General features: G+C 40.0%; 3 protein-coding genes and 1 pseudogene across 4 annotated transcripts; 3 read left to right on the forward strand and 1 right to left on the reverse strand.

Moving 5' to 3' along the window:
• Positions 1–7228: 7228 nt before the first annotated feature.
• Positions 7229–7325, forward strand: LOC123458360 (annotated as a pseudogene).
• A 524-nt stretch (positions 7326–7849) lies between these two features.
• Spta1 (spectrin alpha, erythrocytic 1) lies at positions 7850–72342 on the forward strand. Of its 2 annotated transcripts, none has more exons than XM_004671090.2 (52): positions 7850–7953; positions 9444–9680; positions 10951–11076; positions 12403–12543; positions 13274–13420; positions 16305–16438; positions 17103–17247; positions 18174–18328; positions 19201–19336; positions 19444–19545; positions 21290–21427; positions 22362–22472; positions 23951–24028; positions 24164–24319; positions 24477–24681; positions 25983–26164; positions 29573–29816; positions 30570–30692; positions 34070–34287; positions 35503–35595; positions 36375–36512; positions 38016–38167; positions 39337–39523; positions 40097–40198; positions 41542–41633; positions 42275–42419; positions 43040–43221; positions 43634–43733; positions 43843–44040; positions 44966–45109; positions 46048–46151; positions 46410–46572; positions 46755–46886; positions 47631–47768; positions 47942–48046; positions 49049–49257; positions 50811–50931; positions 51500–51621; positions 52154–52286; positions 55218–55316; positions 56025–56187; positions 56741–56817; positions 61239–61448; positions 62989–63285; positions 63973–64085; positions 66683–66700; positions 67522–67573; positions 69197–69384; positions 70296–70349; positions 70739–70885; positions 71542–71686; positions 72190–72342. In XM_004671090.2, exons 1-52 carry the CDS (start codon positions 7930–7932, stop codon positions 72313–72315), a joined length of 7251 nt encoding a protein of 2416 aa, XP_004671147.2. In that variant the 5' UTR covers positions 7850–7929; the 3' UTR covers positions 72316–72342. The 2 variants fall into 2 exon arrangements, with proteins under 2 accessions (XP_004671147.2, XP_004671146.2); XM_004671089.2 differs by having other exon boundaries at positions 55218–55315; positions 56015–56187.
• Positions 72343–78559: 6217 nt separating this feature from the next.
• LOC101601395 (olfactory receptor 10Z1) lies at positions 78560–79501 on the reverse strand. Its single transcript, XM_004671088.2, has one exon. The coding sequence runs from the start codon at positions 79499–79501 to the stop codon at positions 78560–78562; it is 942 nt and encodes a 313-aa protein (XP_004671145.1).
• A 31812-nt stretch (positions 79502–111313) lies between these two features.
• LOC101594629 (olfactory receptor 10X1) lies at positions 111314–116357 on the forward strand. The gene is given in 3 exon segments (XM_012951840.2): positions 111314–111941; positions 111944–112178; positions 116261–116357. Coding segments are annotated over 3 exon segments (942 nt in total). The 5' UTR covers positions 111314–111331.
• The last annotated feature ends 27822 nt before the right edge of the window (positions 116358–144179 follow it).

The raw sequence follows: 144179 nt of genomic DNA on the forward strand, positions 1-144179 counted from the left end.
AGAGAACAAAACTGTCAGGGGAAAGTGGTTTGATAATTATAAAAGGTGTATATATGAGTAATGGTTAATTAATGATTTAAGGTGAATCTCATGGTAGTTCTGAGTAGGAAAAACATAGAAATTAATCTATTTGTTTCAGTAACTTTTATAATGGTCCTTTTTCTTCAGGTGCACTGCACAGAGAAGGAATTGCTCACTAAATATTTTATTTAAAAATGAAAACAGAGTAAATTAACAGACAATATCTGACATTTAAAACTAGGTATCCAAGAACTTCATTTTCCCTGCTTTTTGTTGCCCTACAGTTGAGAAAATATTACATAAGAATTAGATAGCAGTGATTGATTTATTTTCACTAGCTTTCTTCCTTTGCTGGAAGTTGGGCTCCCGTCCTCTCCCTGCCCCTTATTTATCTGGTCATCTTATCAGGAAGCTTAGGATACTCTTGACCATCAGTCTGTGTCCACGCCTGCACATCCCATGCACTCCCTCACAGATGTCCTCCCATTCCTTGAGAACGTCTATACTTATCCCCATCTCCAAGATGCTGTCTGACCTGGGCAGTGAACAAAAGACCACCTTCTTAATCAGCTGCACCTTTCAAATATATTTCTTCTGCTCCCTTGGTTTCAGTTAGGTTTTCTGCTAATCACTGTGGCTATAAGCAGATGGCTGGCTATCAGTGACCACACCCTCCCCCCATGTAATACCTCAAAGTCATATTTCAGTTCTACCTTCAGCTTTAGAATGTGGCTTTTTCATGTTCCTCTCATAGATTAAGTGGTCATGTTGTGGTCCATACTGAATTCAGATCATTTTCTATGATGCTGATCTGCTGTGAACCTGACATGCATGGACATTGGCAGGATTGTGTTCAACAAGGTTGTAGGCACTGCATATCCCACGAGGACTGTCAGAGCTGGGGTGCTTGTGGCCCTGGTTCATGTATGGATTGCTACTGTGATCCTAAGCATGTGCTCAGCTGATGGGCACAGAAAGGTCTGGACACCGTCTGGAAGCATGGGCCTAGGGTGCTTGCTACTGCTTATTTCCCTTTGTCTGGAGCACAGCTGCCAGCCTGGAGGTGGCAGTGTTTTTACCTGAGTTCAAATCAGCTACATGTGAAGAAACAAGGAGATCAAGAAAGCCCTAAGAGGGCTGGAGAGATGGCTTAGCAGTTAAGTGCTTGCCTGTGAAGCCTAAGGACCCTGGTTCGAGGCTCGGTTCCCCAGGTCCCACGTTAGCCAGATGCACAAGGGGGCGCACGCGTCTGGAGTTCGTTAGCAGTGGCTGGAAGCCCTGGTGCGCCCATTCTCTCTCTCTCCCTCTATCTGTCTTTCTCTCTGTGTCTGTCGCTCTCAAACAAATAAATAAAAAAAAAAAATTAAAAAAAAAGAAAGCCCTAAGAAAACACATGTGCCTATTGACCAAATTCATTCATCAAATCAAATAGGGCAAAGTGTGCACTGATGCATCTGAATAGCTATATCACTGTTGTCAGTGTGTCTGTTGCTGCTGCACTGAAGTTTTCTGTGCAGAAACGGTAAACAGAAGGTTTAGCAATTCTTACTAGTCTATTAAATAAATGTAAATGTCCTCAGATTAACCCTAGGATTCAGAGAAAGTGGCATAAAACTCAACACAGCTCCCTAATTTATTATTTTTGAGTTCAAATAGACTCATATTAACCTCTATCACTGCCCAAACATCTCAACTTGACTGAAAGAGAAATAAAAGCACTTTTCTCTGTGGCACACATTTCTCAGGCCTCTGTTTACCAAGAACGTATTCTCACAACACCAGATACATGGTTTGTGCATCACTACAATCTGTAAGGCTACTTTGAAGCAGATGTTTTACTTGGTTCATCTCTATGCCAACAATGTTTAACAAGATGGTTTACCCACCAAAACACAAGGGAATGGTGTGATGAAAGGGCTTAATACCTAGGCAAGTATTGTGTTTGTTAAGTATAGGGTGAAACAACCCCAGACCATTCTCACATTCAACTACAAATAGAGAGGAGGGGGCAATGAGCAGATATAAGTTTTAATGGTAAAATAAAGCCACAGAACATGTATCTACTTTAGCTTCTATAATATAGGACTTTCAGTCATATCTCTGGTAACAAGACTTTAGACAGATAAAGTAAACCTCGGTTTAATCAAGACTCAGAAAGGGATATGTTTAGTTCCCGTACTACTTACTTGCCTCTGCTCAAATGAAAAATTATATTTTCCACTTGAGTTCTTTTTATTTCCCTAAGTGGGACCATGTCACCCAATATGCCTCTTAGAAGGTTTCTGAAGACTGAAGCTTAATGATTTCCATCCAATTTCCATTTTGATTATTCAGAATAATCTGTGCATGAGAGCATTAGGCAATTGTACGTAAGATTTGTTGCTGATAGATAGCACATCATTTTCTATGAGAAAGGCACAAAATTTGACTAGAAATTATCCTATATCTGATATGTGCCTTTTAATTATTATTTTTAAAATTAATGACTTAGAATGAAATGTATGATTTGATGTGACCAAAATATATGGTGGACAATGTTCACAGCCACTAAGAATAATAATCATCTAAATGCAAATTCCCTTTTTACCTGCCCAAAAAATTGAGCCATATGTCAATTTTTGAGTAGCAAATGAGTCATTACTATGCCCATGGTATGCTTAGTAAAATAAGCATTGTTAAATGGCAGATCTTAGCACTTAAATAACGTTGCTCAGCTTGAAATCCAGTGTACTTTCTGCTATCCTAATCCATTTTCCAACTTAAATTTTAGAGTTCATTGTGTAAAGAAAAGCTCAAAGTCTTTTTAAAAAGCTTTTAAATTTATTTTATTTTAATTATTTAAGCGATAGGAAGAGGGACACACACACACACACACACACACACACACACACACACACACACAGATAGAGAGAGAGAGAGAGAGAGAGAGAGAATGGGTCCTCCAGGGCTTTCAGCCACTGTAAATGAACTTCAGATGCATGTGTGCCACCTTGTGCAACTAGTTTATGTGGGTCCTGGAGAATCAAACCTGTGCTGCCAACAGGTGCAATAGTGGCATGTCTGTTATGGAGGAAACAAACCTCTCTCAAGTTAGACTGGAGGCCTGCTCCATGGGAGGGAATACATCCCTGATACTGAAAACCTACAACAGGGGTAGTCATGTGCCCTAGGGGCATAATGTCTGCTGCTTTCTGGCTAAACATATATATACTATGCTCACCAAACTGCCTGGTAAGCATTTCTCTTAATGTCCATACCCATATATTAATGCTACTCTCACTTTTGGTTAGAGAAGCTCCTTTTGTTTCTGAGGTAGGGTTTCATTCTAGCCCAGACTGACCTGGAGTTCACTATGTAGTTTCAGGGTGGCTTTGAACTCAGTGATCCTCCTACCTTTGCCTCCTAAGTGCTGGGATCAAAGACATGTTCCACCTTGCCAGGCACAAGAAGCTTCTGTTTTGAAATGGCAATGATCTTGGGATGACTCAGAAGGCACCATGGTCCTGAGAAAAAAGAGGAGTGCTCAGCACTGAAATATCTCTATCACACCTTCCAAGGCTCAGAGTCCATTGTGGAAGAGGTGGTGGAAAGAATGGAAGAGCCAAAGGAAGGACAGGTCTCCTTACAATGTGCTCCTCCAGACACAAAATGACATGGATATCCATGACCTCACAGTGCCTGATACTACCTACACAAGACCATCATAATAGGAGGAAAAGATGATGACTTAAAAAAAAAAAAAAGACTAACTGAGAGTGGAAGGAGTATGAGAGAGAGTGCAGTTTCAAATGGGAAAGTGGGGTGAGGGAGGAATTACCATGGGTTATTATCTTCAATTATAGAAGTTGTCAATAACAAAATAAATTTTAAAAAATATTTTTATGTATTTAATAGCAGAGAGAGAAGAGAGATACAGAGAAGAGAGACAGAGAGAGAGAGAATGGGTGCATCAGTGCCTCTAGCCAGTGCAAATGAGCTCCAGATGAATGTCCTACATAGCACATCTGGCTTTACATGGATACTAGGGAATTAAACCAGGTCATTAGGCTTTGCAGGCAAGTACCTTAACTGCAGTGCCATCTCTCCATTCCAATATTTTTAATTAAGGTACTCTAAACTAAACTACCATATGCGTTTTCAGCTAGAGTTAAGGAGTGAATAACCTTAGTTATGTACAAGATTACCCTCTTTGCCAACTGTGGTGCTGTGTGCCTGCCGCCCATGAGCTGAGCTGACAAAGCAGGAGGACAAAGTGTTCAAGGGCAGCTAGGACTGTGTAGGGAGAGCCTGTCTCAAGAGAAAGAGTGTTTTCATATTTGGAATTATTTTTCTGTCCTGACTTGTTTAGTAGAAAATTTTCTAGAGAAATAAAACATAAAATTTCAAAATAATGGATTAATAGCATCTTTTATTCCATGAGAAAATAAAAAAAAAAACAATTCCATTTAAAAATGAACAAGTTCATCTTTGCTGGTCAATGAGCACAGAAAGTTCGATTCCAAATATTCTTCAGTGAGAAAAGAATGAACTTTCAGCTATAAAGCTGTTGGTGCAGCTGAGCCTCAGAGAGCATCAAGTGAGTCCCCGCGTTCGGATGCCTGAGCCGGGTGATGCAAGCTGCTCAGGGCTGATTGCGTTACTGAGTGAAGTAAAGATCTGCTCAGAGCTGATAACCCTGGCAGCCCTCCAAACCACCCCACCCATGTCAAACTCTACAAAAGACTTCTCTTTAAAAAAGAACTTTATTTAATGTTTTCTCCAACTTTTGACTTTCGAGTGAGTCAGAATAGAAAAGATAATTTTAAAACCACCTCTTGTGCAGTGAACTGTTTCTACTTTAACTCATCTCAGGTCCTCAAAGGTTATTTCTCTGTTACCTCTGCTGGAAATTATATGAATTACTGTACTTCGTTTTCATTTCTTTCTCTTCCTTCTCTTTAAGTTCATCTGTCTGTGATCGACTCCAGCATCTTCTGCAGCCTTTTAGTGCTCATGTGTGTACTTTACTGGACAGTTTTCTGATGGTCTATACTTTTATACCTCCACAGCCCTCTCACACATTCCTTATCTGGGTCTTTTCTAATCTGTGTTCAGAACTAGTGAGAATTCTTGGGGGGCAAGGAAAGTACAAAGAGATGGTTAAGGGTCTAACTGTAAAGCTAATAAGGCTTGATTTTCTCATCATGACCTTGCATCTATCTCAAGGACATGCAGTGATTCTTGTCCTATTAATGGTAAACAGTGTCCACAGAGTGGCAATCATGTAAGTTTCAAGGAATTAGGAAGGCAGAGGACTAAATTTGATGCCAGTAGCTTGCAGAATACCATCCAGAGAGCTGACGGAGAAGCACTGACCATGAATCCCTCCGCTGCAATGATGGAAACATAAAGAGCCCATCTGTTTTAATATATTATGCCTTTACCTAGGAGGTTTCCCATGGACTCCATCATTGCTCTTATGAGCTCCAAAGACCATTTTTTACCTACTTGAATTTTGTGACTTGCTTATTTGCATAAGCCTTATAGCTTGAACTTAGGCTTCTTGCCTTTCATTGTTTATGCTTTTGTTCCCATACTCAAGAATCCATTGCAGAGAAGTCTCCACCCTCACTTTTTCCTATGAGGTTTTTAAACATTTATTTAGTTAGTTAGTTAGTTATTCATTTGAGAGGCAGAAAAAGAAGGAGAGAGAAAGAGAGAGGATTGGCATGCCAGAGCCTCCAGCCACTCACTGCAAAGGAACTCCAGATGCATGTGACACCTTGTGCATCTGGTTTACATGAGTCCTGGGGAATTGAACCTTGTTCCTTTGGCTTTGTAAGCAGGCACCTTAACTGCTAAGCCATCTCTCTAGCCCCCTATGAGTTTTATATAGTTTCAATATAGTCATATAAAACTTGATTCTAAGACTAAACACATAAATTAGCAGATTCATTGTACCATACACTCTGAAGAGCTTGTGTCTGGAATTGTGAGGGTATAAAAGTATAGACCATCAGAAAACTGTCCAGTAAAGTACACACATGAGCACTGAAAGGCTGCAGAAGATGCTGGAGTCGATTACAGACAGATGAACTTAAAGAGAAGGAAATATACTATATTTCTCCAAGACATAAAATCCAGTATTTGTGAGTAGCTACCATATATATATATTGGCATTATTAGTTTATGTTATTAACTTCTAATTTTAGAAGATCCTGGAATTTATCATTTGCATTTTTATATGAGACAACAGATTAGATTGAAGTCTCATCCTTCAGGTATAACTACTAAGGTATTCAAACAGTCAATTTCATGTCACTATGACAACCGTGTCATTCTACACCCCTTGCATTTAGTCAGTCTTCTCTTAGCCATCAGAATTTTGGGTTCTGGTCTCCATGCCATGGGGTCATCTCACCAAAAATGCAAAGCATGTAATAAAATCATGACCAAATATATATTGTGGCCCAATCATCAGGTCTGATCATCTTTAAATGGAACTGTCTCTTCAACATTAAAGTTAGGAAAATTGTGCATCAACACAAAATAATGAAATTGGATATTTATATTAACACGCACAAAAATCCAACTCAAGTGCTAATATAGGCTTAATGTAATGTGAGACTTGAAACTATGAGCCTGCTAGAAGCAAACATCCAGGAAGGCTTCATGACTTTGCTTTTGACAATGGCTTCTAGGATACAGGGGAAAAACTTTAAGCACTAAGAACAAATGGAATGAAGCTTGGCACAGATGTGCCAGTAATTTGTAGAAAAGTATAAAACATTTGGACTATTGTAGTTTTCTGTCTTGTTTTGCTTTAGCAAGGTAATCTCAAAGAATGCTTCCATTTTCCCATTAAAAAGTGAGATGTAAAATAGTATGTATGACATGGATCCCAGTCAGTCACATTTCCTAATGTCCTGTGATGGTTCTGTATAGATTGTCAAATGAGGACCCCAGTTATTGCTTCATTCAGTGCAAAATAAACATGTTTATGCAGCTTATCGCTTTTGGTTCTTTTCTATTTAAATGATCAATGGTAAGTTAGATCATAGTTTTAAAAAACTTAATCTATGAAGGCATAAATAAAGTGTTCTAATTTTCAGACCCTGCAGAAAAATTTTAAAGAAGTTATTGAGTAAAAGGCTATGAAAAATCTGTAACTGAACCTTGATGAAGTAGTTGAACTATATTTCCTAGAAATACATCAAAACACAACACTGTGTTCGCTTCAGCAGCTCATATACTAAAATTGGAAGGACACAGCATGGACCCTGTGCAGGGATGACTCACAGATTTATGAAGCCGTCCATACTTTTCCTAATATTCAAATAACAATTCAATCTGAAATTTTATTTTTGCCATGATGTGTCTGGACATAGATATATTTTCTGCCACAAAACACACATTAGAAAAAACCCATACACATATATGCTCTGAATTCTCACAGTTCTCACAGTAGAGCCAAGAGAATGAATAGCCCAGAACCACTTTCTAACTTATAACACCCATGTATTATAAAATCTAGGTCTATTCAAAGAAATAAAACAGAATCTAACAGAGGTCAGTCTGACAGCTAGGACGGGTTTTTCTTCCTACTCTTTCATCTGAAAACTTTGCTTTCATTTGTTTTTTGAAGCCCTATTGAGATCCTGAGAACCATAGTCCCCCAAAACTGCTGAGTCACCTTGTCTGTGACAGTCAGCAGCTGCCTCAGCTGAATATGTCTCCTGAAGATAATGTTGATTATCTATGATTGGCGGGACTCAAAAACTTTTTTTTTTTTTTTTTTGATCTTTGCCACAGTCACTTTTCTGGTTTCCCTATTTGAATTAGACTAGACATTCCAAGCGATTCTTTTCCTGCTATTTGTCTCTATCTCAAATACATTTCCTCTGGCCAAGTAACAGGTCTTTCGAAAAAATGGAGCACCTTCCAAAGGAAACAGTGAGTACTAAATGCTGCTTTCATCAGGGCAATGTGTCCCTGATATTAGTAGGACAGGAGACTCTTCAAATTTCTAAACTACCTTTACCAGAGGCATTAAGATTTATTTGTCTTTGATGTATAATAGAGAATTTTAACTTTCATTTTACTTTTGTGGATGTTTTACTTTAAAAAATAAGACCTAGAACTTGTGTCTATAAAGCAATGAAAATTCAACAATCACTTGCTGAATTCAGCTCCCATTAAAAAACTAATAGTTAAATTGAAGCCAAGTAATACTTTAAAAGGATTTGGGTCTCCATGGGATGATTGAATTTTATAGCCACAGTGGTAGTTGATATCCACAGAAAATAAATTAGATTTATAAAAACTAGAAAGAGATTAAAATATAAACTATAAATGGAGTGTTCTGGATAACATAAATAAGGAAAACTGTATGCATACCCATGTAAATGATGTGGCCCTAATTAAATAATCATGGATATTGTTACACACAGGCCAGATTGCTCAAATACATCATTAATTGTATTGTCTGATAGTACAATGATTTATATTCTAAAATTAATTAATGAAATACTAATAATTTGAAATTAGTGACAAGTAGAAGACATGCTGAATAGATTTCTATTTTTAGTAAACCTTCTATAAGCAAATAATATATTGGATGCATTTTTTAATAAGAGAGAAACAAAAATTTTTCAAGTTTTGTGTATATTTCAATAAACAAATTTAAAATAATTTCTAATTACTCATTAAATTAGGTTCAAAATGATCAGCTCTTTCAATGACGGTTTTTACCCTTGAAGGGCATAAAATTACATTTCTTTGTTAGCTATCTGAAATTCTGTGATATTGCTGCATAATCAGTCCAACTTCATTTTATCTATACAAAAATAAATGTTCTCACACATCTATGTGAGAAGTTGAGAAAAATCTTCTGGATTATTGAGAATTACTAGTTGATGAAATATATATAAATTTAAAAATACATAGTTATACTTCAGCCCTTTTTACAATAGGACTATATAGGCTTAAAGATATGTCAACACAGGCTGGAGAGATGGCTTAGCAGTTAAGTGCTTGCATTTGAAGCCTAAGGACCCTGGATCAAGGCTCAATTCCCCAGGACCCACGTTAGCCAGATGCACAAGGGGGCGCAGGCTTCTAGAGTTTGTTTGCAGTGGCTGGAGGCCCTGGCACACCCATTCTTTCTCTCTGCCTCTTTCTCTCTCTCTGTCTGTTGCTCTCAAATAAATAAATTAATTAATTAAAAAAAAGATATGTAAACAGACTTAACTAAATGCCTTGGGATATATAAGAAGGGCAGATTCTAAAGATGTTGGGAACTTGCACTAGTTAGAAGATTACTTAGAAGCTTTATTTATTTTAGTTGTTAAATGACACAATGGTCATGAATATTTATAGGGCATAGTATGAGATTTCAAAACATTTAGAGTTTTTTGTTGTTGTTGTTTTGTTTTGACTTGCAGGCTGTGGAAAGCAGTGGGCCAAAGGTTTTAGAAACAGCAGAAGAAATCCAGCAGCGGAGAGAAGAGGTGCTGAATCGGTACCGGAGGTTCAAGGACCGGGTTGCTGAGAGAGGGCAGAAGCTCGAAGAGTCCTATCACTACCAAGTTTTCAGGCGAGATGCAGATGACCTGGAGAAATGGATCATGGAAAAACTCGAGATTGCAAGGGATAAGACCTATGAGCCCTCAAATATCCAGGTCACTCCCTGGCACAGACCTCCCCAGAGCAGACCCTAAGATCTCTAGAGAAGGGAACAGGTTTTTCTCTGGTAATGTTGAGGGAAAAGGACAAAAAATATCTGATTCCCCTCACAAAAAAAGAAAGACAGACAAAAATAAGCAAGAAAAACTAGTAGAATGAGAAGCTTCAGAACTGAATTAAGAGAAAGTCTAAAGATTCATTCTTGTTTGGCTAGAGGGATGAGAATTTAAAGAAAAAATCAAACAAAATGCCAGTGCATTAGTTATTGAAAGCATCAAACTACTTTATGTTGAAAGTACATTCAGAACTCACCTTTTTTTTTTTTTACTTCCATAATTGTACACAATATCCCATGGTCCTTATAATTAGGTAAATAGTTGTTAAATGATAAGGGAATGATATAATAGAGGATTGGTCTATCCATTAAGACAGTAGTCCTACCATTAAACGGTTTCCATCTTAACATCTTAACCTTCAGGATTTTATTTGCAAATAATATTTATTCCACATAGCATTTTATGATAGCTTAATGAACAAAATAGTGAGTGATAGTTCAAGAAATCTCTGACATACCATGTTCCATATGCTTTCCATATTATGTGGCATTATGATGGAATCATGGTTAAAAAAAAAATCAGTGTTTCTAAAGTAATTGCATTCTACTCTCTTCAGAACTGGGGCTTTGCCTATTTTCCCCAAATTGCTCTCTATGCCTGCATTTAAATTTAAATGAAGGTCCCATAAGAGCAAGCTTAGTGAGAAGTTCTAACCCTATCTGATGACCTAATACGATAGCCTATTTCATGTTAGGGTTACAGCAAAGGAGTGACATGCTAAAGGGGTCATTGATTTTAATCAGGTAATACCTGGAAGAAGATAGGAATGATATATGTTAAGGGAGTCACTTCCTATATGACAAGAACTGAGCCCTACCTGCAGTTTTAAAATGTAATTATTATAATTTTTATCCTCCTCAATGTTAGATATACTCAATGGGATTCATTCATTTCTCTTTTCAGAACACCATGTTGCATGCTTTTATTCATGTGAGAGTTTATGAAGGTTTAAAACCGTAGGCTATTCTACTGATAATTTCCCAAAGACAGTGGGATAGAAAATACCCTCTCTATGGCCTCTGACTTGAGTATTTGTGTTGGGTAGCTCCACCTTGAGAAACCATTTGTTTTAGGAAATGATTGTGTCTCCTATGGCATAGCTAATGGGAACTAGCTTCATTGAATGTAAACCCTACTCTCTAAACTTCAGGGGAAATATCTGAAGCATGAATCCTTTGTAGCAGAAATACAAGCAAAATCCAAGGTCCTGCCAGAACTTGAAGAAATCAGGGAAACCCGATTTGCTGAAGATCATTTTGCCCATGAGGCCACCAAGGTAAATGAATGTTATGACACCAGTGAGAAGCCTGTAATGGTTGATTGTGTTATGAGGGTTTTAGTTGATTGTCCCTGGTACAAACTGTGATATACCTGGCTCAAAGCAAGGGCTCATGCTTCCTGTGCTGTGGTGGAGTTGCGAAGGAAGGAATGATGGGACATCCTTGTGTTTCTTAAGGTGGGGGAAAGAGCTGTGACACAGAAGATGCCATTGGATGTTGCCTGCTCTGCTAATTGTGCCATTGAATCTTCTCTGAAGTCTTTCCAACTTTTCCTGTGAAAGCTGGCTGTTTTCACACCCTATCCCCCATGCCTCTTACTGTACCTTTGCAAACTTTCCTTTTTGCTTACTTACAAAAAAAAACAAAACAAAACAAACAACAACAAAAAAAAACCCTAAAATCTCATGTCTAGAAAATTTTCCTTGAACAGCCAAACCTAAAAATCAGGATCATTTCAATAAGAATTTACCACTGCCTTACCTATTTTTAAAGCATCAGCTATTTTCTGACGGTCCATGTAAGCTCCCAGATGCTGACAACACATCGTCAGCCTGAGCTGCATAATGAGACCCTGTTGCAAAATGACATAAACCAAAACAAAAATATTTGAGTAATGTTTAAAACTTCTTCCATCTGTCACCATCAGTAAGGTTATATTGGATAGCACTAGAGCCAATTTCTAGTAGAAACATGGCCCGTATATTACCTTGAACAATAGTGAAGTTGAAAATATAAAATTCTTGAAGAGATGAATGATACCACTGCTAATTTTAGTTTCAGAAAACATGCACTGCAGGCCCTTCTGATCTAATTTAGCATTCAAATCTCTCTCTATGTGGTCAAACTATGTAGTTGCCAGATAGATATTCTTATCATTTTGTTGCAACTATTTTTCCAGTTAGTAAACAAAAATCATAGCTCTTATACTTTCTGAAAATAATTCATTTGCTTCTTCTATGACATTAATGTGAATATTTACTGTACCCAGTGTTCACTCCTTGCTTATCATTTACCTGTCAAAAATCCTTATGTTCCATAAGGCCCAATTCAAATGAACATCTTCCCATAAACTTTCTGCCCACCTATCTTGTACTTATATGTTTGCATACTCTAAATGTCTAAAAAAATTTTACTGAAGCTTTCTCTCAAGGAATATCACCTTTGTTTTAGGTTAATAATTATTTTTATCCATTCTTTCTCTAGCTATGCATTGAAGAATTAGTGTATGAATGAGTAGGGATAGAATTTTTCTGCACAAGTCTCTGAATATGCACCTACTCCACAGCCTCTGTTCCTCAGCAGTTCTTCTCTCTCCCCCAAAGACTCATCTGGAGGAGTTGCGCCGCCTGTGGGACCTGCTGCTGGAGCTGACCCAGGAGAAGAGTGACCTGCTGCTGCGGGCGCTGAAGTTCTACCAGTACTCACAGGACTGTGAAGACATCCTGGAGTGGATCAAAGAGAAGGTATAGGACAGTGTGCATGAGGGACCTCTGATCCACCCGTCCTGGGCAACTCATAGCAACTTCCTGCAGGTTAGTCACAAAGTGGCCAAGGAGTTTGTTCCTGAACTTCATTCACTGCAAAAAGGGTGAATTGTGATAAAGACAAGGGGGTATTCTGAAGAGGAGGCCAAGCCTAAACTCATGTTTGTGGATATGATAAAGACTTAAAAATGTGCTTTGAACTATTAGCTAAGCTCATCCCTTTTTATGTCCCATATTTTTACATGCTTTTTTTTAATTGTTTTTTTTCTTCTTACATTGGAACTGGTCTCAAAGTATTTTCAATTCGTGTCTTTTAGTGATGTAACAATGGGTTCTTTTTTTCCCTAAATAGTCAGGACTGAATATTTATGCAAGATCCCAGTGCATTGCTTTCATAGCTATTCAGTATGAAAGCCACCAGAGTACCAGCAGGATGACTTGTGTCCTCGTGTTCTGAAAAGTAGATGGTATTTCCAGAGGTAGGCTCCAGCAGTGCCCCTCATCTCACCAAATGATTATCCTGAAAAGTATTGTCCCCACACCAAGCTGCCACCTCAAGGTACATTCCTGCTTTTCCCAGGAGGGGTCTCCCAGGCTACCGCATCTCCCCATAGTTCCCCTGAGAATGCAAGCAGCGTCTTGGGACTTTTGACCTGTGGGAACTCTTAAAGCTTCACTGGTGAGACAGGCAGCTTGTCTGTACCTGCAGGAAGCTATCGTGACCTTAGTAGAGCTTGGTGAGGACTGGGAGCGAACGGAAGTGCTGCATAAGAAGTTTGAGGAGTTCCAAGAAGAACTGAACATCCGGAAAGGAAAGGTGGACAGAGTGAACCAGTATGCCAACGAGTGTGCCCAGGTGAGGGGCAAGGGCCAGGCCAGGGATGGGTTCATCTTCAACAATTTCCGGCCTCTAGTAGATGAGATCTGAGGAAAATGGGAGAGAAATGGGGATATCATGAGAAAATAGAAATATTACTCCCTGAAGAAACATGTCTGGAGTAAACTTTTCTTTCGCTCCCTTTTCAAGTCCATGGAAACGATGCTGCTGGTGGTGGCTGTGGTGGTATATGTGTGTGTGTGTGAGAAAGAGAGAGAGAGTTAAATCTACAACGAAAAATGTGGCACCTCCTGTACCCTCTGCCTCATGCAGTACAGGGTTTCTTTCATTTATGGCCATTCTTTCCTCATGAAAGAAATAAGAATAAACTAGAGAATATAAATTACAGCTATTAACACAAATGCACATATACAGGATTGTTAAGACAATACTGAAATAAGTTTGCAATCTAGATATCTCAGAAAAGTCAGATGATATATAGTCATTCATATAAATAAGCATATGCATATATACAATACATACACCTATGTATGTATACACATTTCTCTATAATATCCATATACATTTGTGTATACATATATATATATATTTCATATATGAACATGACATAAGTAAACTCCAATAGTTGCCTATATTACACTTTTTATTATGGTTCATTGTGATTGCAGCTCTATAGTAAGAATATTAATAGTCCTATGCTAACAGAACCAAGAATTCAGAATGAATAGATACTAGAAAAAGGAAAATAACTGCTTCTCATTTTTTTTTCAAAGACGCATTTCTGATGATTTCTACATGTACTCCTTTTAGCACTTTTCTCTTGGAGAAACATTTTTTATCTATTGCTTTCTAACAAACATATTTTTGTTTGTGACTCAGATATGGACTGCTTGGCTGGGCTATTTTCCAATGTCACCTATTATTCTTAAGTGGCTAGAGCTATTTAGTGACTCCATTGGGGTAGAGGACCTGGGACTGTCTTGGTGTCATCTGGGGCTTAGGGGAGGATGGCAAAGGCTTTCTCCAGTTAGGAATCACAGATGAAAGCGTACATGCAGCATTTGTCTTTATGTACCTACACGGCCTCACTTAGAATGAATTTTTTTTTCCAAGTCCAACCATTTTTCTGAAAATTTCATTATTTCAGTTTTCCTTAATGCTTGGTAAAATTCCACTGTGTATATATAGCACATCTTCATTATCCACTCATAAGTTGATGGATACTTTGGCTAGCTATTATGAATAGAAAAGTAATAAACATGGTCAATCAGGTATATTTCTAATAAAGAGTAGAGTCTTTAAGGTCTATGCCCTGGAGCAGTTAGCTGGGCCAAATGGTAGATACATTTTCATCTATTTCAGGAGTTGTCTCCATACTGATTTGCATAGTGGTTGAGCAAGTTTGCACTCCCACCAGCAATAGGTATGGGTCCTCTTTCCCAACAGCCTCACCAGCATTTGTTGACATTTGATCTTTTTTGGGGGGGAGGGGAATTAATTCTATCATTACTGGAATGTTATGAAATCTTAAAGTTATTTTGATTTGCATTTCTCTGATGAATAATGATGTTGAACATCTCTTTAAGTGTATAGTGACCATTTGTATTTATTCTGTTGTGAATTCTCTGTTCATTTTTTTTTAATTTGGCTGTTTATTTTTTATTGTTTAAGTTTTTGAGTTCTTTGTAGATTCTAGATATTAGACCTTTGTCAGAGGCACAGCTGGTGAGATTTCATCCCATTCTGTGGGATGTCTATTGACTGGTTTTGTCTTGTTTGCTTGCCTGCACAGTAACTTTGTAGTTTCATGAGGTCCCAGTGGTTGAGTATTGAACTAATTTCCTCTGCTATGGTGGTCTTATTCAGGAAGTCTTTCCCTAGGCCTGTATCATGTAGTGTTCTCATTAATTTTTCTTCTCCTTGTTTTAGAGGCACTTATCCATTTAGAGTTGAGTTTTGTGCAGGGTAAAAGAAGATGCTCTAATTTTATTCTTCCACAAGTAGTTATCCAATATCTCCAGCACTATTTGTTGAAGATGCTTTCTTTCCTACAGTGTGTATTTTGGCCTCTTAGTCAAAGATGAGGTAGCTATATTTACTCAGATTTAGAGATGGATCTTCTATTCCATTCATTTGTTCCAATACCATGCTGTTTGAGTTACTATGATTTTGTAGTATATCTTGAAATCACATATGGTGACACCTCCAAACATATTTCTTATTCTTCAATAGTTTTATTATTTATTTGAGTGAGAAAGAGGTAAGAAGGGAGAGAGAGAGAATGGGCATGCCTCCAGCCACTACAAATGAACTCCAAACACATGTACTACCTTGTGCATATGGCTTATGTGGGTCCTGGGGAATTGAACCATGGTCCTTTGGCTTTGCAAGCAAGTGTCTTAACCACTAAGTTATCCCTCCATCCCCAGACATATTTCTTTTATTGAGGATATGTTTGGTTACCTGAGGCCTTCTGTTCTTCCATATGAATTTTCAGATTACTTTCCTATCTCTGTAAAGAACACTGCTGGAAATTTTATTGGAATTGCATTGAATCTGTATAATGCTTTTGGCAGGATGGCAATTTTCACAAAATCAACTTTTCCACTCAATGAAATTTCTCTCCTTTTCATTTTTTTTTTTTGAGTTCTCAGGGGTTTTGTAGGCATCAGCATGGGAATTTGTGTTAGTAGACTAGTCCAGGGACTGGGGCACAAGATACAATATCTGTTAGGCTGATTTTATGGGTTGGTAATTTTTCTGGACAGCAAGGATATGGTAAAGTTCAGTGTCTAGCTACTATGGTCATTCTCCACTTCTGACAAAGGAAGAACATTGTAAAATTCTGTGTTGAAGTGTATCGTCATCTTTCCATAACTGCAGCACTGATTTTGGCCCTCAGGAGAAACACCCTAAGTTGCTTGAGATAAAGTCAAAACAAGATGAGGTGAATGCTGCCTGGGAGCGTCTCTGTAACCTGGCTCTCAAGCGACGAGAAAGTCTGTCCAATGCTGCAGACCTCCAGCGATTCAAAAGGTATGGCTCTAGCCACTGATTTGTAGAAATGGCACCGGCTTTTTTGTTTGGTTGTTTTGACTATTTCTATTCCCTTCAGCAATTAATGATCAACACCCCAAACCTGACAACAATTTTCTATCTCTATCCCACTCTCTCTCATCCCTTCTCCCTTTGATTTTGTTTGTGTACATGTATGTATATGTGGTATATACAGTGCAGGTGCAGACATGTAAACAGAGGCCAGAGGAAGATACAAGTGATCCTCCATCACTTGAACAGTCTCTCACTGAACAGGAGCTCACCACCTTTTAGTGCAACTGGACTGAGCCCCAGCAATCCTTTCTTTGCTCCCCCTTGGCTGGCAGCACTGTGGTTATAAGCATGCACAGTCATGTCCAGTTGTTTTCCCCCCACCAGAGTGCTGAGGAGCAAACTCGGGTCCTTGTGCTTGAACAGCAAGCACTCCTGACCACGGATCCATCTCCCCAACCCAGGTTTCCAACTTTTCAATGGAAACAACAGACAAAAAAAGAATCTGCTGGTTATTTTATTGGTAGTCTATAGGAAAATATGGCAATCACCACCTGGGTGAGCTAGGCTGATCCGCTGATGTCTTTTTGGCTTACTGGCCTGGCAATGCCTGAGAACTCGGTTTGTTAGAGTTCATATCAATGTCTCATAGGGATGTGACTGAAGCCATCCAGTGGATGGAGGAGAAGGAACCTCTGCTCACCTCTGAAGACTATGGCAAAGATCTTGTCAGTTCTGAGGCACTGTTTCACAGTCATAAAAGACTTGAGAGAAACCTTGCAGTCATGGATGACAAGGTAAGCCCCTGTTGGAGGGACGGCCTGTCGCTGGAGTTAAAAATGTGGTGGTTCTCATATCTAACACCACCCCTTAGAGGACACAACAAATTTACCATTGAACTTCCATTCACAACTTTAGCCAGCCTAAGGTGTTTATCCCTAAGTTTCCAAAGAATTCAGAGCACAGAGAGATCCACACTTGGGCTCTATCTAACTTTAGCCCTGACCCTCCTGTAACCAGTTCCACAGTTCTTTTTTTGTTATTGTCTGTTTGTTTATTTTTGTTTTTGTTTTATTCTTTGGTCTCTCTTGTGATAATAAATTGTAAAATCCTCCACTTAATGAATAATGATTACAAAATACCAAACCCTGTACAATACCTAACTATGGTTGACAATAATGAAAGAACTAACAGTACAATGTGGATGATCACACATGCCCATGTCTTGCCATACCATCCTATTCCATAGGAATTATGCTTAAAACAGCCTGCCATGACTACAATTTCTTTGGGGCTTTGGGTACAAGTGTCTTTCTGTCTACTATAATAATATTTAAGAAGACAAGATAAGTGAATGGTAAGGGACAGATTTAGGTATCATCCTTTCATCTGACACTAGCTAAATGAGCAAATGCAACAATTTACCTCTCTGTTGTCACATGAGATGAGAGCAAGAAAAATTTCTCCTCATAATATTATTAAATGAAGAACATGAATGAGAAACATTTGTAAAATGCTGAACACAGTGACAGACAATATTCAATGAATTGTTATGAATATAATGTATTTTTATGTTATAGAAAGTTTGCCATAGAAATATATTTATTAGCTATTATTATTTGTATGATTATTTTATTATACCCCCTCCTATAAAACTCTGCCAGCAGTCAAGGTGTCTGGATTTTCCACTTTTTTTCTTTTTCTTTTTTTTCTCATTCTGTAGGTGAAGGAGTTGTGTGCCAAAGCAGACAAGCTGATCACTTCCCATCCCTCGGATGCCCCTCAGATTCAGCACATGAAGGAGGATCTGGTTTCAAACTGGGAGCGTATTCGTGCTCTGGCCACTAACAGATACACAAAGCTGAAGGCTTCTTATGGGTGGGAAATCCCTTCTACTTTTCTACCTTCTCGAGGGCACCAGAGCAGGAAAGGGGTGAAGGAACTCAGATCGCCTGCCTTCTCAGTAGAGGCAAATGAAGGTTTAATTTGCCAGTGGAAGTCTTTTGTGAACTTTTATAATACTAAGTACCGCACCCACTCATCCACATCCCTTTGTCTTTCCTTGCCTTTGTAGTTGCCAGATATTATAAAGTGATCTGTAAAGTTTCAAAAATTGTAGTTTCAGCTAAGAACCTAAGAGTAAATAATTTCAAGCTGAAGAACATCAAAATAACTCCAAAACTATCTCTTGCTTTTGTATTCAAAGCTTACAAAATCACTGCCATGGTTTTAGTATTTAATGCCTATGGTTAGTAGTAAAACCACCAGAATATAGTTTTCATCTTACTATTATTATTTACAACCATGTAGTGAACATTTAATTGTTTTTAATAAGAAATTGTTTTGGAAGCTTTCATTTTTTATTAGCAGGGTGAAATGTGAGATAAGATTCTTAAGGAAATAGCCCCTCTTTCCAGAAGTTACTTTCTGTTATTCTCATACCATGTACATATTTATTGGTTACATGGTGAAGACATTTTTTCCATTTCAAAACCCTCTGAGGCAGGTGCGAACTTAAGGCATACCTACCAAGCACTGCATGGACAATGATACATCTATTCCAGGATGTACAGCATGGTATAATGCTTTATGACCCCTAAAGGGACCAACTGTGCATAACAGGAAAAGGAGAGGCATGGTATTAGGGCAAAGGGGAACTTACATGTCATAGCTTAACCCTACTCTATCTTATTTACAGTTCTTCCAAATATGATTTCTCTGCCCTGTACTTCACCTTACCTTTCCAACAGATACCACCGGTTCTTGTCTGACTATGATGAACTCTCTGGCTGGATAAATGAAAAGAATGCTCTCATCAATGCTGATGAGCTGCCCACTGATGTGGCTAGTGGGGAGGCCCTGCTAGCCAGGCACCAACAGCATAAGGTACAGCGCTAAGTCTGAGTAGAAGGAAGGAAGGGGGGATTTTTTTGGTGTCAAGAAACCCCCAAGATTCCTTGTTATATTTGAAACATTTTGTCTTGTGGCTACAGCATGAGATTGACTCTTACGATGACCGATTTCAATCTGCTGATGCAACTGGTCAAGAGTTGCTGGATGGCGATCATGAAGCCTCTGATGAAATTCGTGAGAAGGTATGCTAGTTTTAATAGTATTTCCTTATCTTTCTTATACCAACGTGGCAATTTATGACTGGGAAGTGGAAGAAATCATGTAAACATGTTAATGATGTGCATCCAACTTTCATCTGCTCCTTATCATGCACACACATTTCAGCCAAACTGAATCAACTTGAAGTTCTCAGAACACAAGTGCTTGCTTCCCTTTGAACCTCTAATTCTACCCACTTTCTGACAACTACCTAGTTTAAGACCTTTAGCCCATTTTCTTTCATCACTTATGCTCTGCTTGATCACATCCTCATGCTTACCTCTGGATTTGAAGTTCAATAAGGTATGTGCCTTACTGAGTTTGGGTCCCCTACAGTGCCTAAACCAGTGTCTGGCACCTGTGTCATTTCTGCTCTCTGTCTTTACAACCTCATTGGAAAAATATGGGAAGCAGATTTTCCCATATCTATGTTGCTTAGATTTCCAGCACTATGACTCCATGATAAGGGAATCAGGTTTGCCATCATCTCAGTGCTCTGGATCACAAGGGCCCATAGCCTTCAAGTCTAGATAAATTTTGTTTCAGTCACAGAATCTCCATATTCCATGGACAATAATCATGAAAATAATTGTATACCTCTTTTTATCTTACTGATTCCAAAGCACAGCTTTTAACTCTGTATGGTGGATGAGGTTAAAAAAAAAAGTAACCATTTTTTTGAAGGTCTCCAGAATTTTCTATTATCATTACAACATATATTTCATTGTTCAGAACAACCTTAAATTCTTGAAAAACAGCCATTGCCCTAGGATTCTAAAATTTTGCCCTGCATTATTTATGGAGTTAATAGCAATGGATATAATAAGGCTGGGTAGATGTTTGGTCAGAATACACAGCTCACTGGCTTGCCATGAATTCTAGGTTCAGCGAGATAAACTGTATCAAAAAGTAATGTGCGTTCAAGCATGGTGGCACATGCCATTAATCCTAGTACTTGGAAGGCAGAGATAGAAAGACAGATGTGGGTTAAAGGCCAGTTTGGAGCTACAGAGTAGTTTCCAGGTCAGCCTGTGGTTGAGTGAGACCCTATCTCAAAATAAATAAATAAATAAATAAACAAATAAGCAAATAAATAAGTAAGTAAGGTACAGAATGACTGATGATGACAATCAGTGTCAGCTTTAGGTCTCCGCTTCTACACACATACATGTTCACCCACACACCTACAAATTCATATGTATGCACAGATACCATACACATGTCAAAACTTTGGTTTCAAAAGAAAACATAAACTTTTCAATCTGACATCTTAAGGGTGTGTGAGCTTGAACTTCATTAAATGCCTTTTTAGGCAGTAAAATTCCCTAGAGCATGGTGCATTATCAAATGTATGCATTGTTGCAATCACATCATTGGTTCATGGTGTTATGTTCTTTGGTCCTCAAGCTCTCTCCTTGCTTTGTGGATCCCTGTGTGGTACTATATTTCTCACTCTTTCCAGTAACTTCACTGGCCCTTCCTATCTTAATTAGTCATTTCTTCCCTTTTTTACATGTAAAGTATGTCCTATCTATTTTATTGCCCGTATCCCACGTTCCAATACTAAATTATGTGCTTAGATGTTGGAAACTTATTTTTTAAAATATCCAATTCCCATTTGTTTTTGTATATTTCAAAAGCCATTTCACTTATTAGCTGCTAGGTAAGTGTAGAGAAAAATTAATTAAGTAAATACCTTTCGGGTACATTATCTGCTTCTTTCCAAAGATGACAACACTTGCCAATGACTGGGCTGCTCTGCTAGAACTATGGGACAAACGTCAGCATCAGTACCAGCAGTGTCTGGATTTTCACCTCTTCTACCGAGACAGCGAACAGGTGGACAGCTGGATGAGCAGACAGGAGGTAATGTGAGATATCCAGCTGATCTTTGGATATCACTTCTTCCGTCCATCCTTTACCACTATGATAACCACCAGAACCTTCACAATTTTAAATGGGCCAAATCTTGTCTTGAAAGCATGGAGAATGACCCATGACCAAAAGTAAAGATAAGCCCATCCTATAAAAATCCTTTCATTCCAGCAAGGCAGGGTGGCGCACGCCTTTAATCCCAGAACTCAGGAGGCAGAGGTAGGAGGATTGCCATGAGTTAAAGGCCACCCTGAGACTACATAGTGAACTCCAGGTCAGCCTGGGATAGAGCAAGACCCTACCTTGAAAAACAAAACAAAACGACAACAACAACAACAACAAAAATACCCTTTTATTCCCTCCTGGTAAAAAGTATAGAAAAATATTTTGGTACAAACTGTCATAGTGGCTTATGCCTATAATTCCAGCACTCAGGAGGCTGACGCATGAGGGTCACAAGTTCAAGGGCATCCCCAGATTCATATTAAGACACTATCTCCAAAAAAATGTGTAAGTACAGAGTACAGAGCACAGAGCTTTTTGAGCACACTAAACACAAATGCAATTAACATTAAATTGGTAAAGGGTAAGAAGAAAAATTATGATGTCAGACAAAGGTAATGAAAAGAGATTCCTAGTGGTGGTAAGTGGTCCTTTTGAGACAGTTTTGAGAGTTTACTTGAGAGAATTCCATGTGGACAGATTCAAAGGTAGTGGCAAGAGAGCTGTGTATGGCCATTAGGAAGGACTTTTGAAACTCATTGTGTTTTAAATAAATCTGTATATACCATCCTAATTTGCACCAGTTCCCACCTTGTTGTCCAATTCCCTTGCCTCTTCCCTTTTTGTCTTTCTCTGAGATATTCCAAAAGGAATTTTTCTTACCAATGAGGACATCTGAGGTTTATCTTTCTGTTTTATATAGGCCTTCCTGGAAAATGAGGACCTGGGAAACTCACTGGGTGGTGTACAAGCCCTTCTTCAGAAACATGACGACTTTGAGGAGGCCTTCACCGCCCAGGAAGAGAAGATCATAGTAAGGAATGAGCCTGGAGGGGCATCTGGTTCCTATTTACATGCATTACTTCAGTACATGCCCCATGGTTGATGCTTCCTGTGGTTGTCACAAGTAGCATGAGGGCCACTTTTAATAAATCCCCACCCCTTCTTTGGTCACATCTATTTGTGTGTTTTTAAAAGCTTTCTCTTGATTTTGTGAACATATCATGTACATATACAGTGAAGGTTAAAAAAAACTCTAATAAAGTTTTATCATACAAAAAGAAAAGAAAATATCCAGAATAATAATATCCATTTTATCAATCAGTTTTTTGATCTACAGAGCATATTTAGAAAGTTTGTTCAAGTTTATAGGCCGTTATTTCTTCTACTGAAGTTCATGATGTCTCTTTAGTTTTTCTGAATTATAAATGAAATATTGGGTCCATACTCAATATGGAATAAATATTTTCCTTTCTACTACTATATTTTAAAAAACTGTCTATTCTCTCACGATTTTTGTATATCTACGTATTATAATTCATATTGGTAATGCAAGGTTTTCTTTTCTAACAATGCTTCACTTTAGTCTACTCTGTCTTAGTTACTCTCTGGAACTTGTATTATAGTAATCCAGAAAATTTGTTTATAAATAAGCAAAGATCAAAAGTTGTTGAAGACATCATGGATCCAATATGATGTATGTCTTCATTTGTCTTTTTAATGGGCACTGATTTTATGCACACACACAGACACACACACACACACATACACCATCATCATCACCACCAACATTCAAACAAAGTCAGTTTTGAATCTTCTCTGATTATCAGAGAATAATACTGATAATCATCAGTATCACCAAATGGCATCTTATGAGGCCATATACTTACTTGTTCTGAGGATTCACTGGTAAAAGTTAACAGTGTTGAAGAGAAAAAAAAATTTATTGTGCCATATTTATTTTTATATCATTTTCCTATTCCAATTAATCCATTCTGCACATTAGCAGTTTTGTTGGTATGAATGAATATAGATAAAAAAATTCAGCTCCATAATTTATGACTCATTCTCTCATATAGCTAGAAACATATATGTAGCTATAGATATATGTGCGATAGATAAATGGACAGAGACATATTGATAACTAGGTATCATGGCCATGGCCATAATTTATATCTAAACAATATTACAAATTTTCTGGAGTACTATAACACAAGTTCCAGAGAGTAACTAAGATAGCAGTAGACTAGGTGAAGCTCTGCATTCAACTCTCCAGAGATTCAAACCCCTTCACTGCAGACTCACAAAGGCACAGTGTAGTACAGTAAATGTGCTTAAGGGTATATTTTGGAGATTGATTTAAATAAGAAGTCAGAACAAGGACCTAGGTCTTCTAATCCAAACTCATCCTCCCACATTGTTATACATTACTTTGGAAACGCTGATCTATCTGTGGTTACTCACTCAGCAGTCACTGAGGAAAAAAAAAAGAACAAAAAACTTTTTTTTCAGACCTTAGATGAGACAGCCACCAAGCTGATTGACAATGACCACTACGATTCAGAGAACATCGCTGCTATCCGAGATGGGGTATGTCCTAGGCCCTGAGCCTAAACTGACCTGTGTGCACTGGGAGATGAAAAAGCACTGGGGGCAGAGTGCCCAGGGCGACAGTCATCACGTGTGTTTGTTTCTGCTGACTGATCTTGCTCATGGTTTTTACAGCTGTTGGCCCGCCGGGACGCTCTGCGAGACAGGGCTGCCACTCGGCGCAAGCTGCTGGTGGATTCACTGATGCTGCAACAACTGTATCAAGACTCGGATGACCTGAAAACCTGGATCAACAAGAAGAAAAAGTTGGCAGATGATGAAGATTACAAGGTTGGCGAGGTTTCTGAGCACTGGATATACTCATGGGCAGTTAGCATTATGGAATTGTAGTCATGGAACTAAACAGACAGCTGGTGTTCCCCATTCCTAGATGATGAAACAGGGCTTGTTCAAATGCTGATCCTTTTATTTCATCATCTTGTCTCAGGACATACAGAACTTGAAGAGCCGGGTTCAAAAGCAGCAGGAATTTGAGGAGGAATTGGCAGCTAATGAGATCATGCTCAACAACCTGAAGAAAACTGGCCAGGAGATGGTTGAGGATGATCACTATGCCTCTGAGGCTGTGGCTGCTCGTGTGAGCGAGGTGGATGGGCTCTGGAAGGAGTTGCTGGAGGCCACAGCACAGAAAGGTGAGAGACACAGGGGTTGGTAACTGGCCAGTTCCTAAATTCTAAAGCCTACCAAACATTTCATGGTTATGATCATGAACTTACCTGTTGACCTTCATGTGAAGGAATCATTGCCACATGCTTCCCTGTGTCCTCTGGTGGTCACCATGTTAGTCTACTTTAAGTTCATCATACTACATATCAATTTTTAAAATATTTTCTTCAACTACATAGTTTTTAGATGAAGCTAATTTTTTGTCTCCTCTGCTTTTTTTCGTTTCTTTTTCATGAGCCATGAATTCAGCAATGACTGCATCTAAAACTAACCCACTTCAATTACATTTTACCTGTGTGGTTCTATGAGTCAGTAGACATATAAATGGCTAGTAACATTAAAACTGGCATTAACAGGTTTGACATGGAAAGATTGTTGGTATCACATGGATGTTCCTACATTATTTCATGGTTTTGTGGAGTTTAATTATTTTCTTTCTTTTACCTAAAATTGTTCAAGCTCTGCTGTAAGTTTTCAAAATTTCCATATGAATGTATGATTACTCTTGCTTATATTTCACCTTACCTTTCACTGTGGAAAATTAGTCACTTGTCATTAATTATCACAAGTTGTAAGCTTTTTGGTCAGTGACCCGCCCCAAATTATGACTATCATCTATAGACAGGTCCTGGGTGCAAAACAGAGGCGTCATGTTGATAACTTTGATGTCATCCTGGATTTGATTTAAAGGAAAAAATTAAAAATCAGCATGAATACAGCAGTGAGATGTCAGCACTACTTCCCACATTAGAAAGCACAGTAATTGCTCTGCAGAAATCATGAAAATAGTTGCAATATCAATCTCGAGTGAGATTCATTAAGGAAGCTATAGGGTATGGTTTGTGATGAAGGACAGTCACTAAGAGAGTGGGGAGAGCCACATTCAAAAACTTCAAAATTTCTAACTGAACCTACCCCACTGTTATTGTTGCTTGAGTTTAAGTCCCATTGAAAGAAAGGTCAAAACAATAAAGAGTAACAGGTTATACATAAAGATACCCAAGATGGCTAAAATCTGATGCAGCAAAATTACATTTCGCCAGAGAATATAATTTATTACTGTGTTTATTTTGAAAACACCACTGTATTTAAACACAAATAACAATCAGAACTCAACAGATTTAAGGTAACTGCCTCTCCAGTGATCCATGGAGACACTTACCCTAGATTTCTCTTTGGACGATCAGTGCATTGAAAGAAGGTGTATGACAATGAACAGGGGGATAGCTATAGTTCTTGGTGTCTTATACCCAATGTCTTCTCCCAGGAACCCAGCTGCACGAAGCTAACCAGCAGCTACAATTTGAAAACAATGCAGAAGACCTGAAGCGCTGGCTCGAGGAGGTGGAGTGGCAGGTTGCCTCTGAGGATTATGGGAAAGGCCTGGCTGACGTTCAGAATCTGCTCAGGAAGCACGGCCTCTTGGAGTCAGCTGTGACTGCTCGTCAGGTGTGCCACTAGTGCTTTTGCCACTGTAAGGAATTACACATACACTCGGAGCACACCCAAGCATACCCATCATTGGGACTTACTACTATTAAGTGATATGAGACCAATGAAAATTTTTCAAAAATTTTGTTGTTTAGCTGTATATTCCCAATAGCTTCCCTGATCTGACCTGATCACCTTTCATCGGTTCATGTAAGCCTATTGTGGCTCTTCTAAATATAATGCTAATTCTCTGAAAGCAGAAACCTAGGTTTTGTGAAAAACTTACTCTTTATTTACTGCGTGATCATTTACACACTACCTTTTTTGTCCTAATAAGATAACCTACAAAATAAGATTTTGAAAAAAAAATATCTATTCCTATTCTGGCATTCTATAAACAGACTTTTAATCCTTCCGGTGCTTTAAAAATTATAAACCACAGATGCAAAATGACTTTCCCAAACAAATTTAAAAATAGGGTTAAAATGATGATATATATATTAGAAGCCTAGATTCAAGGTTATCCCCACTCACAACCCACTAGACTGTTTTTAAAATTAAATGTATCCACTAGCACGGATACATGCTACAGTTTTGGAAGAAATCAATGTACACATACTTTCAGCTTAGTTAATTTCTTACCCCAGGAATCCTAGCTTTTGTTTAAATGTGTCACTGCTATTCCCTAGATGTTCCCATTAATCTGTATTCTTAAAATGCTCCTAACTTTTGTGTGTGCACAATAGTACATGTGCACATAAGTGGTGTATGCACATGTATTAAAATACACATTTTAATGGCTGATGTCTTGTTGCTCTGAGTTAAATATAAAAAATAGACTTACATAAGGAGCTGAAGAGATTGCTCAGTGGTGTAGGTGCTTGCCTACAAGGTCTAATGACCTGGGTTCAATTCCCAAGTACCCACACAGAGCCAAATGTACAAGACAGCACACGCATCTGGAGTTCATTTGCAGCAGCTGGAGGCCCTGCCCCCCCCCCCCCTGCAAATAAATAGATTTGCCCGGGGGGGGGGAGCATTTCAAGGTAGGACCTCACTCTAGCTCAGGCTGCCCTGGAATTCACTATGTAGTCTCAGACTGCCCTCGAACTCACAGTGATCCTCCTCCCTCTGCTTCCCAGGTGCTGGGATTAAAGGTGGGTGTCATCACGTCTGGCTCTAAATAAAATATTTTAAAATGACCTACATAAAACAGAAAAATCCAAGTCATTATTATGGCCATATGAATTGCTTCGTAAGGTTTTCTTTTTGTTGATGTATGTATAGTACTGTTTATGCATATGTGTGTGTAAGCAGTGCATACATGTGTGTGCAGGTGTGTGTGCCTGTGGAGGTCAGAGGAGGAGGTCCTCCTGTATCACTCTTCCACCTTAGACAGATTCCATCACTGAACCTGCAACTCCTTGTTTTCTTTTCAGTTAGGCTCACTGACCAGAATCCTAGCGAGCCTCCTGTCTCTGACCCCATCAATGCTGGGCTGCAGATGTGCATGGCCACATCTTGTTCTTCATGTGGGTGCTCTGGATTGAACTCAGGTCCTCATGAATATAGTAGCAAGCACTCTTCCCCGCTGAGTCTGCCCAGCCCCTCTTAAGGTGTTAAATAAAGTAATAGGTTAGAAGTAGAGAGAACACCCAAAGATAGCTTTGAAATGGAGAACTTGTAAGAGATTTTTGAAAGAGGGAAAGAAAAGATCTCATTCAAAATTTATTTTTTACTTAAAAGTAAACAAAAAAAGACTATTTGAAGAGGATGAATAACACGTGTAAACACTCAAGAAATATGTGATTAAGAGAAAAAAAAGAAATATGTGAAATCCCACTGGAAAAATTAGTATAGCTAATAGTAAGAGATAGCTTCTCCCTTGTAGGAGTACAGACTGAGAAGTGATGCATGCAAAGCAAATTTTAGATGCACAATATTATATGCCTTCAATATTTTACTGTCACAATGTCTTAGTTATAAAAGTGGAGAAACTACAATCAACATGGGAGAACAGGCTTTGCCACGATCAAATGATAATTATCCTGACCCTCTCTGCCTGTCTGGGGTGTCTTGCACTACATTAGGGGTTTCAAACAGAGCAATAGATGGACAATATTTGAAAATCACTCGATTATACTATGATGTTTTCAGAAGTGTGCTGGGAAATGAGGGCACTTCACTAATGACGGACTTTCTTTTAATTCATTACTGATCCTTTAATTCTTTATGGAGAAATGAGTATGTGTTTTATGAGGCTATTGCTCACCAGCTTTTTGATCCAAATTGAGAAGTAAACTTTTACAGGCTGAGCAAATGATAACAAAATAGAATAAGTAAAATCAACACATGACCTTCCTCTGATTCTTGGAGAACTCTCCTGTGTAATATTCCTTCAAAAAAAGAAAAAGAAAGAGAAAGATATAGAGGAAGGAAGGAAGGAAGGAAGGAAGGAAGGAAGGAAGGAAGGAAGGAAGGAAGGAAGGGAAACAAACTATTCGGGGTTCCACTAATGCAGATAGAACTTATCACCCATTTCAACACACATGCATGAAATAAGAATTCTCTTTCCAGGAGGACCCTTCAGGATCCTCTTTCAGCATCTGTCCTCCACTAACGTGGTCCAGATGGGGACAACCATGATGTGGTCAAAGCAAATCCTGTTTCCTCTCTTTTTGAGGGTCTGACATTTGTTTTGTAACATCTCACTTCACCTTTTTGGCATTGTTGCTGTTTCACACAAAACTTCAGCCTCTGTGGTTTTTATTTTTATTTGCAAGGACAGCTCATTTCCAAGGGAGAGGAAGACTATGAAATTAAAACACAAAATGAAATTAGAACACAAAATGAAATTAGAACACAAAATGCAAAGGTGTCCCACTTTTGTTCTTGGGTCCCCCACTTTGAACACTCCCCATCAAAGCACTGTCGCTCTGCTTTGCCAGTTACTTGGAGGCCTTTGATATTCGGAATGTGGTTGGAAACATATTTTCCTACAGAGAGACTCTTGGGACTGAGGAGGTAGCTCAGTGGTTATAGGCCCTTCTTGCTTACAACCTTTGCTGGCCCAAGTTCGATTTCCCAGTGTCCATGTAAAGCTAGATGCACAAAGTACAGCATAAATTGGTAGTTTATTTGCAGCAGCAAGAGGCCCTGGCAAGCCCATATTCTGTTATCCCCCCCCCCCTTTCTCTCTTTATTCAAGTAAATAAATAAAAATATTTAAAAATTTAAAATGCTCAACTTGATGAGATGATACTTAATATAATGACTCCTTTCATTCCCTCTACTGATTTAATTAGACGTCCTAACAGGTGCAGGTGGAAGTTAATTCTGCCCCTGCCTGCATCTCCAAGAACATGGAAGACCCATTCCTTCCTAATGAACGATAGTATTTGCTAACACACTCCATTTCTCTTTCAGGATCAGGTGGACACCCTCACAGACCTGGCTACACACTTTGAAGAAATAGGCCATCCTGACTCTGGGGACATACGGGCAAGGCAGGAGTCCTTGGTGTCCAGGTTTGAAGCCCTGAAGGAGCCTCTGGCCACCAGGAAGAAGAAACTCATTGACCTGCTCCGTCTGCAGCAGATATGCAGAGACTCGGAGGATGAGGAGGCCTGGATCCAAGAGACAGAGCCTTCTGCTGCTTCCACCTACCTTGGTTAGTAGAGTGTGCACAGACCAAGAGGACCAAGGCTGGAAGGTTGAGAGATCGGAAACACAATACTGAAGGGAGACAACTTCTCTCAGCAGTTCCACTCCACACTTATGAAAATTTGCTCACACCTCCATCAGAGTTGGAATATTTCAAAATTGTGCCCTTGGATTCGCCTCATAAAATGAGACATTAATGATAGAATCCACACAGGGCCTCTAGGAAGATCTAGAGTGCTCAGCTATTATTTGCTACTTGATCTAAACCTTAAGTTATTGTGAAAGCTCTTGACCAAACACTCATGTGCTTCAGGGAGCATTTAAAATTTACATGACCTATCTGTCACAAAGATGAAGGGTGTAGTAGTAGATACACAATTTTCTTATTTTTAAAAAACAGTATTAGCTCACAAGTATCAGTACCAGAATGGTGGCAGTAATGAACAGAAAACACACATACAAATGCTATGCAACTTGATGCACAAGTGTTGGGAATATTTATGAGGGGCTTGACAATGACAATTGGGGGGTTCTTCTGGGAAACCATCCCACAAACCCCTGAGGCTCTGGAGAAATGCAGGGAAAGACTTTTTGGAGTGAAGAGCGATAAAGCGTGGTGAAGAGGCAGAGAGGGAAGGTAGAGAAAATTCTCAATAGTCATATGTGTGTGATATTATTCAGCAACACACAAAGCATGGTCTATAAACTGTTCCACAACAGCAAGGGTAATCCCAAACTTTGAAATGACTTTTCTTTGTAGGCAAGGACTTGGTTGTGGCCAAGAATCTCCTGAACAGACACGAAGTCATCCTGGCAGACATTGCGAGCCATGAGCCCCGCATCAAAGTGATCACGGAGAGGGGAAACAAAATGGTAGAGGACGGTATGCGTGATTCGGGATGGGCTACCCAAACCTAACGTGTCAGACCCCTGGGAAGAAGTCTGGGCCATCTTAGGTCTTTAAGGCTGTCTAAAAATAGCCAGTACCTAAAAATTCCCAGTCACTAATGAACAAGTGCCCTTTGAGCTCTACTGAGAGATGAGTCCTCAGATTTATTTGCATATACCAATAATGGAACTCTCCTACTTTCATCGTTTAGTCCTGTTTATTGGAAAGCCAAAACTATTTAATTCTAATTTTCAATGTGATTCTTTGGAGAAATTCTAGTACTCAAAAGCCCAAGGTTCAAATCCTCTCAAAACATGACAAGCTTCTTTCCCATGTTGGAGTTTTCAAGATACGTGAAGACTTGGGTTTTCGGGGTCTTTTATTAATATGGTAAAAATAAAAGGTGTCATTTCTCTAAATTTATTACTTTATGGAGCTTCGATGAGTCTTGTCTCGATCTCCTATACCAAGAAAACTGCACTCTTTCAATACACTGCTCACATTTGAGCAGCGGTGGAAAAATGTAGATTTACACTGAGATTTTCCTTCTCTGATGCCTGAAGAATCAATTTCTGCCTGTCAGTATCCAGCTTTTAAAAAAATAGGTAAAAATGCAGTTTGCTGAGAAAAAGTTCAGATCCCAGTTGCATTATCCCAACCAGTGAAATTCTTTTCCTTTTCTTGTTTTTGCTTGCTTGTTTGTTTGTTTTGAATCTAACATTATTATAGAAACTTAACTTTTGTTTTTCTAAATCTCGGAATGTTTGTGTGGACTTGTTATATTTCTCCTTACACATCTATTAGTCTTGGTTTTATGTATTTTGAAGATCTATCATTATGTGCATATGTATTTGAGATTATTACATTTTATGGTGAATTTAAAAGTTTATGTTATGAAGCATTCCTCTTTATTCTTGGTGATATTCCTTGTTCTGAAATCTCCTTTGTGTTCCTTTTATAAAAACACTTCAATTGACCTCTAATTAGTTTTTCATGGTATATGTTTTTCCATCTTTTTGCTGGTATTCTATTTCTTGGTATTTAAAGCTGGTTTCCTATAGAAAACATGCAGTTAAACCTTGCTCATTTTATCCAATTTTACATTTTAATTGAAGTTTAAGTCACATATACTTAATGAGTTACAAACATGGTAGAAGTTAAATCCAATCTCTACATTGCTTTTCTCTATGCCCATCAGTGTCTGCCTTCTTTGGATTAGTAGTACATTTATTATGAGTCAATTTTATTTCCATTTTGGCATGCTAGTTACAACTGTTTTGTGTGAGCATATGTTTATTCTAGTGCAATGGTTTCTAATTGTTTATCAAAGTATTTTCATAATGCTAAGGCATTATTTGTCTTTTTCATACTTACTAATTTATTATCATATGTTAAAGTTTCCAGAACTTACATTGCTCAAATATATAATATAATATATATTTATATACTATGGTTTCCTCACAATTTTATTGTTTTTATTTTTGAAGTAGAGTCTCACTCTATCCCAGGCTGACCTGGAATTTACTATGTAGTTTCAGGCTGACCTCAAACTCACGACTGCCTCCTGAGTTCTGGAATTAAAGGAATGCACCACCATACCCAGCCTCAGAAAAAAAATAAAAACATTTTTAAAAATCTTGATGTTTCATAATGTAAATATTTATAAAGGCACTCAAGTTTGTTTAGAGTTGCGCAAGATTTCTAAGAGCAGGACCTTGGGTTCTACTTTTTTAGGATTTAAAACATAAATCTTTAATTTAGGATAGTTTAATTTTGAATAGTGTCATATAATTTTCTGTGTACTGTAAGATTCTTAAATATATACTTCCAGTTCCTCTTTCAACTGTTACACTATGTATATTACACATGTTAATTTTATATGCATTATAAATTCTGCATTTTTGGGGGGGGTTCTAGATAGGATTTCACTCTAGCCCAGGCTAACCTGGAATTCACTATGGAGTTTCAGGGCGGTCTCAGTCTCACCATGATCCTCCTACCTCTGTCTCCTGAGCGCTGGGATTAAAGGCATACACCACCACCCCCAGCTCTGCAGTGTTTTGACATAATTTTTTGCTTTAGTGGTCAACTAGCTTTAAATAAGATTAAGAAATGAAAAAAATTATTCATATACTTACTTTCCTAGTGTCTTTCACAGCGTTGTGCAAATGGGCATTTGTATGGGCCTTGTTTTTATGGGCCTTCTTTCGGCTTGATGGATATCCTCTAAGGGTCCTCACAGTGAAGACCAGCTATGTTCACTCATCTAAATGTCTTCAATGATGTGACTTTCGTTTTCATACATTTGTAAGCAGTTTCTTTCTCTCAGGACTTTGCAGATGCTGAGAAGTCTGCTGTCATTTCTACCTGTCTTCTGGGTGTCACCGTCATGCCTTGTTTTCCTCAGTTGAGCTTGCTCTTTTTCACTCTCGGTTTTGTCAGCCGTGGCAACCATCGGGCTCGTGAATCTACATTATGATTGTTCCGGCAGATTTCAGCCTGAGATTGATTTAGAGATTAGTGTAATACTAAGAAGCTATTCTTCTAAAGCTACTATTTCATGTGTTATGACATATCTCCACTTTACTGAGTGGCAGTTTGAACTAGTTCCAGATTTACATGAACCCTAGAAATTGTTTTACTGCTGCTGTCTCGTCATTTTTGACTCATTCTTTCATTACCCATGTGTACAAATGCATAATCAGTCAGATAGTCTAAGCCATCTCCCTGTGTATCTCTGAAATTCCAACTCCACGAAGCATCCTTCTCTTTTGTTCTCTGCTTCACAGATTCTACTTATCTTGTCTTCCTCTATCTCTGACCTCTGTCACTTCAACTCTCTATGACTGCTGGGGTTAACATGGGTTGGCCCTCCAGCTCCTGCCCAGGGCATAGGTTATAAGCAATCATCAGGATGTAACTCATCTCTGGCCCTGCCTAGCCTCTTCTTAATAGTATAGAAATCATTGTACATTGCATTTTGTCCTGTTTCCTAGGTGTTTTTTTTTTTAAGTGTCAGCAGCAATTCTTATAATAAATCACTTAAAAGAAGACATGTATATCTGCTGATTTTTAGTTAAATCTAGAGAGAACCCCTTTTTGATAACTTGAGTATAAAGCAAACATGGGTGTTTTGTTTTGGGGTCTATATTATCTCAGACAGCACCATCCCATTCATCACCACATATACATGTTTACCTTCGTTAGCACCTATTGCTGCTTAATCCCCCTTAGATATTCTGAATCTCCAGGACCCACAGTGCAACCCAGACTCAATGAAGCCCCACGCTCTTCTCTCAGCTTGGCTGAGAACTACACTGTGGCAGACACTACTATGGCTCATACTCACTTGGTCTCTAAATGCTCCACAGGCCACTTTGCTGCAGAAGAAATAGCCTCTAGAGTGCAGAGTTTGAACAATAACATGGAGTCTCTCCATGCTCGAGCTATGAGGCGGCAGAATGATCTTGAAGCCAGTGTCCAGTTCCAGCAGTACCTGGCAGACCTTCATGAAGCAGAAGCATGGATCCGGGAGAAGGAACCCATTGCGGACAATACAAACTACGGGGCTGACGAAGAAGCAGCCGGGGTGAGATTGGGCGGGAGGAACATTGTCTGCAGAATATTCACTCAGTATAACAGAATTGCTAATGTGAGGCTTGTTTAGATAGTGACTCTACTGTTCTCTGAAGTTTCAGTAGTGGCCGCCATTAACCTTCCTTGGCGGGGATAGTGTGAGAGTGAATAGGGCTCCCTAAAGATGTGTCACATTTTCCCTAATCTCACAGATTCACAGGCATGTTAAACAGCGTCTCAATCCAGGGCGTGTGACCAAATATCTGCCCCTGTCTTGGCCCCAACGTGAACTTTTGAGAATAACCTTGGGCTTTTATAAATAACCATGGTTTGAAGACAGGCAAAGTAAAATGAGAGATACATGTTGGGGCAAGAAGGACCTTAACATCATAATCACCTTTATACCCACTTCTTTATCATCTTCCCTGACCTGTGGGAGAAGCTGGTGTGGAATTTCACAAGCCCTAAGCGGTAGAAATAACTGAGATGTGCATTTAAAGCTTTGCTTAAGTTAATCCCACAAAGTAAATAATTATAGCTCCCTCTTCCCAATATCACATTTGCCTGTTAAAACATGTGTATGTTTTAACTAACTTTGGTTTGAATAAATATGCTGCAAATTATTATTCTTTCTTTAACTGGGATTTTTCAGGAGTTGTGCAAATGGCAGGTTAAAAGGAATTTTGTTCATAAAAAGTGGTTCTTACCAAGTTTTTCTATGAGAGAGAGAGGATCGGCATGCCAGGGCTTCCAACCACTGCCATCAAACTCCAGGCACATGTGACACCTGGTGCATATGCATGGCCTTTCACAGGTGTCACCTGTGTGTCTAGCTTACATGGGATCTGGGGAGTCACACATGGGTCCTAAGGCTTCACAGACAAGCGCCTTAACCATTAAGCAATCTCTCCAGTTCCTTACTGTATTGTTTTGTTTTTTGTTTGTTTGTTTGTTTGTTTGTTTGTTTGTTTGTTTGAGGTAGTGTCTAATCTAGCACAGGCTGATCTGGAATTCACTGTGTAGTTTCAGGCTGGCCTCAAACTCAACAGCAATCCTCCTGCTTCTCCCTCCTGAGTGCTGGGATTAAAGGTGGCACCACCATGCCCGACTCCCTTACTGGGTTTTTAAGGCAATCATAATCCAAAATGATAGTAGCTCAAGAACTCCCATGCCATGCTGGGGGGTCCTCATGTATGTGCTCTGATGCTGTTGTCATCAATACATCTAGGCTCTTCTCAAGAAACACGAGGCCTTTCTAGTGGATCTCAACGCATTTGGGAACAGTATAAAAGCTCTGCGGGATCAGGCAGCAGCCTGCCAGGTAAGAAGGACATCGTGATGACAGGAGTCACATTCCTCACTGCAGAGACACTGAAGTTGTACATTTATTCATTTATTTATTTCTATGTGTGTGCCTGCATGCGCGTGCAAGAACGTGCATGGATACAGCAGGGTCTCTTGCCAATGCACACAGATGCCCATCTGGCTTTACCCAGACAGTAGGAAATTGAATGCAGGCCAGCAGGCTTTGCAAGCAATTGTCTTTAACCACTGAGCTATTGCTGCAGCCCCTATCCTCTACTTTTAAAATTCTGTCCCTTTTCTGTGTTATAGATTACCAATCTCTCAGATAGAAAGCTCACGATTCCTTAACAAAATGAATCAAAAGCAAACAGGTGGGGAGAATTGTTAGTAGAGGTCCACAGAAAGGGAAAAGTGATGACAGATGGTGGGACTTTCTTGCTCTTAAATCATTTCCTTCAATGTTATGCATAATCCATTTGGAGCTTCTACAACAAGTATGTAACCCCTTCTACTTTAAGACCAGTGGCTAAGAGCATATGATATCTCCGAGAGCACACAGTTACTTCCTGACTATCTGCATACTTGATAACCTGCCAGTCCCCTGGTAGGTGTTTCAGTGACACAGTGTCTCTGAAGACCACCATGAGATAGATATCCGATAGACATAGAGAGGTTCCAGCCAGGGTTTACCCCTCCTGTGAGGCCCCAGGAGCTGCCTACCACCGATAAGCTATTCAGGGGGAGATTTCCAAGGCATACCTGACATCTGCTTTCTGGTTCGTCTGTGTCTCCCAGCAACAGCAAGCTACACCTGTGGATGAGGCTGCTCAGGAATCGAGAGTCATAGCTTTGTATGACTTCCAGGCTCGCAGCCGCAGAGAAGTGTCCATGAAGAAGAACGACGTCTTAATTCTGCTCAGTTCCATCAACAAGGTGGCTTTTCCTTTAACTAGAAACTTCTTTAAACTCCAGGATGTTCTACAGCATGGCAACTCAAGCATTTAATCTCTTATCTCATAAATAATTTATAATTTGCCAAACATTATCTGTTTCTCTAGTTATATGAATATGTATGGATATATGAATGTGTGTGTGTGTGTGTGTGTGTGTGTGTGTGTGTGTGTGGTCAATCTGATTATAATTTAACCATTAAAGAAATGAAGAATCACAGAAGTTAGGTAATAAACCCACTGACATGTAAAGTATGAGCAGTAATTTTGTAATATATTTATAGGACAAAATTATCCCTTTCTTTCTGTATCTTTGCTCCTTCCGCTCCTGTGCCAGTATTCCTAGTGAAATAACAATGTTTTGGGTTAGGAGGAGCCGCATAAAAGAAGACAAGTGTTTATGAGGGAGCACAGTAGTGCATATTTATAGTCCTGGCTACTTGAGAGGCTTAGACAGAAGGATCACTTGAGCCCAGGATTTGGAGGCAACTCTGGGCACTATAGGGAGACCCTAATCCCCAATTTCTTTTTTAATATTTATTTATTTATTTATTTATTTATTTATGTATTTATGAGAGAGAGAGAGAATGGGCACTCCAGGGAGACTCCAATTTGTGAAGGAAAAAGACAGAAATAGTTATCTCAAAAGAATTTTAGGCTTTTTGTTGTTGTTGTTTTGGTTTTTTTGAGGTAGGTTATTAATCTATCCCAGGCTGACCTGAAATTTACTATGTAGTCTCAGGGTGGCCTTGTACTCATGGTGATCCTCCTACCTCTGTTTGTTGAGTGCTGGGATTAAAGGCATGCACCACCATGCCCAGCTTTGTTTTCTTTATGTACCTGTGGAAACAATTGCTGTGGTTTTTAATGTGGTTAAAATAAGAAATGAATTATTTTTTTATATTCTAGTACCTAGTTAATCTCAAAAAGTTCTTTTTAAGGAAAAAATTTTGATTACTGTAACTCTTCCAGAAGGTAAGTGAATGTTTGAAAGAGGCAAGTGGATTCAGTATTAAATATGCTGAATGACAGTCCCTCTTTTTCTGCCTAGCATTGTTCTTGGAGAAAATGTACCTCAGAGGGATCAGTACATAACTCAGAAATAAAATATTTACATTAATAAATTCCTAGGTAATTGAAAATTCTTATTATCTTAGGAGGAAATATCCCACAAAGATCCCATCCCCAAGAAGCCCACCTCGGTTCCTGAGGGCTAAAGTGCCCCATTTTTGGTGTTTGAACTCACTGCCCCAAAATTAAGAATTAGACATCAAATATAAGATTAGTTGATTTTAGGGGCTACCTCCTGCAAACTTGTAATGACTCAGTGTCCTTTCTATCACATGTGGACAGTACATGCTCCCTGTTAGTGATGGTCAGCTTCTCTGCCAGCCTGAGCCTGAAGACTCTTAGGGGAGTTGAAACATCTCCTGTCTGTAGATTTTCCAAGGGCTAAGGAAGTAATGGGACCCTGTTCTCCCATCAGGACTGGTGGAAGGTCGAAGCTGATGATCACCAGGGCTTTGTCCCAGCAGTTTATGTCAGGAAACTGGCCCATGATGAGCTCCCGGGACTCCCTCAGCGGAAGAGGGAAGAACCAGCCAATATTGCCCAACGCCAGCAGAATATTGAAGACCTGTAAGTTCTGCAGGGGAGGGGTAGAGGTCTTGGTGGTATAAATTCTGTTGGTGGGGGGATACTATGGGGTGTTTGGCTAAATATATCCTGTTAATTGAAAGCATCTTTGGAGGGAGGCTGGGGATATGGCTTAGCAGTTAAGATATTTGCCTGCAAAGCCAAGGGAACCAAGTTCAATTCCCCAGGGCCCATGTAAGCCATATGCACAAGGTGTCACATGCATCTGGAATTCATTTGCAGTGGCTAGAGGCCCTGATGTGCTCATTTCTCTCTCTCTGTCTCTCAAATAAATAAATAAAACACTGTTGCCTGGTGTGGTGGTGCACGCCTTTAATCCCAGCACTCAGAAGGCAGAGGTAGGTGATCACTGTGAGTTCCCTGAGACTATTTAGTGAATTCCAGGTCAGCCTGGGCTAGAACAAGATCCTACCTCTAAAAACAAAACTAACTAAATAAATAAAATAAAACCCTCTTTTTCTCATAACTCTGCACCTTTTAAATCTAAAAGAGATTCAAATTCACATATTTTAAGAACCTCAAGTTAACTCCAGGCCCTCAAAATAGTTAGGCTTGGATAGGAAGAAAGCAAATAGCAGTTGCTTTAAGATAAGACACTTAATACAGTCATGTCTTCTGACTTTCTGGCCAATGTTCCTTTAAGGTTATTAAAACGTCTCTATACATCCTTAGAAATATTGCTTACTGTTTCCATATTCAGGTGCTAGTTAGCATGTAAAAAATTTTCTCATATAGAATAGAGCTTAGGTCACTCAGCCAGGAGTGGTGGCACACACCTTTAATCTCATTACTTCCCAGGCAGAAGTAGGAGGATCATTGTAAGTTCAAGGCCAGCCTGAGACTACATAGTGAATTCCAGGTCAGCCTACACTACAGTGAGACCCTACCACAAAAAAAAAAAAAAAAAAAAAAAAAGAAAGAAAGAAAGAAAAGAAAATATGGTTGTCTTGGGTCACTGACACTTGTAATGCTCTCCTTGTTCTTCATGTCTTTTTCTTCTAACTTTAGTCCTCCCTTTAGTGGCCTCATTTTTATTTGCTCTGCCTTTCTTTTTTGTCCCTTTCGTCCTCTACTACCCTCAACCTGCCTATACTCTTTGATTTCTTCAACTTTTATCTCATTCTTTCCACATTCTTAATCCCTCCACCCAGGTACCACTCCCTCCTAGATCGAGCAGAGGAACGCAGACGTCGTCTACTGCAACGTTATAATGAGTTTCTGCTGGCCTATGAGGCAGGAGACATGCTGGACTGGATCCAGGACAAGAAGGCAGAGAACACTGGGGTGGAGCTAGACGATGTTTGGGAGCTCCAGAAAAAGTTTGATGAGTTCCAAAGGGTAAGTAAGAAAGAACTTTTTCTCGACATCATTTTGAGAGTTGCTATAGCTTCCTTATCTCGTATCTCCTCCTATGTGACTGGTTTATGTTATACTTGTTAAATATCCTCCCCAAAGTAAGTGAGAGTTCCACAGTCCATGTTCTTCTCTGGACAATGTTATTGTAAATACATAGAAGGCAAATACATCGGGAACTAGTCAATGCACCTTTTCAGCTCGTATTCCCTCCGCTCCAAAATCTGTGTGTGACAAAATACATATAACTATATACACCTTAGGTGGAAAATTTTATGATAGCATAACTCGATGCATGGAAATATTTTAAGAACTATAATAAAATGAATAGGTAAATAGCAGCTTTCTGACAAGTTTTGAATGGCTACTGGATGCCAGGGTGTTTCCATGCGCTCTTTACATGGCAGATAAGAAGAGAGCAACTTGTGTTTTGCAAGTGAAGTTGGAATTTTTTTTTTTTTAATAACACTTAGCTCAATGTAGACCCAGAGGGACAGGTAAGTACGGAAGATTTTTGAGAAGAGGATTTACCCTGCTTTGGGCCAATGTTCTTCCCAGGACTTGAAGAACAACAAGCCCCGGCTGAATGACATCAACAAGGTGGCTGATGACCTGCTGTTTGAAGACCTTCTGACCCCAGAAGGAGCTCACATCCGCCAGGTAACTGGGGTGCCCTCCATGCCTGCTCACAATCAGGTTAGGATTCCGAGTTTTCCACTTACTCAGTAGACTCAACGTCATATTCTACAGACCAACAATGATGCATGATGTAAAGGCAGGAAAATGAAACTGGCAATCAGAAAGGCCAAAAAGAGGCCGGGCGTGGTGGCGCTCGCCTTTAATCCCAGCACTTGGGAGGCAGAGGTAGGAGGATCGCTGTGAGTTTGAGGCCACCCTGACACTACATAGTGAATTCCAGGTCAGCCTGAGCTAGAGTGTGACCCTACCTCGAAAAACCAAAACAAAAAGAAAGGCCAAAGATAATAGTGTCAGGTGTCCACCCATTCCAATCATCTAAGTCAGGAATATTCTACCTGCAGCCCATAAGCTACATGTATGCTAGGGTAGTTACAAATGCATATAACACATCTGTAGATTAACATGTCATGCCACAGTGTCATGTCAGAGGTTGAATTCTAAATAAATATAATCTAAGCAGATTGTTTACTGAGTGTCTTCCTTAAACCAAAGAACTTTTTGGATGAGATAAGTGTTTTTTTTAATATTTTACTTACTTATTGATTGGAGAACAAAAGAGAGAGACACAGACAGAGAATGGGCATGCCAGGGCCTTCAGCCACTGCAAATGAACTCCAGATGTGTCTGCCACTTTGTGCATGTCTTACATGGGTACTGGGGAGTCAAACCTGGGTCCTTAGGCACCTTTATCACTAAACCATCTCTCCAGCCCAAGATAGGTTTTGATAAACATAAAGAAAGAGAAACTTTAAGAGTATTTCCCATCATCTGTAGAGATGAAAAAGGGGATTTGTTACCTAAATTGTGTCTGGGGCCATGGATCTATAAAAACAAAAACTCCAGTAAGTGTTTATGGCAAGTCCAGTCTTTATATCTGGGTCATCATAAAATAGTGAGGAAGATTTCATCTCCTCTATCATGTGGTGGCTGTCATGGAATAGAAAGGAGAAGGCATGTACATGGAAAGTAGGATTCCGAGAGGCCTCTATCTCTATTCAAGTTACAATGCAGAACACTACTGTTTGCCTAGAGAAATGTGTGAGCTTCTAACTATAAAGTTATTAGCAGTCACATAATTGTCACAAAGCATATAATAATACCCTACAGCTTACGGTTCTCCCTGGAACATAAGTTTGAGAGGAAAGGAATCCCCTGTCCTTGCTGCTCGGGCTGCCCAAGAAAGAAGTGGAGCTATGAACTTCCTCAAGATGATAGGAAAGCAGTAGTTTCCATCCCAACCAGTGAAACAAACCCCTAAACTATCTGAGCTTGCTCTCTGAATAGTCTGATGTGTCTCCTTTTAGGAACTGAATACCCGCTGGGATTCCTTGCAACGGCTGGCAGATGAGCAGCATCAGCTGCTAAGTAGTGCCCATGCTGTCGAGATGTTTCATAGGTAAACATTTAACCCTCAAAAGTGCTGCAACTTTAGACACTCTCATAGCACCATAGTCCAGTTACCATGGTAAAATCTTAGGGAATAATGTAATCCTTCTTCCTGGTAAAGAGACAGTCTTCTAGTTTATATCTATTCCTTTTGTTTTTCTTTATTTCTCATTTGTTTACTTATTTATTTGAGACAGAGAGAGGGAGAGAGAGAGAGAGAGAGAGAATGTGCACTCTAAGGTCTCTAGCCACTGCAAACGAACTCCAGACACATGTGCTGCCATGTGCATCTGGATTACGTGGGACCTGGAGAATTTAATGTGAGTCCTTAGGCTTCACAGGCATGCGCCTTAACTGCTTAGCCACCTCTCCAGCCCTAGTTTATATCTATTGCTATGATAGGTTAATCAATTGTGAAGCATGAATAGCCTTAATTATATTCCTGAACTAGAAGCAATGTATGTATTAGAAATGGTAGTAGTTTCTATGTTTCTGGGCTTTGTGAAGATTTAAGGAATCTCAGAGTTCACCGCGTCACAAAGGATGGAGATGATGTTGGACGGGGTGGTGATGGTAGTGATGACTTCTTTGTGAGCCTGGCCCCCAGGTGCACGCCACCACTTCTAACCTTGTCACTCTTTTGTGTACCAGAGAAGCAGATGACATCAAGGAGCAGATTGAAAAAAAGTGTCATGCCCTCAGCGTTGCAGACCCAGGCTCAGACCTGCTCGGTGTCCAGGCCCTGCAGCGGCAGCACGAGGCCTTTGAGAGAGACACCATTCCCCTGGGAGAAAAGGTAAGCTGTGCTCCCAAGCCGTCTCAGCACTATGTCCTTTTTCATGCCAATAATAATGTCCCCTTCTTTGGCTCTTTTGTCCTATCTCTCATTCCTGTATATCTCTTTATTTTGCATCATACCCATTCTTATACTCTATCCTGAAGACAAGACCACTAAAAGGTCATACTTCCATTACCATTAACATGGGGAAACAAATATTGAAATTCTTCTGTCTGAGCATCTTATCTTTGCATCTTTAGAGCGTGTCAAGGGATCAGAATTGTGTCAAGTAGTTGACGACCACTGGCTCAGCAGAACAAGCAAACATCCATATGAATGATGGTCATGCCTATGCTCAGAAATTAAATCAGTTCAATGCTACCCCAATGCTCAACAAGGAAACCTGGGACTTCCCAGAGACATGGAAAGCAACCTAGAGTTGGACATTATCGTGCAGAGCACAAAGAAGAGCCTCCCATGAAGAATTGGGGCCTTTGGGTGTCCACATTGATGTTGTCACTAGGCAGCAGAATTATTTAACCACTTGTCCCTAAAAGTTATTGTTAAAAGAATAATAAAGTAATATTTGACCTCTTCAAATAACTGTCATGTAAATTAGTACCCTTGCATTTCCCCAGGTTACCGTATTGGGAGAGACGGCAGAACGGCTCAGTGTGTCCCATCCAGATGCCACTGAAGACTTGCTGAGGCAGCGAACAGACCTGAATGAGGCCTGGGATGTCCTGCAAGAGCTTACAATGGATCGCAGAGAGAGCCTGAACGAGGCCCAAAAGTTCTACCAGTTTCTCAGCAAGGCCAGGTAAAGCTGAAGATGCGGACTCCAAGCAAGCAGGAAATGCACTGCCCATACTTCCCATATATCATCCTGAGTAGAGGCCCATGGGACCGTCCGGGTACAAGTGCTATTTGCTGCTTGATTTGAAAGGCTACACTATATCTCAGTCTCATCTCTAGTAATCACAACAATGTTGGAATAGACATTTCAAGCCAGAAAACATAGATGCTTTAAGGAGTGGAGGGTCTTACAGAACAGTCACCTAAGATTCCCACATGTAAATACACACACACACACACACACACACACACACACACACACACACATAGAATGTGCTTTGTCAGGAGTTTTGAGGGATGCAGGTTTTCTTTCTGCTGAAGAGACAGAGAAGAATACAGATACCCAAATGCCAATCCCAACATGTCTGTTTCTATAGTGATCTAGAGAACTGGATGAAAGCTATTGGTGTCATGATATCGTCACCAGAACTGGCAGAGGACTTAACTGGCACAGAGATCTTGCTGGAGCGACATCAGGTATGCCTACAAAATCTAAAGCCACTGATCACTTGATAGGATACCTTCCCACATTTAAAGGCATTCTACAGGGTTTTTCTCACTGGTCATTTCCCTCCTGTTCCCATAGGAGCACCATGCTGATATGCAAGCAGAGGCCCCTGCCTTCCAGGCTTTAGAAGACTTTGGCACAGAACTTATAGGCAGTGGGCACTATAATAGCCCTGACATTGAAGATAAGCTTCTAGCTGTTAAAGGAAAGAGAAATGATTTGGAGAACGATTGGGAAAGGCGCAAGAAGATGCTGGACCAATGCCTAGAACTGCAGGTACTGTCATTCTCAATAGCTGAGGTTTAGCTCCACTCTGCTCCTGCAAATAATTCCACATGCTTATTATACCCACTCAATGCATCATGATTTATGAACTGTGACCATCTCTGAATTATTTGGCACAGTTCTGTGTTGTATACAGAGCACAGTTGTGTTCCTGTGATAAAATGTACTTGAATCCACGTGATAAAAGACAAACTCAAGATGTTGGTCAGTCCTCTATGAAGTGATTTGCATTTACAGATTGGAGGGTTTATTTTCATTGAGAACATACTGTGTGAAAGACCTTGTCCTCAAAGATTAATAAGGTAGTGTTTCTTTATACAAATAGTGAAGTTATACATGGAGTACAGATACTTCTCCTGTAAGAAATAATAATTAATAAAATAAAGTGTATTCATGCTTTGAGGCTAATGAGCAAGAAGTGATTACAGCTTTGAGGGAAGACTGTGAGAATGCCACACAGAACATCTATGGGTAATCTTCAAGATTTTAAAGAAGTACAATGTCAAAAGAAAGGCATGGTGGTACATACCTATAATGCCAACATTTGGGAGGTATAAGCAGGAGGATCAGGAGATCAAGGTCATTCTCAGCTCCATATTGAGTTAAAAGTTAACCTGGGTCACATGCAACCTTATCTCAAAAAAGAAACAAATAAAAAGAAAGAAAACGAAAGAACTAGTCAGTATCTACGAAGGGAGATAGCATTCCCAAATTAACAGAGTTATAAAAAGCATGAAGTGTGTTCACAGGAAAGAATAAGTTTCAGTGTGTTCACAATTCATTGTACATGATGCTTCTCACATGAATGTAAGTAGCCTGGAAGAATTCCGTGTGTCATCACCATTAGAGGGGCTAAGGTCATTTCCTCAGTTCATCAGATGAACATATCATACACGTCTAATTTCCTCCCCCACAGTTGTTCCGAGGAAACTGTGAACAGATTGAGAGCTGGATGGTGGCACGTGAGAATTCCCTGAGGTCAGATGACAAGGACTCCATGGACAGTCTACAGGCTTTGATGAAGAAGCGTGATGATTTAGACAAAGCGATCGCCACACAGGTGATGACATACATAAAAGTTCCACTGTAACTACGAGTGACAATAGCAGTTATCCCACACAGTTATTAGCTTTATGATTTCTAAGTAGTTTGATTCACATTTGCTTCTTACGGGCTACTCTGGGGCAGGCAGGGCAACTTGACAAATCACATGTGGAAATCTGACTTTCTTGCTTTAAGTCTACCAGTCTGAAGTTCAGGTTTTAGTACCAAATATGACTTTACATGCCACGTCAACACCCTACCAAACGCAGAGATCACTGTTCAGTAGCCATGAGAAACACCTCTTCCACAGAGACCTCAGAACTATCTCACTATGGTCCTCTGCTTGTCAGGCATTTACTCCTTGGTGCTGGATCTGTCCCCTGAAGCTACTATACTAGTTACCTTTGCATTGCTGGCAAACACTCCACAGAAGTCACTGAGGGAGGAAGGGTTTATTTCATCTGTCACTTCTGGGTGATGGTCCATCGTGGTAGGGAGAAATAGCAGCAGGAGCTTGAAGCAGCTCAACAGTGAGGAAACAGAGGGAGGCGAATACTGAATGTACAGCTAGCTTTCTCTTTTTACACAGTCCAGGTTCCAGTCCATAGAATGGTGCCGCTCTGATGTAGGGTGGCTCTACCCACCTTTATTAGCCTAATCTAGAAAATCCCTCACAGATGTGACCGGAAATTTGTTCCCATGTGATTCTAAATCCTGTCAGTTTAAAAAGTAAAGATTAGCCTTTCTCTCTCTCTCTCTCTCTCTCTCTCTCTCTCTCTCTCTCTCTCTCTCTCTCTCTCTCTCTCACACACACACACACACACACACACACACACACACACACACACACACAGACACACACAAACGTGCATGTGTTTATCTCTAGGAAGAAGTCTGAGACTATACCAAGGACCTAATCCAAGCCTCTGGGCTCTTTCACTTTCCTTCATCCAGGAAGGGAAGATCAGCGACCTGGAACTCTTTGCTGCTCGGCTCATAGACAACGACCACTATGCCAAGAAAGAGATTGCTGCTCGGCTCCAGCAAGTGCTCAGCAGGTCAGACTTGCTGCAGGAAGAGAAACCAAGTCCTCTCTTTACTGCCTATCTAGATGTGTTTCTTGGAAGCTTTCTGAGCTAAACTTCTAGAAGGAAAGATAAGGAAGGTGCTTTACACATTACCTCACTGTATTTTAGGTCTGAAAACAGTGAGACTATGTGAAAGGAGAAAGGAAAGGTTGGAAAGTGGAAATTTTAATGTATATGGAGAAGGTAAGGGTAGCGGGTAGAGAAGATTGACATGGCCCCATCCTCCAGATGGAAGGCTCTAAAAGAACAACTGCTTGCTGAACGGGGAAGGCTTGGGGACTACGCTGACCTGAAACAATTCTATCGTGACCTTGAGGAGCTGGAAGAATGGATCAGTGAGATGCTGCCCACAGCCTGTGACGAGTCCTTCAAAGACCCCACGAACATTCAGGCAAGTTCCAAATGGGAATCTCAGAAAATTTCAACCATTCCAATTGCTGGTTGGATAATCACACTCATACCCAATACCAAATGTTCCTTATTGTGTTTTTCTTTTTGTGTGTTGGGGGGAGTTGAACCTCATTTTTACTTCTGTCACTGAGAGAGTAATTTAGCTGTTTTCTTTGCCTTCAGAGAAAATATCTGAAACACCAGACCTTTGAGAATGAAGTCAATGGCCGTGCAGAGCAGGTAGAAGGTGTCATCAACCTGGGGAAGTCGCTGATTGAGCGGAGGGCGTGTGATGGTGATGAAGAAACTGTGAAGGTAAACACCCTGCTTGGGATGTTTAGGATACAAAGATGCATGAAGAGAAACACTTTACTCTCTCCGCATTCCTTGGGAAAGGATATGCCATGTGTTCTGTGGTCAGTAGCTGCTCTTTGTTGCAGAAAGTAGAAAGCTCAGATTATAAAGTCCCCATCATTCTCAGCTGCTAGAACTCCAAGAAAGCTTTTAATTTGGTCCTAAATCCTATTACATTTACTTTCATTTTCTACCCCTTCTAAAAATCTCCTCTTGGGGGCTGGAGAGATGGCTTAGCGGTTAAGCACTTGCCTGTGAAGCCTAAGGACCCCGGTTCGAGGCTCGGTTCCCCAGGTCCCATGTTAGCCAGATGCACAAGGGGGCGCATGCGTCTGGAGTTCGTTTGCAGAGGCTGGAAGCCCTGGCGCGCCCATTCTCTCTCTCTCCCTCTATCTGTCTTTCTCTCTGTGTCTGTCACTCTCAAATAAATAAATAAAAATTAAAAATAAAAAAATTAAAAAATTAAAAAAATCTCCTCTTGGCTTTTGGACATCAGTCACCGTAAGCAGCATCCTTTTGTCAATTTTCCTTTCATCTAATGCCTCCTGTTTCTCAAGATTAAGCATAACTATTTTACTGTGTGAGACAGTTCACATGTATCACCAGGTTTTGGCTAATCTCTATACCCAGAACCACCCCAACTTTCCACGTTGTCACAGGATCCAGGGTACAAGACCCAAATGAGTTTTACTTTCATTGATTTAGGAGCAACTGGACAAACTGAAAGAAAACTGGGACTATCTCCTTGAGAGAACTATAGACAAAGGGCAGAAGCTCAATGAGGCAAGTCGCCAGCAACGGTTCAACACCAGCATCCGAGACTTTGAGTTCTGGCTCTCAGAGGTAATTGCAGCTAAAAATGGTGGGAGCATGAAAATTTAATAATGCATGTTAAATCACTTAATTTATATATGAATTATTTTCTTGGCAATTCTTAAGTAAAGTTGGAGAACAGGGATACTGAATATTCTCCCTAAACATTCTTACCTACCACCCTTCTGTTTCTCTATCCCCAGGCAGAAGGGCTGCTAGCCATGAAAGATCAGGCCAGGGACTTGGCTTCAGCAGGAAACCTGCTTAAAAAGCATCAGCTCCTGGAAGCAGAGATGCTGGCTCGAGAGGTAAGTAGTGTGCTGGAATCCCACTCCTCTGAGCAAAGTGGAAATATTTTTGACTTGAGAACACAGCCTTGAAAAAGGCTATCAATCGGAAGTCATTTTAACCAGGTCATATCCATGGGCTGCAGAGCCATTGTGAAGTACAGACTCTATAACTTCATGAAGCAGATCCTAAAAGATACCTTGTCTATTTTTCTACTCATATATACGTATGTCAGCTTACTATATATTCTAAACTGTATAAATCTTATATGGCCTTTTAAAGACAAGTTTATGTTACAAAATTAGAAAAAAATAAAATCAAGAAATCAGGTGGGAAAATGCAATGGACTTAATGTGCACACACTATCTAGAAGTCCTATGGAAGAATCCAGCTGAAACAATATGAGAGCAGTGACAAAATTGCTGACAGATACTAAGTCCATAGTGGATAATCATATAAGATCACTTTTATTTGGTAATACATATACACATAGAAATGTCAGGAAGTTAAAGGCTTTAGGACTTGATAATACGTCCTGTTAAGTAATTGGGGGGGGGGGGTCTATTAGAATAGGAACAGACATAGAAGATGTGGGGGAGGGATTCCTCTGACCAGCCTAAGAATGTTACAATGTATTTTTAAATGTTTTGATCAATCAGTTGATGAGTTTCATAGTCAGTATTTCTAAGATGGTCTTCCATGACGGCCAAACATTTCTCATGAAGATCTTGCCTTCTTCTTGAGGAGAGTGGGCAAATACACGAGACTGTCACAGAAGGGAGGACACATGAGAACCAATGTACAATTGGAGTCATACAGACAAACTACCTAAGCTGCTATCTCATGTGCTTCTTATTCAACCAGATACCCCTAAAGCACTCAAGGTGCTAGAGTGTCAAATTCGCTATCTTCAAAACACTATTGATTAGTGCTAGTCATGGAAGCAGGACCATGACTGACTGCAGCCCGGGCTCTAAGTAACACCTGTATCTACCGTTCACCAAGCACACTGGATTTTCTAGGAACCACTCAGAGACCTGAATGATTTGGCTAAGGAGCTGATCTCCAGTGGGACTTTCAACGTTGAGCAGATTGAAGATAAAATGCATGGTGTCAATGGGCGCTTCGAGAATGTCCAGAACCTGGCAGCAGCACACCATGAGAAGCTAAAGGAGATCTACGCCTTGTTCCAGTTCTTCCAGGACCTGGATGATGAGGAGGCCTGGATAGAGTAGGTATCACCAACTCAATCCAAGAGATTAAGCTGGATGATCTGACAGAAAGGTTCAAATTCAAGCTGGAATAAATTAGTAATTGTTTTTATGTTTATAGCACTTTTTAATCATAATTACCTCAACCTAAAATAAACTTTGGTTTTATATTTTGCCAAGTTCCTTCAATGAATAAAGACAGTAAGTCAAATGTGTAAGGAGAAGTTCACCTGTATGCTGAGAATAAAATTCAGAACCATATGTGTTAGCTCTAAATAGTTCCGAGAGTATGAATGCAGGCAGGCAAGCATGTGTAGCTTGGCCCCTCACATCATTGGCATTGTTCTGTCAATATCTAGTACATGACATTCAGCCAGACACCCCACAGGTAAGGTGATGCAGTATCTGCCTTGGTTTCATTGTTAATCCTACTTTTGTTGGAAAAACAAAAATGACTAGGAAAAATTTTAGCAAATCAATATGTATTTGCCTATTTCATAGTTAACCTACTCAGCATGTTTCTCTTCTTTGAATCTGCCACTTGTGAGTAACAAATACATTAGAGGGGAAGCTCTGTGTACAAAGAAACATATGTGTCCTGTCAGTGGTCACAAAATAGTGTCATCTTCATGCAGTCTTTAATGGTGCCTTGTGGTGAAACCAGCTCAACATTTTGCACTTGGAGCTATTCCGATTCCCAGGACTCCTGTGCTATCCACTCGTTCCAGCCATTAGAGATAAATTCATTTTTTACATATCTAATGGTGTTAAGGATGAAACCCAGCACTTGTACAAGCTAGATAAGTGTTCTACAACTAAACTATATCCAAGCCCTTATTATTGATATTAATATTCAAAAGTAATAAAAGCCATGAAAGTCTTTTTTAAAAAGAAAAGCTGTATTGTGTGTGTGTGTGTGTGTGTGTGTGTGTGTGTGTGTGTGTTTGCTTTGTGTGTGTATAGGCATATGGCATTTCTCCTGTGTGGGCAAACATGCATGTATGTGTGTAGGAATGTGGAATCCAGAGGACAGCCTCAGGTGTCATCCTCAGGGATGCTATCTACCTCTTTTAGAGACAGGATTTCTCACTGGCCTGGCTGCTACCAGTTAGGCTAGAATGATTGGCCAGCAAACTTCTTCAGATATCCTCTTATCTCTGACTCCCCACTTCTGGGATATAGGCATGTAATATCATGTTCAAAATTTACATGGGTACTGGGAATCAAATTCAGGTCTTCATGCTTGTGAGGCAAGCCCTTTATCAATATAGCTGTCTCCTCAGCCATAATATATATTTTTGGAGGCAAAAGATACAGTGAGTAGGTATATAGGCATTAGTGGAAAGGTTATTACTGCAGTAATAAGGAACATCACAATGCTGTTTTAATTTTTACTGTCATACATTAGAAGCTTTTGTGAAAGTCTCCACTACTGCCTAACCTTTTTGGCACAGGTACCTGAATGCAATAGTATTTACTTCCTCCAGACACACACACACTTAAAAATACCAATGGCTTTAGAATGACCTCAAATATGTAAGATCTGAATTTTCTATTTTTTTCCTTGGTCCAGAGAGAAGCTGTTACGTGTGAGCTCAAAGGACTATGGAAGGGATCTGCAGAGTGTTCAAAACTTACTGAGGAAGCACAGACGCCTTGAGGGGGAGCTGGTGGCTCATGAACCCGCTGTCCAGGTAGGATAGGATACCGGCCGTGAAGATAGAGAAATCACTGAATGGCACTTCATGTTATCACTAGCCAAGTTGATGCTACAAAATGTAAAGGCAAGATATACACAGAGGGACTCATACAGTTCTCAAATTCCCTCATCCACTTTCTGTGTTCTCTGAATAGGAAGTTCTGAACATGAATCCAAGCTCTTCCCTAGGAGGAACCCTCCTAACACTGCTAGGCCGCCATTGACAATTGTAGTGTAGGTTAGACATCTGACAAAGGTAACAATGGATTTGACCTTGCAATAGGATTTCTTAGTGACCTTGAACAGTCTGTAACAAAAGACCATAGGGAGTTATCTACTAGGAGTGTAAGATACTTGCCAGAATATTTTGGGAAGTTTAGCACGAAGATCATCTTGCCACACTATTCCTCCATCCTCCCAGGATTTCCAGGAGATCCTGGAGTCCAATGAATACATGATAATCTAGACAGTAGAAATGCCTAGATGCTTTCCCAGGAGTATTATGGAATTAGGGTAGGGGGAAAGACTGTGGGGTAATGCAACACGGAGCCTGTGTTCCTCAGAATGTTCTAGATAGAGCAGAGAGTATGAGAGACAAGGCCGCCGTGGGGCAAGAGGAGATCCAGGAGCGGCTGGCTCAGTTTGTTCAACATTGGGAGAAGCTGAAAGAGTTGGCCCAAGCTCGGTGAGTAGGGGCTGAAAAGTCCAGTATAACATTGCCTAGCACGGAGAATTGGGCTACTGTTTAGAGAATACATACTCGTCTCTGTATCGTGGACTTGTGTAATCTTGTGTAATATCTTATTGGTTCTGTTTCAAAAATCAAGTCCTTTGTGAACTTTTTCCTCCAGTAATGATAGTGAGGCACTTCTTGCTGGGGAATAAAAAGGAACTTCTAGTTTCACAGTGCCTTCACCAATTAAGATGAACAGCGCTTTAACACATAAAGAGACACCACCTCCCTGCGAAGAATCCCCAACTCCAGTCAGTGTTCGCCTTGGTTGGGGTTAGGCTTTGCTTCCCTTAGCAGAGCTTCCTGGACGCTGTTCCAGAGGCACAGGATCTCTGCCCCGCTGAGCAGTAGACACAAAGCTTGGGTGTAGGGGTGCAGTTCAGCTGGGGCTGTCATGAGAACCAACGCACTCTGATGGGGTCGGGCCCCCCTGCGGCAGTCCCACTGGACACTCATTCCTCCCTGGGTAACCACCGTGTTACAGGGGGCTACAGCTGGAAGAGGCTCTGCAGTACCTGCAGTTCATGGAGAATGCCGGGGAGGAGGAGGCATGGATGGCTGAGAAGGAGGCTCTGGTTGCCCGAGGGGACTCTGGAGACACCCTGGCTGCTACCCAGGTGAGGAAAAGGCAGAGTGGACCATTGTGCCCTGTCTAGCATTTGGATCTTTTCCTACCCATGCAGTGTTCTCACGTGTAAAACTAGAGCCTTTCACCTGGATGATTCTATCAATTTTAAGTAGGAGAAAGCAAGGCCTGGCTTGTTCCAGGTCATGGAGCCTAGCAAGCAGCAAGTCAGGGCCAAAGTCTTAACCCATGAGCATGAGCTCAGTTAGACGTCATGGTGAAATGCCTTTCCTTAAAAGTTTGATTCCCTAAAGGTTATAGATTGTCTAAGATTCAGTCAAGCCTCTGTGTTGCACTATTTTGATAATAAATCCTCTTTTGTTTAGACATTGGTTGTAGTTTCCATAATATACAGTTTTAGAAGAGAAATTCTAGTATGTTTGTTGTTGGTTTTATTCTTAGCATCTTACGCCAAGGTCCAAGCTTTTACTGTATTTCTTTTGCATAGCCTTGGTTAAATATATTGCAAGTACTTTGCTCTTTTATGAGACTATAAAAGGGGATATATTTTAAGTTCTTTTCAGATAATTAAATATTCAGATTGTTCATAAATAAGGATACAGCTAAATGTTATATGTTAGTTTTTATCTTACAATTCTTCTAATCAATTGATTGTTTGTAGAAGTTTTATGAAGCCTCTAGATTTTTTTCTATATACTGCAATTTCATTTCAAATAGATACAATATTACATATTCTTTTTGTTAGATTAGATTTTTTTTCTTGTTTGATTGCTATGGCTAAGACTTCCAATACTATGTTGAATAAAAGTAGCAAGGGTATACCTCTATGCATTTTTCCTAGAGTAAAATCTTTCAGTTTTTCCACATTTAGCATAATTCTAGGTATAGACTTTTCACCTATGGAATTTATCATACTGAGATAATATCCTGTTTCTAGTTTGGTGATAATTTGCATAGTGAAAATTTGCTGAATTTGGTCAAATGTATTTTTTATGTATTTCTTGATACCTGATGTGATTTTTATTTTATCTTTTATTATGTTAATGTTGTGTATCACATTTATTAATTTATATTTGTTGAGCCATCCTTAAACCTGAAGAATAAACCCTACTTGTTCACAGTACATAATTATTCTAATTCGCTTTTGGATTCAGTTTGCTAGTACATTGTTGAGTAGTTTTATATCTACATATCTACCGTATTAGTCTGTAATTTTCTTTTATTATGGTATCTTTATCTGGTATCAGTAATGCATGCCTCATAAAGGAGATCTGGAAATATTCTCTCTTCTTCAATTTTAAAAGACTGATAAGAATTGGCATTACTTATTTAGACGTTTGGTGGAATGAATCAGTGAAGCCACCTGGTCCTTGGATTTGCTTTGCTGAGAGGTTTCTGATTTTTGATTCAGTCTCCACAACGCTCTTCAGTCTCTGTCTTCATCATTTACTCTTGGTAGACAGTATGTTCCTGGGAATTCACCCATTTACTCAGGGTTGTTAGGATTTTTCTCATATAACTGATCACAGGGCCCTTTTTATTTGTGTGGGATCAGTTTTAATGTTCCTTCTCCCATTTCTGAATATGTTAATTGGAAATAGGTGGTAAAAAATGTTAAAGTGACCTTATCCCAGGTGGCATATAGGCACAAAGCCAATGTTAACTGAGACATTCAATATTATAACAGCTTAGCTTTCAAATCTCTGTTTATGATTTCTTCAGAGGTGCATCCCATCTTTTTTTTTTTTTTTTTGACGTAGGGTCTCACTCTAGTCCAGGCTGACCTGGTACTCACTATGTATTCTCAGGGTGGCCTCGAACTCACGGTGATCCTCCTACCTCTGCTCCCAAGTACTGGGATTAAAGGCGTGTGCCACCACACCCAGCTCCCATCACAAAAGAGTGAACTTTTACTCTAATACTTAATAACATCATATGTTGAAAATTGAATTTTATTTTCACATAAAATACATTTAATTTTCAAACAGTGATGTGGATAAAAGCATATTCATCATAAGCATTCCATATCTTCACTTGAGTTGGGGTTACTATGTTGTACAGGATACAAACAATGAGATGCTTATGTGATAAGAAGGGGAAGGTCAGTAGTGGAAGTAGTGATAGTGGTGATGGTGACAATGATAGGATGATGGTGAACGTGGTTACGGTGCTGGATCCTGGTGACGGTGACAGTGGTGGTGATCATGGTGATGGTGAGAGATGGTGTAGAAAATTATTGAATATACAAGAGAAGACAGAGAAGTACTGTTCTTCATATGACTGCCTCCCTTCTCTCTCCATTCTGTCGGTACACAAATATTCTTTTATCAGGAAGCAATCAGAAATAAACACTCAGATGTGACATTCAAGGATACCTCCATGTTCTACTTAACTCCTGCCTTTGGTATCAGTTCTTTATTTTGATGTTCTTAAGACTTCATATATTTCTAACAGATGCAATGTTTCCTTGAATTATATGAAACTCAGTATAGAGAAATCATTATGTGTTACCCAATCAGTATTCCTATTGCAAAATTAAAAGAAAACATCGAGCCAGGAGTGGTGGTGCATACCTTTAAGCCAAGCACTCAGGAGGCCAAGTTGGAGCGTCTTATGAATTTGAAGCCAGCCTGAGACTACATAGTGAATTCCATGTCAACATGGGCTACAGCAAGACTCTACCTTGAGAAAAAATTCTTAAAACCACATGGAAAGTGAGAAAGAGTATCACTTCCAATCTTATCAGTCTTCCTTTCTGGTGACACTACTCTTTTTGACAAGGAAAGAGTTTTCAGAGAAACATGGTGGAGTTGTCACAGGATGTGGAACCTCATCCAGTCTGCTTCTTTAGGTAGACCAAGATTGATGATTAATAACACCCCGTGAGCTTGTATGTGTTTTTGTATTTGCTTGTATTTTTCCATGCTGGAACATTCTTATTTTCACTGACTCCTTTATGCAGAGTCTGCTGAAGAAACATGAAGCACTGGAGAATGACTTTGTTGTCCATGAAAACCGAGTGCAAAATGTGTGTGCCCAAGGAGAAGACATTCTTAGTCAGGTGAGCTTGCTCAGGAATCCGAGTTATTTTCAAAGCGGGATTGGCTCATATACAGTATTATGAATAGTGCTAAGATCACATATGACTTTTACAACATCCTCTGAGCTGATTTTTTTTTTGTTGTCCCCAGACACTTGTTATCTACTCAAAGGCTATTTTCTGAAAATTAATTTTTCAAGTTCTTATGTGCACCCCTTTCAGTTTTCCATAAAACACAGTGTTGTCACTTACTACTCTAGACTAATCTCATCACTGGCGTTGGGTGTAGAGTACTGAAGAAATCTGAAGATATGTTCTTTTAAGTTTCTTAAGCATAAGAAAGCATAGAAACCTCTTTATAATTTGTGAATAATTCTTTTACATGCATGTTAAGTTTATAAAAACTCACTGACCTGCATGCTTGATGAAAACCCCTGAACAAGGAATACATCATATCTCTCTTCAAGCTTCACACCAGCTAAAAAAAAAAAAAGGCACACATATGTAGACAAATACAAAATGAATGGTCCAAGTGGTAGAGTGGAATTTACATCCCTGAGATCAGATATACGATGGAATAACTTACTTACAAGAGTGAGAGGATAGTTGTCATGCATTTTGGATACAACAGTGATCTTTTTAATGATACTAAGAAATTCATATTACTAGCTCTGCAAACTCATTAACATGCCTGCCTATATCCTCCCCCTCTCAACCATGGTTCTGCAGGAAGATGCTCAGAACAAGGAGAAGATTTCTGCCAAGATCCAAGTTCTTAATGAGATGACACCTTCTCTGGCCAAGGCAATAGCTGCTTGGAAGTTGCAATTGGAAGATGATCATGCTTTTCAGCATTTTAACTGGAAGGCTGATGTGGTGGAATCCTGGATAGGTATATGTGCGAGGGCCAGAGCTCTGGGGTTTAAGAAATCCTATTTGATCCCATATGAAGAATGGTCCTCTGGGGGTTATCCTTTCCCCATGGAAAAAAATAGATGTGTTCTGCACTACTCACTCTTACCCTTTCTTGAAACAATTGGACAAACACACACACACATTATGGTGACATGCTGATAGAGAACCATCATCATTCCATAATTCAACCATACCATAATTCTACAGAACACAATATTTGGGGATTAGTGACTTTATTATGGCAGTCAGAATGGTAAGTCCATCATCAAACATTCTAGGAAATAAGATGCGACATGTGCTAATTTGTTCACAATGCAGTCTGCCTTGTGTCTGTATTCTATCACTCGGATGTTCTCTTTGTCTTAGCTCCATTTCACTCAGTTTCATCCTGTTTGAGGATAGAGAAACCACCCATTGCTCCCACTTCCCCTGTATGCATGGAGTCACATATTTCGAGAATCCAAAGCTTTCTTTTTGAGTGCTAAAAATAACCATCTAATCATTCCTTCCTAACTTTCTTTAATTTTTAGGTGAGAAGGAAGCAAGCCTGAAGACCAAGATCAATGGCACAGACCTCACTGCCTGTCTCTCCCTCCTGGCAAAGCAGGCAAGTGAATGCTATTTTGAAGGGGCCAGTGAGGCCCAATATGTATAATTTGATAGTCTCTCCCTCTCTTCTCTCTCCCTCTCTTCTCTCTCTCTCTCATACACACACACACACACACACACACACACACACACACACACACACACCAGTCTTGCTATTCAGTGTGAATCATCTTATTGGGGAAACAAATGGCTTTTCTACTTTTCACTTTGTGTGTTTTCTTTTATTGCCTATAACTGGGCCTTTTTTCAAAATGAAATTAAATGGTTGCTGAAAAAATATAACCAAAAAAGATTTATTTAGCTCACAGTTTGAGGCTGAAAGTACAAACAGCATAGCGAAGGCTACATGCCAGATAGTAGGAGCATGAACTAAGGAAGAGACCACATCTAAGAACAGGAGAACAGACAGACACTGGCATAGCCTCATCCCATCGGGCACATCTCCTAACGGTCCCACTTATCATCACTACATAGCACATGAAGTTTCTGACACAGGAATCTTTGGGGACCATATTGAAGTCGTTTCCAATTTTATAGCTGTTTTTGGTAAGTAATTTTTTTTTTTTTTGATTAGGAAACTCTGCTCAAGCAGCAGCAGGGGAAGAGTGAGTATGTAGAATTCCTGTTGCCATAGATAGACATGACCTCTATATGTGTGTGACCTCAGCCCAGAAGCAAGGTTTCCCATTTATTCTGCTAAATTGCAGCATGGAAACATTACTTTCTAAAGGGAAAACTCCAAAGAATAGTCAGTAAGGGAATGAGAAATTACGCTATGTAGAATGTTACTTAAACCATAATGAATTACATTGCCATACTACCACAATATTGATATACTTACCATTTTTCATCTTTGAGATTAAGGTGATGATTGCTTATTAAATTTCTGGAGATAGATAATTACATTCTGAAAATGTTTACCAATCTTCCTAAGTATATAAATTTGAGTATATAAATTTCCCAGATTTAGCTGAATCCAATATAATTTGACATTTTTGTTAGCATTCAGTTAAGGCTTTTCTAGAATTTACAACTTAATTTCATTTCATTGTCATTTTTGGCATTTGCTTCTAGTTGAATTCTACTAGTTAGAAAATATGTACTATATTATTTCAGAAGCTAGATTTTGATGTCACAAATGATCTATTTAGGTGAATGCTACATGTACTTCTAAAAAGAATATTTTATAGCAATTTATATTATCAGACATACTTGGTTGTAAATTTTATTTTTAACATTTTTTGAGGTAGGGTCTTACTCTAGCCCACACTGACCTAGAACTTACTCTGTAGTACCAGGCTGGCCTCAAACTCAGTAGATCCTCCTACCTCCACTTCCAAAAGCTGGGATTTAGGCATATCCTACCATATCTGGCTCATATTTTTATTTGTTTATGAGAGAAAGAGAAAGAAAGAAAGAGAGTGAATGAGTTTGGGCACATCAGGGCTTCTTGCTACTGAAAAAATAAAATCTATATGCTTGTGTCAATTTGTGTGTCTAGCTTTTTGTGGGTACTGAGACACTGAACCCAAGCGGGCAGTCTTTGTAACCAAGTGCCTTTAACTGCTGAGCCATCTCTCTAGCCCCATTAATTTCATTTTAGACATATATTTTTATGTTTTCTTACTAGAGGTTGTGTGACAAAGTAGAATTGAAGAATCATCTTGATAAACTGATATTTGGGCTATATTCCTTTCTCTTTAGTGATATTTCTTGACTTCCAGTCTTCTTTATTAGAAACTACTGCACTGTACCAACATTGCTTTTTTATAGTGTCCATGCACATATGTGCATGTACACACACACACACACACACACACACATAGATATATATACATATATACATATACATATACATATACATATACATATACATATACATATACATATATATATATATACACACACACATATGTGTGTTTATGTATGTCTAATCTCAATATATTACATATGCCTTTGTACACATAATATGTATATATAGCCAAGTATTATGCTATTTTTTTCTATTTTGATATATTTTGTTGGAAAAGTGAGTCCACTTGCAGTTAACAAATTCATGGATTAGAGCTTTATTTTAACACCTTTCTTTGTTTTGGGTTTTTGTTTTTTTAATCTTATTTTATTTTACTTTTTCTCAATTTTTTAAAACATTTTCCATGATTATAAAAAATATCCCATGGTAATACCTTCCCTCCCCCCACTTTCCCCTTTGAAATTCCATTCTCCATCATATCCCCTCTCCATCTCAATAAGTCTCTCTTTTATTTTGATGTCGTGATCTTTCCCTCCTCTTATGATGGTCTTGTGTAGGTAGTGTTAGGCACTATGAGGTCATGGATATCGAGGCCATTTTATGTCTGGAGGGAGGATGTTGCAAGGAGTCCAACTCTTCCTTTGGCTCTTACATTCTTTCCGCCACCTCTTCCACATTAGACCCTGAGCCTTGGAAGGTGTGATCAAGATGTTACTTGGTACTCTAGTCACTTCTTTCCAGCACCATGACCATGTGCAACTGAGTTGTCCCAAGGTCACTGCCATCTGAAAAGAGAAGATTCTCTACCCAAAGTGAGAGTAGCATTAATATAATGGTATGAATATTAAGAGTGCTTACTGGGCAGTTTGATAAGCATAGTATATACACTTATCCAGACATCAGCAGATGTTACACCCATAGGGATCATGACTACCCCTGTTTAAGTTTTCAGGATCAGGGATGTATTCCCTCCCTTGGAGTGGGCCTCCAGTCCAATTGGAGGGCAGTTGGTTTCCACCATAACAGACATGCCACTATTGCACCTGTTAGCTCATTTGGCCTGGCTGGCCAATTATAAGACTTGCAGTGTCCACTGTTGAGTATCTTCACTGATGTTATCTCTTTCTCCCATTGAATGGCATGTAGAATGGCTTCTTCCAGCTTTATGTCAGATGGTCTACATGGAGGAGGTTATCAGCTCAGTTCCAGCAGGATTTCTCAGTGGCCTTGCAGCCCAAGTATGTGGAGTCTTCAGCAATAGGGTCTTTCCATCGATTCCTGGTGGGAAACCAAGGGCCTCGGCAATGGCCTATAATGTTTTGGGGGCATCAGGGTCCTCCCTAGCCAACAACTCACTGGAAGGTGTCCTATCCCTGCCACTGAAAATTTTCTGGCAGTGATCTACAGCTCCTGAGTGTTCCATTTGTTTTTTGTTTTGTTTTGTTTCCTTTCTCACAGTACAGTCTCACTCTAGCCCAGGCTGACCTGGAATTCACTTGGTGTTCTCAGGGTGGCCTCAAATTTACCATGATCCTCCCACCTCTGCCTCCTGAGTGCTGGGATTAAAGGCAGGTGGCACCATGCCTGGCTCTTAACACCTCTTTCATCCAATCTTTCACATACTTTTTGTTCAGAAGTTGAAATGAGGCAAGATATAGTTGAAGGTTTTTCTCTTTTGTGGACACATCCATTAGCTCTTTCTCCGAGAGTCTTTCAGAGGCTTCAACTAAAGTCCTTCAGCTGAGGCTTCCAGTCAGCACTATATCACTACCAGAAGTCCCACTTAGAATCTCAGCATTGTTTCTGCTTGACTAGTAGGACTTGTGTCCCTTACTGTTTAGGAATCTAAAATACATGAAATGAAAGACAGCAGAATGTGAAACATCTCCTCAGTTCTCTTTCTATGGCCCTTTCCCATGCTGGCTGCCCCAATTCCAGACTGGAAGTGTTTATACCTTTAACCACTTGCAGTTGTCAAAAGCTCTAAGTGGTTTTTTCCTCATAACTGTCTTACCTTGTTCAGTTCATACGCAGAAGGGAAATGTGGAGAGAACATTATTCCTCCTCCAGAGATATTTTATTTTCTCTGGAATTTTGGGTTCTTCTGCTGTAAGTACTTGAGTTGCATTCTGATTGGGTTCAAACAGTAGATTTTTTGTTGTTGTTTTTTTGGTACTTTTGATCCAGCTGTGAAAGTTATTTTTAAAGGGATAATGGCTCTAGTACAAGTCACTCTGTAAAAATCAAAGAGGGATTCTGGAATGTTTTGACTTTGATATTAATGTTTCTGCATGAAGTTAATTTGTATAATTGGTACTTATAGGAAATCTTTTGTTACTGTGTGTACTTCCGAGGCTTCCAATAAAGTAGTGCTGATCACATCAGAGTATATAGTACATGATAGAAGTTAGTCCTACAAAGTATGTGAGCATTAATTTTACATCTCCATATAATCCATCACATATGCATGCACTTAGTACATAACCATAATTCCAAGTTCAAATGTTTACTGGACTCCCTAATTTATATTTTCTTTTCCTTAGTCATAATCCTAACAATCTTCTCTAACTTTCATCTTGCCCATGATAAAATTGTAGTATACACAGGGGCACATAGTCCCTGAAAGGCTATACTGCTCCTATTCTTAGATTCTCTACTGACCTCAGGACACACTGGATTCCAGTCTTCAGAGCTTCCAGCAAGAGCGGCTTTCTGAGATCACTGACCTGAAGGACCAGCTGGTGGCTGCTGAGCATAGCCAGTCCAAAGCCATTGAAGAGCGTCACGCAGCCCTGCTAAGGCGCTGGGAGCAGCTGCTAGAAGCCTCTGCAGCTCACAGGCAGAAACTTCTAGAAAAGCAGCTACCTCTACAGGAGGTGAGAGACAAAAAAAAAAGAAAAATAAGGAAAAGTAATGAGGCATGATGGGGGCCTTTACTACAGATATTAGCATGGAGTTCAGACTAGTTACTGAAAGCCATATTTGGAAATTTTTACATATATTTAGGACATAGAAAAGGATCAAGAAAATATGCTGATTGGGCAAAGAGGCTTTTTTTTTTAGTTTGATAAGAAGTTGTTTTAATGGACCAAGTAAGCAACTTTAAACTGAGTTAAAATGAAAACCAGACACACAGAGAGGGAGAAGTGGGTGGGACAAGAATATGGACTGATGTTGAGTTGGAATTTGTACAGAAATCAAAGCCATATTGGCCTAGAAAGGTTAAGCTTCTTTTTATTCTCCATTTGTACAAGGGTAACGTACAGTATTAAATATGTAAGGTCTTATCTAAGTGGGTTTGGTTATAGAAACTAATAAAGCATCTTATAAATAAGTAAAAGGAATATAGACTGTTTTATACACAACAGAAGTTAAACTAGTTAAGGAGGCTGGTCATTTGGATGGCTGTTTGGATGCTGGACAATAGTGTAGGAGCTAGATGGCTGGATTCATGTATCACACGGAGGCCACTGTGTAGAAAATAGATTTAAGCAGTGCATTGTAAGTTTTGGTTAGGTGTATGATTATACTACAGTGAGGTTCAGAAAGAAGAAAGGAAAATGACTTATTGTCATCAAAGACATGTGGTGATGTGGATCTGCAGAAGCAGGAGGAGAAGAAGCAAGGAGGGAACAGACTGTCCTGCTTTGACTATTCTGGCATTTTCCATGCATTCATTCAGCACTCATTTGCATATGCATACTATGTGCCAGCAGATAGTTTATTTTATTAATTTATTCGCAAAGAGAAAGAGACAGAGAAAAGAGGGAGAATGAATATGGATATGCCAATGCCTCTGGCTGCTTCTCCAGAGTTTAGAATAAGAGAGAATATCATTGAAAACGACCCTTGCCAGTCTGGAGGTGAAAGAACTTTGGAAGTCATTTTCATTTAAAAATGATGGAAGACTTAACTAATTGCACACAATGAGAAGATGCTAAAGGGCTAGAGTGGTGGCTTAGTGGTTAAGGTACTTGCATGCAAAGCCAGAGGACTCAGGTTTGATTCCTCAGTGCCCACATAAAGCCACATGCACAAGGTGACACATGCATCTGGAGTTCGTTTGCAGTGGCTAGACACCCTAGGGAGCCCATTCTCTCTGTGTGTCTGCCTCTCCTTTCTCTCTCCCTCTCTCTCTCTCTCTCTTTCTCTCTCTCTCTCTCTCTCTCTCTCTCTCTCAATCTCTCTCTCTATCACATAAATAAAAGTTTTTAAAACATTAAAAAAATTATTAAAAATGAAGAAGATGCTAAGTCCAGGTTGGCTCCACTAGCTCACATGTTCAGTCATCTAAGCACGTGGTACATGTTGATTCGGTTCTGCCTTTTTGTAAAAGATGCTGTTTTTATCCTCAACATTTTCTTCTGGTGAAGGGCTTTACTGGGAGAGATAGAGATGTCCATTTCCCCTGTGCAGGCTGAGGAGCTTTTCATGGAATTTGCACACAAGGCCTCAGCTTTCAACAACTGGTGTGAGAATGCTGAAGAAGACCTGTCAGAGCCGGTGCACTGTGTCTCCCTGAACGAGATCCGGCAGCTGCAGAAGGACCACGAGGCTTTCTTAGCCTCCCTGGCTGGAGCTCAAGAAAACTTCAACCATTTGCTCGAGTTGGATCAGCAAATTAAAGCCTTAGGTGTGCCTTCCAGTCCTTACACCTGGTTGACAGTGGAGGTACTAGAAAGAATCTGGAAGCACCTGCCTGACATCATCAAGGTAACTTGAGACACATCTGAGATAGCTTCTGTCCATGGGAAGCCTGATCACTGAATCTATAGTCAAACTTGGGGACTTCTCAGAAAGAAAGGGGAAAAGTAAGTTTATCAGAACAGCAATCATGAATTAGGACTATCCAAGGAAAAACTGAAAGTCTGTATTCCTGTGTCCCAGCATGTGCACCTTACTGCCTATGGTTTGAATAGTCTCCTAGTTCTGAGAAAGTATGGGATGATTGTGATAGATAGACGAATAAATGATAGAGATCTAGAAATAAGTAAGGGAGGGAGGGAAGGTAAGGATGTGGGAAGAAGGGAGAAAAGAAGAAAAAAGAGAGAAGGGGGAAATGAAGTGGGGAGGACGAGCATGAGCGCATGGCCGTGTGCCTTTGGAAGATGGTAGCTTTTCGACAGGGATGTCCAGCTGTACCTACAACGTTTTATTTTTGTTTTGTTTTGTTTTTTTTGGGGGGGGTGAGGTAGGGTTTTGCTCTAGCTCAAGCTGAGCTGGAATTTACTATGTAATCTCAAGGTGACCTCAAATTCACAGTGATCCTCCTACCTCTGCCTCCCAAGTTCTGGGATGAAAGGCGTGCGCCACCATGCCCGGCTACAAACTATTGTTTTATGGCAAAAAGACCTTCAATGTAAACTCGCTTTACTATTATTCTGTGGTTATGGGTTTTAGGAACGGGAGCAGGAGCTGCAAAAGGAAGAGGAAAGACAAGTCACGAACTTTGAAATGTGTCAAGAGTTTGAGCAGAATGCCAGTGCCTTCCTCCAGTGGATCCAGGAGACCAGGTGTGCTGTGTTTTCTCCAAACACAAGACTGCTGTGCCACCTGTGATGTTCACTATGGAGATGTATATGTGCCAGGGGAGAACTAGAGCATTTCCTACATCCTGTACTGTCCCAAATCACCACACTTTTTCCCTTTTTATTGAAAGCTTCCATATTACAGACAATAATAAATCATGATAATTACCTCCCCTCACCCACTTTCCCCTTCAAAAATCTACACTCCATCTTATCTCCTCCCTCTCCCCATAAGTCTCTATTTTATTTTGATGTCATCATCTCTTCTTCCCATTATGAGGGTCTTGTGAAGATAGTGCCAGGCACTGTGAGGTCATGGATATCAAGGCCAATTTCTCTCTGTAAATTGCATTGTAGCAGGCCTTCCTTTCCTTTGGCTCTTACATTCTCTCTACCATCTCTTCTGCAATGGACCCTGAGCCATGGAAGGTGTGATATAGATGTTTCAGTGTTGAACACTCCTCTGTCACATCTTTTCAGAACTATGGTGCCTTTTGGGTCATCCCAGTGGTCACTGCCATCTGAAAAGAGAAGCTTCTCTAACCAAATATGAGAGTATCATTAATATATGGGTATGAACATTAGGTAAAGTGCTTACAGATCAGTTTGGTGAGCATAATATTTGCATTTAACCAGACAAGAGTAGGCATTACACTCCTAATTCAAATGACCTTCTTCACCATAGGCTTTTCATTAGGTTTTCAGTACCAGGCATGTATTCCCTTCCATAGAGTGGGTCTCCAGTCCAATTAGAGAGCAGTTGGTTTCCCCCATAACAGAAATGCCACTATTGCACCTGTTGGCTCATTTGTTCTGGCTGGCCAAACTTGAGACTTGCCGTGTTCACTGTTTTCACCACTGATGGCTTCTGTCTCCAATAGGGCTGCATGCAGTGTGGCTTTTTCCATCTTTCTGTCAGCTGGTCTATTGGGTAAAGGTTTTCAGCTCAGCCCCAGGTTGATCTCTCAGTGACCTTGCAGCCCAAGCATATGGAGTCTTCATCAATAGGGTCTTATCCTCTCTTCCTGGTGGGAAACCAAGAGCCTTGGAAATAACCTGCAATGTTTTGGGGGCATCAGGGGTCTCCCTGGCCAACAACTCACTGGAAGGTATGCCATTCCTGGCACTGAAATTTTTCTACTAACAGTCTATGGCTTCTGGGTGTGCCATTATCTTAAAAAGTGGGTTATTGCATGGCTTATTCACAATATCCTTAATTTTTATTCACAATCCTCCCTCCATACTCCTTTTTATTCAATCTCTTCCCCTGACCTCACTTAGGCCATTCCACCCACAGTAATCTGTCTGTCCACTTACATATATACAGTACCATCCCCTTAAGTCCTCCCCTTTCCTCCCTCCCTTATAGCCCTTTTCTAGCTTACTGACCTCTGCTACCACAAATCACCACATCTTTACCCTAATTTATATTTGGACTTTCCTGCTTTATGAATTAATTCTTGAAAAATAAAGAAATGGAAATTTTATTCTGATAGCCATTATGTAACTAATTCATTTTTTTCCCTTTAATACTCCCTCTTTTTCTCTTGTTATGTATAATTACACATCAAAATAACAGTCCTCTGTTTGCACGTTACAAAATGCTTCCATATCCATCACCTGACTTAACTGTCAGAGTGACCTTGAACAGTACAGAACAGATCTTATTACCTCTGATTTCAAATGGGGAACAGTGTTGTAGGTAAATTGTCTTACTCAAGGTCACATATGCATTTATTGGCACAACCGGAATAAGATTCTGCCACAAATATCTAATATGAAGCTACTAGGCTGCCTGACAACTAAAGCTCTAATGAGCGTGAGGTGGCACATTGCAGGCTCATTTCATTTATTAAACACAGAGGGCATGTGTAGCTAGCACTTGTTACCTCTCAGTAAATCACATAGAAAAGGAACCACATGAAAGTTGCTGTGTGTTAAAAGTAAATGGTCCTAGTCAGGCATGGTAGTACATGCCTTTAATTCCAGAACTCAGGAGAGAGGTAGGAGTATTGCTGTGAGTATTCAAGGCCACTCTGAGACTACATAGTGAATTCCAGATCAGCCTGGGCTAGAATGAGACCCTGCCTCAAAGACCAAAAAAAAAAAAAAAAAAAAAAATGTAAGTGGTCCAAGTTGTAAAGACTAGCTACTATTTGAGTCACTATTAATATATTTGTGAGGGTTAAAGTGGTGATTGGACAATGCAAAATATTATTTGTCTGTGTTCATTGGTGTGGATAAATGAGACAATGAGCAAGAATGAAATTTGGCAGAGATTGGATGAAAACCTTGTCCGTACCTGCTGCTGGTTTGGGGTATCTTACCCTGCAGTGTGTGCTCAAGGCTGAGCACATCTGCTGACCATGGCATCGTTGCTCTGAGCCTGGAGCCTCACAGGTGCTGCTTAGCTGCTCGTGGTCAGAGGCTTTAGGAAGCAGTATGTGGACAGATTCTTTTCTCATGAACCACAAAAGATGTAGACTATTTCATAAATCTGAGAAATAAGATCACTAATCTATTTTAACATATACTTTTTCCTATTTTCTTTCCTGATTCCTGCTCCGGTCCATCATGTCCAGGGCTTACTTTCTGGATGGGTCAGTATTTTACTTAATGTTTTTTTTTATGTATTTCTGCAATAATTAGTTAAGGATAGCTAAGTATTGAGACATCACTTTTCATCACAATCTGATAGTGCCTAAATAAAGAGGTGGCATAAGAAATAGAAACTCAGTATATTTCATCGCAGCCCTGTCTATGCTCTGGCAGGTAGAACCTCTCCTAAATTGCTTAGGTGTATAGAATCAGCCTTCTATATCCATGAGACATCTATGTACTCAATCAACTATAGACAAAATTTCCAGAAAACAATGTGAGCCAAGCATGGTGGTGCATACATTTAATCCCAGCACTCAGAAGGCAGAGGTAGGAGGATTGCTATGATTTTGTGGCCACCCTGACACTACATAGTGAGTTACAGGTCAGTCTGTGCTAGAGTGAGACCCTACCTCAAAAAACAAAGTCAAAAAAGGAAAAATAAATGTGTCTATAGTGAATATGCAGGTTTCTTTCTTATCACTTCTTTGTATTAAGCTTGAGCCTCCACTACGTGATCATCCACAGGGATCCCAAGGACCCCAAGGGATGACTGTGCTTACAACAAGGCATAGAAAGAATACATAGAAGCCTTCTAGACAGAGAAGAACTACGTCTTCCCTTACTTCCTGTACCATCAATCTAAAAGGACTGACGATACAGAAGGATTTGGCTGTAGAAGTATGGATTTATCAATGCTTAGATATCATGCAACTCTGGAGAAATAAAAGCAAATATGTAGAAAGGCTCTGAGTTTTTGAATTGGTATGTCTGTGTATTAACCTCTAGTATAATGAATAATTTTACTTTTGGTTTTTAATAGATCTTTGCTCAAAGAAACAGGGACTCTGGAATCCCAATTGGAAGCAAATAAGGTCAGTAAAGTTTGTATACTAGCTGAATATATTGTTAGAATCCTAAAAAGCACAAGAGAATCCACATAAAGGTCACCAGGTGGTGTTTTGAGATAAAGACGACCTTAAAGTTAATCCCAAACTATAGTTCCACACAATAATCAAATTGCATTCTAACCATGGACCATCACACTAGGCATGGGTCTCACCTTAGCTAAATCTCTGAGCGTCTTGCAGCTGCACAATGGAGTTAATATATGTGTTTAAATAGGTGCTAAAATGATGAAGGGAAAGAGCAGACATAAATGTTCCTAGTCTACAACCTGGAACATCACCAAAAATTTCCATTATTTGACATAGCCAAACAATAATATAACTCCATCTTGATCATCTGCCTATGAATGAATGAAGCAGTGAGCTATGACAGTGCTCCTTTATCTTGTTTTATGATTGTTTCCTTCCAGAGGGAAAAAAAAACAAAAGAATAACTAGCAATATTTGACTTTTCCCTCATAGAAGAGTAAAATATCAGGTAGAGCTTATCTACCTTACATCATCTAAGCTTTGTCACATCATCCTCACCATCATCAGTGCTAATTTGTCCTTCCACTCCTTTGTGAATACAATCCCTATGCCTTAAAGATTTATAGAATTGCATAAAATGTGTTTGTATGGGAAGAATGGTTCATACACATCTTCCCAGCTGGTATGGGAAGTCAAGTCAAGGATTAGACACACTGAGGAGGTCAGGTGTTCAGCTTGGGTTAATCATTGGAGCTGATGGTGCCTGAAAATCTATCTGTAATTTTATATATATAAATATAAATATATATATAAACATATATATATATATATATATATATATATATATATATATACACACACACACACACATATATGTATGTATGTATGTATGTATACACACACACACACACTTTACAGGGTCTTATATAAACTAGACTGGCCTAGAAATTTCTGTGTAATTGAAGGTGTCCCTGAACTGATCCTGAATTGTCTCCACTTCCCAAATGTCAGGATTTCAGGTATTTGCCACCTCACCTGATATATGGGTGGTTGATGTCCTACAGATAATGACAGGAGAGAAGTGGCTTCCTTAAGTTGTTCATTTTGTCATAGAGGGTAAAAAGACCACTACAAATAATTGAAAAAACAAAAAGCGATTTTCCAAGGAAACTGAAATTTATCAACTTATCTGGATTTGGATATGGTGGCCTGATGTGGTAGTTTGAATGTCCCCCAATAGACTTAGGTGTTTTCATGAAAAAGCTTGTCTTCAGCTGCCTAGCTGGAGGAGGTATCACTGGGGTTAGATCCTGGGGTCTAGCCCTAAGGAGTTAGTGGGAGAGGATCTCAATTCCAGCTTAAGTAGGCAGAGTGAGTTCTGCCTGGGTTCCCTGCTGTTTTTTGCTTTGTGGGGCTGGCTGGCTGCCCAGGGCTTTTGCTCTCTGTGTGGATGTGTAAAAAGGGGCTGGCTTCTTCCACCACTATGGAACTTCCCCTGGATCTGTAAACCTGAAATAAATAGCTTCCTCCTGTGAAGTATGCCTGGCTTGTAAGTCCGTCCCTGCAGCATGGAGGTGACCGCAACAGCTGACTTACTTCCTCTCTGATTTTCTTTTCCAGAGGAAACAGAAGGAGATCCAGGCAATGAAACGTCATCTGACCAAGATTGAGGACCTGGGGGACAACATGGAAGAGGCTCTGATCCTTGACATCAAGTACAGCACCATCGGACTGGCCCAGCAGTGGGATCAGCTCCACCAGCTAGGAATGCGGATGCAGCACAATCTGGAGCAGCAGATCCAGGCCAAGTGCGGAGGATTTAAATCCCAGGCAGGGAGGGGTCCAATGGTAGTAGATACTAAGAACTTAACTAAGGGCTAGAACTTAGGGTAGCTGATAAAAATAACTGCATCAGAGATGCCAGACTCACCCATAATGCTGCTATTACCTCTTTAACTGCCACACAGGTAGACTACTTGTGTGAACCAGAGTCGACTATGAAATAAGCGAGGTGCTCCTCCCTATGAGAGTATTCATAACCTTTCTGGGCACATGCCACCTCTGTCTGGTTCTCAAAGTCCTTCTAGCAACCTGCGAGATTATAGAAGAAAGCATTCCTCTTTATAAAATTTCCCTCAAGATATTATCTCAGATAGAAGATGTATTCAAAGTTTGAAGTATAAGAGCATAAAAGTGGAAATTAACTTCTCCTAGATAAATTAATCTTGGCATGGGATGTTTAGACCTCAATAATATTTGAGAATATTTTTATGTACATTAAGGGTTGGCAATTTTTTTCTGTAGATGGCCTTCTTATAAACAACTTAGTCTTGTTGAACCATCACTTTTTTTTGTTGTAGCTTTTCAATTCTCCTTAGGAGATGGGAAAATAGCCATAGATTATTCATAAGTGAATGAGCATGGCTCTGTCCATTAACACTTAATTTGTGGACATTGCAATCTGAATTTCATGTAATTTTCAGGTTTCAGACAATATTCTTATTTTAATTATTTTCAACTCTGTAAATGTAAATTCTTGGTTCACAGAGTGTGGAAACAGAAGGCAAGCTTGATTTGGTCCATGGAGTAGTTTGCCAACTTCTGAACTAAATGACCCAAGTAGTATATTGTCCATTAAAATTCCTCACAGAGCATGTCTATTGCTGTTTCTTGTTTTACTTCATGGTTTAATGCAGAGTTGTTGTTTTTGTCCTCTCAGGGATACCATAGGTGTGAGTGAGGAGACACTAAAGGAGTTTAGCACCACCTATAAGTGAGTATAATTTCATAGTTGCTTGGTCCCTTATTTTCTAGACCATTTTAAATAAGTGTACAAATGAATAATTTTTCCCTTTTTGTGGCTTTATGGGATCTTCAGTGAATATCTAAATATGTTAATTATCTTAAGTCTTGGGTTTTAGGGTAATGTCTGTGAAATTACTAGGCTTACAAAGCCAAATTCCTTTCTTGCTCACTGCCTTATGTGATTTTTCTAACCATTAGGTTTAAAAACAAAGTATAGCTATACAGACAACTCTCTGCTCAGTTCCCTGATGACTTGTGACATACTGATGATAAAGCTCTGGCTGGTGTAGCTAGACCTGACTTTTCTATTCCAACCTGGTTGTCACTTGAGCTTCATAAAATATTTCTATTCTTTAGACATTTTGATGAGAATTTGACAGGGCGCTTGACTCACAAGGAGTTCCAGTCATGCCTGAGGGGACTCAATTATGGCTTGTCCATGGCGGAGGAAGAAGAGCCTGAACCCAGGTTTCAGAAGTTCCTGGATGCTGTGGATCCAGGGAGGTAAGAGTGGGGCCAAAGATCAGGCCCAATCAGGCACTGGAGACACAGGACCCAAGAGAAAAATGGTCGATGAAATTAGCTCATTTGAAAATGGAGAGGTACAGACAATTGTAAATGAATTTGATTCTTTTGAGATTATCTCAGAAGTCAATGACGCTAGTTCTAACTTGAGCCCAAGATCTTCAATGTCTTCATTTCATGTTTCATGTTTAATCTATGGATTTCAGCTGTTTCAGAGGGTAGGACTTGAGAGAAGAATCCTCTCATATATATGAGATCAAAAGGTCATATGTATTTCTTGGGCCATATCTGAGGGAAGTTCTATGTGCTTATGGTGGGTGGTAGTGCTATACAATCTCAAGTTACTGTAAGCAGTTGGCTCTTTCTACTTCTAAAGATAAAGGATGACCAGGGTTTATTTAGATACCTGGACACTGGTGTTGATGGCAAATTCCAAAACTGTGAAGAGTTTGCATGCTGTGTGTAGTTTGGGAAACTAATAACTTGTTTTTAAGAGGGTGAGGAGGGTCAGATCATGAGCAGCACCGCAGAGCAGCATGAAGAAGTTGGCATGCCTCTGAGGTACCCCACAGCTTGGGGAGGAGACCACCTCCTCCATCTTGGGACGGCAAGCTCCTGCTCCATTTCTCCCACAGGAAGGGATATGTCTCCCTGGAGGACTACACATCATTCCTGATTGACAAGGAGTCAGAGAACATCAAGACCAAAGACGATATAGAGAGTGGCTTCCAGGCTCTGGCCGAGGGCAAGGCCTACATTACCAAAGAGGACATGAAGCAGGTCAGATTCCACTGGTTTCAGCCACTGTGCGGTTCTCACAAGATGGGTTTGGGTCACTTTGGTCTTACTCACCTACTTCAAAACTTCCACCCACATTCTCTCTGCGCTTCCTCAGACTTTTGCTTTCACAAGATGCCGTCTGTTTTGGTCAATTCATTTTGTCTTAATCCACCTCAAAAACCTATAGTGGCTCGCATTGACTCTCAGAGTCACCCAAAACCTGTGTTTTAGGCTGTTTTGTCATTACCACAGAATATACCAAATTTATATCATGGGAAATGTGAATATTCAAAGTGAATGAACAAAAAGCTAGGCTGAAAATTCAAATTGTTCTTATTGTTTAGAAGATACAAATTTATGAGGAAATGGTATTGATAGGAAATAGGCTTGCTTTTCCTCCCAAAAGCTCTGCACCTCCTACCTTTAGGACATAATGGAGGCCCCAAGGCAACAGCTGTGCTTGAATCACTGTAATGTTGTATTTCTCTCTTTATCTGCTCTAGGCTCTGACCCCAGAACAAGTGTCATTCTGTACCATACACATGCAGCAGTATGTGGATCCACGGGGTCGAAGCCAACCTGCAGGCTATGACTATGTTGGCTTCACCAATTCATTCTTTGGAAACTAAGAAGTTGATGGTTTGGGATCATAGAAATCTCAGTGTGATGGAATATACTGGCAGAGAGGCAGTATGGAGAATGAAAGGTGTGTGTGTGTGTGTGTGTGTGTGTGTGTGTGTGTGTGTGTGTTACATTTATTGCAGGATTTAAAAATATATATCAAGCATGGGGGTGTGTTGAAGATGGAGGTCAGGGATATACATTTATATGGATGTAATTAGTAACTACTGAGGGTGACAAGGTTTTTATTTTTGTGTGTTCTGAATACCTTTTTACATGTAAAATGTATTACATTGTTGCATTCTGATTATAGAAAATATTTCTTCTTAAAAGGGAAAAATTATCTAAAATAAATTTCTGTGTTTCTGTGGACCATGTTATTATATAAATAGGAACAGCTGGGCTAGAGACATGGCTTAGCAGTTAAGGCATTTGGCTGCAAAGCCAAAGGGCACAGGTTCAACTCCTTGGGATCCATGTAAGCCAGAATCACAAGAAGGGGTGGTGGTGCACATGTGTCTGGAGTTTGTTTGCAGTGGCTGGAGGCCCTGACATGCCCATTCTCTCTCTGCCTCTTTCTCTCTCCTCTCTCTCTCACTCTCAAATAAATAAATGAAAAAATAAAAAAATATTTTTAAATAGGAACAGCTAATTATGCTATAAATAAGTGCCTGATAAAGTAGATAAATAAATATAAAGTGATTTACAATTTATTTTTAGCCTTAAAAATTTTAAATTATTACACTTGATAACGATGATTTTTTTTTATTCTGGGTAATCTCAATATTTTTTTCCACAAAGCAGAACCAAACAGAGATAAGAATAATACTCATTTTTTCTTGTCCCTTTTCATACTTCATCATTATAATAGATGTTATTACTCTCAGAAACACACAATTACAGAACCTCAGAATGCTTTGTCCTCTTAAGGTCCTCTTACATTTAATATGATACAAATGATGTTTGTGTTCATTTACTTGCATATTTTTTTAGAATAAGCCAGTAAAATTGTTTACAAATTTCCAAAATAGAGGTAAAACTTGAATAGAATGCTCTGTCTCTGAGAATGTTCAATACAGGTTTGGTATGAATAGTGGACCCTCATATGCTAATATTCACAACTGCCTTATAGAAGGTGGGGGTACAATTTGCTGGTGAGAATTCTTAAGTCATGTATTTTCTCATGTTAGACTGCAAATATCCAGCACAAACGCACACTCCTATCTATGAATGCCACTCCTTAATCAAATTTTCAACTACTTCACCTGAGTAAACATTATTTCTCAATAGTCCCAGGGAAAATTCTATCACAAGAACAATTTTTTAAAAAATAATTATAAATATAAAAGATATTTGCAAGTCACATACAAGTATTTTAATAACACTTAGTTGAGCAATCAAAAATAATGGCATCTAACAATCAAAAAGTATTCTTAAAATGAATGTTAAAAATATCTAAATTCATTATAAGGAACAATTAAAAAATATTTTATTGAGAAATAGTAGATATTGGAGAGATACAGGGAGAGAAAGAGTGACATTGGGTGCTTCAGGGCCTCTAGCCTCTATAAACAAACTCCAGATGCATGGGCCACCTTATTCATCTGGCTTATGTGGGTACCAGGAAATTGAACCCAGGTCATTAGGTTTTACAGGCAAGGATCTTAACTACTGAGCCATAGCTCCAACCCCCAAAATTTTTATTGTTGTAAAAAGGTAGTCTAGTGTGCCATCAAAAGTCAGTGTCACTTAATATACTTACCAAGTGTGGGAAGTATAAACTTTAGTCTCTAAAGCTGTGTGTTCTGAAAAGAACCAGAGGCAAAGGGAAAAAGCCTCCATCCTCCAACACTGCAAAGAACTTTAAAGGCCAGAATTGTGTTACTAGGCATGCGATGAGTGTAAAAGTGTTCTTTAAAGCTAAAGTTAATTATCACTGCTTACAGAGACTGAGAAATATAAAGTTTTAAAAATACAGGTCTGAAAATATGGCTTAGTGGTTAAGTGCTTGCCTGTGAAGCCTAAGGATCTGGCTCAAGGCTCAATTCCACAAGACCCACGTTAGCCAGAAGCACAAGGTGGTGTATATGTCTAGAGTATGTTTGCAGTAGCTAAAGGCCCTGGCATGCCCATTCTCTTTCTCTCTCTCTCTTTCTATCTGCCTCTTTCTCTCTGTGTCTGTTGCTCTCAAATAAATAAAGTAAACAAAAAAATTTTAAAAATATTAAAAATACATGTACAAATAAAAAACAACGAAAATGCCATAAGAATATGAAATTGTCAAGCTGTAAACAATGTCATCTAAAATAAAATTCTGACTCACTATACTGAAGCAAAAATACACTATGTAATCAGCATGTATAATTTGAGAACCATGAATATTCAGGAATAAAACCATGGCAATTACAACTTGTATGAAGTAGCCTTCTTGATCTCAGAGATTCTTATCCTAATGAATATTCATATCTTCTTAACCTTCATCCACTTCCCGTAAACTAGAATCCTGGTCTTACCTTCGCTGTCTTCTTTATAACTACAGAGCCACCAGTGCCCTGGAGCCCCAAGACCCAGCTCTGCGGCTGTATCCTTGAGTTTTATTCTTTCCTAATGCTTAGTTGGCTTTACACAATTATTTCAGCCCTAATAAAAATCACTCCATGTCAGTTGTTTGAACCTCTTTGACATCTAACCAATTTTCCAATAGACCATCCTCTCAGGTCTGTGTGATCAAATCCATCTTCTGATCTTCTCAAGTCAGACACAGTGCCAGGTGCTAGCATTTCCCATTCCTTTGACTACATATTTCATGAGACAAAAGGTTCTAAACATTGCGGGCTCTACTTGCCACCAAAGTCAATGTGCAAAGATATGGTAGCCCAAGTTGATGGTCCAAATAACATTACTATGTGGTTTTGTTTTTGTTTTTGTTTTTGTTTTTGTGTTTGTAGTATATAACAGGCTTTCTTCTGAAGACTTTATAATAATGTCACCAAAAAGCTATCTCAGCCTCTTAGCACTCCATTTTACAATGGAGACAATGGAGGCACAAAATCCCAAGAGATTTGCTCTTAATTACACATAAAAAGGGACTATGGCTAAAACTCAGTCTGGAGCCAGGTATGATGGCACACACCCTTAGACTTAGAACTCCAGAGGCTGAGGTAAGATGATCACGGTGAGTTCAAGACTAACCTGGGGTTACAGAGTGAATTCAAGATCAGCCCAGGATTAAGAGATCCTGTCTCAAAAACATAAAAAAGAAAAAGAAAGTCAGTCTGATCCAGACTCTTCTTCACAAGACCATGAATGGGACATGTGCACTTATGCTCACACCAGAGGCATCTGCTTTGTCCTCTCTCTCTCTCCCTCTCCCTGTCCCTCTCCCTCTCTCTGTAAAGTTGGCCCTTTTAAGGCACATGTACAAATACCTAACAAAGGGATTTGAGTCTTTCCCATCTTACCCGGACTCTTTATACCGTATCACTAACTCACCAGCTTCTCCAGAATATTCTCATCTGTAAGCTGTTGGTCCTCCCAGACTTAATTTCCATCAAATCTAAGTAAAATATGTTTTTCTTCACTGAAAGTATGAATAAATACAGGTCGCTATCAGAAAAGAATCAGCTCTGCTCAAGTTCATTTCTCTGGTCATTCCTCACTTTGAGCTCTTTGGTAAGTCCTCTGAATGTGGAACCTACTCTTGTAAAATCTGCACTGGTTGTCATTTCCTTCTATTTCCCAGTGTTGCTGTCCAGCATGATGATGGGATTCTTCCTGGTGCCTCTGCCCCTAGGTTTTCTGCTGCCATACACCCTCCTCCTTGCTGGAGGGTTCGTCCTCTTAAATCACTTCACAGATGCCTCTTCACGCTCTGCTCAAACCTTTACTTTACTCTGATTCCTACTTGCCAAAAGGATTGTGCCTCGAGTATTCAACCGTTGGCCAGTTCCAACAACAATAACCACACACACACACAAAAAAAAACTCTCTCCCCAAGGGACTGGGGAGATGGCTCAGTCAGTAAAATGCTTGCCACCCAAGCATGTGGACCTGAGTTCAATCCCCAGCACCCACTAAAAGGCTTGATATGGTGATACTCACCTATAATGACAGCACAGATAGAAAATGGAAGCAGGAGGGTCTACAGAGCTTGCTGCTAGATTATCTAGTGTAATCAGTGAGTTCTGGATTCAATGGGAGATCCTGTCTCACAAAAATAAGGAAGAGAGAAATTAATAAAGACATCTGACATCAACCTTGATCTTCACATTCATGTGCACACACATGCTCGCCTACCACATGAATGCCAATGCACATGTGAACATACATACCTATGTGCAAATACACTGTTCATGCATAAACACACAAAGAAAATCTTTACCCAAGAAAATCTCTCATCATTTATAAAACATTTGTAGTCCCTTTGGACAACTCACCACAGTTTGTAGCATAATTGTATTGTCTTGCCTTCTAATTATTTTTTATGTTTTCTTTGACAAATGCCCTGGCCAGTGACATCAAGATCCCATCCATTTTTGAGGAATAAGATGAAATACTATCTTAGTCACAAAGCCATTATAGAACCACACTATAGAGTAACTTTTCTTCAAACTGAAAGCCAGAATCATTTTCTATAACACATTGATAGTAGGAGGGCATTTATTTGATGTGCATAATTACCCAAGTATTTTGCTAATTTCTTTGTGTATTTTATTGAATTTCTTATATACATGATATAGTTTCCATGCCAACACAAAATTATGATGCTAGAACCATTTCACTGAAACTGAAAAGGGCTAAGAGGTTTCTCTGACATTATTCATTAGTTAGTTGGAGATCTTACATTCACACCCTTGCCAGACCAGTGTGAGAGTTAACTACACTTTGCCTTATCCCTCACAATTCCTGGAACACTGTTTAAAACATTGTAGATGGGGATGGAGCAGGCTGACCATATAGCTCTACAACAAATTCAGATGGATGATTCCTGGGTTCAGGAGCAAGGAGTCTAAGCAGAGAGAGCGTCTGCCTGCTCTGCCCTTGTCATGTTATCAGTCTCTGAATGCCAGGTCTTGGAGGACATTAGAGACCTAATACTCTATCTATGCAGTGATTTCAGAATTTACCACAGCACCCCTGGATCCTGGCATTCCTGATTTAAGTTCCCATACTTTGTTGAGCTTAGTTGGAAACTTGTGATGATCTTAATGAATTAAGAAAATTCTCCTGGGCTGTGAAACCTAACAGCCCAGGTTCGATTCCCTAGTACCCACAGAAGCCAGATGAACATGGTGGTGCATGTATGTGGAGTTCATTCGCAGTGGCTAGAAGCCCTGGCATGCCCATTCTCTCTGTTTTTCTAAATAAATAAATGATAAGTTTTAAATAAAAAGAAAACTCTCCTTAGGCTAGAAAGTTGAATCAGAAGTTGAATATGTTTGCTAACCAATCCAGACAGCCTGTTTGATTCCCCAGTACCCACATAAAACCAGATGCACAAAAATGGTTGGATTGCAGTGACAAGAGACCCTGAAGTACCCATATCCCCCTTCACTCACAAATAAATACATAAAATATTTTTTAGAAAACAACACTCTTCTTGCCAGGCATGATGGCTCATGCCTATGATACCAACTCTTACTTGAGGGGCTGAGGAGAAAAGATTACCATAAAGAGTTCAAGGACATCTGGGCATGGCAGCCCATGTCAACCCTTAGGAGGCTGAAATAGGAGGATCACTGTGAGTTCAAGGCCAACCTGGAGCTAAAGAGTGTGTTGCAAGTCAGCCTGGGCTAGAGTGAGACAAGTCTACCTCAAAAGGACCAAAATAAAAAAACAAAAAGTTCAAAGCCAGTCTGGGATTTCCAGGTTAGTCTGAGCTAGAGTGAGAGCCTGTATCAAAAATAAATTTAAAAAAAAAAAGAAAGAAATAAAAGGAAAGGGAAGGGTAAAAGAAGAAAAAAGAAAATTCTTAATATGCAAGAATTGGTAAGTAGCATGGCATCTGTGCGGCTAAGAACATTCATATCTGAGCTCACTATGAGTTGAGCACAGTGGAGAAAGCAAAAAAAAAAAAAAAAAAATCCTCCCTTTTCTCTCCACGCAGCCCGGGAGGAAGGGCAGAGGCTGGACGGTGCTGTCCCGGGGACCGTGGGTGGAGGAGCCCTCCCTGAGGTCTGGAGTGCATGGCCATGGACTGGGTCCGGTCTGTGAGCGGCCTTCCCAGAGGAGAGTGTCTCCTTGGACTAGCCTTCATCCTTTACCCAGCAAGTTCCCTCGGAAAGCATTTCTCAGAGCTGTCTGCACAGCCCGATTCCTTAAACTATAAACGATGGGGTTGAGAAGAGGGGTGGCCACGGTGTAGGTGACGGCAATAAGCTGGTCCCGCTCCAGAGAGTAGCTGGCTTTGGGCCTCAGGTACATGAAGGAAGCGCAGCCGTAGTGGATGGTGACCACCGTGAGGTGGGAGGCGCAAGTGGAGAACGCTCTCCTCCGACCCGCGGCCGAGGGCATCCTCAGGATCGCGAGCACGATGTAGACGTAGGAGACGGCGATGAAGAAGAAGGAGACCAGGAGCACCAGCAGGCTGAGGATGAGGATCCCCAGCTCGCTTAGTCTCGTATCCCCGCAGGCTAGGCTCAGCGCCGGGGGCGTGTCACAGAAGAAATGCTGAATTTCACAGGAGCCGCAGAACGGCAGGCGGAAGATCACCGCCGTCATTCCCAGTCCAAAGAGGTATCCGCTCACGAAGGAGGCACCGACCAGTTGGGCACAGAGCAGAGGATTCATGCGGCTGGCATAGTGCAGTGGGGCACAGATGGCCACATACCTGTCAAAGCCCATGACTGACAAGAGGAAGCAGTTGGTACAAGCCCAGGAGGCAGAGAAAAACATCTGGGCAGCACAGCCCACATAGGAGATAGCCTGGCCCCCCATAACCAGGCCAAAGAGCATCCTGGGGATGATGCCCAAAGTGTAACAGGTCTCGGAGAAGGACAAGAAGGAGAGGAAGAGATACATGGGGGTGTGCAGGTGGCTGTCCAGCCTGATGACCACGATGATGAAGACGTTGCTGGTGATGGTGACAAGGTAGAGAGAGAGGAACAACGCGAACAGCAGAAGCTGCAGCTCCCCAAAGCCCGAGAAGCCCAGGAAAACAAAGCCCTTCCAGCAGGTTAGGTTGGCCTGAGCCATTCTCGGTGACTCCCAGGGGCTCGGCTCCTTCACAAGACAGACGAGATGAGGTCTCTCTTCCTTGCGCCTGTTGTAACGTGAAAAGAAGGGTATGTTTTAGACTAGAGGCTGACCTCACAGGGCTATGTGTGACATGGGCCACAGGGATGTTCGAGCTAACTCTCACATGTGTGCATGCATACTTGGTGTATACAGGGAAAGAGGACAGATGATCAGCTCCCTCTCAGTTACACACACTTGCACCCAAGCTCATCTGTGACTATACACGTGGAAGCCCATACAAAGCATGCATCATTAATGCACACTTCACATATTCAAACTGTCCATTGCCCCTTTCTATTACTTACCATACACACACACACACACACACACACACCAACCATGCCTACACAACAATGGAAAATGAAGGTAGCACATGGTCATCCTTTTTTCACTGTTTTAGATTTTATTTGTTTATTTAAGAGAGAATGGAAGGCAGACAGACAGAAAGAGAATAGATGCGCCAGGGCCTCTAGACACTGCAAACAAACTCCAGACACATGTGCCACCTTGTACATCTATCTGGCTTTATGTGGGTACGGGGGAATTGAACTCAGATTCTTAGGTTTTGCAGGCAAGTACCTTAACCTCTGAGCCACCTCTCCAGCCCTCCTTTTTGACTTTATATATGAGAATGGACATTTAGGCTAGAGAGAGATCACTCAGTGGTTAAAGGTGCTGGCTTGCAAAGCCTGATAGCCTGGGTTCATTTACCTAGCTCTGCACATAAAGCCAGATCCACTAAGTGGCAATGTGTCTGGAGTTCATTTGCAGTGGCAGGAGTCCCTGGAGCACCCATATTCTTCCTCTCTCTCTCTCTCATCTGCCTTTCTCTCCATCTTCCAAATAAATAATGGGAAATATTTTTAAAGAAGAAAATACATTGATACACACCCACCCACACACACACACACACACACATTGCCTATTAATAAGAAGAGCAGAGATGGGAGGACTCATGAAGATTATTCTGCAGTTCAAGTAACAAAGACCAAAAGAAGTGAAGTTACTTTCTTGAAACCAAACTGAAACAAGGCTAGAGAACATGTGTGCTGAGTTCCAATTAAATGTTATTTCCCCCATACAATGATTACTCTCCTCAGGCACCTTACACTTAATACAACCACAGGTCAAGAAGCATCTTGCTCAACATTAATTATGGGTACACAAGTCCTCCCCCCAGCCTATTTTATCATTTCCAAATTCCCTGGGCTGAGTATAACAGGCTTCTTTTTCAGAATGAGTATACTGAACGCAGGACGAAGACAGGGATGTGAGGCAGGATGTGCATCAGGCGTCCCTTAACCCAAAGTTCATCCATCACTCTGCTGCTGTATCCCACACCCCAAAATTTGCTATGGGCCAAAGCATGGCTGACATTAGGAGGTGGAGAGGGGATTCTCCTCTCACCTGAAGTGATCAGTTCCTGTCTATCTGCAGCCATGACCTAGGCCACCTCTTGGCAGGCTATTCTTCAAGGGCAGCTCTTGAAGTCCATCTCAGAAATTTCACTTCTGAGCAGTGCCATCTCCAAATGGCTCCAGGACACCTCCTCCCTTACTTTTAGCCCCAGGTGGTGAATCATATCTGCTCACATCCAAACAGCTTCTCTCTCAGGATTCCACAGTCCCAGTGGGTGCTGGTTCAGGAAACACATCTAATTGGGCTTCTTAATAGTTGGGAATATCCTTTTGGGGAAAGCAGAAAGAATATGAAAGTGAAGAAAGAAGCAATAACTTGTGTATCTATTATGTGCTAAACATTGTTTTCCCATAAGAAATCTCTTTTGAACCCAGGCCCAGAAAGCCAAACATTGCATGTTCTGTCTCATTTGTGGATCCTTTGTGTAGACTTGTGTGTGAGCTGGAACTAAAAATCGGTAGCAGAGGCCAGTAAGCTAGAAAAAGGCTCTAAGGGAGGGAGGAGAAGGAAGAACTTTAGGGGATGGTATTGTATATGTGTAAATAGAAGCAAAGATTACATGGAGTGGGATGGCCAAAGTGAGGCCAGGGGAAGAGATTAAGAGAAGGATGGAGGGAGGGTCAACCAAAACTCAAGATATTCTGAATAATGCATATGAAAACCTACTTCTTTAGATAATGGCACATCCAGAAGCCATAGATTGCTACTAGAAATTGTTCAGTGCCAGGGATGGGATACCTTCCAGTGAGTTGTTGGCTATGGAGGTCCCTGCTGTCTCCAAAACATTAAAGGCTTTTGCCAAGTCCCTTGGTTTCCCAGAATAATAGATGGCAAGACCCTATTGCTGAACACTTCACATTCCTGGGCAGCAAGGTCACTGAAAAATCAAGCTGGTGCTGAGCTGAAAACCTTCACCCTGAAGACCAGCCAATCGTAAACTGGAAAAAGCTGTACTGCATGCAGCCTTATGGGAGACAAAAGTCATCAGCAGTGAAAACAGTGGTCACTGGAAACCCTAAGTTTGTTAAGACAGGCCAAATGACCAAATGGGTGCAATAGTGGTATATCTGCTCTGGTGGAAATCAACTGCTCTCTAATTGGACTTGAGGCCCGCTGTATCGGAGGGAATACATGCCTGGCACTCAAAATGTAATCAAAAGCCTATGGTAGGGGAGGTCATGTGCCTTAGTGGTATAAAGCCTGCTCTTATCTGGCTAAATGCATATATTATTCTCACCAAACGACCCTGAAAGCATCACACTTAATGTCTACATATATATATAAATTCTGCTCTCACTTTTGGTTAAAGAAGCTTCTCTTTTCAGATGGCAATAACCACTGGGATGACCCAAAAGGCAACATAGTGCTGAGAAGTGACGGAAGAGTGCTCAGCACTGAAACTTCTCTATCACACCCTCCAAGGCTCAGAGTCCATTGTGGAAGAGGTAGCAGAAAGAAGGTAACAGCCAAAAGGAGGCTATTACTCCTTGCAATGCAACTGTCCAGGCAGAAATTGCCCTTGATATCCATGACCTCTCAGTGCCTAGCAATATCTTCACAAGACCCTCATAATATGAGAAAAAGATGATGACTTCAAAATAAAAGTCAGACTAATGCAGAGAGGGAGGGCATATGAAGGAGAGCAGAGGGGGAAATGGGGGAGGGTAGGGAAATAACATGGTTTATTTTATGTAAGTACAGAAGTTGTCAATGAGAAAATTTTTTTAAAAAGCAGAAATCTCTTTTGAAGCTTTCAGTGTAGTGAGATACTATTAAGAGTTACATTTTAGCTGGGCGTGGTGGCACACACCTCTAATCCCAGCACTCAGGAGGCAGAAGTAGGAGGATCACCTTGAGTTTGAGGTCACTCTGAGACTCCATAGTGAATTCCAGGTCAGCCTGGGCTAGAGTGAAACCCTAACTTGGAAAAAAGGTGGAGGAGGAGGAGGAGGAAGAAACCAAGTTCAATGGAGTTGAAATGATCATTCCAAGATCACAAAACTTGGGACCCATGTTTGTAAATTCAGACTATAAGATGTATGATTTATAAATATAATTAAACAAGAATTCACATTCTCTCTTCTGTTGTCTAAAGAGCCTGATGTGACTGGTTCCTCTATTGTCCAATTTCAAAACCATTCTGAACCCTTTTCTGATCTCTCTTGAGATCAATTTCTTTCTTTATCCTTATCCCCTTACCATTCCCAGATGTCTCCTTTCTAAAGCATCTTACCCTGTTTCCATCCTTTCTTTTTCTACAAATCCACAGCCACTTCGAGATTTCTGACACACTCACAGTGTCCTGAATCCCACCTCCCCAACCCAATGTCCCAAAAATCAGTCTAGGCTAGTCACTGAATTGTCATTCTCAAAATACATGTGTCTACAATATGTGGACCTACAATACACATTTAATTCACTCACTGAGTCAGGGGAAACAGTGATGCTAAGTGGTAACATGGATTCAATATCACCTATCAGCTAATTCCATTTGGCTGATTTAGTACCACATCTAAGGATTACAATATTATCTCTTTTTCAGAGAGATGACTAAGATAAAAATATTAAATATGATGCCTAAAATAAGATTTGCTGATAAGAACGCCAATTGATGGCACAGTAATAAATGGACTCAAGAACCGTATCTACCACTCTGACGTGGTTGCTGGCACCCTGCATTGGTGAGGAAGACGCAAAGATGAGTGAGATGTGCAATCCATATATCTTTACTAGGAATACAGGTTTAACGGCTGTCTTCTTTACACTATTGTTTTAGTTGTTGGTTTAGGAATTGCTCAGGAATTTTAGACACAAAACTATTAAATGATATCCAGTAAAATATAGTAAGTTTTTGATGGCATAGTCTCATTTGTATAAAACTACCCACATACTTATAAAACAGTCATGTCCTTGCAAACAACGTGAGAGAAATAAATGTATTCATGATCTGTAGGCATGGTTTATATTTAACCAGTGCTAACCATGACAATGCTCTTCATTCTTTTCTGTATATTCAACTTACTTTATGTTTGTTTCACTTTTTCTTCAACTTGAAGGATGTGCCTTCGCATTGCTTACAGATTTCCTGGTAGTACGTTATGTTATTTATTTATTTATGAGAGCAAGAAAGACAGAGAGAGAGAGGATAGCTGCACCAGAGCCTCCTGCCACTGCAAACAAACTCTGGAGGAATGCACCACTTTGTGCATTTAGCTTTATGTGGGTACTAGGGAATCAAACCCAGATTGTTAGATTTTGCAGGCAAATGCCTTAATTGCTGAGCCATCTCTCCAGCACTATTTTTAACATATTCTTAGTTTATTTGACAAAGTTGCATCTTCATTTTAATGTAGTCATTCATAAATAATTTTTAATATTTATATATCTATTTATTTGAAGGGGAAGATAGAGAATGGCACAGCAGGGCCTCCAGCCACAGCAAATGAACCCACATGCATGTGCCACCTACTCTATCTGGCTTTATGGGGGTATTGGGGAATCGACCTGGGTCCTTAGGCTTTTAAGCAAGTGCCTCAGCAATTAAGCCATCTCCCCAGTCTTCATAAATAAATGTAACACACAAACTTCTTGCGAGCCTTTAATTGTCACACTGGTTGCAATTATAAAAAGGCTCTAGTGAAGAGAGTTAAGGTAATAGCAAGTACTTAACACATTTAGTCATATTTTTCTCCTGTATAAGAAGTACATATCTTTAAGACTTATCTTTAGGACTTTGATATTTAGGGAAAATTGAGAAAGTGGTGTGAAAAAAAAAACTGCAGGACAAAATGGAGCATATTTAATTATTTCCAGAACCCACCATATACAACACTTATCTACTTGCTACATGTAATATTACTTCCTCAAATCATTGCTCTTTTTTTGACTAAGATGGTGAGAGAAATTTAGCCTGGTCCTGGTAAAGACATTAAATCGTTTTTACACAAATTGTAAGTGTGTACTTGCATTCAGTTTTCTGAGAGATATTGGAAAATTTTCTGATAACGTTTGTGTTTATGTTTTTAGAACTACTTTTTTACAAAGGACATTAAATTCAGTTTTGATTCCTGACTTCCTTACTCCTTCTTTTATTCTATTTTCCATCATGTTATCTGTTTTGAAATTTTAAAGCAAAGAATACATAATTTCATCAGGGATTTTTTTATTCATTTAAAAAATGTCTTCAGGGCTGGAGACATGGTTTAGTGGGTGAGCACTTACCTTGGAAGCCTAAGGACCCCAGTTCAAGGCTGGATTCACCAGGACCCACTTTAGCCAGATGCACAAGGGGCGCACACATCTGGAATATGTTTGCAGTGGCTGGAGGCCCTGATGCACCCATTCTTTCTCTCTTTTTCTCTGTCTTCCTCTTTCTCTCTCTGTCTGTCACTCTCAAATAAATAAAAAAAAAAAGTCTTCAAAGCTGGGTGTGGTAGTGTACACCTTTAATCCCAGCATTCAGGAGGCAGAGGTAGGAGGATCACCATGAGTTGGAGGCCACCCTGAGACTACATAGTGAATTCCAGGTCAGCCTGAGCTTGAGTGAGACCATACCTCAAAAACAAAAACAAAACAAACAAACAAACAAAAAAAAAAAACACATTGGTGGGCTGGAGGGATGGCTTAGAAGTTAAGGTGTTCAACTGCAAAGCCAAAGAACCCAGGTTTTATTCTCAGGACCCACATTAGCCAGATTCACAAGGGGGCACAAACATCTGGAATTCATTTGCAGTGGCTGGAGACTCTGGAATACCCATTCTCTCTTTCTCTCCCTCTTTCTCTGTCAAATAAATAAATACAAATAAAATATTTTTAAAAGTGCTTTCAGTTTTCCTTTATTTGTGAAATATACTTGAGTTTTATAGCCTGTCCACTCTAAGGTAAAACAATAGCTATAAGTTTTATTTTTATATTTATTTACTTATGTGTTGAAATTATTTTCTGGGTCGCCATTGTGTCTTTCTTTCATCCTTCAGTGTTATTTTCACTATCTCTGTTCTCCCCAGTTTCCACCAAGAATGCTGCCATTGGTTACATTGTAATTCCAGTCTAGGTCATTTTCTCTTGTTTTTTTTTTTTAATTTTTTATTTATTTATTTGAGAGCAACAGACACAGAGAGAAAGACAGATAGAGGGAGAGAGAGAGAATGGGCGCGCCAGGGCTTCCAGCCTCTGCAAACGAACTCCAGACGCGTGCGCCCCCTTGTGCATCTGGCTAACGTGGGACCTGGGGAACTGAGCCTCGAACCGGGGTCCTTAGGCTTCACAGGCAAGCGCTTAACTGCTAAGCCATCTCTCCAGCCCCATTTTCTCTTGTTTTAATATATTCTCTTGATTAACAGAAAGATGATGATAAGGTAATTGGGTGTGCTTTGTGTATTTCTAGCTAGAGTTTTTCAATTTGCTGAATTAATATCAATACTTTCAACTCTGTGAATTTTCCAGCTGTTATTTTATCAAATATATTTCTTTTTCCTTTGTAATTTTATTTATTATAATCCTTAATATATTTATTATACTACTTAAATTTATATATTGTGTTATTTTCATATATACTTATATTTTTTCATATATATTTTATATATGTATTTTTTATATTTTTCATATATTTTTTTTTCATATATGTAGATCATGTTTTAGTCATGCTCATTCATCCTTCTACCTTCCCTCCCTCTCTTTCCTGATACCTGCAGACCCTAGCATTTTCATTTTTCCTTTCAAGTGATTATTATTGTTTTAGTTTCCATATAGGTGAGAACATTTGATACTTGTATTTTTGTGTCTGGCTTATTTTTTTTAACAGGATGTCCCCCAGTTCTATTTTTCTGCAAATAATGGGTTTCATTCTTTCTGATTTCTTTCTGATGGCTGCATAGCACTCTGATATTATATATATATTGTCATTATAGAGAGAAACATTTGTTTATTCATTTGTTTAAAACATGCAACCTGTTCTTTTCTTTCTTTCTATTTTTTTTTTTTTTTTTTTACAAATAGCAGTAAATACCAGGAAGACACAAGACCCATTAGAATAATAAGAAAAGAAAGCTCACTGCCTAACCTGAGATAAGTCTTCTCTATCACACTTGCCAGGGCCCAGGAAATATATATATATGTGTGTGTGTATATATATATGTATATATATGTATATGTATATCTATGTGAGTCTAGATGTTTTGGTATGCTGAATTCATTTCTTTTAGGGATTCAGAAATATTTCTAGAAGTGCAATAGCAGGATCACAGGGCAGGTCTATTTCTAGGCTTTTGAGTAACCTCTACATTGTTTTCAATAGTACTTTTACTAATTATTCCCTTGAACAATGTTTAGAGGTTTCAGGTCTGTATACATCCTTTCCAGCATTTGTTACTGCTTTGTTTGCTTTTATACTTCCACTCAAACTAGGATGTCATGGAAGCTATTTTAGTATAGATTTGAATTTACATGATGGTTAATGATATGAGCATTTTTTCATACATTTATTGATGATTTGGGTTTTTTTTTTCTTTGCATAAGTATCTATTCAATCATTTAACATTTTTCTGGAGAATTTGTTCTTACAGGATTTTAGTAAACTAATAGGGTACTTTAATTAATGAACATGTTGCTGATTGGTCATACTGCCACTGGGTTATGCCCTTATGTTCCCTCCCTCTTGCCTCCATTCCACTGAAGACTCTCTTCAGTGGAGTTATTGGTAATCACATGGATCATGAATGCACCAGTCAGTCCCTGTTGGTGGAACAATGCCTCAGAGGACACCTTCCCATATTGTGGCTCTTGCATTCTTTCTGCCCCCTCTTCTACAGTGTTCCCTGAACCTTGGAGGGCATGCTATAACTCTCCTTTAGTGTTGAGTTCTCAGCACCCTCTAATTTTCTGCTCTGATGACTTCCAACTCTCCTCAGTGTCTGTTACCACATCCCTAGAGGAGGTTCTCACACTACCACCTTTGCGACTGTAATGTTTCCTGGGTTCTGGAAGGTGTGATGGAGATGTCTTATCTCATGTTAGGCAGTCAATTTTCTTTTCTTATTATTCTGGTAGGTCTTTCTGTCTCTCTGGTATTTGCTGCCATCTGTAAAACAACAAAGAACAGACTGGTTTTTTTTTTGTTTTTTTTTTTTTTGGTTTTTCAAGGTATGGTCTCACTGTAGTTCAGGCTGACCTGGAATTCACTATGTAGTCTCAGGGTGGCCTCAAACTCACAGCAATCCACCTACCTCTGCCTCCAGAGTGCTGGGATTAAAGGTGTGCACCACCACGCCTGGCCAAACTGTATATTTTAAAGCATGAAAAAGAAGATAATACCACTTCTCTGATGTGCTTTGAAGACATACAGACAATCTGAAGGACCGCATAGAAAAGACAGAAGATGGTGAAGTTGATACTTGGACTGTTTTCACAAGGGAGATAGAGCCACAGAAAATAACACGGCCAAACAGATCACTGAAAGAAAAAATATTTTAAAAGCCAATGAGAAGCATGATGAAGGGGTTTTCCACTCACACCAGCCCCGGAAAGTCAAGAAAGCTGAAGGAGAAGAGAGCAGGGTCCAGCTCAACAGCTTCTGAAGAAGACAAATGGGACCAGAAAAGCAGTTGGGGAACTTCAGGCACTCCCCACAGCCCCCCCATCCCCCAGCCATCATCGCTGGCAGCCACTGGAGAACTCCAAGGGATCTTGGTCACACAGCATCCAGCACAGCCAATCTGAACAGCAGACACACCATCCCAACCAGCCTAGCCAAGTCCACAGCCCAGCACAGAGGGACCCAGGTGGGCACTTCGCATAGGTGAGAACAAAGCTATCCCAAAAGGTAACAAGACCTACTAGGAATATGGGCATGCTCCGGAAGTGACAATCATGCCTTCCTTGCCAAGGCAGGTTATGTATTAGATTTGATTTCTGTACTAGTGGTTAGCATTACCATTGTTTTTTTTTTAAATTTTATTTATTTATTTATTTATTTATTTATTTATTTATTTATTTATTTATTTGAGAGCGACAGACACAGAGAGAAAGACAGATAGAGGGAGAGAGAGAGAATGGGCGCGCCAGGGCTTCCAGCCTCTGCAAACGAACTCCAGACGCGTGCGCCCCCTTGTGCATCTGGCTAACGTGGGACCTGGGGAACCGAGCCTCGAACCGGGGTCCTTAGGCTTCACAGGCAAGCGCTTAATGGCTAAGCCATCTCTCCAGCCCCCATTGTTTTTTATATGTTGGTGCCATCCTTTTCCTCATTCCTGTCCCTTTTCTGAAGGGGCCCTCCTCCTTGGGGATGCAAGTAATCCCCATGGGGGTTGTGGGTCATGCATTGTGGGAGCAGCATTTGTAAATAAGTTGTGATTTGGGGTTGACTTGTGTTGCTTTGGCTATCATCTTATTTACGGTGCCTTCTTCTTCCATCTTTCTTAGGGACAGGGGCTTACTCAGTCCAAGGAGGATCTGGAACTCATTACAGATCAGAAATCTCAGCCTCGCATTGGACAAGGAACTTTGGCTTTGTTAGATTATGTGTTTGTGTAATCTCCACTCTTTCATAAACAATCTGTGCTGGTTTTGATGGAATGTGTATATTGTTCAGTTCAATTTTAGAATTTGCCTTTATTTTGCTCTACCAGACTTACTAGAAAATCAACCTAGGACAACATCTGTTATTACTCTGGGAGTAATATAAAAGCAACACCTGGCACCTTCAGCTCCTACCCTGAAGATATGTAACATCAGATTTACACTTCTAATAATACAGCAGATAATTAGAAATCCCAAGCATCACATTAACTCAAGATGCAAAAATCTCTCTACATTATAATACAAGAAATATAAAACTCAAGGCAATATAAGTCCACCAAAAATTATAAATCCATCATAACTGAACTCCAGTGAGACTGATTTTGATGAAATGCCTGATAAAGAATTCCAAAGAATGATTATATCTATGTTCAAAAAAAATCAAATAAGAAATCAAAGGAATCAAATTAAAAAAAAAAACATTGGAAGGAACCTCCCCCCCCAAAAAAACAGGAAACCAATTTAATAAAATATGGAGGTATATATAAGCTATGAGAAGGAAACAGAAATAATGAAGAGATACCAATCAGAAATACTAGAAATGCAAAACAGAGTAAGTCAAATAGAAAACTCTGTAGAAAATCTTACCAGTAGAATGGATCAAGGAGAGGACAGGAATTCTAACCTAGAAAACCTGGGGAAGATTTAGTATAATCCAACAGAAAGGAAAACAAACTAATAGGAAGGTGTGAATGGGAATTTCAAGATATTTGGGACACTATGAAGTCATCAAACATAAGAATGCAGGGTAGGGGTGGGGTTAAAAAAAAAAGAATGTGGAATATACTAGAAGGAGAGGAATTTCAATCCAAAGGCACAATTCATATTTTCAACAAAATTATAGAAGAAAATTTCCCCCAAATAGGGGAAAAACTGTCAGTACAGACACAGGAAGAACACCAAACAGTCAAAAACCAGGAAAGAACCACTTACCACCATATTCATATGTAAACTACTTTTACCATCAGGTTCAAGTTGCTGGCAGAAAAAATCCTGACCAAGAGCAGCTTGCTTGGTGGCGGGAGTGTTTATTTTGACTTACAGACTCGAGAGGAAGCTCCATGATGGCAGGAGCACTGATGACCTGAGAAGAGGGTGAACATCACCTCCTGGACAACATCAGCTGAGAGGGTCATTGAATTTGCAACACATTCTTGTGTTTTGGAAATGGCCATTGGCAATGTGAGGCAGGTCTGGTAAGGATTGCCTGCATGGAGACCCAGTGGAACCATGGGGATCAGTTGCAATGGAGACCCAGTGGAGATGCTGAGACAATGAGATAGCTGCTAAGGAAAGCTTCTCAATACCAACTTTACTGTTGCAGTCAGGTTTGCATCCTGGCAGAAAACACCCATCAAAGAGCAGCTTGTGGGAGAAAAAAGGGGGTTTGTTGCACTCAAGTTTGCATTGCTGGCAGAAATTGCCCAACCAAGAGCAGCTTGTGGGGAAAAAAAGGTTTATTTTGGCTTACAAACTCAAGGGGAAGTTCCATGATGGCACAGGAAAATGATGGCATGAGCAGAGGGTAGGTATCACCTTCTGGGCGACATCAGATGAACAATAGCAACAGAAGAGTATGCCAAACACTGGCAAGGGGAAACTGGCATTAATACCCATAAGCCTGCCCCCAAGAATACACTGCCTCTACAAGGCATTAGTCCCCAAATATCCAGCATCTGGGAACATAGCATTCAGACAATCTAAGTTTATGGGGAATACCTGAATCCAACCATCACATTCCACCCCTGGACCCCATAAATTGATAACCATACATGATATAAAATATAATGCATTTGTACAACTTTAAAAGTATTCATAATTTTTTTATCAATCCCAATGATGTTCAAATATCTCCATAGTCCAAGATCTTTTAATTGAGCCATAATAACAAAATAAATTTAAAAAAACCCATAATGGTACAGGATAAACATTCACACTGCAAAATATGGCATTGGGCATAGCAAAGAAACATTCTACCAATACAAGATATAAAACAAGTCAGGAGTTGTAGTACAGGCCTTTAATCCCAGCATTTGGGAGGCAAAGGTAGGAAGATTGTCATAAGTTTGAAGCCACCCTGAGACTACATAGTGAATTCCAGGTCAGCCTGGAATAGAGTGAGACCCTATCTTGAAAAAAATTTTTGAAAAATTTTAAAACAACAAGGGCAAACATCATACTCTGTAGCTCCAAGTCCAACAATTCTAGCCAGTGACAAATCTCCAAATCCAATAATTCTAATCAACACCATGTCCCTGGAGTTCCAATTCCACCCCTCCAGTTAGGCTACTCATAGTCCTGAAAAACTTCATCCAGGGCTGTCAGCTTTCCTTAGCAGCCATGTCATGGCCCTAGTATCTCCACTGGGTCTCCATTGTAACCCATCCTCCTGGTTCCATTGGGTCTCCATGCAGGCAATCATTATCAGACCTGCTTCACATTGTCCATGGCCATTTCCAAAACACAAGACCATGTTGTAAATTCAATGACCACCCCCCTCTTTCCTCCATTTCTTATACTCCATAATACCAGCTAGGATGCAAATTTGTTGACCAAGGGGGGAATAAGTCAGACTTTGAAGAACTGGATACTCCATGAGCATGCAGGCCACTTCATAAGTACCTATATTCTTCCTGTTGCCCCCAATCTCAAAGGTTGTAATCTCTCTTACAATTGTAGCTGAATGGGTAAAAGTTTTAGCCCAAAGATTTCGTTTCTGTGCCATATCCCTCTGCTCACACAAGTCCACTTTTATGCAAAACAACCCTGCACGAGTTCTCAGGACATGGGCATAACAGTAAGCTTCTCACACAAAGTGCTTCTAGCTCAGTACAGGCAAAGCTTTTTCTCAACCTCTCAAGCCAAACCTCACAACCTATAGTTCTTACTGCATTCAGGTCTTTCAACTCTAACCAGAATAGTCCACCAAGCTGTACTTATAGCACTGCAAGGCATCTTTTAAGCCAATGTTTCAAATCCTTCCATATTCCTCTTGTAAATCAGCTCCAAAGGCCAAAGGCACACAGTCAAACATTACTGAAGGTCACAGATAACTCTAAGCATAATTGTAGCTGGTGACTTCAATACCCCACTCTCATCAAGTGACAGGTCATCCTGGCAGAAAATAAACAGAGAGACATTCTGATTAAATAGAACATATGGACCTAACATATATCCATAGAACATTCCATCCAAATGCTACAGAACACATGTTCTTTTCAGCAATACATGTGATTGTTAGGTCAAGATCTTGGCTTCCCAAAAGGGAGTCACCAAAGACAACAGGATGGGGACTGAAATCCAATATTGTCCCTTTACCTCTACATACACAACACAGCACATGCATGGCTGCATTCACACACATATGCAAATAAGTAAATAAATAAGATCACAACTCTCAAGAACTCTGGGATATGATCAAGGTACCAAACTTCAAACTTCACAGCATAGAAAAGTAGCTAAGATAAAAACTGAAGTCATAGATGATCTGTTCAAGAAAATTATAGCCAAAAAGTTCCCAAATCTTAAGAAAGATAGCTAAACCCAGTAGACATTTTTAGCCCCCAATAGCCATTGCCAGAATAAAACCCCTTGACATAATCAAGATGACCAAAATTAAAAGCAAAGAGAAATATTAAAATCTGTAAGGAAAAAAATAACAAGTAACCTAAAAAGGCAAATACATCAAATTAACATCCTATTTGCATCATCTACTCCCCCCCAAAAAATAATGTATGGAATAGTATATTTTAATTCCTGAAAGTAAATAAGTTGAATGAAAAGCCTGGCAACTCAGTTTTGATTCCCCAGTACACACATAAAGCTGGATGTACAAGGTGGCACATGCATCTGGAGTTCATTTGCAGTGACTAGAGGCCCCAACCACCCATCCTCTTCCTTTCGCTCTCTCTCTCTCTCTCTCTCTCTTGTTCTCTCTCTCTCTCATGTTCTCATCCATCAAGCCAGCAATGTAGAAAATATCTACATGGAAGGAAGAAAGCAATCCCGTACATGAGAATACTGAAATGAATGAATTCCACAAGAAGGATAGACAACAAAGAAAGACTAGGATGGAGTTCACAGTGACCAGCACAGTAAACCAAACAGACCTCCACTAACAATAGGGGGAAAGAAAAGAAAAAAGCAGTCCAACAAGAATACAGCCAACAAAAATATGGGCATTGGGCTGAAGAGATGGCTTAGTGATTAAGGTGCATGCCTGTGAAGCCTAAGAACACAGGTTCGATTCTCCAGGTCTCACGTAAACCAGATGACATGGTGACACATGCATCTGGAGTTGTTTTGCAGTGTCTAGAGGCCCTGAAGTACCCCATTCTTTCTCTCTCTCTCTCTCTCTCTCTCTCTCTCTCTCTCTCTCTCTCTCTCTCTCTCTCCCTCCCTCCCTCCATCCCTCCATCCCTCCCTCTCCCTCTCCCTCTCTCTGTCTCTAAAAGATAAATAAATAAAAATAAAATCTTTAGGGCTGGAGAGATGGCTTAGTAGTTAAGGCATTTGCCTACAAAGCCAAAGCATCCCAACTCAACTCTCCAGGACCCACGTAAGGCAGATCAGATGCACACAGGGGAGCATGAATCTGGAGTTCATTTGCAGGGGCTGGAGGCCCCCCAAAATAAAATCTTTTAAAAAAATATGGACATTCATGAACACCTCACTAATAACTTTAAGTATATATGGCCTCAATTCAATAATAAAGGCTCACAGACAAAATGAATAGGTTAGAAATTTGTATAAAAACACCATAATGAAGCCTAATTCTTTGTATGGTAATAACTTTTTAAATTTAATGACATATTTTCATCTGTTATCTCCAAAATATACAAAGAATTTACAAAGACACCCACAGAATGAGTCAGAGAAGGCAAATCAAATGCTTTCATAGCTATCCTAATATCTGATAAAGGAGCCTTCAAACCAAAATTAATCAGACTAGATAAAGAAGATTACTACAAGCCAGGTGTGGTGGGGCACACCTTTAATCCCAGCACGAGGGAGGCAGAGGTAGGAGGATCACCATGAGTTCGAGGCCACCCTGAGCATACAGAGTGAATTCCAGGTGAGCCTGGGCTAGAGTGAGACCTTGCCTTGAAAAACCAAAAAAAAAAAAAAAAAAAAAAAAAAAAAGATTACAACATATTAATAAAGGACATAGTTCATAGTTGTTAAGATAAAGCAGTAATAGGGCTGGAGAGATGGTTTAGCAGTTAAGTGCTTGCCTGTGAAGCCTAAGGACCCCAGTTCGAGGCTTGATTTCCCCAAGACCCACGTTAGCCAGATGCACAAGGGGGTGCACACATCTGGAGTTCCTTTGCAGTGGCTGGAATCCCTGGCGCATCCATTCTCTCTCTCTCTGTCTCTCTCTGTCTCTCTCTGTCTCTCTCTGTCTCTCTCTCTGTCTCTCTCTCTCTCTCTCTCTCTCTCTCTCTCTCTCTCTCTTACTCTCAAATGAATAAAAATAAACAAAATATTAAAGAAAAGATAAACCAGTAATAAATATATATGTTCCCAATGTGAGGGCTCCACTTTCAGAAAACAAACATTATTAGTTTAAAAAGATTCAATTAGATTTTCATACCGAAAGAGCAGTTGACTTTAATAAACCTCTTTCATCTCTATATATATCATACAAACTAAAATGTAATGAAGAAGCTTAGAGTTAAACTTTACCACAGAACAAACAGATATAAGAGATGCATAAGTAAAATGTTCCTTCCATCTAATAAGGAATGCACACTCTTTGGGACTTATGGAACCTTGACTAGGATAAACCACATTCTAGCCTATAAAATAAGGCATAAAAATTTAAAGTAGAGCTGGGCATGGTGACACATGCCTTTAATCCCAGCACTTGGAAGGCAGAGGTAGGAGGATCGCTGTGAGTATAAGGCCACCCTAAGACTACATAGTGAATTTCAGGTCAGCCTGGGCTCGAGTGAGACCCTACCTTGAAAATCCAAAATAAATAAATAAATAAATAAAGTATCCAAATAATGTCCTGGAGATATTGTTCATCAGTTAAGGCACTTGCCTGCAAAACCTAATGACCCAAGTTTGATTCCCCAGTACCCACATAAAACAAGATGCACAAAGTGGCACAAATATCTGGAGATCCTTTGAAGTGGCTAGAGGCACTGCATTCTCATTCAAACTCCAAGAGGGACTAGTCAGAAAGAAGAAAGAATTCAATGGTAGAGAGATGGGAGAGGGGCAAGTGCAGGAAGTGAGAGGAGAGTATGACCAAAATACATTATATACTTGTATCAAAATTGTCAATAAAGGGCTGGAAAGATGGCTTAGTGGTTAAGGCATTTGCTTGCAAAGCCAAAGGACCTTGGTTCAATTCCCCAGGATCCATGGAAGCCAGATTCATAAAGGGATACATGCATTTGGAGTTTGTTTACAGTGGCTGGATGCCCTGGCATGCCCATTCTCATTCACTCTCTCTCTCTCTCTCTTTTCTCCCTCCCTCTGACTGTGTCTCTCTCAAATAAAATAAAATAAAATATTTTTTTAAATGTTAATAAAATAGATTAAAAGTCAATAAGAAAAAATTAAAGATGAAAGGGCAGATGCTACAACAGTTCTCCAAAACAATGAAAGATTCTTAGGAAATATTTTACAATCTTATAATCCAGAAGTATTGGAAAATACATAAGAAATATATAAATTCCTAAACACATCTAACTGGGTAAAACTGAATCAAGACACTTAAACAACTTAAACAAATCCATGGCAAGCAATGAAACTGAAGCCATTACAGAGAGAATCCCAAGGGCCAGAGAGATAGCTCTTTATTGAATTTTGCCAATATCACACTTAGTTAACGCATCTGCACAATAGGTCTTCAGGGTGAGTGAAGTGATTACTATCATCTATTCTGTGGAATTTTCAAGATTTTAGATAGCCAAGAGTTTCCACTTAAATTTTAGAATATTTATCTTTCTCTACCAAAAAAAAAGAGACAAAAGAAAGAAAGATAAGTAGAAAGAAAGGAGGGCCAGAAGGATGGCTTAGTGGTTAAGGGACATGCCTAAGCCTGCAAAGCCAAAAGGACCCAGGTTCGATTCCCCAGGACCCACGTTAACCAGATACACAAGGGGGCACACATCTGAAGTTTCATCTGTAGTGGTTGGAGGCCCTGAAACGCCCATTTTCTCTCCCTCTCCCTCTTTTTCTGTCAAATAAATAAATATTTTTTTAAAAAAAGGAAGGAAGGAAGGAAGAAAATAAAGAAGCCACTAGAATTAGAAAGACATGCAATAAGCATATAGCCTATAGTCCTAACTTAGAATCAATTTTGTTCTTTCCTAGCTTCTTGAGATAGATACTTAGGTTATTTATTGGACCCTCTCAACTGTAAGAATTCAGTACTTCTTTCATTTTATCTCATAAACTTTGATATGTTTTAACATCATCTTCAGTTCTATGCATTATTTTTTATTTCACTTGAGATGTCCTCTTTGAAAAATGGACTGCTTAGAAAAGAATCATTTAACATACTTGTGTTTGTAGATTTTCTTTGCTATTGATGTCAGATTTCAAATCATTATAACTGAAGAACCATTGTGTTCTTCACAGAGTTCCTGTACTTGTAAATTTCTCAAGGTTTCTTTATGATTCAAGATGGCTTGTTATGATGAATGGGGTGTATGTACTTGGAAAGAATGGATATTTTGCAATTCTTCATTCTCATTCAGCTTTAGAAGTTTAATCATGCAGTGTTTTCGAATGTATTTCCTTGAGTTTGTGGTATTTAGAACTGAATCTGTAGTGTATATATTTTGTCAAATTTGAGTTTCTAGCTATTATTTCATCATGCATTCCTTCAGCCACATATTCTTTTATGCCTCATTCTGAGGCCATGAGGATTCACAAGTTAGGTTGCCCCTTAAGTCTCTAAAGCTTTGTCCTTTCTTTTTTCCTGTCTGTGTGTCATTCAGTAGAATGAATGTTACTGAAACCTTTTGAAATCCACTGATTTCATCATATATCATCTCCATTCTACCACAGAGCCCTTTCTCCAAAACTTTCATTTTATTGGATTTTTAACATTTTAAAATTTTTTTCTTTTTTATTTCTATTTATTTATCTGAGAGTGACAGACATAGAGAGAAAGAGGCCGATACCAAGAGAGAATGGGCACGCCAGGGCCTCCAGCCACTGCAAATGAACTCCAGACACCTGCGCCCCCCTGTGCATCTGGCTAACATGGGTCCTGGGGAATCGAGCCTCGAACTGGGATCCTTAGGCTTCACAAGTAAGTGCTTAACCACTAAGTCATCTCTTTAGCCCAGGATTTTTAACTTTTAAGATTTACATTTTTTGAATTATTATTTTTTTTATTTATTTGAAAGCAGAGAGCAATGAAGAGAAGAAAGACAGGCAGAGGGACCTCTAGCTGTGGCAAACATATTCCAAATGCACATGTCACTTTGTGCATCTGGCTTTATTTAACCCAGGAAATTAGGCTTTTCAAGCAAGCACCTTACTTGCTGAGCTATCTTTCTAGATCAAAAGAAAGCTTTTTATTGTCTTTCAGAGTATCACTCCATCCCAGGCTGACCTAGAACTCACTCTATAGTCCCAGGCTAGCCTTGAACTCATAGCTATCCTCCTACCTCTGCATCCCCAGTGCTGGGATTAAAGGTGTGCACTAGTACACCAGGCTCCATTTTCTTATGTTTGCAAAATTTAATTCTTTTCTGATATTTTGTAATGTTTCAAGGAATGCTATAACTGTTCACTGAATCCATCTTATGGTGGGTGCTTTAGAATCTTCCTCAGAACATTAAACTCTTTGGTTCAGGTGCTGAGGACATTAGTTGATTATCTCTTCTCATTTAAGCTGACAGACCCTGTTTCTGTGTATGATTAGTGATTTTTAAGATGCATATTAGGCATTTCAAATATGTGAGGAGGCTTTCATATTGAGTAGGTTGCCATTTTTTGTAGGGCTCCCTACTTAGGTTTATCATGTATGCTCTGGCTGTCTTCCCTAGCATGGTTGGCATAGTCCCTGAGGGCAGAGATGCCCATCCCATCATTTCTAACATTCTCAGTTCTGCTGGCAGTGACTATGTTGCTGCAGACAAGTGGGTCAGTGCATAGATTGTCCCGTTCACTGTGCTGACCGTGCTACAACGAGTAGATGAAGTCTGTTTGTGCCTTTGTTTCTGTGTATACTATTGACATAGTTGCAGGCTGTATCAGACTGTAGGCTGCAGGATTCTCCCACCTGTCAGTTCTAGGGAGCCCACTGCAGCATTATTCTTCAAATGTACCCCCAAACCCAGGCCCACCTTCTTCTTCCTTTTTACCTTTGAGTTATTTCATGTGTGATTAATTTTGTGTGATCTTTTGTAGTTGTGTTTAGAGAAAAGAAGCAAGGAAAAATTAATATATATCACTAGTACTTGAACCTTAATAAACTTTTCAAGGGATTGATAAATGTTTTTCCAAAATTCCAAACTATTAAAACTTTATAGCCAGGCATGGTGGCACACACCTCTAATCCCAGCACTTGGGAGGCAGAGGTAGGAGGATTACGGTGAGTTCGAGGCTACTCTGAGACTGTATAGTTGGTTCCAGGTCAACCTGGGCCAGAGTGAAACCCTACCTCAAAAAAAAATGTATGCATCCCCACAGAAATGTGTATTTTCCTTTTTCTCCCCCTAGGCTCCTTCATCATGATTCCTATGCCACCATCTTAACCAGAAGTCCCTGGCTTCATTTTTGAAAATTGAATTTTATTTTTAAATATTTATTTGAGAAAGAGAGAGAGAGAAAGAGGGAGAAAAGAAGAGAGAGAAAGAGAGGGGGAAAGAGAGAGTGAGAGTGGTTTTTTCAAGGAAGGGTCTCACTCTAGCCCAGGCTGACCTGGAATTCACTATGGAGTCTCAGAGTGGCCTCGAACTCAAGGCAATCCTCCTACCTCTGCCTCCTGAGTGCTGGGATAAAAGGCATGCACCACCATGCCAGGCTTCCCTCATCTTTCTTGAATGAGAAAAGAAAGCTTTCTTATACAACCTTATAATTTGTTCTCACTAGTTACTTTGTGTAACATGTGATTTTTGAAACACTTCTGCAAATATTTCTGGATTTCAGATGTGCAGAGTTCATCTTACCCATGGATAATGCTTTCTGATACTTTGCCATTTGTTTGGGTAGAAAGGCTGAGCACAAGTTGAAATTCCAATATTCATTCAGTCACTGACAAAGATGCTGGACTGTACTTTATTTTTTTATTATTATCAATTTTACAGTGTGAATATATTGAATATTGGTTATATTCTCATTTTCATTCCACTGAGGAAGGCCAGTAAGTTAAAAAGGAGATATAAAGAGAAGAGAAAGGAAGGGAGGAGGGTACTTAATATGTTGGTATTGTATATATGTAAGTAGAATGATTGAAATGGGGAGGTAATATGAAGAAGAATGGAATTTCAAAGGGGAAAGTGTGGGGTGGGGGAGGGAGGGTATTAACATAGGATATTTTTTACAATCATGGAAAATGTTAATAAAACTTGTGAAAAGATTTTAAAAAATAAAATTTAAAAAAAAAGAAATTATCAACTACAACAGAGAAGTAGGAGATATCCAGAGCATCTAGAGACCACAGTAGCAGACTCTACCAGCAGCTGCTCCACCAGCAGTGGCACCAGGTTTGCATAGCCACATCCACCAGACTCAACCTGAGCCACAGGAAATCCAGCCTCCTTGCAAACTCAAGAAATGTTAAAGGAGGATGGCAGGGACCAGTGGAGCAGTTCATGAGGAAAAGGATTGTGAGGACCAGTGGGATAATCAGCCACCCTCCACAGCCTCCCCTCCGCCTAAAGCCAGCACAAGCACCAGCAAGCACCAGAGACCTGGGGAAGGGAGCTCACCTACACAGCACCTAGCACAGGCGATCAGAGCAGTGATCCCCTGACCCAGTCAGCCTACCTGAGCCCACAGCACAACAAAGAGGGACACAAATAGGTGCCCAGCATAACTGAGAACAAAGCCATCTCAAAAGATAACTGGGCTTACACCAGCTTAGTACCTGCCAAAACAGCCTGGTATATAGGCTAGCAATGGAAGTGTGAATTGCAACTTCCATGTCAGGGTAAATTACATGTTAAATCTGATGGATGGTTGGATATGATATTCTTAAATAACCTATATTTGGGGCTTGTCATTTGTTGCTTCCTGATTTATAGTGCCTTTGTCTACTCTTCTCATTTTTTGGGGCAGGGTCTCACTCAGTCACAAGCTGAACTTGGAACCCACTACAGACCAGAAATCTCAGCCTCCCATTTGACAGGATTAAGGATGTAGGGCAACACACCTCGAAAAATCAAAAAGCAAAAACGAACCATAACTTTCACCTTAAGCTTTTACCCTGAAGATACATAATGTCAGATTGATTGACACATGTAATAATAATGCAGATAATTAGAAAACCAAACCATTAAATTAATCCTAGATACAAAAATCTATGCAAAATAGTACAGGGAATACAAAAAATCAAGACAATCCACCAAAAATTATAAATCCATCAGAAATGACCTCCAGTGAGACTGATTAAGAGGAAATGCCTGAGAAAGATTTCAAAAGAATGATTATAAATATGTTCAAGGAAATCAAAGGAGTCAAAGACACAGCAAAACAATTTAATGAAATAAGGATGTCAACATAAGACATAAATAAAGAAATAGAAATAATAAAGAAAAACAAGTCAGAAATACTAGCAATGAAAAACACAGTTAGTCAAATAAAAATCTCTGTAGAATATTTCACCAGTAGAATGGATGAAGGTGAGAACAGAATATCTAAACTATAACACCAGGTGGCATGTTTGGTACAGTCAAGCAAAGAGAAAGACAAACTAATATGAAGGTATGAAGTGGGATTACAAGATATTTGGGACACTATGAAAAGATTAAACATAAGAATTCAAGATATAGTAGAAGGAGAAGAATTTTATTCCAAAGGCTTAGTAGCCATTTTCAACAGTATCATAAAAGAAAATGTTCCCCAAATTGGTACCCAAGCCTTTAGAACACCAAACAGACAAACCCTGGAAAGAAAATCCCCTCACCATATTACAATTAAACTACCAAACAAACAAACCAAAGAAAATATTTTGAAAGCAGTTAGAGAGTAAAATCAAGTCACATATGAAAGCAGCCAATCAGGATAACAGCAGATTAATAAACACAAACTTAAAAAGCCAGAAGGGCTTGGAATAATGTATTCCAAATTCTGAAAGGTAACAATTGCAACCAAGTTACTTTATCCTACAAAGCTATCTATTCAAATAAACAGAGAAATAAGGAAATTCCACAACAAAAGCAGGCTAACAGAATATTTGAAGACAAAACCAGCTCTACAGAAAATACTTGAAAGGATCCTCCATGCTGAAGAAGAAAAAAAAAGCACACATATAAGGAACTTGGAAGAAATTAGCTATACTTAAATACTAGTTAATACAAGACAGCAAAGGTAAAACAAGCAAGACTACCAAACAAGAAAAATTGCAAAAATAAAATCACACCTTTCAATAATAGCTCTTAATATCAACAGCCTCAATGCCCCAACCAAAAGACACAGGTTTGCAGACTGGTTTAAACAGCAGGATCCTTCTATTTTTTTTGCCTCTAAGAAATTCACCTTTCTACAAAGGATGGACACTATCTTAGGGTGAAAGGTTGGAAAACAGTGTTTCAAGGAAATGGGCCTAGAAAACAAGCAGGGGCAGCTATTTTAATATCTGATAGGTTAGACTTCAAACCAACAATAGTTAGGAAAGATAAGGAAGGACACTTTAAATTGATTAAAGGAACACTCCAACAGGAGGACATTACAATCCTAAACATGAGTGCACCTAACATGGGGGCTCCCAATTTCATCAAATGCTATTAGAACTAAGGTCACAGATAACACCAAACAGAATTGTAGTGACTTCAGCACCCCACTCTCATCAATTGACAGATCATCCTGGCAAAAAATAAACAGAGATGCATCTGGATTAAATGGGGTCATAGAACAAAAGGAGCTAACAGATATCTACAGGACATTTCATCCAAATGCTGCAGAATATACATTTTCACAGCAGCACATGTAATATTCTCTAAAATAGACCATATATGAGGATATAAAGCAAATCTTAACAAATACAAGAAAATTGAAATAATTCTTTGTATTCTGATCACAATGGGATAAAACTATAAATCAATAGCAAGAAAAGCTATAGCGCATACACAAAATCATAGAAACTAAACAATACACTACTAAATGATGAGTGGATTGATAAGGAAACCATAAGGAATAAAAAAATCATAGAATTAAATGATAATAAGAATACAACATAGCAAAACCTTTGGGGTACAATGAAGGCAGTCCTAGGAGGGAAATTTATAGCTTTAAGTGCCTATATTAACAAAGTAGAAAGTTGCCTGCAAAAAAACGTAATGCTTCACCTTAAAGCCTTGGAAAAATAAGAACAAGGCAAACCAAAAATCAATGGACAGGAAGAAATAATAAAGATTAGGGCATAAATTAATGAAATGGCAACCAGTAAACAATCCAAAGAATCAATGAAACAAAGAGTTGGTTCTGTGAAAGGATAAACAAGATTGATAAGCCCTTAGCAAACCTGACCAAAAGAGAGAATAGAAACAAACTAACACTAGAGATGGAAAAGGCACCATCACAACAGACCAGAAAAATTCAAAAAATTAGGGACATACTATAAGAACATATACTCCACTAAGTTTGAAAATCTAAAATAAATAGTCTGTTATGGGAGAAACCAGCCACTCTCTAACTGGACTGAAGGCCTGTTCCATGGGAGGGTATACATCCTTGATACTGAAAACCTACAAGGGTAGTAATGAGCCCTATGGGCGTAATGTCCATTTGTATCTGGCTAAATGTATATAGTATGCTCACCAAAATGCCTGGTAAGCACTTCTCTTAATGTTCATACCCATATATAAATGCTATTCTCACTTTTAGTTAGAGAGCCCTCTCTTTTCAGATGGCAGTGATCTTGGGATGACTCAGAAGGTACCATGGTACTGGAAAAAAGTTACAGAGGAGTGCTCAGCACTGAAGTATATCTACTGTAGGCTTAGGGTCCATTGCAGACGAGAGGGCAGAAAGAATGTAAGAGCCAAAGGAAGGGTAGGACTCCTTACAACATGTTCCTCCAGACACAAAATGGCCTGGATATCCATGACCTCACAGTGTCTGACACTACCTACACAAGACCGTCATATTTTGAAGGAAAAGATCATGACACCAAAATAAAAGAGGGACTGATTGAGAGGGGGAAGGCGATTGATAGAGAGTGGAGTTTCAAAGGGGAAGTGGGGCAGGGAAGAAATTATCATGGGTTATTGTCTACAATTATGGAAGTTTTTAATTAAAAAATAAGTTAAATAAGTAAAATTATTTTTAAAATCCTAAAAGAAGAAGACAAAGAAGCAGAAGCCAGGCATGGTGGCACACATCCTTAATCTCAGCATTCGAGAGGCAGAAGTAGGAGGATCACTATGAACCTGAGGCCACTCTGAAACAACATGGTGAATTCCAGGTCAGCCTGGGACCCTACCTCAAACAACAACAACAACAAAGGTATTCCCTATAGATTGACGATGATGAATAGAATATGCATATATATGATTCATTTGTTTATTTTGTCTTGTTTTATCCAAAGCAGGATCTCAGTTTCTCATTTTAGCCCAAGCTTTCCAGGAACTCACTCTATAGCCCCAGGCTGGCCCTTCCTTCACGGTGATCTTCCTATCTCAGCCTCCTGAGTGCTAGGGATGTTCCACTCCACCAAGCTCTTTTAACAACTTTGCAATAAATTCATGTTATCTGTTGGCTGACGAGATGGCTCAGAAGTTGAAGGTATGTGCTTACAAGGTTCAATTTCCCAGTTCCCATGTAACCCAGATATACAATGACTCATGCTTCTAGAGTTCATTCGCAGTGGCAAAAGGCCCTGGCATGCCCATTCTCCTCTCTCAATTGCTCTTTTCTCCCTCCCCCCCCTCTCCCTCTCTCCCTCCCTCTCTCTTTTACCTGTCTCTTTCATAAATAAATAAAATTTTTGTTCAAAGTTTCTGCTGTTCACTCATGCCAATCGGGTAGGAAAATAAGTGCTTTCTCATGCTTGTTTCAAAAAGATCTTTTTATGTAGTCATTGCACAAATGAACATACTGCACCATCACAGGTTATTAGAGCCAATTTTTGTAATAGATACGAAAAAATGCAACACTGGTTAGTTTAGAACTGCTTTTGAACATCCCTTCTCTCAGCCTCTTCTCTGATAGCACCAGCCCAGCTGTCCCTATCTTTTCATGCTGGTCATTATTGGAGTCTTCAGCATACTAGAATGCAAATCACTTTTTATAGACTTATTTCCTCCACAGTGCCATAAATCCCTAGTAAGAAGATATCATTCCTCATATTCTCTGAGTTCTCCCACACAGCTTAATGCAGTCTTTAACATACTATTAGTCTTTAAATACCCAAGAAAGAAAGTCAGTGATTTGAGACAAGAAGTATGTCTGTGGTGAAGGATATAAAAGAGCCAAACAGCAGTTAAAGCAGAAAAATGGATTTTGTTCTGAACTAATTTCAAAAGAAGAAAGAGTAATCCTGGGCTCAACTTTAATATAGCATAGAAATTTAGGATATAGCCATTTTCACTGGGAGGGAATTCATTTGTTAAATATATGTAAGATAATATGGTTGATATTATGGATGAGAGTGATTTGTGCTAAAGTGAGCTAATACAATCCATGCAGGAGGCAGGTCAGGATAATCAGACTTTACCTGGAGATGGTGAATGAAGAATTTGACTAGATGTTGGGAAATAGTCCCCAAACAAACCTAGCAAGACTTTTTCTCTAAGCTGCCTGTTCCACACTAAACAAGGATGAACACTGTAGCTTATGGCCAGAGTTTAAATGAGAACTGGAGAACCTGATTCAAGTGTAGTCCAGCATCTTTTTTAGTGACTAAATGAACACTGGAATTTCACCTTCAACCTAGCCTTTCCATCCAGACAATGACAATGTATCAGGAAGCATTTTCTATGGGCAGAATGAACTCTGCACATCTTAAACCCCCAAAGATTTGCAGAGGTGTTTCAAAAATCACATGTTAAACAAAGCCCAGTAAATAATGAGAACAAATTATAAAGTTGGATAAGAAAGTTTTCTTTTCTCTCTGATGAAAGATGAGAGGAATCTCCTGAGGTCTTCTAATCAAAAGCAAACTTCTAGAGCTGAATAGTATTAACCTTTGATAATAATCAGGCAATGCCTCGCACTGGTAGAAAAGAAGGCTCTGCCCTCTTTCCTTTCCTATCTAGCTGGGGAAACTCAAGTTCAACATTCAGCAACTTTTCCATAGTTGTTAAACAGTCAGTGATAAATGCCAGAGTCTGCATACTTAGATCAGTTGTTGTTTTTTTTTTTCAGAGTAATACAATTTTTGTTTCTTTTGCTTGAGAAGCAATGTGCTTCCACCAAAATTATGAAGAATGTCTTCTCGAAGAATATAACTGTTACAGTGAACCAGCTTTGGCACCTGATAGAAATAACAAGGAAGGACACTACTGCAGAGTATTTGACTCTCCTCTACTCAGAATTGTTACTACAGAAAGGAAAGAGTCTTAGGGTAGAATTTCCTACTTTTCCCAATAAGCATTTCTTCTTGACTTCCAAAAGGATATGTACTTTTTCTTTTCAGTGGATCCATAATCCAAATGAAATAGTGCACAAGTGGATTTAGGGTCAACTTCAGAGACTAGTAAAGACATGATGGAGTACAATGCACTCCATCCTTCCCCACAGCACACAGACACACATATTCAGTACATTTCTGAAGTAGAGAGAGAATCTGACATTCATACTATACTATCATGATTCACCAAGTTAAGATCTGGTCCCAATTAAGTCAGGACTTGATAAGGAAAGACCTGTCATGGGTTGTGTATTAGTGATTATTTGACTTTAGGAATGGTGGTGGTTTGATTCAGGTGTCCCCCATAAACTTAGGTCCTGGTTTGCTGGTTGCCTCCATGGAGACCCCATGGGGCCATGAGGATGAACCGTTTATTGCAGTGGAAACCTATTGGAGATGCCGGGACCATGAGATGGCTGCCAAGGAGCTGCCGGCCCGATGAAGTTTCCCAGGACTGTGAGTAGCCTCGCTGGAGGGGTGGAATTGGAATGCCAGAGACTTGTTGCTGAATTATCCAACTTGAAGATTTGTCGCTGGCTAGAGTTGCTGGACTTAAAGCTACAGAGTTTGATGTTTGCCCTGGTTGTTTTAAATCTTGTATTGGTTGAATGTTTCTTTGCTATGCCCAATGCCATCTGTTGCAGTGTATTTATTCTATGCCATAATGGATTTTTTGAGGTTATCTTTTGGTATTATGGCTCAGTTCGAAGATCTTGGACTATGGGGATGGATGAACATCATTGGAATTGATAAAAACTATGGGGACTTTTAAAGTCAGACTGAATGCATTGTGTTTTACATTATGTATGGATATCAGTTTATGGGGGACAGGGGCGGAATGTGATGGTTTGATTCAGGAGTCCCCCATAAACTTAGGTGTTCTGAATGCTAGGTTCCCAGCTGATGGAGATTTGGGAATTAACGCCTCCTGGAGGGAGTGTATTGTTGGGGGCGGGCTCATGGGTGTTATAGCCAGTTTCCCCATGCCAGTGTTTGGCTCACCCTCCTGTTGCTGTGGTCCACCTTATGTTGGCCAGGGGGTGATGTCCACCCTCTGCTCATGCCATCATTTTCCCCTGCCATCGTGGAGCTTCTCCTCGAGCCTGTAAGCCAAAATAAATCTCATTTTCCAGAAACTGCTCTTGGTTGGGTGATTTCTACCAGCAATGCAAACCAGACTGCAACAGGAATGCTTCTTTATTATATTTTCATTTTCAAGTAGAGTCTCACACTTAGTTCACACTAAGGTTATATAACTACATATAACCTTATATAACCCAGGCTGGTCTTGAATTCATGGTAATCCTTTTGTCTTAGCCTTCTGAGTGCTGGGATTATGGGTAAGAGCCACCAAGACTGGTTTGGCATTTAAGAATGTTTCTATATGGGCTTGAGAGATGGCTTAGCGGTTAATGCATTTGCCTGCAAAGCCAAAAGGACCTCGATTCAATTCCCCAGGACCCACATAAGCCAGATGCACAAAGTGGAGCATGTGTCTAGAGTTAATTTGCAGTGGATGGAGGCCCTGCCATGCCCATTCTCTCTCTCTCCCTCTCTCTCTCTCTCTCTCTCTCTCTCTTTCTGTCTCTCTCTCTCCCTATTTCTCTCTCACTCTCTCAAATAAATTAAAAATTAAGATTCATATTTATAAAAAATAAATGTTTTGGGGCTGGAGAGATGGCTTAGCGGTTAAGCACTTGCCTGTGAAGCCTAAGGACCCCAGTTCGAGGCTCGGTTCCCCAGGTCCCACGTTAGCCAGATGCACAAGGGGGCGCACGCATCTGGAGTTCGTTTGCAGAGGCTGGAAGCCCTGGCGCGCCCATTCTCTCTCTCTCCCTCTATCTGTCTTTCTCTCTGTGTCTGTCGCTCTCAAAAAAAATAAATAAAAATTTAAAAAAATAAAAAAATAAATAAATAAATAAATAAATGTTTCTATATTTAATGGTAGGTTTGCATACAAGCCACAACCCTTCACTGTGTTGAAAAGTTCAGAACAGGCCGGACATGGTGACGCACGCCTTCAATCCCAGCACTCAGAAGACAGAGGTGGGAGGGTCACCATGAGTTCAAGGCCAATCTGAGACTACATAGGTAATTTCAGGTCAGCCTGGACTAGAGTGAGACACTACCTCCAAAGAAGGAAGGAAAAGGCAAGGAAGGAGGAAAGATACAGAATATACTGTATGATGTCAGATGTTTATTTGTACATAGTGTGTTGGGAAAAACCATAACTTTTTCTTCCAAGGACACCAGACACTGAAACAACTTCTTATTTTGCTAATATGCACTACTTGCTATTAAATAAAATAGGTTATTCTTTAGTTTGGGGGTTTGTAAAATTGACATCCTTTTTATAATATTTTTATTTATTTGCAAGCACAGAGAGACAATAAGAATAGTGTACCAGGGCCTCTTGCCACTGCAAACAAACTTCAGATGCATGCACCAACATATACATCTGTGTATTATGGGATCAAGCCCAAGTTGTCAGGATCTGCAAGCAAGCACTTTTAACCACTGAGCCATCTCTCCAGTCCCCAAATTGGTGTGCTTGTATGGTAGCTATATAGTTAAGAAAGCTTAAGAGTTTTGGTGTGTAAAATGTTTTACTGATAGAAGACCTTGTATTTAGTTGTAGTAGGAATAAGAGAAGGGACCTATCAGTACCTAATGTTTCCACAAGGGAACAGGTTCATGCCCAAAATGTTATAGAAAACTGTTTATAGAGGGACATAAAAGACTCATATTAAGTATGAATGGTAAGGAGGCTTACATTAAGGACTTCAAGAGGAAACAAAGTTTCCTGATAATCAATTGCCCCTATAAAATAATTTTATAAAAGAACAGAAAATATTCCTCTTGGGCTAGAGATGGCTTACAGGTTAAGAACTTGCCTGTGAAGCCTAAGAACCCTGGCTCGAGGCTCAGTTCCCCAGGACCTATGTAAGCCAGATGCACAAGGTGGCACATGCATCTGGAGATCATTTGTAGTGGTTGGAAGCCCTGATGTACCCATTTTCTCTCTCTCTCTCTCTCTCTCTCTCTCTCTCTCTCGCTCTCTCTCTCTCTCTCTCTGCCTCTTTCCTTCTCTCTGCATCTTTCCCTCTCTGTCTGTTGCTCTCAAATAAATAAATAAAAATAAAAACAGAATCTCTATTTTAAAAAAAGAACTTAAAAAAAAGAAAATGTTCCTCTTGTCTTCTCACTGGGTGATGACTATTTGCAGATAACAAGGTGCTGATAATGTAAGACAGAGATACTGAAAGGGAAAGGGAGTCCATAGGAGAAAGGAACAACTATGTGATGTGATTCATGCCTGGCCTTGGAAGAGCAAGAGTCGCATGGTTAGGAGGTCAGGAGAATCAAGAAACTTGTGAGGTAGAGTCCCCCCACAGGGTTGTAGATTATCTCTGAAACCATTTGTACTTAGATCATTTTCCTACGCATCTTTTGACAAGGACAAGCTACATTCTGCCACAAAAAATGCTTATTTTAACCTGAGCAAAACCTGATCTGAGTAAAAGGTCTGTTCACCAGCATACTCAAGAAAAAGAACTCACATGTTGCAAAAGTAAAAGTGAAGTTGTTTTATATAATAAGTATTTTATGATGATTAATCCATCTATCCAACATTTCCTGGGAATCTTCTTAAAGTGTTCTATCCACCTGAGAACTACATAAATATATGATTCATAGTCTCTGTCCTCAAGGAGAAAGCACTGGTAATTGAGAAGAATGTAGAGTTAAAGACAAACTACTAGAATTCCAGTTACAAATATAACACTGACTAGATGAGGTTATCTTATCTCTAAAGATGATCAGAGTTGCCTATCTATCACAGGAAAATAAATAAATGTTTAAAAAATGGAAAAAATATATAGACTCTGTAAGTGCTAATCAAATATATTGACATGTGGGATTATAAAATCAGCTCAATATCATGCAAAGTTGAGTATGGTAATTATAAACACAAACATTTATGCTGTGGAAGTTAAAAAGAAAGGAAGAGATTTAATCAGACGCAAAAATACTTAAGAAGTCAACCAGTGACCACATGGCACTTATCTATTCTTTGGGTGATGATCTTGGCATTAAAGAAATGGGCTAAATCCCAACTGCTTCTACACCAAGCTGGCATGTCGTCTTTATGGCTACCTTCACGTACTTTGAGTCCCAGTGTGTTCTATCTTCCATCCTTTCCTCCCTTCCGTGTATTGAGAAGGTAACATGGTCTTAAATTTCTTTTAATATTTTACTACATAACTGCCTCTTTCAAGAAGGGATGATGATTTTGGGTTTCTCCAACAGGTGTAATACATTGTCCAAGTTAAGTAACGCAGTAACTAGGAAATAACTCTCACTCTGTACTTCACAGGTATTTGCAGACTAGATATTATGGGAGAGTTGTTGTGCCAGTTCTGACTGTCTCTCAACCACTTGGTATTTTTCAATGTTCAGATTCTTATTCAAATGTGGCTCAGCTAATGGACCTGAGTTATCTTCATTCGAACATCAGTTGTAGTATTCACATTGTAATTAGATCACTAGCCAATAAATTCTTCTTAGAAATGGGCCAGAGCTGGAGAGATGGCTCAGAAGTTAAGGCGCTGGCAAGCAAAGCCTAACACACTGGAGTTCAATTCCCCAGATGCACAAGGTAGCGCATGTATCTGGAGTTTGTTTGCAAGGGCTAGAGGCCCTGGCATGCCCATTCTCTCTTTCAGTCTATCGGCCTCTTGCTCTCTCTCACACTCTCTTTCAAATAAATAAATAATTTCATTTTTATAAAATGGGCCTGAGCAAGTGTTTTGATCACATAAGTCATTAGCAGTGAGTTGCTGAATAAATGAATGAATGCAAAATGAGTGAAACACGTCACCTGCCTTACCTGGTTTTCCTAAACTACCTGAAAAATGCTGGTAGTTGTGATTCTGATGACTTCTGTTATACACATCACACATTTGATAACAAGCACGATGGAAATTTGAGTGTTTGGTCATTCTTTATTTCAAATTTCAGGGCCTCAGGCAATGAAGAGCAACCAGACCATCCTGAAGGAGCTTATGCGCGTTGGCTTTTCTCTTTACCCACAAGTGCAGACATTCCTCTTCTTCGACTTCTGGTGCCTCTACCTTCTCACTCTGGCAGGCAATCTGACCATCATGGGTTTAACTTGGGTGGACAGATCTCTCCACATCCCGATGTGTCTCTTCCTCAGTGCACTCTCCTTCTTTGAGACCTGCTATACGCTGACCATCATCCCCAAGGTGCTCAAGGATCTACAGGCTGAGAACAGGAGTATTTCAGTCACAGGCTGTGGCTTGAAGATGTACTTCTTGCTGGGACTTGGGGGCACGAACCGCATCATTCTCACTTTGATGGGGTATGACCGCTTCCTGGCCATCCACAACCCCCTCAGATACCCTCTTCTCATGACCAACGCTGCCTGCGGACGACCTGTGGCCTCTGCTTGGGCAGGAGGATTTTCTATCTCCCTGGTAGAGACAGCGCTGATCTTCAGGGTGTCTTTTCGCTTACCCAACCTCGTCAGACATTTCTTCTGCCATATGCAGGCAGTAGTGAGGCTGTCCTGCATGGACAGTGACCTCACAGAATTCATTGTAACAGCGATGTCAGTGTCAGTCTGCTGGGTACTTTCCTGCTTAGCATCTTGACGTATGTGTTCATCCTTTCCTCTATTCTCAGGATGTCTTCCTCTGAGGGTAAGCGGAAAGCATTTTCCACCTGTGCCTCCCTCCTCACTGTGGTCATCATTCACTTTGGCTCTGCATCTATTGTCTATCAGAAGCCAGGAGCCTCACAGAGAGTTGACGCTCTCATAGCAGTCCCTTACACCATCATTATTACCACTTTTCTGTTGGGCCTTGCAAGGCCCGGACGCAAGGCCTAGTGGAACTTCCTGGCGACCTGTCTCTGGCCAGCTAGGACTCAGCAGGGTGCCAAATTGCCACTGGCCTTCTACTTCTGCAAAAAAGTTAGAGTTCCTGTGCACGCTTAGAACCAATCATTTAAAAAGTTGCTGTATGCTATTGGCCCTTATACCTCATCCTTTCCTGAGATCCCCGCCTTCGTTCTCAACGCTATATAAATACCTGCCTGTTACAATAAAGTGAGATCCTGCTTTGACAAGTCTCCCGACTCAGTGTGGTTTTTCTCTGGTGCCTAGAAGAGGGACTGGGTCATCGACACTCACCATCCCGCTCAGCCCCGGGAAGAGACCAGCTGGACCGGCTCTCCCACAGCCCTACCTGCTGGTGAACCCAGAAGACTGGTGCCCAACGTGTGAAGCATCTCTCCAATGGAAGAACGCTGATGGGCCAATCAGTTTGTGGGTGAGTGTACCCTCATAAATTATGGGGCAGTCCTCGTCCAACCCAAATCCCTCATGCTCACCTGAGCCTTTGTATCCATCCCTAGACCCCTTTGGAAGCACTCCTTGGCCCTCGAAGGGTCCTCCACCCCCAGGTCTCCCTACAAATCCTTTTCAGACAAATCCTTTTCAGACCCCTTGACACCTCCGTCCTACTATGAGGATGGCACCCCTGGGGGAGAAACAACCAACCTCTTCCTTGTCAACATTAACCCTGGCAGTAATCACCCCACCGCTTCATACCCCTGGGAGGCTCATGATCTAAAGCACACTAAAAAGGCTGTGTCGGAGGATGGACCTAATTCCCCCTGGGTGGAGACCATCCTCCAGGGTTTGGCTCATCATCAGTGTACCACCCAAGATAGGAAAAACATTGCTAAAGCTGTTCTTTCTGGCCCCTGCACATAAAGTGGTGTGCCTTCTTTCAGGATGAGTGCCATACTCAGGCTGAGTGGAATCAGGGCACTCAGCCCCCAGTCCCAATCACCTTCGGCATGCTCTAGGGCACTGCTGATGCATTTTCCACGGGCCTCCAGCAAGCTGCCATCGCTGATCCATACTGGGATCAGGTGCAGGCTTTGGGAATGGCCACATGGAGGAAACTGGAGGAAGGCCCAGCTGAGCCCCCCATCACAGGAATCACACAAAAATCTAGTGAAGACTTGGCTACCGTCATAGAGAGGGTTGAAAAAAGTCTACAAAGAAAGTTTCTCCCTGGCCCCCTGTAAAACCAGTTCATTAAAATGCTGGTCTGGGAATGCATGATGGGTGACCATAAGTTGGCCTGCACTGGGCTAAAAGATCACTGTATGAGTAAATGGATTATAGCCACCAAAGACGTGGGATCCAGCTCCCATCAGGCAAGGACCATGGCGTCAGCCTTACAGAGAGATGGCCACCCTGGTCTGTGCCCTCCAACAGACCTCAGGGGGAAAGGGGAGATCTTGTTTTGGGTGCGGCAAAGAGGGTCACTTTAAAAGGGAGTTTCTCAATCTGGCAAAAAAAAAAATACCCCAACAGTCCCTGTGGCCCCTAATGTGCCTCGTACCCCTTGCCCCAGATGTAAGAAGGGGTTCCATTGGGCCAAGGATTGCAAATCCAAGTTCAGCCTTCAGGGTGAGCCTTTAAACTCCCCCAGGGGCTATCCCCAGCCCCGTTACACACTGGACCATGCCCCTGATTATGGGAGTAAGGCCAAAAATGACACTGGAGCTGATCGCACTGTCTCTCTCGAGGAAACAATTTGGCTGATAAAATGGCTTCTATGCCTCAGTGTAATACTAATTACAAAGGAGAAAGTCCCTCCTTCATGGCAGTTAGTCCCTGGTCTGCCTTTACTTGGTGTGGATGGACAGTCAATGTCCTGGGAAACAGCCAACTGGCAGCCCTGGACTGATCCTGATGGGAACCGTGGGAAGGTGCACCCTCTGGTGGTGTCCAGCCTAATGGCCAACCTCCTAGGTCAGGATATACTTGGAGAAGCTGAGGATTATATCACCACTGAAACTATAGGACGCAATCTTCGAGGGCTCTGCCCTAATCATCTTTGGGAAATTGATGTCACACACTATTCTCCATTTGGAAAGCTTAAATATATTTTTATTTCAGTCGATACCTTTCCCGTGCCTGCTGGGCATCAGCACATGCCGGCGAAAATTCTAAACATGCTATTAGCCATATGCTTCAATGCTTTGCCACCCTGACCAAGTTAAGACAGATAATGGCCCCTGCTTTGTAAGCAAGGCTTTTGTAAATTTTCTCCAGACCTGGAGAATCTCAAGCTCCACAGTCATCACATATAACACCCAGGGTCAAGCAATCGTTGAAAGATATAATCACTCTCAAGTCTCAATTACAAAAATAAAAGAGGGAATCCTTACTCCCACACAACCAACTAAAAAAGGCATTATTTACCCTAAATATTTTAAATTTTTTAAAGAAGATAAACAATTATCCCCTTTTCAAAAACATTGATCCTCATCCATTACCTACAGTTCTATCTGGGTAAGATGGAGGGACCCATTTACTGGGGCCTGGAGAGGAACAGACCTGCTCCTCACAGCAGAGAGAGGGTTTGGATATGTCTTCCCTCAAGATGAAAAAAGACCCATTTGAGTACCAGTGAGAGACCTAAAATATTGGTCCCAACAAGGGGACACTGACAATCACTTCTCCAGGGAGTGTCCCACCCCTGAGGACTGTTCCTAACATGGTCTTCACCCTGCTAAACCAAACAACTCCCTCCCTTGCGGAGGATTTCTGGCTTTGCCTACAATCAGGGCCTCTCTGGCTGCTTGCAGTAATCACCAATGATACAACTACAGTTGCCCATATGACCCTAAAATTTGCTCAGTCACCTTCTCCATAGACATCCAGCTTTTCCCAATGTCTCCTTCTGGAACTTGCATTTGGGCCCCACCTTCCCCTAATAATTCCAGTATAGATGCAGGATATATTCATCCTTCCTTCTGTACTTTTAACACAACTGAGCCCAGTGCTCAATGCTGCCTGCCTTCTGGAATGGTTTATGTTTGTGGAGGCAGGATGGCCTATGACTTTCTGCCCACCAATTGGATGGGCCTTTGTGCCCCAGCCACCTTGATTCCAGATGTGGATATCATTCCTGGAGATGAAGCCCTCCATATACCTTCTTTTTTTTTTTAATTCTCTTTTTTTTTTAATTATTTATTTATTTATTTGAGAGCGACAGACACAGAGAGAAAGACAGATAGAGGGAGAGAAAGAATGGGTGCACCAGGGCCTCCAGCCTCTGCAAATGAACTCCAGATGCATGCACCCCCTTGTGCATCTGGCTAACGTGGGACCTGGGGAATCGAGTCTCGAACTGGGGTCCTTAGGCTTCACAGGCAAGCACTTAACCACTAAGCCCTCTCTCCAGCCCAACCTTCTTTTGATTATATCAGAGGGAGACCTAAGAGAGCTGTACAAATGATACCTTTACTTGTTGGGTTGGTAATAACTGCAGGCCTGGCCACTGGGACAGCCAGGATGTGTGCAGCAGTCCACTTCCACAGAAAGCTCTCTCTGCAGTTGATCAGGACATAAAAGCCATGTCCAACACCATCCTTGATCTCCAACAACAGCTAGATTCCCTGGGTGTGGTAGTCCTACAAGACAGGAGGGGACTAGACCTATTAACAGCTGAAAAGGGAGGCATATGCTTGTCTTTACAGGACAAACTGTGAAGACCTGTCTCTGGCTGGTTATGACTCAGTGGGGCACCAAATTGCCTCTGGCCTGCTACTTCTGCAAAAAAGTTAGAGTTCTCGCTCGCACTTAGAACGAATCATTTCAAAAGCTGTGGTATACTATTGGCCCTTACACCTCATTCTTTCCTGAGATCCCTGCCTTCATTCTCAATGCTATATAAACACCTGCCTGTTACAATAAAGTGAGATCCTGCTTTGACGAGTCTCCCGACTCAGTGTGGTTTTTCTCCGCTGCCTAGAAGAGGGATTGGGTCACCAACACTCACCATCCCGCTCAGTCCCCGGGAAGAGACCGGCTGGACCGGCTCTCCCACAGCCCTACCTGCCGGTGAGCCCAGTACTTTTCTCAGCCCTATCATATTCGGTCTCAGGAATAAAGACATAAAGAATGCTTTTAGAAAGATCATGAGAAAAATAACAGCCTTGAAAAAATAATTTGGGTTATTGTTGTCAGTTTATTGTATGGTTTATTGTCCCCAGAAATCTGTGGAGCATTTACTCTGACCTCTTGAGAAAGAAGACTTTACCACTTGCCCTGTTGAGAGGTTGGGATATGGAAGACAGAGATTAGGGCTTCCAGCTAAGCCATCATAGAGGTTTATATGACTTGTTAAGGAAGTTATCCAGTCCTAGTTTCCACTGTGCCCCTGATGATTCTTCCCATCAACTACTGCATATCCAGCACCATCCCCAGCTAGGAAAATAAAGAGGAGAAGAAAAGCAAAGGAAAAAGAGCAATGTAATCACTACAGTGAGAGATGTTGTTTTCAATATCTACAGATGCAAATATTGAATCTTCTGGGGCAGAGTGTAATGCACTGGGTTGACTTTTCAGGGAGAAAAACATTCTGATAGGAGAGATATCGTGTAGAAGCCACCAACTGATTACTTGTGCAAATATGAACATATACTATACTGATCACTAAATGTTTTAATAATAGCTGGTTCATGGCCATTGCCTTTCAATGACTTCCAAGTGCTGACTTCTGAGTATGCCAGAAATCTTTCAACATATTTTATATGAACTGGCAAGGCAATAATGCCGGCAAGGTCTAGGATTTGGCGGATCCTTGGATGTGAGAAATGTTTTTCAGTATTTTCTAAATTGAGGATATTCAAAAGCAAGTATTGAAGCCAGGAGGCAAAGGTGGGAGAAACACTGTGAGTCACATTGAGATATTTGACCAAAAATTTTTTTGAAATAACTTTAGCCAAGTAAATAATTCATAAAAGATGAAACCAGTAGGTGAACATACCACCAAATTTTATTTCTACCAAGAACTTTATATCACAGAAGAATTATGAGAGATATTATTGAAAATTCAGACAAAGCCTGGAAATTTTTTCCTCAGTTTTTCTACTAGCCAACTCTGTGACTTTCATAAAAGATATAAATTTGACATGAAAATACTGGAGTAATTTTAATTCAATTACATATAACATTTTATGAATATAATAATGAATAAAATTGTTGCACATGCTGTCCAAGAAGGTGACCCCTTGCTATGACTCCCTCACCTTACATGAGCTAATGTACAGGGCACATGTGCAACCAAATTCTCTGCTGTCTTCAACAAGTAGTCATTATCTGATTTAACTTCTGAAAGAAAGTCATCCAACCTAAGAAAGACATGTGTCTTGGGAATAAATACTATTTAAGACAGATGTGGTTGTGCATGCCTTTAATTCCAGCACTTGGGAGGCAGAAGTAGAAGGATCACCATGAGTTCGAGGATACCCTGAGAATAGAGTGAATTCCATGTCATCCTGGGCTAGAGTGAGACCCTGTGAATATAATATCTTCCCACTCCTACTTTGACCGAACCTGAACAAGGAAATCAACACATATTCCACAAGGGATACAAACTGTTCAAGTCCTGGCAAACAGACAAAAACCTCGAGATGGGCAAACCCCAGTGCAAAACAAAGAACAGAAGACACCAAGCCAAAATATCTCCACTTAGGTCACCTAGCCCAAAATTGAAGCCTCCATTACAAACCTAGAAGAAGCTACAGCCACGGAACCCCAGAATAAAGCTATGACAAACATATTCAACAAACTTAATGAGGACCTAAGCAAAAGGATGGGAAAAATGGTTAAGAACAAAAGCAAACAGCTCACAAGAGAATTTAAAGCATGGCTGAATGAAGAAAATCCACAAAGAAGAATTCAAGAATGATCCCAAAACATGGTGGAAGGGGACTGGAGAGCTGGCTTAGCAGTTGAGGCACTTAGCTACAAAGCCAAAGGACCCAGGTTCAATTCCCCAAGACCCACATTAACCAGATACACAAGGTGGCATATGCATCTAGATAGAGTTCATTGGAAATGGCTGGAGGCCCTGCCAAGTGCTCGCTCTCTCTCTCTCTCTCTCTCTCTCTCTCTCTCTCTGTTTCATTTTCTCTCCCCCTCTTTCTCTCTATCATAAATAAATAATAAATAAATAATATTAAAATTAGGGTGGAGGACTGAAGAGATAGCTTAGCGGTCAAGGCACTTGCCTGCAAAGCCTAAGGACTCAGGTTCGATTCTCCAAAACCCATGTAAAGCCAGTGTAAAGCCATGTGAAGACAGCTACATGGCGGTACATGTGTTTGGAGTTTGTTTGCAGTCATTAGAGACCCTGGTATGCCCATTCTCTCCTTCTCATAAGAATAGGAGCCAGGCATGGTGGTGCAGGCCTTTAATCCCAGCACTTGGGAGGCAGAGGTAGGAGGATCACTGTGAGTTCAAGGCCACCCTGAGACAACATAGTGCATTCCAGGGCAACATGAGCTAGTGAGATCCTACCTTGGAAAACATATATATATATATATATATACAGGAAAAAAACAAGAAACAAATTAGCAAAAGTAGTTCGATACATGTCCCAAAACAAATGAAGAGATGGCTGGAGAAATTGCTCAGTGGTTAAGGGGCTTGCCTACAAAGTCAAATGACCCAGGTTTGATTCTCTAATACCCACGTGAAGCCAAATGCACAGTGGTGCATACATCTGGGATTTGTTTGTAGCAGCTAAAGGTCATGGCACACACATACTCTCTGTCTGTCTTTCTTCTATCTCTTACTGCTTGAAAATAAATAAATAAAAACTTAAAAAATGAAGAGAATAAAAAATAATATGTAGACATTTAAAGGAAATGGAGGAGAATAAACAAAAAGAATGATCTCAATGGGAAGTGGAATAAACTTAATTAAGATATAATCAAATGTAGGAATAAACTCCAACAAATAACAAACAAGTCTAATCAATAAGTGAAATTACAGTTCCACAGAGATGAAGATGCTAAAAACAATAGACAATAAAATAACTTTTAAAATTTTTTGTTACTTTTCTTTATTCATTTGAGAGCAACAGACAGAGAGAGAAAGAGGCAGATAGAGAGAGAGAGAGAATGGGTGCACCAGGGCCTCCAGCCACTGCAAACGACCTCCAGACGTGTGCTCCCCCTTGTGCATCTGGCTAACGTGGGTCCTGGGGAATCGAGCCTCGAAATGGGGTCCTTAGGCTTCACAGGCAAATGCTTAACCACTAAGCCATCTCTCCAGCCCTAAAATAACTTTTAAAACGTCTCCCAAACCTCACCAACAGAGTAGAACATATGGAGGATAAACTATCAGAACTTAAAGAAAAGACAGAGGAAATAGTCTGGCAGTCCAAAAACAATGATCAATTTTTAAAAAATGAATAGAAGATGAGAGAAATGTGGGACACCTTAACGAGATGAAATATTCAGATTATTGGCATACAAGAATGGGAAGAAATACAGGCCAAAGGCATAGAGAACATTTTCAACAAAGTCATCAAAGAAAATTTCCCTAACTTCAAAAAAGAGAGCCCCTTGGGCTGGAGGAATGGCTTAGTGGTTAAGGCATTTGCCTGCGAAGTGAAAGGACCCAGGTTCAATTCCCCAGGATCCATGTTAGCCAGATGTACAAGGAGGCACATGGAGTTCATTTACAGTGGCTGGAGGCCCTGGCATGCCCATTCTCTCTCTCTCTCTCTCTCTCTGTCTCTCTCTCTTTCTCTGTCAAATAAATAAATAAAAATATAATATTTTTTTTTAAAAAGAGAGCCCCATTGTTTTGGGAAACCTTGTAGGTTTCTCTGATCAAAAGCTCATTGTGGATGGTAGGCCCAAGCTGGAAGTGGGGGTTACAGGTCAGTGTCCACTAAGAAATTGAGGAAAAAAGATAACTAATATACAAGAGTTAGAGAGGAGAGAGATAGAGGGGAGAGGGGGAGAGGGAGGGAGGGAAGATGTAGGAGATTTAGGTCAGTCTTGATCCTACCCTCTCCAGTGTCTTGTGGTTCAGGTGTTTCCTGTAAGGGTCTAGTGAAGGTTCAGCCATTTGGTCTGTCTTTTAGGAAGTAGAATTTTATGGTGCCATTGCCGTTTGGGTCCGGATTACTGTTTTCCACCCTTTGATTCCCTCCCCACCCTCCCATCCATCTTATTGTCTAGTCCATGAGGTGCTTGCTGGGTATGTAAGGCATCTTGGGCAGATTCAGTTTAGGTGTTGCAGATGAGTGAGGCTATGTGTCGATTTTTTTTCTGTGATTGGGTAAGTTCGCTGAGAATGATCTGTTCCAGGTTCAACCATTTTTCCTCAAATTTCTTTATGTCGTTTTTTTCTTACTGCTGTATAGAATTCCATTGTGTAGACAGACTTCTGTCAGAGTACTTGATGACCCACCAAAGGTCAGTGATAAGACCCTATTGCTGAAGACTCCATACACAGCTGACGCGTAAAATGGAATGACATGGCTGGAAGCCAGGAGACAGTCAGTCCCCAGACAGTTAGCGTGTCCAGTGCCAGAAGGCGCTACATAGGCAACTGGGGGAAATGACCAAGATCTGTCCAAGCAACACATTGTTTAACCTAATTAGCAACAAATAACCAGATGTGATGCCCACACAAGTGCAATAGTGGTACACAGCCATGGTGAGGAATCAATTGCTCTTGATTTGGCTAACTGATCCACTCAGTGGTACTAGACCCTTAGCTGGAGCTGGGAAACAAGTCAGAACCATACCCAAACACAAGCCCACTCTACAATATCAAGCTACCATCAATCACGGGGTATAAGAGGGCCTACACCTATCAAACTGTCTATCAAAAAAGTAAGTGTTATCTCAATTTTCCTGGTGCTAACTTACTCTCCGTTGGAGAATCTGCTTCTCTTTTCCAGATAGATGCAGATCCTAAGAAGAGAGCTGCCCCAACATACCTCAAAAGGGGCCCAACTGAAACTAAGGACAACTGGCGAAATAAGCAAGGGTGATGTTTTCCTGTGAACCAGATACCAGCACAAAGGGGAAGGAGATCAACGCAGAGAAAAATCAACTCCTACCAAATCAGAGAGCCAAAGCCTCAGAGGCCCCCAACACCTCAGCACTGAAGCAGACCAAAAATGAACCCAACATGGCTCAGGGAAATCTTGCGGAAGAGGGGGCGGAAAGAATGTCAGAGTTACATGTTGGGTCATGATTTGCAGAGACATTTATCATACCAATAACTGTGGGCTAACTCCACAATGCACGACCCATTTTCATTAACAAGGAGGGTCTAATGGGAGGGGGTAGATCACAGATGAGCCTAAATAATGGTACCAAACTGCCTGTATTCACTGAAATGAAAACTAATAAATTAAATTTAAAAAAAAAAGAGAGCCCCATCAAAGTACCAGAGTATCTCATAACACCAAACAGATAGAACCAAAGAAGAAATTCCCATTACATTGGCATCACATTATAGTTAAAAACTCTCAACACTGAAAACAAAGAAAGGGTTCTAAAAGCTGCAAGAGGAAAAAAAAAATGCTTATTACACAAAAAGGTAAATCAATCAGAATTACCTCTGATTTTTGTCAATGGAAACTCTAAAAGCCAGAAGGGATTGGAATGGAACATTTCAAATCCCAAAAGACATGGCTGTCAATGCAAAATACTATATCCAACAAAATTACCCAACATGGCTCAAGGAAATTTGCAGAAGAGGGGGCAGAAAGAATGTCAGAGCCACACATTGGTTCATGATACACAGAGACATTTCCTCCTACCCATAACTGAGGGCTAACTCCACAATGCATGACCCATATACCTCAACAAGAAGGGGCCAGGGGGAGGGGAATGACAGGGAGGAGGCTAACGATGGCACCAACTTGACTGTATTCACTGAGCACAAAACTAATTTTAAAAAAGTGAAAAAAAATCCATCATAATTAAAGACAAAAGAAAAACTTTCCATGATAAAAGCCAGCTTAGGGTAAAAAGATGGAAAATGATATCTCAATCTGATGGAAATAAGAAACAAGCAAGGATGACAATATTGATATTAGACAAAAAAAAAGACTTCAAACAAAAAGTAATCAAGAGGTAAACAGGCTAGTTCATATTCATCAAATGAATAATACAATAAGAAGATATTACAATCATAAACCAATATGGACCATACAAAGGAACTCAAAATTTTATAAAAGCAAAATCTGTTAGACAAAAATGCAGAAATAAATCCCAAAACAATTATAGTAGGACATTCAATACTACACTATCATCATTAGACAGACCATCTAAGCAGAAAATTAACTGTGAAATAAGGTAGTTAAATAATACTATAGATCAATTGGACTTAACAGAATGTTCCACTCTAGTTCCACAGAACACTCATTTTTTTTTTCCAGTAGCTCATGGAAACTTCTCTAAAATATATATTTGTAGATAAAGCAAGTCTCAACAAATTCAGTAAAATTAATATAACTCTATTCACTATATAAACCCACAATGCAATAAAGCTAGATTAACAAAGGAAACAACAAAATCAACCAATACCTACCTGGAGACTGAAATATTCACTACTGCCCCCCCAAAAGATTCAGGAGTTTTGTTAAAGCTTCTTGGATTTCTAGCTACCTGGCTAGAGGAGGTGTAAGATCTGGAATTCCAATCTAAGATATGTCAGGTCAGCCTGGGCTAGAGTAAGACCCTACCTCGTAAAACAAAAAAAAAAAAAAAATGAAAACCAAACAAAGATATGCAAAGTGCTGGCTATGTTCTGCTGCCCAGGCCCAGAGATACAGAAAAGAGCTTTGACAAAATTCAACATTCCTTCCACTCTCACCACTACTTTTCAACATAGTACTCGAAGTCTTAGCTCAGGAAATAATACAAGAGAAAGAAATAAAAGGGATACAAATTGGAAAGGAAAAAGTCAAACAAGCCTTGTTCACAGATGACATGATTCTGTACTTAAGAGAACCAAAAAACTCCAAAAGGTGATAAACACTTTCAGCAAACTGACACGATATAAAATCAACACACAAAAATTACTAGCCTTTATTGCTAAAGACTCCACATATTTGGGCTGCAAGGTCACTGAGAAATCCTGCTGGAGCTGAGTTAAAACCTCCTCTCTGTAGACTAGCTGACAGAAAGCTATAAAAAATATACATTGCATGAAGTTCCATGGGAGAGAGAGTAATCACCAGTGGAGGTAAATAACAGTGAACACTGCAAGCCTTAAATTCAGTCAGCCAGGCCGAATGAGCCAAATGAGCAACAGGTGCAATAGTGGCATGTCTGTTATGGGTGAAACCAACCATTCTTTAATTGGACCAGAGGCCTGCTCTACAGGAGGGAATACATGCCTGATACTGAAAAACTTATGACAAGGGGAGTCATGAGCCCTAAGGGTGTAACATCTGCTGGTATCTGGCTAAATACATATAACTATGCCCATCAAAATGCCCAGTAAATACTTATCTTAGTGTTCATACCCATATGTTAATGCTACTCTCACTTTTGGTTAGAGAAACTTCTTTCAGGTGGCAGTGACCTTGGGATGACTCAGAAGGCACTATAGCACTAAAAAGAACTGACAGAGGAGTGCTCAGCACTGAAATGTCTGTACCACACCTTCCAAGGTGGCTCAGGGTCCATTGTGGAAGAGATGGCAGAAAGAGTGTAAGAGCCAAAGGAAGGGTAGGACTACTCACAACGTGCTCCTCCAGACACAAAATGGCCTGGATATCCATGACCTCACAGTGCCTGATACTACCTACACAAGACTGTCACAATAGGAGGAAAATATGATGACATCAAAATAAAAGAAAGACTGATTGAAAGGGAGAAGGCATATGATGGAGAATGGAGTTGCAAAGGGGAAAGTCATGGGTGAGGGAATTACCATGCTTTATTGCCTATAATTCTAGAAGTTGTCAATAAAAATATTGCTATCCTTCATATATATCAATGACAACACTATGGAAAAATACATCAGGAAACTATCCCATTTACAATAGTCATAAAAATGCCTTGGAATCTCCCAAAAGGCATATATAATGAAAACATAAAAACATTGAAGAGGGCTAGAGACATGACTTAGAAGTTAAGGACGTGTCTGTGAAGCTTAAGGACGCAGATTCAATTCCCAAGCACCCACATAAGCCAGATGCATAAGGTAGCACATGCCTCTGGAGTTTTTTTGCAGTGGATAGAGGCCTTGATGCACCCATTCACTCTCTATCTGCCTCTTTCTCCCTCTCTCTTCTACATACATAATACATACATACATACATACATACATACATACATTACACTACATACATACATATATTTTGAAAAAAATGGAGAAATAATTGGAGGAAGACATGAGAAGATGGAATGATCTTCCATCCTCATGGACTGGGAGAATCAATATTGTTAAAATTACCATTCTACCAAAAGCAAAATATAGATTCAATGTGATTCCAATCTTAATCCCAGCAATGTTCTTCACAGAGTTAGAAATGAACAGTCTTCAAATTGATATGGAAGCACAAAAGGCCTCAGATAAGCAGAACTATACCAAAAAATTTTGGCTTCAGCACCTCTGGTGTTGTCACCATACCTGATTTCAAGTTATACTAGAAAGTCATAGTAATAAAAACAGCCTTGGACTGTCATTCAAACAGGCACATAGATGGATTAGAATTGAAGATCCAGTTAGAAGTTTGAGTAACTACAGCAACCTAAACTTTGACAAAGGTTCCTGTGGTAGTTTAAGTATATATCCCCCATAGACTCAGGTGTTTATAAAAGCTTCTCCCCAGCTGCCTGGCTGGAGGAGGTATCACTGGGAGGTGGACTCTGGCGCCCAGTTCTAAGGCATGTTTGGGGCAGACCTAATTACAGCTCACAGGTATACAGAGCAGTCTTGAGCTCTGCAGTGGGAAGGAGGCCTGCTTGCTTGCTGACCTTTCAAGTGTGCTGCTTTGGGTTTATACTGGATTTTTTGGTTGTTTCTCTCTGCTTGGATGCATGGCAGAAAATTCTTCTGCCATAGATGAAAAACTCCCCCTGAGCCTATAAGCTTGAAATAAATCCCTTCCTCTCCTAAACTGTGCCTGTTTTGGATGTCCATCCCAGAAACCTGAAACTAAGTACAACATGAACAAAAATACTCACTGAAGCAAAGACAGCACCTTGCACAAAAATAAACTCCATCTGGGCTGGAGAGATGGCTTAGCGGTTAAGCGCTTGCCTGTGAAGCCTAAGGACCCCGGTTCGAGGCTCGGTTCCCCAGGTCCCACGTTAGCCAGATGCACAAGGGGGTGCACGCGTCTGGAGTTCGTTTGCAGAGGCTGGAAGCCCTGGCACGCCCATTCTCTCTCTCTCTCTATCTGCCTTTCTCTGTGTGTCTGTCACTCTCAAATAAATAAATAATTAATTTAAAAAAAATAAATAAACTCCATCTGGATCAAAGACCTCAATATAAAACCTAAAACTCTAAATTGACTAGAAAGTAGGAAGAATACTCCAAGATATAGGCATAGAGAATGACTTTCTAAATACGATTCCTATAGACCAAGGAATTAGGCAAGCACTCAAATAACCAGAGTCTCGTGAAAATGAAAATCTATTATACAGATAAGCAAACCATCAGCAGAGCCAACAGCCAACCTACTGAATGGGGAAAAAAATCTTCACCAGCCATACTACTGACATATGCAGTTCCTAACCTGGACCACTGTCAGTTACTTGTAAGCCATGATGAATATCAAAAGTATGGACATGCCAAATTAAAGGAGAGACTAATGGGGGCAGGGAGAGGATATGAAGGAAAGCAGAATTATGAAGGGGAAAGTGGGGGAGGGAGGGAAATACCATGGCTTGCTGTCTGTAAGTATAGAAGTTGTCAATAATTTATATATATATGTATGTATATATACATTAAAAATATGGACACAGCGGGGGCTGGAGAGATGGCTTAGCAGTTAAGTGCTTGCCTGTGAAGCCTGAGGACCCCGGTTTGAGGCTCGATTCCCCAGGACCCATGTTAGCCAGATGCACAAGGGGGCACATGTGTCTGGAGTTCCTTTGCAGTGGCTGGAAGCCCTGGCGCACCCATTCTCTCCCTCTCTCCCTCCCTCCCTTTCTCTCTGCTTCTTTCTCTGCCTGTTGCTCTCAAATAAATAAATAAAGATAAACAAAAAAAATTTTTTAAAATGGACACAGAACTAGAATGAAGCTACGGGATACAAGGAGGAAGGGAATAAAGAGCTACTCAACAATAAGTCAATGGTCAGCAGAAAGAAAGAGGAAAGGCTTCAGGGGTAGAGGAAGGTAGGTGGGAGGGTAAATAGACAAAACTAATGGTAACATGAGTCTATTCCATAGAAAACTTTTTCCTGGATACCATTCTGCAAGTCATTACCCTCAGTAAGGCTGAGGAGGACCCAAACAGAAGAGACCCATTAAAGGTGAAGAAAAACATTATCTAAAAACCATGGGCTCTGACTGCTGGTTGCCATGGCCAGAATTAGGTTTCCCCCACAGTGAGCTGTTGATCATGGAGACACTAGGTCCCTAAAATAATACAGGCCATTGCCAAAACACTTAGTTACCACAAGAGATAAAAGGTAAGACCCTATTGCTGAAAACACCTCAGCCTGTGGCCACAGGATATCAAGCAACCATGCTGGAAATGAGAGGGAATCCTGTTCCCTCCTGGCTAGCCCTCAGAGTGCTGAAAATTGCTGAGAGATGATGGAGAATAAGAGTTGCCAACAAATTGGATAAGCAAGAGATCTGGCCATATACAAAATAAACCAGTGAAGCAAGAAGCATACTTGTGCAATAGGGCCACACAGCTGATGGAAGTAACGAACTACTCACAGACTGAACATGAGACCGCTTATGGGTGAGAACTTGTCTGGCTCTGGAAAACAAGCTGGATTATCTAGGACAGGAAATCAATAGGGCCCAGAGAGAATCTCTACTACTCTTTACAAAGAGTGGACATATGCACACCGAATAGATCTCTTTAATAATGAGGCTTATCCCCTTTAATTTAAACTTCTGTTGCTTTCGGTTACACAGTTGTTCCATCTTACAGATGTATGAGAATACAAGGGAGAACCAGGATACATGAATACATCAAGAATAGAGGGTCAGGCATGGTGGCTCATGCCTTTAATCCCAGCACTCAGGAAGCAGGGGTAGGAGGATCATTGTGAGTTTGAAACACCCTGAGACTACATAGTTAATTCTAGGTCAGCCTGAGCCAGAGTGAGACCCTACCTCAAAACAAAACAAAACAAAAAAACACAAGAATAGAGTGACCTTAGGATGACTCAGAAGGCATCATAGTGTTGGAAAGAAGTGACAGGAATGCTTAGTACTGCAATATCTCCATCACACCTTCCAAGGCTCAGGGTCTATTGCGGAAGAGGTGGCTGAAAGAATGTAAGAGCCAAAGGAAGGGTAGGACTCCTTACAATGTGCTCCCTCCAGACACAAAATGGCCTGGTTATCCATGACCTCACAGTGCCTGACACTACCTACACAAGACCATCATAATAGGAAGAAAAGATCATGACATCAAAACAAAAGAGAGACTAATTGAGATGGGGAGGGGATATGATGGCTAATGGAGTTTCAAAGGCGAAAGTCGGGGGAGGGAGGGTATTACCATGGGATATTTTTTTATAATCATGGAAGTGTTAAGAAAAAAATTGAAAAGAAAAAAAAATAATAGGGAGACAACTGTCTACCATGATATGGGTCACCTCCACCTCTTTTTCCCAGGACCAAAAATCACTGCAGGGGAAGCAGTGGCATAGATGCTGTGCTCATGGCTCGCTTGAAAACCAGTTCCACTGAAATGACGACATTGTGGTCACTCAAGCTTCATCAAAACAGAGATCCAGAAGCTACAGAGAAAGCAACACTAAGTCACATCCCTACCTTGCCTAAGGCTCAGGTAACAGTGTGGACGATGGGACAGAAGGATTGTAAGAGCCTCAGACTGGGTGGAAATAGCTGACAGCACCATATCCCCCTGAGAGAGAGACTGACTGAAGCCGCTTGCTCCCCACAATGAATAACAATAACCCCACTAAAGAAGACCTTCAGTGGAGTCAGGGTAGAGGAGAAGAGTTAAAGAGTACAACCCTTTTATTTAAAAAAATCAATAAAATAACTTTTAAAAATTAGGGGGAAAAGTTTAACATATAAGACAATGAAAGTAAGTCCTGCTAAAGCTTCTCTCAGCGAAGAGTTATGTTGGGGTATCCATTGCCATGTACCCTGAGAAGCAACATCTGATGTCAGGGATGTGGAAAAAGATGATTCTTAGAAAAACACTCCTGCTAGTCACTAAAGCGGTAAGCAAATAACAAAATCGAGATCTAGAATGTGTTACAGTGGGAGTTGATAGAAAAGTGACCGAAGTTTCCAAAGTTATAATATCATGTAGAATATGTCACAGGCAATACAAAGAAAGGCTGGAAGATGCAGTTCACTTCCTCAATAAATGCAGGAACGGAAGCTGCCCAAGAGAGTGACTGGTAGTTATAAGCAAAAGACAAACTTCAAAGCTGTCATTATGAATATGTTATAAAATATATTCAAGAGTCTAAATATAATCATGTCTAAAGAAATAAAGGAAGGTATCATGACAATGTCACATTTGATGCAGAATGCTAATTGAACTGTAAATAAGAAATCATAAATGAAATACAAGCAGGAACTCTGGAGCTGAAAGTGCAGTCACTGAAAGAACAATTCATAAGCACTCAGAAATGGGTTTGAACTGGAAAAAAAAAAGAAGTATTAATCTTGGACTTATATCAATACAATCCAAAAATAGAGTGGAAAATACAGGAAGGGAGAGAAGTGTGTTACACCATTTGTTACACAAAATAGATGCTATAGAATCTCCAAATGGGGAGAAGACAAAACTCAAAGTAGGGTAGATACAAAGAGACACACACACACACACACACACACACACACACACACACACACACTAGAAAATTTCTGAATTCCAAGACATGGAGAAAATGTGACAGGAGCAAAACAACTGGCTGGAGACATGGCTTAGCAGTTGAAGCACTTACTGGCAAAGCCAAAGGACCCAGGTCCAGTTCCCCAACACCCACATAAAGCCAGATGCATAGGGTGACATGTGCATCTGGGGCTTGTATAAAATGTTGAAAAACAATCAGTGAATGTCTAAACAATAGAGAGTGTTTTCAGCTGGGTGTGGAGGTACACTCCTTTTATCCCAGCACTTGAGAGGCAGAGGTAGGAGGATCACAGTGAGTTCAAGGCCACCTTGAGACTGCATCATGAATTCTAGGTCAGCCTGATCAGAGCAAAACCCTACCTTGAAAAACAAAAACAAAAACAAAAAGTTATTAACTATAACCCTCAAAAAAAAAGACCAAAGTTAAACTGAAATAAATTAATCTGATAGATAACATGATTAAAGGTAACTATATATCTGTAAAATAAAAATATAACTGCTTTTGTTCTCAATTTTCAGATGATTTTAAGAAGCAATTATATGTAACAGTTGATCCTATAACATATGCTAACAGAAAAATTCTACTGGCCTAAGGAAACAATTCTAGATTATAATAAAATTACAAATGAACAATAAAGAGAAAAATGACAAATTATTTTAAAATTATTATTAAAAAATTACATAAATATAACCTTGATAGCCACTTATTTATGTTTCTTCCTTCATATTACTTCTCTCTGTTCATTTAAATAAGACATAAATAAGCCAGGTATGCTGGCACATGCCTTTAATTTCAGCACTCCAGAGGCAGAGAAGGAGGACCACTATGAGTTCAAGACCAGCTATGGAGTGAGTTCCAGATCAGCATGGGCTGCAGTGAGACTTTACCTTGAAAAAAAATAATAATAATACATAATTATATAAACTAATAATTATAATATTCCAGAAATATTACTGTAACTTTCACAGTATAACATATACAACAATAATAATGCATAAAGAAATAAGAGGGAGCCAGGAATGGTGGCGCACACCTTTAATCCCAGCACTTGGAAGGCAGAGGTAGGAGGATTGCTGTGAATTTGAGGCCACCCTGAGACTACATAGTGAGTTCTAGGTTAGCCTGGACTAGAGTGAGACCCTACCTTGAAAAAGAAAAAAAAAAGAAAAAAGAAAAAAGAAAAAAGAAAACAAATGAGGTAATAGAGCTGTAACAGTGCAATATTTCTATATCTCCCTGGAGTATAATTAAATATGTATAATTATGAGTATAAAAATGAATGTGGTTTTGGGAAGACTTAGAGTAACTTTTAAGTAAATGATCTAAAAGTAAAGTAAAATATTATTATAAGCCAGGCGTGGCAGCACACACCTTTAATCCCAGCACTCAAGAGGCAGAGGTAGGAGGATCTCCATGAGTTCGAGGCCACCCTGAGACTACATAGTGAGTTCTAGGTCAGCCTGGACTAGAGTGAGACCCTACCTCGAAAAAGCAAAAAAAAAGAAATTATATTTATATATATATATATGCACATATATATATACATATATATCATTATAATTTAACAAACTATCGTAGAAATTTTTTTTTCATTTAATGAAAAGAAAAAAATAGAGTTAATCCAGGCTTGGTGGCAAACGTCTTTAATCCAAGAACTTGGGAGGAGAGGTAGGGGGATTGTGTTACAGGTCTACCTGTGACTACAGAGTGAGTTCAAGGTCAGCCTGGGATAGAGGGAGATCCTACCTCAAAATTAAAAAAAAAAAATAGAGTTAGAGGAGCAGATAAAACATAAGAAAAAACCACCAAGTAGATATAAGTTCAATACCACATTAAATGCAAATGATTAGACAAGCTACTATGGTTTATGAAGTTTGTTGCTGAAAGGTTCATGTTGTAGAATTGTGTTCCCAGTCTTCACACTGGGGAGGTTTCAGTAGAATGATCTTGAAGACATAGAGGCTATGGAAAGTAATTAGATTATGAAGATTCCATTCCATGAATAGATAAATGCCCTGTCTTCAAGTAGGTCTCTTCTGGTAGGAATGCATGATGGGAACAATTCTACACCAATAAGGAGCCTAGCTCATCCCTAGTTACTTCCTTCATGCCTCTCCACGGGAAATCTGTGTGTGTGTGTGTGTGTGTGTCTCCATCTCTCCCTCCCTCTCTCTCTCTCTCTCTCTCTTTTAAACTCACATTTATTCCCATCATGCCACTCATCATGTTATGATATAGGCACAAGGCACTCACCAGAGGTAAAACAGAGTTCTTAACCCAGTCTTGGAAGAACAGCTCTAAAATTGTGATCCAAGTATCCTCTTTTCTTCTAAAGCACCCAGCATATTCCTGAAGTACAAATAGCAGGGCGGCAGTAAGCCCTGTCAACTGTAAGCTGCATATCACTGCAGCACCACGAAAGAGACTTAAAATGCTGTTTGGGGCCTGGCATGGTGGCACATACCTTTAATCTCAGCATTTGGAAGGCAGAGGCAGAAGGATTGTTGAGAGTTGGGGGCTTCCCTGAGACTACATGGTGAATTCCGGGACAGCCTGGGCTAGATTTGAGACCCTACCTTGAAAAGCAAAAAATAAATAAATAAAATGCTTAAGCCATTCTTTTTAGAGTCTTGTCAGTTTAGGTTGTAGACATGTCATATTGCTAAAATTATTAAATGAGTATTTCATAGGCATAGAGCTCTCAGCAAAAATATGTAGACACTGTGACAAAGTTATGACTTCTGCATTCATGGGTTCAATTAATCATGAACTGAGAAATACTCAGAAAAAAAAATCACCAAAAAATAAAAAGAGAGCTGAAGGGATTGCTTAGTGGTTAAGGCATTTGACTGCACATCCAAAGGACCCAGGTTCAATTCCCTAGGACCCACATTAGCCAGATGCACAAGGGGGTGCATGCATCTGGAGTTCATTTGCAGTGGCTGGAGGCCCTGGCACACCTATTCTCTTTCTCTCTCTCTCTCTCTCTCTATCTCTCTCTCTCTCTCTTTCTTTATCTCTCTCTCCTTCTTTCTCTGTCAAATAAATACATAAATAAAAATGAATAAAAATAAAAAGAAGTGAAACTTCCAGGTAAGATGGGAGCATAATAGCCATGCCAAATCAACCTAGGAAGACAATAAGCAAAAAAAAAAAAAAAAAAAAAATCAAAGCACACTCTTCTACTGAAGGGAAAGTGGGTAAGAGATTACCAGCCTCAGCAGAAATAGGAAAAACCCAGAGTTTCTACAGACCACAGAAGCAAGCAGAAGCAGATTTGGCAGCAGTGCTGGTTTGTGCAGCTGGCAGACTGCCTGAGCCACAGGATAAACCAGGTGAAGGGATTTTGCACTCACACCAACCTCCTCACAAAGTCAAAAAACCTGAAGAACAGGACAGCAGGGACCAGCTGAGTGGCTCCTGAAGAAGAGGATCAGGGGAGGGACCAGTCACACAGTTCCAGTACAGCTGCCTCCACCTCCCACAGCCTCCCCTCTCCATGTTCTCAAGTCCTCCTCAACTTCTTTTTTGAATGTTTTTATATTTTCAGTGTATAGGTCTTTCACAACATTGGTTAATGTTATTGCAAGGTATTTTACTTTATTTTATCTTATTGTTACTATTGAAAATGGGACAATGACACTTATTTCTTTCTCTGTATCTTTGTTTTTTGCATATAGAAAGGCTATTTTTTGCACATTGATTTTGTATTCTGCTACTTAGCTGAAGGAGTTAATCACCTTTAAGAGTTTTGAGATGGAGGCTCTTGGGTCGCTTATGTGCAGCATCATGTCGTCTGAGAACAGAGCTCACTTAACTTCTTCCTTTACAATTTATATCCCTTTTATTTTTTTTTCTCCTGTCTTATTGCTTGAGCTAGGACTTCCAGTACTATATTGAAGAGCAGAGGTGAGAGTGGACACCCCTGTCTTGTTCCTGATTTCAATGGGAATTCCTTCAGTCTCTCTCTATTAAGTATGACTTGGGCTTTAGGGGCTTTGTATATAGCCTTTACTATGCTAAGATATGAACCAATCATACCAGTTCTCTCTAGTGTTTTGATCATGAGGTGATATTGCATTATGTCAAAGGCCTTTTCTGCATCTATCAAAATGATCATGTGGTTTTTGTGTTTAAGTTTATTTATGTGGTGTATTACATTGACAGATTTCCATATGTTGAACCACCCCTTCATTCTTGAGATGAAGCCTACTTGATCAAGATGGATAATGGTTTTGATGTGTTGTTGAATTCAGTTTGTGAGGATTTTGTTCAGGATCTTTGTGTCTAAGTTCATCAGGGAAACAGGCCTGTAGTTTTCTTTTCTTGTGGCATCTCTGCCTGGTTTTGGTATTAGGGTGATACTAGCTTCATAGAGGAGTTGGAGAGCTTTCCCTGTACTTCAATTCTGTGGCACAGTTTGAGAAAAATTGGCTTAAGTTCTTCCATAAAGGTTTGATCGAATTCAGCTGAGAAGCCATCTGGTCCTTGACTCTTCTTTGGGGGGAGATTTTTGATTACCTTTCCAATCTCGATGGTTTGATAGGTTTTGTTTAGGATATTAATCTGCTCTGAGTTTAGCATTGGTAGGTGGTATATGTCCAGGAATTCATCCATTTCCTCCATATTATCCAGTTTTGTGGACTAGAGGTTTTTTTAAAGTAAGTCTTAATGATTCTCCCAATTTCACTTTTGTCTGTTGTGAACTCTCCTTTTTCACTTCTAACTTTGTTAATTTGAAGCATCTTATTTTTTCATTTGATCAAATTACACAGGAGTTTGTCAATCTTGCATGTTTTTTTTCAAAGAACCAGCTCTTTTGTTCATCAATTTTCTTAATTGTTTTCTTAGTTTCCAATTCATTAATTTCTGCTCTGATCTTAATTATTTCTTTCTGCCTTCTTGCTTTTCCAGTGCCTGTAGGTGGATGGTTAGGTTATTGATTTAGGATCTCTCTGTCTTTGTTATGAAGGCATTTAGTGCTAAGAACTTTCCCCTGAGGACTGCCTTCATTGTGTCCCATAAGTTTTGGTATGTTGTGTTCTCATTGTCATTCATTTCTAGAAAGTTTGTAATTTCATTTGTAATTTCATCCACTGCCTATTCATTGTTTAAAAGTGTGTTGTACAGTTACCAGGAGCCAATGGGATTCCTGGTGCATCTTTTGTTGTTAATTTCTAGCAATACAGCATTGTGATGTGATATCATGCAGGAAATTATGTCAATCTTCCTATATGTAAGGAGACAGGCTTTGTGACCCAGTATATGATATATTTTAGAGAAGGTTCCATTGGCTGTTGAAAAGAATGTGTAGTCTGTGGATTTGGGGTGGAAAGTTCTATAGATGTCCATTAGGTCTAATTCTTTGATTTTGTTGAGATCTCTCACTTCCCTGTTTATTTTCTATTTTTGATGATTTATCTATTGCTGATAAGAGACTATTGAAGTCCCTGACTATGATGATGTGGTAGTTATTTCTGTTTTATTGTCAAGGAGGTTTGTTTTATGAATTATGGTACCCCTGTGTTTAGTGCATAAAGATTTATGATTGTGGTATCCTCTTGTTGGATCATCCCCTTGATAAGTAGGAAGTGGCCTTCTTTGTCTTTTTTGATTCCTTTGGTTTGAAGTCAGTTTTTTCAGATATTAGCAAGGCTATGCCTGCTTGTTTCTTTTTCCTATTTGCTTGGAGTAACATTTTCCACCCTTTCACCCTGAGGAGGTGTCTGTCTTTAGTGGTGAGGTGGGTTTCTTGAAGATAAAAGATTGAGGGGTCTAATTTCCTAATCAATCCTATTAGTTTATGTCTCTTGATGGGTGAATTAAGGCCATTAAATTTTTAGGGTAATGATTGTGAGGTTGATTTGATCGCTGCCATATCATGTTGGTTTATGTGATTTTGTGTTTTCATGGACTTTGTAGATTTTTGTTTCTTCTTTGAGTTTGATTATTGAGACCTGCTTCTTATAGTCACTTGTGTTTGATTATTTGATTCTTCTGTGTGGAGAATTTCCTGAAGTACTCTCTGCAGGTTTGGCTTTGTGTTCATATAGTTGTACAGCTAAGTTTTATAATGGAAAGTTTTTCTTTCTCCATTTATTATGAGAGATACTTTTGCTGGATAGAATAGTTTGGGTTGAAAGCCATAGGTTCTTAGAATTTGCAGTGTCCCATTCCAGGCCCTTCTGGCTTTTGGAGTTTCCATTGAGAATCTGAAGTAATTCTGATGGGGTTACCTTTGTAATGTGATGTGCTTTTATTCCCTAGTTACTTTTAGGCTTTTCTCTTTGTTACCAAAGTTTGGAGTCTTAATGACAATATGTCTTAGAGAATTTCTCCTTTGGTCCAGTCTGTTTGGAGTCCTGTTAGCTTTTTGTAGCTTTATGGGCCTTTCTTTTGAGAGTGGGAAAGTTTTCTTTGATAATTTTGTGTAAGCTCCCCATGCCTTTGGTCTGAATTTCTTCCTTCTGATATTCCCATGATCTGAATGTTATGACATGTAAGGGTATCCCACAGTTCCCTCATGTTCTGATCCCACAAATTTTTGAACTTACTGAAACTTTTGAGCTCTCAGATTGATTTTTCTGTTTTGTCTTCCAAATCTGTGTTTCTATCCTCAGCATGGCTGACTCTATTCTTGAGAGCATCTATAGAGTTTTGGGGCTTGTTCAATTTGGTTTGCATTTTCTACTACTTTTCTATTTGTAGTTTTCATCCCTTTGTCAAGTTCCCTTTTCACATCATTTTCTGATTTTCTTGAGGCTTCTTGGAATTCATCCTGGCATTTATTTAGGTCTTCATTGAGCTTAGCTAACTGGTTATTGAGGTCCTCTTTGTTCTGCTCTCTTTCAAGTCATTTAACTGCCTTTGGATCCCTTCCAGGTTCTTATCTATTAGGTCTAGTCTAGCAATAACAGCATTCATACAATTATCAGCCCTTTATTGCTTTTCTGCAAGTGCTGCCATTTGTTTTGTCAGGGTTGCATGGCTTATAACTTCATTTTGGGGTTCTGATCCTAATATCTCTTATATGCTTTGATTAGAGACATCCATTGTGGGACTGGGTGATTGTATTTGATTAACATGCACTTGATTTTTCATGTTATTCCTTTCATACTGTGGTCTGCCCATCACAGTGTATGAGTTTTATTTAATTTAGGAGGAAGCTGAAGATGGCAACGTAGGCTTCATGCCAAAGCAGCCTAGGGGAGAAAAAGCCTAAAATAAATGCAGCAAAATACACTCTTCTACTAAAAATTGAGGAGTATAAGAAATTATCAATTGCAATAGAGAAGAAGGAGAGGTCCAGAGCATCTAGAGCCCACAGAACCAGGCAGAAGATGCTCCAGCAGTGGTGGAACCAGGTCCACATGGCAATAGGTGCAAGGCTTGGCTGCAGGAAAAGCCAGGTGAGGGAATTCTCCACTCACACTACAGCTCCTCAAAAACTTAAAAAAGGTGAAGTGGTAATGGCAGGGAAGAACGGAGGAGCAGCGCCTAAAGAAGAGGAACTGTGGAAAAACCTCAGCCACCATCCATAGCCTCCCCTCCCCCACCACCAATGCAAGTGCTAGCATGAATCAGAGGCCTGGGAAAAGGAGCTCACCTATAGAGCACCCAGCACAGGCAATCAGAGCAGCAATCCAGTGACCCCGCCAGCTTACCTAAGCCACAGTGCAGCAAAGAGGGACCCAAGCAGGAGCACAGCATAATTGAGACCAAAACCATCCCAAAAGGTAACTCAGATTACACCAGATGGAAGTGACCTTGGGATGACTCAGAAGGCACCATGATGATGAGAAGTGACAGAGGAGTGCTCAGCACTGAAATATCTCAATCACACCATGGCTCAAGGTCCATTGTGGAAGAGATGGCAGAAAGAATGTAAGAGCCAAAGGAAGGGTAGGACTCCTTACAATGTGCTCCTCCAGACACAAAATGGCCTGGATATCAGTGACCTCACAGTGCCTGACACTACCTACTCAAGACCATCATAATAGGAAGAAAAGATCATGACATCAAAATAAAAGAGAGACTGATTGAGAGGGGGAGGGCATGTGGAGTTTCAAAGGGGAAAGTAGGGGGAGGGAGGGAGTTACCATGGGATATTGTTTACAATTGTGTATTATGTATGTATGTATTAAATAAATAAACCAGAAAAAAATTCAAAAAAATTAGGAGGAAGCTATAGTATACCCTTGAAGTGTGTCCAATGACTATTCCCTTTTATGTTTGCTTCCACTGGTTTTCTGGTGGCAATTGGGCCTGCCTGCTCAGAGGGAAGGAGCCCATGAGGCTCTTGTGGGGGCCCAAGGACCTGATGTAGGGGCTTGTGGTTCCATGATTTGAGGTATGGGAGTGAATGGTCAGGTGACCCGAAGTGGACAGGGGATTGAGGAGCTGTGGCCAGTGGAATGGTGTTCTGGAGCCTGGAGGTGCAGGTGGAGCTAATCCTGAGTTCACAAGGGGAAAGGGGGTGGCAGCAAGTGGGATGGCATTGGCACGGGGCAGGAAGATTGTAATGGAGTTCATGCAGGGTGGGGAAAATGGGGCAGAGTTCATGTAGGGTGGGGAGGGGGGTCCGCATTTGCAAGTGGTGGAGAGAGCGAGACAGAGCATGTGGGGCAGGAAGTGCAAGAGGGCATTTGGGTAGGGCAGGGATAACAGGTGGAGTTCACACAGGGCGGGCAGCAGGGCAGAGTTCACATGGGATGGGGAGAGTGGGAAGGTGTTTGTGCAGGGCTGGGAGAGAGTTCACGTGCGGCAGGGGGATTGGGAAGATGATTGTGTCGGGCAGCGAGGGTGTTCACCCATGCAGGGTGGCACAGGTGGAGCTATGCTGTCCTGGGTGCCCTTGCCTGCAGTTAGCGCAGGAGGAACCTGTAGCTGGGACTATCACTGAGACGTCTGCTTGGGGGGATCTGGGGACTGGTGGGCTACCTGAGAGCTTGGGAATCAGCTGATTCCTTTTTTTGCCCCTCTGTGCCCTACCACTGGAGGTCTATTAGAGTATGCTCCCCCCTAGAAGACTCAATGAACACGTAATGTCTTGTTTTCCTTCCCCAGGAGGGGCTGCATGGTTAGAAGGACACCATCTTAACTGGAAGTCAGAATATCTGGGTTTTTTGTTGTTGTTGTTGTTGTTTTGTTTTATTTTTTCCAGGTAGGGTCAGACTCTAGCTCAGGCTGACCTGGAATCCACTATGTAGTCTCAGTGAGGCCTTGAACTCACAGTGATCCTCCTACTCTGCCTCCAGAGTTCTTGGATTAAAGGTGTGTGCCACCATGCCTGGCCAGATTATCTGTCTTAATACCCACTTTTACATAAATACTCTGCTCTGGTTTTGATTGGATGTGTATATTATTCAGTTCAATTTTACCATTACCCTGCATTTTGCTCCACCTAACTTACTAGAATGCTTGCATAACAGGCAAACCCAACACCTAGGGTCACTTCCACTGTTATTCTGGAAGTTATTTAAGTGCCATACCCAGCACTTAAGCTCATACCCTGGAGATATATAACCATCAGATTTATACATCTAAGAATGTTGCAGATAATTAGAAAAACCATCAAATTAACCCAAGATGCAAAAATATCTGCATTATAATACAGGAAACACAGAATTCAAGACAATATAATTCCACCAAAAATGATAAGTCCAACAGAAATGACTTCCAGTGAAATTGATTTAGATGAAATGCCTGAGAAATATTTCAAAAGAATGATTATATCCATGTGCAAAGATATTGAAAAAGAAATCAAAGAAATCAAAGAAGAAAGCAAACTCCAATGGGAGAACACAGGAAACCAAGTGAATGAAATAAAGAGGTCAATACAAAACATGAGTAAAAAAATAGAAACACTGAAGTAAAACCAAACAAAAATACTAGAAATGGCCAAGTGTGGAGGCAGAGGTAGGGAAATCATGATGAATTCAAGGCCACCCTGACACTACATAGTGAATTCCAGGTCAGCCTGGGCTAAAGTGAAACCCTACCACATAAAAACAAAAAGAGAAAGAAAGAGAGAGAGGGAGGGAAGGAGGAAGGGAAAGAGGGAGGAAGGAAGGAAGAAAGGAAGGAAGGAAGGAAGGAAGGAAGGAAGGAAGGAAGGAAGGAAGGAAGGAAGGAGAAGGGAAGGGGAAGGGGAAGGGGAAGGGGAAGGGGAAGGGGAAAGGGAAGGGAAGGGAAGGGAAGGGAAGGGAAGGGAAGGGAAGGGAAGGGAAGGGAAGGAAAGGAAAGGAAAGGAAAGGAAAGGAAAGGAAAGGAAAGGAAAGGAAAGGAAAGGAAAGGAAAGGAAAGGAAAGGAAAGGAAAGGAAAGGAAAGGAAAGGAAAGGAAAGGAAAGGAAAGGAAAGAACAAGAAAGAAATGCTATAAATTAAAAAAAAAACACAATAAGGAAAATAAAAAATCCATAGAGTGTCTCACCAATAGAATGGATAAAGGAGAAAACAGAATATCTATACTAGAAAACCAGATCAAACACAGTCCAATAAAGAGAAAGACAAGCTAATAGGATGAATTGTGAATGGTAATTTCAAGATATTTGGAACACTATGAAAAGATCTCTGTGGAAAGTCTAACCAGTAGAACGGCTTAAGGAGAAAACAGAATATATAAACTGGAAAGCCAGGTGGCAGATCTAACACATTCCAACAAAGAGAAAGACAGGCTAATAGGAAGGTATGAATGATATCTGGGACACTATAAAAGATCAAACATAATAATTCATGATATAGTAGAAGGAGAAGAATTTCAACCCAGAGGCTTAGTAGACATTTTCAACAAAATCATAGAAGAAAAATTTCCCCAAATTGAGAAAGAAATACCAATGCAGATACAGGAAGATTTTATAACACCAAACACACAAAACCTGGAAAGAAACTCCCCTTGCCATATTATAATTAAACTACTAAATGCACACACCAACAGTTAGAAAGAAAGAGCAAGTCACCTATAAAGCCAAGCCCATCAGGATAGCAGCAGATTACTCAACACAAACTTTAAAAGCCAGAAGGGCTTAGAATGATGTATTCCAAGGTCTGAAAGATAACAACTGTTAGCCAAGATTACTTTATCCCATAAATTTATCTATCCACAATGGGATTAAAGTACAAATCACCAACAAGTAAAACTACAGAACATACAGAAATTTATAGAGACTAACTAGTACACTACTGAATGATGAATGAACCATAGAAGAAATCAAAAAGGAAATCAATAAATTCATAGAATCAAATGACAATGAGAATACAACATACAAAAACCTTTGGGACACAATGAAGGCAATCCTAAGAGAGAACTTTATAGCTCTAAGTGCCTATATTAAGAAATTAGAGAGTTCACAAGTAAACAATTTAATGCTTCACCTTAAGGCTTGGAAAAAGAAGAACATGACAAACCAAAAAGCAATAGAAGGGAAGATATAATAAAGATTAGGGAAAAAATTATGAAATAGAAACCAAAAAAAAAAATCCAGAGTCAATGAAACAAACAGTTGTTTCTTTGAATGGATAAGCAAGATTGATAAACCCTTAGCAAATCTGACCAAAAGAAAGTGAGAAGAGACAAAAGTTAATAAAATTAGAGAGGAAAAAGACACCATTACAACAGATACCAAAGAAATTCTGAAAATCATAGAGACATACTTTAAGAATATATATATGCCTCTAAGTTTTAAAATCTGAAAGAAATGATTTCCTTGATTCATGTGGATTTATATGATCTACCAAAATTAAATCAAGATTAGATAAATACACCTATAACAAGTACATAAATCCAAGCAGTTATTAAAAAAAAAAAAAGTCTCCTAGCTAAAAAAAAAAAAAAAGAAAAAACAGAAAGTCCAGGCCCATATGGATTCACTGGTGAATTTTACCATGGAAGTGAATTTTCTTCATGGAAGAAATCAACACCACTGCTTCTGAAACTTATCCGTAACATAGGAAAGAATTCTACTGAAGTCCTTCTACAAAGCCAGCATCACCCTGATACCAACACCAGGTATAGACAGAACAAAAAAAGGAAATCACAGACCAATCTCCCACATGAACATAGATTCAAAAATTCTGAACAAAATACTGGCAAACAGAATACAAGATATACCAGAAATATCATTCATCCTGACCAAGTAGGCTTTATCTCAGAGATGATTCAACATATACAAATCAATAAATGTAATACACTATATAAATGGTCTAAAGGGCAAAAATTACAGGATCATCTCAATAGATGCAGAAAAGGCAATGGACAAAATCCAACTTCAAAGTCCTACAGAAATTGGAAATACAAGGAACATATCTCAATATAAAGCTACAATATAAAACTTAAAGCTTTTCCACTAAATTCAGGAACCAGACAAGGGTATCCATTGTCTCCACTTTTATTTAATATAGTACTGGAAGTCTTAGCCATAGCACTAAGACAAGAGACACTCATAAAAGAGATACAAATCAGAAAGGAAGAGATCAAATTTTTATTTTTGTAGATGATATGATTCTATACATAAAGTACTCTAAAGACTCTACCAACAAACTGTTAGAGCTGATAATTGCTTTTAGGAAAGTAGCAGGGTACAAAATAAACACACAAAAATCATTAGCTTTCCTGTATACTAACAACAAACTTCCAGAGGATAAAATCAGGGAGTATCACCCACTCACAAATGCCTCAAAAATAAATAAATAAATAAATAAAGTACCTTGGAATAAACCTAACCAAGGAAGTGAAGGATCTCTACAATGAGAACTTTAAAACACTCAAGTGAGAAATTATAGAAGACACAAGGAAATGGAAGGATATCCCATGTTCTTGGATAGGAAGAATTAATATTGTGAAAATGTCAATCTTACCAAAATCAATCTACACATTTAATGAAACCCCCATTAAAATTCCAATGGCATTCTTCACCGGAATAGAAAAAACAATCCTAAAATTCATTTGTAAGCACAAAAAGCCTCAAATAGCCAAAACAATTTTGAGCAACAAAAAAATGCTGGTGATATCACCATACCTGATTTTAAGGTATACTACAAAGCCATGGTAACAAAAACAGCATGGTACCGGCACAAAACAGACACATTGATCAATGGAACAGAATTGAGGACTCAGGTGTTAATCCAGGCAGCTACAGCCATCTGATTTTTGACAAAAATGCCAAAAATATTCGTTGGGGAAAAGATAGCCTCTTTAAGAAGTGATGCTGGGGAAACTGGATATCTGTATGTACAAGAATGAAAATAGATCCTTGTCTTTCTCCACACACAAGAATCAAGTGGAAATGGGTCAAGGACCTTAATATCAGACCTGAAATTCTGAAACTTGTAGAGGAAAAAAAGTACAGATAACCCTTCAACATATTGGCATAGGCAATGACTTTCTGAATATAACCCCAATTACTCAGGAAATAAAACCAGTAGTCAACCACTGTGATCTCATGAAATTACAAAGCTTTTGTACAGCAAAGGACACTATGAATCGAGCAAAGAGACAGCCTACAGAATGGAAGGAAATCTGTCCCAGCTATACATTTGACAGAGGATTAACATCCAGAATATACAAAGAACTCAAAAAACAAAACAATAAGAAGTCAAACAACCCATTTTAAAAAATTGGCTATGGAACTAAATACAGAGTTCTCAAAAAAAGAAACAAATACGGCATATAAACATCTAAAAAAAAGTGTTCTACATCCTTAGCCATTAGGGAAATGCAAATTAAAACTACTTTGAGATTCCATCTCACTCCTATCAGAATGGCTATCATCAAGAAAACAAATGATGATAAATGTTGGTGAGGATGTGGAAAAGGAGTATCCTTCTACACTGTTGGTCAGAATGTAGTCTGGTACAGCCATTGTGAAAATCACTGTGGAGGTTCCTGAGACAGCTGAAAAGAGATTTAGCACATGATCTATAGCATTCCTAGGCATAGATCCTTATGACTCCTCTCACTACCTTAGAGATACTTGCACTTATTTATGCTGCTCTATTCACAATAGCCAGGAAATGGAGCCAGCCTAGATATCTCTCAACAGATGAATGGATAATAAAGATGCGGTGTATTTACACAATGGAGTTCTATTCATCAGTAATGAAAAATGAAATTTGAAGAGAAATAGATGGATTTGGAAAGGATTATTCTTAGTGAGGGAACCCAGGCCCCAAAAAGTCAAACATCACATGTTCTGTCTCATATGTGGATCCTACCTACAAATGTGTAGACTTGTGAGTGAGCTGGAACCAAATTCAGTAGTAGAGGCCAGTAGGCTAGAAAAAGGCTATAAGGGAGGGAGGAGAGGGAAGGACTTAAGGGGATGGTATTGTATATGTGTAAGCAGAACAGATTATAGGGAGGGCAAAAGCCTAAGTAAGGCCAGGAGAAGAGATTGAGTAAAAGAAGGGTGGCAGAGGGTCAATCAAAATTCAAGATATTCTGCATAAGACATATGAAATCCTACTTCTCTGGATAATGGCACATCCAGAAGCCATAGATTGCTACTAAAAAATTTTCAGGGGCTGGAGAGATGGTTTAGCGGTTAAGCGCTTGCCTGTGAAGCCTAAGGACCCCGGTTCGAGGCTCGGTTCCCCAGGTCCCAAGTTAGCCAGATGCACAAGGGGGTACACGCGTCTGGAGTTCGTTTGCAGAGGCTGGAAGCCCTGGCGCGCCCATTCTCTCTCTCTCCCTCTATCTGTCTTTCTCTCTGTGTCACTCTCAAATAAAAATAAATAAATAAATAAAAAATTTTCAGTTCCAGGGATGGGATACCTTCCAGTGACTTGTTGGCCAGGGAGGTCCCTTTTGCCTCCAAAACATTATGGGCTATTCCCAAGGCATTTGGTTTCCAATGAAAAACAGATGGTAAGACCCTATTACTGAAGACTTCACATGCCTGGGTGCCAAGGTCACTGAGAAATCAAGCTGGGGCTGAGCTGAAAACCTTCTCCCTGTAGACCAGCTGAC

The sequence above is a fragment of the Jaculus jaculus genome, chromosome 1 (genome assembly GCF_020740685.1).
Source record: "Jaculus jaculus isolate mJacJac1 chromosome 1, mJacJac1.mat.Y.cur, whole genome shotgun sequence".
Classification (NCBI taxonomy): domain Eukaryota; kingdom Metazoa; phylum Chordata; class Mammalia; order Rodentia; family Dipodidae; genus Jaculus; species Jaculus jaculus.

Excerpts from the sequence above, each read along its gene's own strand:
- Spta1 (XM_004671089.2), top strand. The coding sequence starts at position 7,930 with ATGGAGCACCTTCCAAAGGAAACA. Across the intron at positions 21,428-22,361 it reads GCTGGATGAGCAGACAGGAG|GCCTTCCTGGAAAATGAGGA; the intron begins GTAATGTGAGAT and ends TGTTTTATATAG. Across the intron at positions 47,769-47,941 it reads TTGAGTTCTGGCTCTCAGAG|GCAGAAGGGCTGCTAGCCAT; the intron begins GTAATTGCAGCT and ends CTCTATCCCCAG.
- LOC101601395 (XM_004671088.2), bottom strand. The coding sequence starts at position 79,501 with ATGGCTCAGGCCAACCTAACCTGCTGGAAGGGCTTTGTTTTCCTGGGC.